General features: G+C 39.1%; 8 protein-coding genes and 1 long non-coding RNA gene across 14 annotated transcripts; 3 read left to right on the top strand and 6 right to left on the bottom strand.

Annotated features, from left to right (window-relative positions):
* Window positions 1-893: 893 nt before the first annotated feature.
* Window positions 894-8,273, bottom strand: LOC121895909 (vesicle-associated membrane protein-associated protein B-like). Of its 2 annotated transcripts, none has more exons than XM_042409450.1 (6): window positions 7,949-8,273; window positions 6,532-6,684; window positions 5,218-5,321; window positions 4,837-4,917; window positions 4,249-4,380; window positions 894-2,949 (listed from the first exon to the last, which is right to left on the bottom strand). In XM_042409450.1, exons 1-6 carry the CDS (start codon window positions 8,004-8,006, stop codon window positions 2,773-2,775), a joined length of 705 nt encoding a protein of 234 aa, XP_042265384.1. In that variant the 5' UTR covers window positions 8,007-8,273; the 3' UTR covers window positions 894-2,772. The 2 variants fall into 2 exon arrangements, with proteins under 2 accessions (XP_042265384.1, XP_042265383.1); XM_042409449.1 differs by having other exon boundaries at window positions 4,249-4,431; window positions 7,949-8,270.
* Window positions 8,274-10,921: 2,648 nt separating this feature from the next.
* Window positions 10,922-52,011, bottom strand: gnas (GNAS complex locus). 4 transcript variants are annotated; one of them, XR_006095866.1, is made up of 13 exons: window positions 37,290-37,512; window positions 32,012-32,084; window positions 26,015-26,069; window positions 25,738-25,857; window positions 20,282-20,379; window positions 15,482-15,536; window positions 15,165-15,238; window positions 14,913-14,971; window positions 14,694-14,814; window positions 14,055-14,185; window positions 13,390-13,457; window positions 12,988-13,240; window positions 10,922-12,309 (listed from the first exon to the last, which is right to left on the bottom strand). XR_006095866.1 is itself a non-coding variant. In XM_042409447.1 (12 exons), exons 2-12 carry the CDS (start codon window positions 32,044-32,046, stop codon window positions 13,094-13,096), a joined length of 963 nt encoding a protein of 320 aa, XP_042265381.1. In that variant the 5' UTR covers window positions 32,047-32,084; window positions 51,938-52,011; the 3' UTR covers window positions 10,922-13,093. The 4 variants fall into 4 exon arrangements, 3 of the variants coding, with proteins under 3 accessions (XP_042265381.1, XP_042265382.1, XP_042265379.1); XM_042409447.1 differs by lacking the exon at window positions 37,290-37,512 and adding an exon at window positions 51,938-52,011 and having other exon boundaries at window positions 10,922-13,240; XM_042409448.1 differs by lacking the exon at window positions 37,290-37,512 and adding an exon at window positions 40,629-40,678 and having other exon boundaries at window positions 10,922-13,240.
* Window positions 49,927-52,109, top strand: LOC121895328 (piezo-type mechanosensitive ion channel component 2-like; the record flags this gene model as incomplete). The annotated part of the gene is made up of 5 exons (XM_042408370.1): window positions 49,927-50,625; window positions 50,820-50,865; window positions 51,273-51,432; window positions 51,526-51,739; window positions 51,916-52,109. Coding segments are annotated over exons 1-5 (789 nt in total), but the record flags the coding sequence as incomplete, so codon positions are not given.
* A 2-nt stretch (window positions 52,110-52,111) lies between these two features.
* On the bottom strand, window positions 52,112-55,941 carry LOC121895912. Of its 2 annotated transcripts, XR_006095867.1 has the most exons (4): window positions 55,853-55,941; window positions 54,377-54,461; window positions 53,808-53,945; window positions 52,112-52,845 (listed from the first exon to the last, which is right to left on the bottom strand). It is a non-coding gene; the product is annotated as an uncharacterized LOC121895912 (long non-coding RNA). The 2 variants fall into 2 exon arrangements; XR_006095868.1 differs by lacking the exon at window positions 54,377-54,461 and having other exon boundaries at window positions 55,853-55,939.
* On the top strand, window positions 53,977-77,234 carry si:dkey-11f4.7 (piezo-type mechanosensitive ion channel component 2). The gene is made up of 47 exons (XM_042409444.1): window positions 53,977-54,240; window positions 54,402-54,534; window positions 54,834-54,988; window positions 55,835-56,101; window positions 57,103-57,211; window positions 57,518-57,639; window positions 58,314-58,373; window positions 59,376-59,524; window positions 59,651-59,815; window positions 60,107-60,148; window positions 60,340-60,372; window positions 60,660-60,772; window positions 61,355-61,530; window positions 61,747-61,923; window positions 62,083-62,247; window positions 62,696-62,896; window positions 62,978-63,182; window positions 63,724-63,825; window positions 63,917-64,082; window positions 64,780-65,023; window positions 65,149-65,245; window positions 65,507-65,666; window positions 66,234-66,323; window positions 66,430-66,518; window positions 66,921-66,986; window positions 67,115-67,227; window positions 67,400-67,520; window positions 67,986-68,060; window positions 68,221-68,387; window positions 68,677-68,876; window positions 68,980-69,141; window positions 69,636-69,962; window positions 70,053-70,311; window positions 70,605-70,793; window positions 70,955-71,162; window positions 71,291-71,423; window positions 71,709-71,856; window positions 71,953-72,167; window positions 72,801-72,959; window positions 73,038-73,185; window positions 73,606-73,794; window positions 74,173-74,265; window positions 74,434-74,603; window positions 74,916-75,032; window positions 75,303-75,382; window positions 75,599-75,824; window positions 75,941-77,234. Exons 2-47 carry the CDS (start codon window positions 54,405-54,407, stop codon window positions 76,194-76,196), a joined length of 7,038 nt encoding a protein of 2,345 aa, XP_042265378.1. The 5' UTR covers window positions 53,977-54,240; window positions 54,402-54,404; the 3' UTR covers window positions 76,197-77,234.
* Window positions 77,183-79,191, bottom strand: atp5f1e (ATP synthase F1 subunit epsilon). Its single transcript, XM_042409452.1, has 3 exons — window positions 79,082-79,191; window positions 78,612-78,739; window positions 77,183-77,265 (listed from the first exon to the last, which is right to left on the bottom strand). Coding segments are annotated over exons 1-3 (162 nt in total). The 5' UTR covers window positions 79,114-79,191; the 3' UTR covers window positions 77,183-77,263.
* A 2,521-nt stretch (window positions 79,192-81,712) lies between these two features.
* LOC121896316 (PRELI domain containing protein 3B-like) lies at window positions 81,713-88,026 on the top strand. The gene is made up of 6 exons (XM_042410121.1): window positions 81,713-81,839; window positions 83,357-83,525; window positions 83,634-83,723; window positions 84,657-84,727; window positions 85,436-85,538; window positions 85,663-88,026. Exons 1-6 carry the CDS (start codon window positions 81,808-81,810, stop codon window positions 85,777-85,779), a joined length of 582 nt encoding a protein of 193 aa, XP_042266055.1. The 5' UTR covers window positions 81,713-81,807; the 3' UTR covers window positions 85,780-88,026.
* Window positions 88,027-88,702: 676 nt separating this feature from the next.
* bpifcl (BPI fold containing family C, like) lies at window positions 88,703-102,179 on the bottom strand. Its single transcript, XM_042409490.1, has 16 exons — window positions 102,088-102,179; window positions 101,840-101,943; window positions 101,563-101,677; window positions 101,150-101,281; window positions 99,936-100,091; window positions 99,755-99,818; window positions 99,544-99,604; window positions 99,274-99,365; window positions 98,913-99,089; window positions 98,681-98,740; window positions 90,413-90,580; window positions 89,836-89,903; window positions 89,704-89,746; window positions 89,544-89,607; window positions 89,160-89,236; window positions 88,703-89,062 (listed from the first exon to the last, which is right to left on the bottom strand). The coding sequence occupies exons 1-16, from the start codon at window positions 102,102-102,104 to the stop codon at window positions 89,006-89,008; spliced, it is 1,455 nt and encodes a 484-aa protein (XP_042265424.1). The 5' UTR covers window positions 102,105-102,179; the 3' UTR covers window positions 88,703-89,005.
* A 1,059-nt stretch (window positions 102,180-103,238) lies between these two features.
* On the bottom strand, window positions 103,239-106,067 carry LOC121896146 (vesicular inhibitory amino acid transporter-like). The gene is made up of 2 exons (XM_042409845.1): window positions 105,687-106,067; window positions 103,239-104,925 (listed from the first exon to the last, which is right to left on the bottom strand). The coding sequence occupies exons 1-2, from the start codon at window positions 106,065-106,067 to the stop codon at window positions 103,738-103,740; spliced, it is 1,569 nt and encodes a 522-aa protein (XP_042265779.1). The 3' UTR covers window positions 103,239-103,737.
* Between the last annotated feature and the right edge of the window lie 3,933 nt (window positions 106,068-110,000).

Raw genomic sequence — 110,000 nt, forward strand, 5'->3', positions numbered from 1 at the left:
GAGTCTTGTGAACATTAGTTTTATATGCATGGAATCAGAGATTAAATTCAACATATATGAAGCTTTTTAACAGTGAATTATTTTGATGAAATTTGCTGGCAAGCTGCTTTAATATCACTGACAGGGATGAGACCTGAGGTGCAAATGCCTGCAGGCTTTAAATGGATTCTCCAGATGCTCCAGATCAATATAGAACTGCACTTACAAAAAGCTGCTTGACTTGCAAGAAAATGTAAAAAAGGATGGAATAAATCGATGCTGCGGAGGTTGAAATGATCAGACTTTTACTCCCTAGTATGTGAGTCATGCCCCCAAAACACTGGATCCTACATTTCCCATAATGCAACTCAACCCTCTCTGTGTAATGTATGAGCAGCTCTTGAAGTCTCCACTTTTCAATGAGGTTGAAGTTTAACTTAATTATTTTAAATGTTGTTTTTAAATAAGTTTTAATTTGTAGCCTCACAGCCCCTGATCATGATGACATCATCACCGTTATCTGGTTAGACTTAAGCTCCTTTCAGAGACGACATTAGTTAACCGTTTTCACAGACTGACTCGTATTTCTTGTGAGGAGCTTTTAGCGGGATGCCCCTTTAATCCAGCAACAACACTTTTACAGCTGTTGTAATTTCTTCACTGATGTTTGGTACTTGTGCTCCCCAGATGTTTTCTTTTGTTGTTGTTTTTCTACCTTCAAATGTGTTTTTTCAGCCTCACACACACACACAACCTCTTTTCAATGACTCAGATCTGAACTAAATGAGAAACAGAAGTAAAGTTCTCACAGAAACAGACATTTGGGGGTTTATGTATTTTAATTCATTATGATGCTACATGATCCATGGTGGTTGTTTAATTATTTTCTTCCTTTACTACAGTATGTTAATAACTTTGCCGGTTATCTTTTAAGTAATTTTATTTTTATGTACATACAAAAGAGTATCCAATTACTGTGTGATTACATTGTTGTGTGACTGTATCTCTGCATGTGTGGTCTGAAGCACTGATGCCTTTTTTTTTTTTTTTTTTAACTTTTATCAATGTAGTGTGTATTCACAGGTCAGTCCTCCTCCCAGCCGCCCACATCCCCACATCTCTGCTCCCCGAAGCTCCTTCAGGCAACGAAAAAATACAGATATTTATTCTTCCTCTTAACGGCCGAGTTTGCCGAGATGGTCATGTGATAGCCGAGATAATACAGCTGTGTTGTCTCGGTTTTCTCACACGACCACCAGAGCCCAACAGGAAACTGAAGAAAAAGATGACCGAAAGGAAACAAAAAAACACACACACACACACACACACACACACACACACACACACAAAAAAAACTGATGAACCAGACTCAAGATGGTCCCTTTTGAAAAGATGGTACTTTTTTTTTTTTCTGTTTTGCTCATATAATTTCCAACACTCAAAAAAATAATAATAATAATAAATCCAGGTCATTTCATGCAGACTGCAGAGTGGACATTTGAATATAGTGCATTTGAATATTAAACATGAGAAGCATCGTGGCTACATGATAATATAAGAAAGAAAGCAAACAACTGTTGTAATACAAGGACGCAAAATACAATACTCCAAATTAAACAAGGTGGCCAAAACTACTGTTACATACTGTGTGTTATATACTGAAAATGTCAGAGTTGGTTTTGCATGACAAGTTTGTTTTAAGGTGTTTTTATTGGCTGATGCCACTTTCTCCCTCGCAACCTGAGGAAGTAATGATCAAGAAAGTGTTAACTGGGAAACTCTGATGCTTTGTCTTTGAACTAGATCACTGCGTAGCATTAATTTCATGTCGTAATCTTGATTTTATTAAGTCATAATTTTTACCAATTGCCCCAAAAATGGATTTATTGAATTCCTATTGATTCCTTGGTCTGGTCAGATACATTTTAATCAGATTTTTTAACAAATAAACCCCCATTTTTTCTGTTGTGTACAGGAAATCTGTTAAACCACCCCTCTTCCTTCGCTCTAAAACTCAACAGCCTGTGATTTCACCGTTTGTGGTCTCCTCACATAAAAACATACACATGCAGTCACATCAGCCCTCCTGCAGGAGGAAGAAAAAAAAAAGAAAAAGAAAAAAAAAAAAAAAATCAACAAGACACAGACACACGCACACAAATGCACGGCTTTAACTGGCTCGCGTTTTTAAACCACAAACTGTTTAGAAGACGATACAGTTTGAGTCTTTCACTCGTCGCTTGTGTTCAACTCTCCTTGTAGATTATCAGTAATAAGTGGAAGAGAGATCATCAGAGGAGGAGTGTCGGATCTTTCTTACAGACAATGTGGAAGTTAAAGACTTGATAATCAATATAGAATCAATGAAAGACTTTAGACATTCAGCCAGAGTGAAGCCACATCCACACACCACTAACTGTTACCTGTGCAAGTTGGGGGAAGATCATTTAAGAACGAGGGATGGACGGAAAGAACGGATCAGAGGTGGAGATTATTTCACAAAAAAAAAAAAAAAGAAAAGAAGGCAAGACCTGTGACAAAAACGCTCGTACTGGTGATTTAACTGGAATCGCCTTCCTTTGTTTTCTTTTTTTTTTTCTTACACATTAAATTATTTTCCATCCAGACAACCCATCATGATATTGCCTTAAATGTTTAAAAAAAAGAAAAAAAAAAAAAAAGAAAGAGAAATCAACATAAACCCAGAAGACATCCCCGTTGCCGTCATTGACGCGTGTCCTCCCGAGCACGCCGTCCTCGCCGTCTGTCACTGTGCTCTGTCCGTCTGTGTCTCTACAGGGCGAGCTTGCCAATGATGACTCCAATGACAAAGAAGAGCACGCAGAGCGCCAGGACGCGGATGCTTAGGCCTTCGTCCCTCATGGCCGAGGTTGCCATGACGGAGGAAGAAGAGGAGTGGGGAGCAGCGGCCAGCGACGTCACCTTTCTCTTCCGCAGTCCGTCGTCCTCCTGCGACGGAGACGGAGGAGTTACAGATAACAGCCGGAGCCGATCGGCACACACAAACACACAGATAACGAGAAAATGCAGAGCAGGAATATGACTGACACTGTGTCGTCGTGACATTGTTTGTCCACCAGAGAGCACTGACAAGTTTGTTTTTTCTCCAACAGTACATAATGTATATATATATACACACATATCGATGCTGGTGGCCTTTAGAATCAAGAGGCCGGTTCTGTTTTTCACATCATTAATCTATATGTGTCATCACAGTTTCTTCTTCACTAAGCGGTTGTTTGCAGGTATGTTGCTGCTTTGAAGTGGCGTCCCAGAACAAAATGAAATAAATCACAAGGCGAACGCACACAAATGCCGCAAAAGTACATCTGGAGTTTCATATCATGCCCTTGATGCCGAGGTGTGACATTTAGGGGGGGGCAAGTCTCTAGAGGAAACTGTAGATGAGCAACTACTGAATCATTTACATACCTAATGGACATTTTCTCCTCTTCAGTCTGTCACTATACTACTTATCTGTGTGCATATCTTGCACCAAAATCTACATCTGAACTAAAAATAAGGGAAAGTATGACAAGTTTCATGTCTGATAAGGTTCAGAAATAGAAGCTTAGACCCGCTTCCTTCATATAAAAAAACCACAGAGGTGTGGCTGCAAATTGGCTCAAAGGCTGTAAGATACCGACAAGCAAGTTTTGCACATGGTGTCGTTTGGTGACTTGTAGCTGCAGCACATTTTAAACAGCCAATAGCGACTCTCCTTGCAAAGAGCTGACAACACTTGTAGGTAGAGGAGAAAGGAGCCTTTGGAGTAAAGCTCTAACAAATGTGAAAAAAAAGGTTATTAATTTTTAATGTGATCATTTAGAGGCAGCTGGACTTACTCCTGACAGAGAGCATGAGTCCGGTCACTGCTGCTAAATGTGTCGTAAGATAATAAAAACATTCTGTAAAATATTTTTAAAGTTACTTGATGTCGCTTGATGTGTAGAGATTTGAACTTTTACAGCCTTATTTGTTAAGATGCTCAAGCAATGAAGCAAGATGTTCTGGTTGACTCATACAGTGCAGCACTAGTCAAAGCATACAAATCAAATGTTTGCCTCTAGATTACTCATAGCCACTCATTTAAATAAATTTTTTTTTTTTTTCTGAACTTGGACACCACATTCAGAAGTGAAAGTATCTTAGCTTCTCTGTGTATGATAGAGGAAGTGCTGGAGTAGGAAATACAAGCTTGAAAGAAAACGCAGGTTGCCTCATTTTTCTTGTTTTTGCGTGTCTCACCCTGATCTGTTTGTTTTCTTCCCGTAGCCTCTGCACTTCCATCTGCAGCCGCTTGCACTCCTCCATGATCTTCTTCACCTCTCCGTCATCCAGCGAGGCGCTGGCAGACTTCGGCAGCGCAGAGTGCTCGGTCTTAACAGAGGAGGTAGAGGAAGACACAGTTTTGTTGCTTTCACTCTCATGCTGTGGAGAGAGAATGAGGGCGGTGGGGTGAGAGTGGGGGGGGGTGGCGGGGGGATGAAGAGACATGCAGAGACACGGCAGGGAGTGAGATGAACGTACAAACAAATAAATCATAAACGAATAAACAAAGCATGTAATGGGTGATACGGTGATGTGTTGCTGATGGGAAGGAGACTGGACAAAATTAAATTCAAAAGGAAATGTGCGATGTGGATGTTTCAATCTGATTTGTTAAAATCATATCCAGTCAGTCTGAAATGGTTATTATGAAGCTGATGAATCTGCATCTATTTAAATATCATCTTTGATCTGATGAGGATGTGAGAGAAGGTGACTTTTGTGATTCTACACCTGTCATTTAATGACTGAGTGCAGCACAGTCGAGACTCGTGGACTTGTACTTACAGTTTTGTCATTTTCTAGAGGCATCTCAAATGCACATCTCAACTTTGAATCCATCAGCTCTTCTGGCTTCGCCTCCTTCCACTGTGAACGTCATGAAGAGGTAAAGAGACAGAAAGAGAGAAGAAACACTGACAGTTCATACAAGGATTCTTTAGTATCACTTTATTGTATCTGTCATGTGAATACAAGTCATTACTTCAACAGGAAATGCTTTAAAGTCCTACAGAAATTATCTGAAAAAAATGACGTTTCATGGCTCATAAAGAGTAACTCAGGGGTCTGTAGGTCAACTCTCATGTGATTTAAAGAATAAAAGCCTCATTAGTTACGGGCAATGAAAAGATTATAATCCCAAATTATGTTTTATGCTCAGGTACTCACAACTCCTTCCATGTCAGTCATGTCGTACGGAGCCAGCATGGACTGCACCATGAATTTGTGTTTACTCTTTTCATTGGGGTCGTAGTCAAAAGGCTGTAGCATAACTGTGGAGAGAAACAACAAGAGAGTGGAGACAAAGATCATTAGAGAAAGGCTGACTTCCTGTATTGACCCATAACAAATGTTGCATAAAAAAGACAAGATGCCAGTCAGGTTTATGGTTTTGGTTATACTGTGACTTTGTTTTCCTCCTGCACCGACGACTCGTCCTGAAAGCTTCATTTTTCAGTGTAAAAGATCATTTACTCGACCAATGAGTGCAGTGATTCGGTACTTAATGAATGTCAGAAATTAAATGTATTTGTTTGATATCCATTAAAGTAACAGAAATGTTGAGTTTGTTTGTCCCACATTTATGACTTATGAAGGCTTCCACCAGAAAGGTGGCAATGTGGGAAATAAATATTAAAATATCAATAAGATATCATTTGTCTTAATAGAAAATATCTGACAACACATGAAAAATCACGTTACAGGATAATAACATTGATATTAGTTACTGTAGAACAACAAAACTAAAACTCTTTAACCTTTAGATCTTCTTCGTAATTATTATGGGATATTTCATGTATTTTTTCCAATTACTTTGCTATTACTTTACCAATTTATGCCACTTCTTTAATTTAATGATTTTGAAGAAAAAGGACCCAACAATATTTGTATCAGCTTACTGCTCTCATTCCCAGCTCTTCTTTTATTCTTCAATGGGAACAACAGCAGTGTGCCAGTATTTTTTTCATCATTTTGTGCAGATTATTGTTACTCAGCACCTGCAAAGACTTTACAGATGTGCCTCCTCTTGATCATTGCCTGACAATGTTTCTATCCTGGTAGAACTGAGGCTAGAAGATTTACTTTGGTGCTGAAACATATCGCACGCTGGCTAGAACTACACCAACTCATATATATCATCATATGAGACTAGATAACACTGAGGATCTTGTTATAAGGACAGCTTGATATGGCTTTAACACCAGCCTCTCCCAGTGTTATAACCTGCATTACAATAAAATGAATTTTCTGAACTTATTTCAGTGTTGCTGCCTGGTGTAACAATCAATATGTCTCCTTCTGCTCCGCTATTGGATTCACATTTGCAGTGATTTGTTTTTCCTCAGACACCACACTTCTAACCCAAAATCAGATTACATATTGCATGATAGCATCGACAGATCATCACATTATCAATAATAAAAGGGCACTATGTCAAAAATAGAGATATCTGATTGTTGAAGGAATAAAATAGTTACGGACCAGAGACGTTGATGGAGGTTCCGGAGTCGATGATGCCACTGTTGGGGCGCACACAGTATCTGCGAGGTGCGGTTGTCTTGACTTTGAAACACACATTTCTATCTGTGGGGTTGGTGAGCTTCAGAGTGGCAGTGACGACATCTGTAAACGGTCCTGAGGACACAAACACAAACAGCACAGTGACTCAAGGGTGTGTGTGTGTGTGTCAATTTTAAACACTTGTCTAGTACTTTGGGTACAAGTATTTGTTTCTCACACTTGAAAGTTTTCACCAGGACTTTGACTACATACATGCTGCATTTTATGCGTCTGCGAGGATGAATGAGAGTAGTGTTTGTGAGCCTGCCGTAAACATTGCTCTTCTTTCCACTGTTTTAATGTTTAATGTGCAATGTGTACAAAGCATTGACTTTATTATTCATGCCCCGCCCTCAGTCCAAAAACATACTAGAAAAACTAGACAGAAAACTTACTAGACAGACAAGAACTAGTGCTTTCTTCTGCCTCATGCTGACCCTCATGAGACCGTTTGAGCGTGTTTAATGACTCCAGACTGGAGTATTCAACCTGTTTTGACAGCCAAACCTTGGTTTTGGAGACAAACAGCCTCCCTGTGCTTTCTGCTCTGCATCAGTGACTCTGAGGGCGTATGCATCTTTTTTTTCCCCCCTGGCTTATCTTGCATTCAAAGCTCTGCAATAATCAATCAGTGAACCTAAGGCCATCCCTTGACCCATTTCTGCAGCAGTACACACCTTAACAGCAGAAAATAGCCATTAACCAACAGCTCAAGCTGTATTTTCACAATCAGTGTCTGAATATAGAAAAGCTGAGGAGGAATTCAGGCTTGCACAGTAAAGTGAAACGGTAAAGCTCTCAATCCCAGCGTGCTAGCTTTACAATATTGTGAAATAAGCATGATAATTAGGCTGAGCAACGCCACCCTGGTGTAGAAAGCGCTGGAACAGTTGGTTTCTTTCTTGGCAGCAGGGTGTTAGCAACAGAAAGGAGGACGTATGTCAAGCAGAAAACATCACGGTGTTTCACATGCTGTCAGAGGATAAAAAGGCAGCGCACAGGAAGCAAATGGGTGAATTAGGAGAAACGGGACGGCGGGCCTGGCCTGCCCTGACGCTGCAATAACAGCTAGCAGAGCTAACTGCTATCTAGCTAGCTGGTTAGTTAGCAACGTCGCACACAGTGTCGTTTCACCTGTCATCATCATCATCATCACTACCACTATCATCATCATCACCGCAGCTCGCAATATGTGTCTGATTTAATAACAGCGGCAACAAATGGCGCCGCATGAGCGACCATTAACTGGTGGATGCAGGAGTCAGTACAGCGGCTATCATTAACGGCCCCGGTGTTAGCTGACTGGCCCCCCGGCCCTGCCCTCCGCTTCAGCCTTTACCTCTGAACTTCAGCTCGTGTTGTGGCTCCAGCACCAGCACTTGTTCTGTTCTGGCCATGGCCCAGAGAGCTGCTGCTGCCGCTGCTGCTGCTGCTGCTTCCTGTCGCGACGGCGGGGACAACGATTCTACCGCAGCTGGCTCCCGAAGAAACAACCCGGCCGTCCACGGTTTGTCTGTCCACGGGAGGGAAGGAGGAGGACGACGGTTACAGTCGCACCAGCTCACTGACTGACTGACTGACTGACTGCCACCGACAGCTGCTGGAGGCTAACTGTGCTACTGCTAACTGGGCTAGCAGCGGAGGGAGGGGCGGGAAGGAAGGAGCAAAGTGACGTCACAGAGGGGAGGTGCAGAGCAACGTCACGGGGGGGCGGGGCTAGGTGTCAGCTGGTGTCTTGACAGAAAGCGACGTTCACATCTTCAATGCTAAATGTTATATCTTTAAATGTAAATAATAACCATAATCATGTTATTAATAATAAACAGAAAGTCATCAGGTCTGTGGACCAGGGCTGTAGTCAGGATTTCAGAGATATTCAGGTCATGTTAGTCCCCTCAAGGCACCCCAACCAACCAAAAAGACCACTTAGCTTTTTAAATTACTTATGTTAAATTATTAATTCAGTTAATTATTTATTCAGATAACTAGTTCACTTACACTGTACTTGTACCAGTTTTCTAAATGCTGTTTCAAAGCCTTCATCACATCAGGGCTAAAACTCAAGAGGGAAAAAAGCTGAAGCCTTTCTTTAATTAAAGTTTAAACATCCTTAAGCCAAAAAATCTGGTGTCAGCCTACAGAATACCCACCGTGTATATGTTTTTTATTGTAGTGGTAATCGTGGAGGTAATTGAGGGGTTTGAGCAACATGACGGATGTTGCTCAAACCCCTCAATTACCTCCAGATGTAGAGGACATGACCCCAGTGTCCACAGTAGCTGCTACAGTCCTACTATAGACATTTACAATGCCTCAGTTCTTATATTTATGTACCTGTTCCCTTGTATTTTTGTTTTATCCTTCATGTTTTTTTCAACTTTGTATGAACTGAAGTTTAGTTCTATATATAATTAATACAAAATACTATGAAATATAATTAATTCTATATATAATTATCACTATACATTATATTACTATCAAGGGAGCAAATAAACATAGTGAGGGAACAATCAGATTTAGCCAATTTGGGTTCAACTACAGACAAACTGTGTCTAGATATTATGATTCATGCACCAGTGCTTTCAGCACATCCATGAATTTCTTTCACAGCAGGCTCACTTCTGCTAGAGTGCTCCAGATCACATTTGTGACCTCAATAATTTTTTTTTTTTTTTCAGTAGTACAAATTGATCCTCCTATATCAAACAACTATAAAGCCACAAATGAAATAGCTGGCCACAAATGTTTAGTTTGGAATCAGTTTCCAATGTTTTCCAATGTTTGAGTTGAGTCATGATTCATCATTAAATGTCATAATTCCCAGAATAGTACTACTTTTTTCCTTTTTCCGAGCAACAAGGCTGTTAAGTCTTATTTCCAGTCACCACATTACTCATTGTAATACAGACAAATTCTCTGGTATTACTTTTCCCTTTAGACAACCGTCACAGCATCTCCACACTAATAAATAAATGCACAGTTGGTGAATCTTTGCCCTAAAGCTTGTGATTGCACACTCACAGCAACAGTTCTCCACAAGAGCAAATTAAACTCAGCCATTATCCACTCACCTCCACATCAGCTGAAACATAACTGAAGCTGGTAAAACCACCGAGCACAGAGTGAATTAGCTCCGATAGATCTGTGTCAGCAGCCTCCGGCCATCATGCTACATGATAGCACGGTCGTCATTTCACAGCTCAAAAAGCATTTGAACAAGTTCAACACTGGATTTTTGGATGCACAGTGCAAACATGTGGCCACCAAACTCTTGTCTGGAGAAAATGTTGGAATAGACACCTGAATATATTTTTGCATATCGAGAATGTTGGGCGCAAAAGTTTGCTCGTGATTGTGTTGAGGTCTAAAAAAGACAAAAAGTTAAGTCCAACACTTTGTAAGATGGTTCAGAGTTAAAACTTATACAGATGTTGAGTAAATAATTGCAGATTTTTCAAAGTATTCCTGTAAACACGTTCATTTCTGACTGTGGTCATGGCAACGCAACCAAAACACCAAATGCACTTGTATATCAGGAGTTGTATTTTGCAGAATAGGGCTGGATATTCACAACATGTCCACTCAGTACATTTTTACCCTCAAGGGCTCACTGAGGAGCCTTCTGCAGGATAAAGACACATCAGTTGCACTTTTATGAAGAGTGGGCCGAGTTCCTTATTTAACTTTCGACCTGAGTTTCCACATCGCTGAGCTTCAAACCAGAGGCCCTCCTGTCAGAATCTGACTTTACAACCTCCACGGTCGTCCCAATAAATAGAGACTGCATATCTGAAGAGGAAATGTCTGCTAAACGAACAGGAAACGCCACTTCCTCTGGTGAGGATTTACAGCAATTTAGGGATAAGATTGCAAAAATGCAGCTTACGTGAGAGAGCAGTGTCGCCTGTGTGTGTGAGTGTGTGTGTTTATATGTGTAATGACAGACTTGTTGCTGTCTGCACCAAAAAAAAACCTTTATTTCTTAGAGCTCCTGTTCAGAAAGTAGAGACCCATATTTGATGTACACATTAAATGAAGACTAGGGCACTGAAATGAGAGAGATGCTAATACTGTACAGGCCGCCTCTGCTGTGCAAGGCTAGGAAGGAGGACCCCCTCCCCCCTCATCAGAAAATAAACTGAAAATAATTTATTTTTTTGTCACTTTTTTTTTTTTTTTGGTCTTTTGGTAGCAAAAGAATACGATTTGTGTAGAAACAAGCAACATTTTGCATCTGTCATCTCCTCTTTAACCCTTCAAAATGTCCTTTGCAGATGTCAACGGAGGAAAACAAAAGAAACCTGAACACAACTTCAGTTGAAAGGATTTAAGTTATAGCAATACGCACACTATCAAGTGTACAATTTGTCAAGGTTCATTTGATTTCTAATAAAATACTTTTTTTTAAAACCCATATACATTTCATATATTTATCTTTTTGGGGTATATGGATCCAAAAATAGACATTTAAATCATAAAGAGAGAATGGGAGGATAGGGGAGAGAAATAAAACTACAAAAGCTACGAATGGTTGTCCTCCAGCCTAGAGAGAGAGACAGAGAGAGAGAGAGGACAGAGGAGAGAGAGCGAGAGACAGACAGATAAAGAGAGATAGAGAGAGAGAGAAAGAGGGGGATAAAGAAAGAGAAGGAAGTGGCGAGGGAGGCAGAGAGTTAGGAGGGGATTGGCCAAGCTATACAGCGCAGTATGACACCCACTTTAGCTCATTACACACGTACAGTCGTGATCAAGGCACAGGGATCTTCTAAAAGTTATTTTTTTCAATAAAGTTGTACAAAATAATACATTTTACAGTCTGTACAAGAATAATAGTTCAGCAGTAAAGTAAAGACAGACATACAGAGGAGCGAGAGGTCGGGGAGGAGGGAGGAGAGAAGAGGGAAGATGGAGGGAGGTGCTAGCAGGTTGTTTGACCACATGAGTGAAAAAAAACAAAAACAAATAAGCGTCCCGTTTGTTGTTGTCATCTTCTTCCTTTTTTTCTTTTTAAAGTCCAGGATTATTATATTTTATTTTATTTTTAAAAAAAAAACAACAAAAAGAGCACTGCCAGTAAAGTAAAAGTGCGGATGGGAAGGTGGTGGAGGAGTGAAGGAGGAAGAGAGAGAAAGAGACGGAGAGTGAGTAGAATCGGCAGAGGAGAGAGAAGAGGGAGAGAATGACAGAGACAGAAAGAGTAAAGATAAAGAAAGCGCACAGGGCACAATGGCACAAAAGTCTACACAGACAAAAACAGCTGTGGAGACAGTAAAACAGGGTCAATCATGACAAGATGAGAGTTCTCTTTAACTTATATGGTACTGTACTGTAGAAGGATGCTTTTTGCCCTCCGTTTGTTAAGCTCCATAAAAGTTGGCATTATTTTTTTTTTCTTTTTTTCTTGTTTTAAACTCAATATTTCCTCCTAACGTTTTGCTCCACTACCAACAAGGCAAAGTCAGGTGGCAAAACAGTTCTGCGGAGGAGTCGAGGGACCGTCGTCGTCCCTCTCATGTCCAAACTCCAGCAGAGAAATTCACATCGGAGTCGGCTCTGTCCTGTTTGTTGTGAACCTGCCCCACCTCCCCTGCAGCCTGGCTGATCACAACACACCCCTGGTCCGTTTTAGTCCGTCGACGTGGTAACACTGCTCCTCGGGGCTCAGCTGCGCAGTCGCTCAGTCTGTTTAATCTCAAAGCACTGTGACGGACAAAAAAACAAAACAAAAAAAATCAACCGACAGCTCAGTGAACAGGTCGCTTGTCGGCTGCTGCTACAGTAGGCGGATCAGTACATTTCCGGATCCGCCCCGGTTGTTGCAGTCCAGTAAAAAGCAGGTGTGATACGTTTCTGTGTGCAAGCAGATTCCTGTGGTTGTTGTATTTCTGGATGTGTGTTAAGTGATAGGAAGGATTGGCGTCGAGTCCTGAGCACAGTGCTTGTGTTTTCGTTAGATACAGTGTTCAGCTGATCTGTTGTGACATGTTTATTCTCTATTTGCAGTGATTCAACAGTCATCTCTTTCCAAATCGCACTTCAATCTCAACCTCAATCTCAACCGCAGCTCGAACCCTCCTCACTGCAGGAGATACAGTCCAGACTTTGGGAAGGTGAAGGTTACGTGTACAGGGGGGAGGGGGGAGACGATACATGATGTCCGAGAGGCGAGGAGGCTGGGAGTATGGCTGAAAGTGGTGGAGATCAGAGTCCGTTCATGTGTTACCCCCCTTAAACCCTTCATCCGTCAAAAGATCTCCGTCTACTACAGGTAGGGAGTTTGCATCGGGGGAAGTTCTGGCTTCAGGCTGTTTACTGTAAGTGTGTGTATGTGTGTGTTTATGTGTGTGAGTGTTTTGGCCTTCACAAGAGCTCACACACCTCTGTGGAAGAGGGGGAGTTCAGAGACTCAGGGTTCAGGGTGTTTCATAGTCCGATCTGTTTTTGCGTTTTTTTTTTTTTGGGCCGAACACCTTTTCCTCTCCCATCACAACAGCTCGTACTGCCTCAGGTGCATCCTCTGGATGATGTCTCGACAGTCGTTGAAGACGCGGCGGATGTTTTCCGTGTCGACGGCGCAGGTGAAGTGGGGGTAACAGTAGTGCCTCCCGTCCCCGCTCGCTGTGCTGATCCTCTGTAGATGGAGAAAGGAAAAGGTGAAAAATAAATCACAAACTAACACAGATAATTGATACTTCAAAAAATATACAGTAAACAAACACATTCTTGGTCATGTTATATATAGCTCTCACAGTATAAAACACACAAGCAGACCAAACTCACCAGGAATTCATCTCTTATGAAATACTTTGCCCTTGTAACACGTGGATCTTCTCCAGGCTCTGGTGTCGCTGGAAGATGAGAGAGAAGCTAATGAGACCAACTGCTACATGATACATAATCCTTAAAGTGACAACTATTCAAACATGAGGTGATCTTAAAGCAATAAGGATGGAAACTGGCTTTTTTTCATTTATTAGTCAGCAAGTAGACATTTGTGTGTGTGACCAGATTGATCTCCCAAGTGTATATCAAAGATGACCTCTTGTGGTCACCGGCACTAAATGCACCGTCCCTCACATGTAGTTTTTTTTTTTTTTTTAGAGGAATCACCAGTCACGAGTTTGTGCATATTAACTCACACAGTCACAAAGAAAAAATACTTTACTTTACACTAAAAGCTGAAATATCACTGTAGTAGTTGGTGTATCCCCATGAAAGCACAGGGATGTTTCTGCAAGCTCAGGAAACAGATTTTTTTTTTTAAAAACTGGGATATATTTGGCACAGGTGGTGGAAAACTGGGACATCTTGGTATTTTTCAGACCTGTTTTCAGCTGGGACTGTTTGAGAACAGTTTGGGATGTCTGGTCACCCTACTTTACAAACAATTATTACAAGAGGTCAAAGTATCGGTATGTGGATAAAGCTGCAGCATGACTGCTCACCATCGTCAGGTGTGGTGTAGCGAGCAAATTCAGGAAAGTATTCCTCGATTTTAGACTTTCCTGCCAGCACCTTCTCCGCTAGCAGGTCCTGTTTATTTAGGAACAAGATGACAGAAATGGTCCGCAGCCACCTGAAGGAGAATAAAACACTCTGAATTAAGATCAGATACACTGAGCCGTCAAACTGTGTCTGAGTGGTTCCTGCAGAAAACATTTCCACGACTGAAAACAGTACTTTAAAGGAGAAAATAAACTTACTGGATTCAGTATTAGAACAAAAATAATGTCAGCAAATACATTTTGACTGAGGCATGAAACTCAGTGACGTCCATGTTTGTCATGATATGAGACACGCTGTAAAAGATCTTGGTAGTTTTCCACCTTTCTGCAACAATAGTTTGCTTACACGCTGCTGGAACTTGTAAATAACACGGTTATGCAATCTTTCAAGAGAAAAAGCAGTTCATGAAGTTTCCCAGCAATGTTACCTGGGTGTGTCAATAACTATGATCTGTCTGCAATAACAAAATTGGGGGGGGGGGGGACCCTGAAATTAAGTTCCTGGTTCCTGGTCCATCTTGTTTACTTCTAATAAGTGACAGAAAACAAAGAGGCCAACAGACATCTGCTTCTCCTCACCTGTTGTTCCAGATGTTCTTGAAGAGGTTGAGGGCCTCCTGTAAACGGTTGGTCTGATTGTCCTCTCTGATCACCATGTTGTAACTGCTACTGGCCACCACGAAGATGATGGCCGTTACGTCTGAGGGTGAGAGAGGGTCAGCAAAAAATCAGACACAGCGAGAGAAAGAAAAAAAAAAGAGCCGAGTGAAGTGAGAGGAAGCAGAAAGAGTCAGTTACCATTAAAGCACTGGATCCATTTCCGGCGTTCGTCTCTTTGACCGCCGACATCGAACATACTGTATAAATCAGACAAGAGACATTAAGGTTCATGGGTGAAATACTGCCATCATGTGGACAAACGGTACATCTATGCTTCAGTACGCCTTCATAGTACGTTTTAATACAAACTTTGAGTCAGTTTTATAAGAAATCTGCACAGTTCCTGAGCAGATGAGTTTTATTCCTCCTTCTCTTTACATTTTTACTTACTGGAAATTAACTTTGTCCACTTGGAATCTTGTCTCGAAGATCCCTGAAGTCAGTACTCTGCACCGCAGCAAATCCTGGTGAAAATAAAAGAAATTGTGACAAAAAAGGTTGTTAAGATCATGAAGATATTCTATATGATTTTAAATACTTTCAGCACTAAATCTGGAGCAAGTATAGCGTCCTGAACTTATTTTCTAGATCAGGGTGAAAAACTTTAAGGAACTGGGACATGGGATGTTTTTTATTTTAGGCCCACATGTCTGAGCTTCACAGCTTGGGTAAAAACGATCACTTTACGGTAGCAGAGATTCACCCACCTGATCTGTGGGAGTGTAGTCACTCTGCTTCACAATTTCAATCTTGTCTAGAAAGCTGAAGAGACAAAAGGTGAGAAGGGGTAATGTTAGTGGTGGAGAACAATGACAAAAAACTAAAACACGACTCTTTGATTTCTCTTCTCTTTAACAACCTGTAACAACATTTTAAAAAAGCATCATGTGTGTTTAATAGAACGTTAAATAAAATGTTCCCTCATACAGCATTTAGAAACAGGAATGAAAACATTTTAACTTAGCCGAGACATATTATTTGAAAAGCTTTAACACAACGTTTTGACAATGTGACTGAAACTCTCCACTGGACCAACATAAATCATATCGCCGAGTGTTTGACCTTCAAGGCATCAGTGGACGAGCCGTAGAGAAATAAACACACTTGGAAGTGATCAGCAACACAAAAAGCAGGAGACACACAGCATGAGAAGCATGGAAGATGTGTCCAAAATGCCAAAGTGGTAGAACTTTTATCAATAGCTAATAGATCATTTTATCAGTAAAGTAGTGCTCTTTCAGGTTCTGTTATGCACATGAAAAAAACCCTGCTCTAATGCTGTAATTTATACTATAAACACTTTGCATTATTTTATTATTAACACTTCATTAGTCCTGCAGTAATTAAACGGGAGGTGGGCCACGATTTAAAATCTCCTGACACACGTAGGAAAACATTTTCTGTGGGAAAAAACCTTCAAACTTTTTCTGAACTGCAGATGACTGATCAATATGACATGAAGCCAATGTAACAAACAAGATACTTACTCACACACTAGTTTCTTACTTCTGATTCACATTATCAAGTGAAATTATTTTAGTAGTGCTATTATTTCTTTTCTCTAAGGACCCCAGGAGGAGCAGCTGTCGTGCTGGTAACAGGGAACCCAAATAAATAGACTTCATGGTGGTCGGCAGAAACAAAGTTTCAGAGGATTATCGACATAATTGAAACATTTAGGTGTTATTGTCTCATAAATGGTTATAATTCAGAGTGAAATTGACCCTTAACAAGTCATCACGCAAGAAAAAACATTTAGCAACCCTTTGTTCAAACCCTGCAACAGATCAAATAAAAAGTGTCTTTTAGTCCACAGAAAGTTTGGACTCTCAACATTAGATCTTTTCACCTTTTAATGTCTTTAAAACGTCACAGATTAAGTCAAAAATAATCCTGATGTGTGCAGTCTGCTGCCATCTCTTCATATAAATATATAATTTAGAAAATTCTTGGTATTGAAGTTTAAACAGTTTCAAAAAGTTTTCAGCCGTTTGGAGGCACAAACTTTCTGAAATGCTGGTTTGATTATTTACTCTCACGTTAGTTTGCATCATCTCTAAACACATAACAGGAAAAGAAGACGAGCGGTAAACTTCTCGTCTCACAACAACAAGTGTCTCTAATCTGTGTATTCCTGTGAATCAAAGAGAAACGGACGGAAACAGAGATGATAGAGAGAGAAAAGACAGATGGAGAGACTTGATGTGAGGACGACGTGCTGGAAGCAGAAACAGCAGAGAGATGAGAGTGAACGTGAGAGAGAGAGAAGAAACAGAAAGAGAGACAGAGAATGAAAGGTAGTGGCGTCTGTCTGACATTACAGAGCAGATTTCAAAAATAGCTCCCCAGCGCCCTGGCCTCCAGCACGGTTACCATGGAGACCCAACCACAGGCGCTATTAATAGTCTATCAGCTCCCAATCTAGTGCGGCTGGAGTAGCTCCAGAAAAAAAAAAAAAAGAAAAGAGACAGACAGAGATGGAGAGAAGGAAGACAGAGGAGGAGGAGGAGGAGGAGGAGGAGGAGGAGGAGGAGGAGAAGAAGAAGAGCAGGATGAGCTTGTGTTTTTGTTCTGGATGTGTGAGCAAGAAGAGGGAGGGAACAAAAAGACAGGACCGTACCATCTCAAACACCTGAGGGAGAAACACAAGGGGAGGGTAAAACTTTTAGAGGAGCAAATCGACTTCAAGTGTTAAATTAAACGCACATAATATTCACTAAGACTGATGTATTTAGTAAAAAACAGCTGAGGCTTCGGGCTCGTAGTCCAGAGCCGAGCAGCGAAGGTATCCTCCACAAACATCACCCCTCCTCCTCCTTTAAACATCCTCTGGTCTGTAGATGACTCAGCCTCGGCCATGTTTGCTCCCAAACACTGCAAACTGCTGCTGTTACATAAAAAAATATTTAACTACAATTTTCTCTCTTCAGTCTCTGTAACTGCTTTTGCTTTGGAGAAGATAACTGGATGTTGCAATAAACTGTCAGCTGATGAAAACTGGGCTACATCGCATTTATTAAATCTATAAGAAAATACATGTTTATCATTTTGATATGACAATGAGAAGATGGTGTTTTGGTGATATAAAGTGTAAAAGACGCTGTGGGAAAGGGAGGCAGAGAGGATCACTGAGCAAAAGTCTAAAGGACAGGTGGTAGTTCTGGGTTTAGATAATGAGAGCGCAGCGACGTACTGTATCTGCAACTGTTTCTGACATCGTTTGTGAGTGAGATGTTGTACATGAACGTCAATAAAGAAACAGTTTAGCGGCTCTTTGCATATAAAAGTCAGCTGGAATCTACGAAACATCAATACTGATGCAAACACGTGTGTATGGCCTTCTGATTCGGAGTAAAATACTGGTGAGACGAGCAAAGACGACACTGATGTCAGAGTTTTCTATGCGTCTGTCAGTTTATACACTGAGTAGAAAACGTTATCACATCTCTGAAGTCAGTTACCTAACGGGCACAAAGTCTGACGCAGTATCCTACAGCTGCCACTAGATGTTACCGAAGAGCAAAATCTTAATGACTGTACATGAATTGTACACTATTATGAGCATTTTGTTGGTTACAGGACGCATTACAGTAGAGCCATGTCGAGTTCACATCAGGCATGTTTGCAGTATTTCACTCAAACAGTAGAATGATTTGGTTAAGTTGTTTAGACGAGAGAAACACCAAAATATGCTCGTCCTTTTTCCCCTACAGTGTTCAATCCAAATCTCTTCCAAGAAATGACCTTAAAATATTACAGATGTTGACATGCGACAGCCAGACGATTCTCATGAATGGAAAATCCAGCCTGTTTGTGCTTAATGACATGAAGTCTGTCACGTTTAGATGAAGTTACAGGGATCAGAATCAGGGATGATCCCCCTCCACATGAAAGCTACAACTGATGATTGTTTCAAATCATTTAAAAAATAGCTGCCATCAACAAATATATAAAAATAGTAAGCATAGTCTGTGTATGTTTGTCAATACTGCAACCTTTCACCCAGTCAGTATGAGTCCTGCTGTGGTGAAGTCTCCACACTGACCAGAGGGAGCTGCACTTCCTGGTATGAAGCTACTTTAAAAATCACAGAGCCACCATGATGTCCTGAGCCCATGTGACGCTGTTTGTCATGGTTCATTTGTAATCTGGCAGTGTGAACCAAAACAAACCAAATAAAAAATGCAACAAAGTACATTTTGCCACTATGGTTTGGAGCAAGAAAAACTAACTGCAGGTGTAACCGAACGTTAAGTTACTGTTCTGTGAATGTTCAACATTAATAATAGTAAGAAGAAGAAACTTTATTTATAAACAGTTCTTCACATTAAAATATATAAAGGACAAAAAAAAAAAATCACATGATAAAGAAACGTTAAATTTTAAACTAAAAAAACAGTGTACGGTCATAAAAACCACAACTTATTAGTTTAGATGAACATTAATATTTCTGAACTCATATAACACCAATTATTTAAATAGTTTAATAGTCTGTCTTACGAGCAGAGCTGCAACGATTAGTCGATTAATTGCCAACAATTAAATTAAATCGCCAACTATTTTGAGAATCAATTAATTGTTTAGAGTCCAAATTCTCTGATGACAGTTTTTAAAATGTGAATATTTTCTGGTTTCTGAATATCTTGCAGACGTCACATTGGGTTTTGGGAAACAGTGATCAACATTTTTCACCATTTTCTGACATTTTAAATAATGAAAATAACGGTTAGTTGCTACGTACTTTAGGGAGGTATTTTCCATATTATAGAATAGGACTTACGTCTCCTGAAAACTCTTGTTACCAAAACTGATTCAATAGTTTTTGTGCCAACTTGTGAAAACTGTGATTCTGAGGCCTTTAATCTGCACCACGAGAAATACTGTTTACACTGAATTATCAGTTTTTTAATATAGAGCTGAAATTATGATTATTTTATTAGATGACTGGTTGTTTTTCAGATTGACATGCTATTATGGTGGTTTGTTAAGTGTCTTAACCAGTAGGCTACTGGGACAACTGGAAGCCCTGGTCGGGTGATTTTGATAGAAATCACTCAGCAGCTATTTAATAATGGATTCATTGTGAGGCCTTTTCTTTGTCTTATGTGAAAGTTACCTGAGTATATTTTGGATTTGGACAAAACAAGCTAACTGATGACATCACCGAGGCTTTAGCAAACCTTGATTTGCATAATTTGCATTTTTTTTTATCCTTTTTCTGACATTTTATAGACAAAACTATTTATTTATTGAGAAAAGAATTGCCAGATAAATAAAAAATGAAAATAATAATTAGCAGCAACTCTAAATCTAATATTACACCACTACTATCAACATCAAAAACTACCAGAGTTGAAGATCAGAAACATCAAAACGTCAAGAGATTTTTTTGTAAGGCTGTTATATTGTATTTAATGGTACAGCAGGTGCGTCCATTTATTGTGTGCCACCCAATAAATGTCAGTGTAAAATTCACCATGAAGCTGGACTGGCAGGTGGTTACTTACTATTGTGCACAGTCGATTAGCTGGTACTCGTTGGATCTCTCGTAGCACGCTTTGACCCCCTCGTCCAGCCACAGTGTCTTCGCATGATCGTAAAACTCCTGAGGAGGGACAGACAAATACATGAAATTAAAAAAAAAAAAAAAACTGGATTGGGAAAAAAGTCAGAAAAGTACACGATTTGACGTTGCTGCTCAGTGGGATAACTGGGGAAATGTACGTGTTTGTGTATGTTTACCAAGCTGAAACCTGTTTAAAATGGGATTACAAAACACACGCTCAGTTTGACCTAACGGCAGTGGAAAAGTTCAGTTACACGAAGTATTTTTAGTACAGTAAAAATCGGCGACCTTTGCTTGATTAAATTGGGTCAACCAACAGTTGATCTGCTGAATCAAAGAAAGGAGACATTCTGTATTATTTACTGTGCATATTACACCTAGTATGACGGCTGTGACAGAAGACAGAAACTAGGACGGGGTTGTCTGTCGTCCATGGCGAGTGTGTGAGGGCAGCGGGCGCTTGGCGTTTCTGTTGACACCACATGCAGTGTACGTTGTGCCTGGGCGATGCCTGTGTACATGTCTGTAAATGTAAATAGGGGCGGAGGGAGAGAGAGGCTCCTCACTGTACACAGGCACCATGGATGGACTAACCACTTCACTGACTGAACAACAGACGTCCTCTGATTTCATTTCAAGGATGTTAGAAAGTAGCTGAAAACACACTAGTAACTTATAAAAGTTATCATAACATCTCCCCTGAATACATAATGGCAATAAAGGACACAGTTATAACCCCAAACTATTCAATCTTTATATACAGTTTATATATAGATCATGTTTTGAAATGCATGTCCAGTCTACAGCCTTTCACAGGTGTGAGGAGGATTACAGGGCAACACATGGCCTGTGTATCCTTTGATAGTGGTGCCAATATGATACCTGAACCAAACATCTGTGAGCATTAGTCTTAACATGAGCAGCAGTGCAAGAACTTTGTCTTAACAAATACATGACAAAATAAGCAAAGATTTCTAATTCAGCTCAAGGAATATCTGATCAAAGAATAAGTAAATAACCTCCAATATTTGACAGTCTATAACACGTTTTCATTGGTTCCCAAAAGGTTTTGATGTTGATATCCAGGCAACAGTCATTTTTTGGGTCATATGTTTGGGGAATTTACTGTATAGAGGAGCCAGCTCAACAACTTCATAACTCCAAGTCAAAACACTTCCTTCACAGCAACGTGTCAACATGTCAAAAATACTACATGAACTATTTGTAATTGGCATAAAGCCTGGACGTCCTTCTGGACAGAGGACATGTCAGTTCACTCAAAAACTGGATTATTTGTCTTGCGAATATCACGTCCACAAAAATACACAACATGATTCCACACAGGATTAAAAATATCACTGAATGACGCCTATTACATTATTTGACCTTCTCTATCCGATCCAAACCTGTCCAGACACGGTTCAACTTGTGCTCAGGAGGTGTTCAACGTTCCCCATTAGAACGTCATCTATACAGTGCAGATGTTTCTCTTTCTCTAACTTTTTAAAGTCTGATGTTGGGAAAAAACAGATATTGATTTAACATTTAAGTAATTTATCAAACAAAAATGCAAACCATTTTCCAGTTTCTCGAATATGAAGGTTTGCTTATCTTTGTTTCTTACGACTGTAAATCGACTGATTAATCGAACACGTGGACAATAAAGTTCCGAAATATTTGACATAATAAAAAGTTGCAGCATTAAATCCAGGTCCTACTTGTCAAAACTGGGGTTGACGTACCAGGTGTGTTGATGTGAAGGTGCAGATAGAAATGAGGAACAGACTAATGTGGGACTCAGCGGTGTGTTTTGTATGTATGGGGGCGGTTTAAGTGACTTAAAGGACCAGTGTGCAGGATTTAGTGGCATCTAGCGGTGAGGTTGCAGATTGCAACCAACCGAATACCCTTCAGCCTCCCCTTCCAAGCTTGTAGGAGAACCTACGATGGCCATGAAAGTCAAGAAACACACAAAAGTCCCTCTCTAGAGCCAGTGTTTGGTTTGTCCATTCAGGGCTACTGTAGAAACATGGCGGTGCAACATGGCGGCCTCCGTGGAAGAGGACCCGCTCCCTATGTAGACATAAAGGGCTCATTCTAAGGTGACGAAAACACAACGATTCTTATTTTCAGGTGATTATACACTAATTAAAACATACTTATGAATATTATTTTAAATTTCTCTCAAATCTGTTCTGCTAGATGCCTCTAAATTCTACACACTGCACCTTTGACAGGAGCTTTTTGGTTGCCGTGTCAATGAACTGTCTTAATGCAGGCCGAGCACAGGCTGCTTTCTAAATCAGAGCGGTAATACACAGACGCCTGTCTGTCTCACTCTTACAAAACACACACACACGCACGTGACGCACACACACACATTCTTTCAATTACATCGGTTTATAACGGAATAGATCAATTTGCTATGTGTAATCATATGTAGGAAGTTATCCACTGCTTAGTAAAGCATAAAAACAACCAGATAAATTAGCAATGTCACAGTCCTGACACACACCTCTCCCTTTACACACACACACACACACGACTGGCATCGCTGCTGTCTCTCTCTGTCAGGCAGATCCCGATGAAAGCAAGAATACACTTTCGCCATCCTGTTTTATAACTTGGAAACTATGCCGTGCTCGCCATAAACAAGTCAACCAACCAAACAAGAAAAGCCAACAGCAAGCGTAAACAAATAATTGCTTCCCAACAGCTCAGCATGAGTGGAATTCCTTGGACGGCAGGGTGACTTAGCGCTTAAAGAGAGCATCATCCTGTAGAGAAAAATCACAGATTTGATTCCCATAACAGCTGACGTGTCTTAATAAAGTGTCGCTGAGTGGTCGTCTGCTGTCTGCTGCTAACATAAATCACTCAGAATGAGAGTGTAAATAAATTAATTAATAAATCAATGTATCTGGTAAAGACGATCACTTGACTCAAACACACGTGTGCTGCTCTCTATCTTCTATTTTTCCTGACTTTGGAATAAAACAGGATCATTATCTTCCATAAGTAGCTTTTTATTCACATTTCTTAAAGGATTTTTCTTCCCAACCTGGACTTTTTTTTTCCGTATCATTTGTCATCATGTCTTACAAACTTCCAGTGTAACCCAGTTATCTAAAACACTTACTTGGAAGCGGGAATAACAGTCAGTATATCCAGAAGGTCAATTATTCACTGCACTGTAAAAATGTGTGCGTGTGACTCAGTACATATGTTGTTGCCAAAGAGGAACGTAGCCAAAAAAATCTAAAATATCTTTACAGTATACAATTTGATTTGCCTTCATTTTCACTTTCAAATAGTTTAGTTGTTTAAAAGACCACATGCAAGTCTCTCCTGTATCTCTACAATTACACTGATGTAGAAAAAGTTATATCTATGAAAAGTTATAAAAAAAAAAAAAATCTATAATCTTTCTCCCTTTTACCTCTTTTGTTAAGATGTTCTTGAGACGTACATTCAGTCTAAGATTCAGTTCTAATTTCAAGGGGATCACGAATAAAACTTCACATCCTTCGAATTGCCACTGAACCTGGTAAATGTGTCTTTATTTGCGACGTTAGTGAGAGAAATCTTGTCATCTGCATCGTCCCTTACATGTAAAAAAAAAAAAAAAAAAAAAAAAAAAAAAAAAATCCTTTCATCATGTAGCTCTCCATGACAGCAAACTCATCATGTGTTTACAAACAGAGCACTCTTTTATAAATCAGTCATGCGCTTTAAGAAAGAAAAAAAATAAAAACCTCAGTCTTCCTTTCATGATGTAATGCTTCCTCAACCCTCCCTTTTCCCTCCTTGCTTCCTCCGTCTATTACAGCATCTCTTTCTGTCACATTATAGCCATTAAACTTTCAAACTGGGCAACCAGAAAATCCTGAATTCTAGCTAAACTTTCTGGAAGCTACAAGTGTGTTTTCGGCTAAGAAACAGAGGCAGCGGGGCTCGTCTTTGGCGAGGTTGATGTGTAGGTGCTAGTTTGGTCCTGCGGGACAGCTGACCCTGTTTACTGAAGGTCGTCATGACTGTATGGAAAGAAACAAGAGGCTCTTCAGCCGCCTAATGTCTCTACATAATCACCATCATACGTTAAACACAAGCTGTGGCGCTAATTAGGTTGTTGCACCAATTAATACATTCATTAGCAGGAAAGTCAGAAATACTCATCTTCCCATAACACACAGGCGCTATTAATATGAACCCTGTGCCTCGAAGCATTAAAGGACCATGTTAGTGTTTACCTTTCTAAACAGTATTTCTATCAAAACAATTAACATGAAAATCAATTCTATATCAGTGTGAACAATTATCATCGTGTAGTTTTCAAATGCATCCATAGTTTGAAATCTGATCATTTAAATTTAAAAAAACGTGATATTCTGTGTCATGGATGATCACCAAAACATTATTTCAAACATGTTTCAAGACTCTGAAGGTTGATTTTCATGCTTCACTCAAATAAACTGAAATTAAAGGTTGTCTGGAGTTTATTAAAAACATCCAAACATTAAAAGAGGGCATGTTTTTGAAAATAGTCAGCAGAGGGATACGATGTGTGATACCTGACTGGTATGGTGGTATGAAGACATATTTTTCCCTAATTAATGAAATCCAATGAGTACTTAAACATGTACACTACAAGGAGGACCTGTGGCGTTACTATAAAAGTTTTATGTTTTATAAATTGTTTAGACAGACAGAAAACATATTAAAAAGTACCATAAAGTACCAAAACAGCAGGACTTTAAACAAAATTAATTCCCAAATACTAGAAAATGAACTAGAGCTTCTATTTAATTCACTTAAAAGTGAATAAAGTCTGGCCCCACAGGTGGTTGTGGATAAACAGCGAGACTCTGAGGTTTGGTCTCTTGGCATGGACAATTAGTTAATGGGAATGTCCCACTGAGACACTAAACCCAACACAGACATTACCCATGAGGTCATTAGCAAAGCTCAGTGTTTGCTGCTCGTGTCAAGAGATTAACACCTGGGATTTTGGGACTATTATCTACTATCATTTACTGACAAACCTACCTGCACCTGTTGCAAATATATCGGCCACAGCTTTACACCAACAGCCAAACAGGGTAAACAACATGAGGTGATCAGAGAGGTTACTAAACCAATCCTAAATTTAATTTAGCTACAGTTACACTTTTTGGAGGTGAAGATAAAAAGAGCTGCACCTGAAATGTTCGTTAAAATTGTCCAATTCATTGCAAAACCACATGCACAAAAAGCTACAGCTGCAAAAAAAAAAACGTTTCCTTTAAAACTGGTGTGAAGATAATCATATTTCTGTGTGTGTGTGTGTGTGTGTGTGTGTGTGTGTGTGTGTGTGTGTGTGTGTGTGTGTGTGTGTGTGTGTGTGTGGTGTCTACTTACAGATGGAAAGTCAAAGTCCTTCTGGCTGACGAGGTTGAGGACGTATTCGATCCGGTGCTGGTTCTCTGGACACGCCAACTGCACCGGCGGTGTCAGGGTGCTCATAGCTGTTACTATGGTCTGTCACACACACACAAACACCAAAGAAAACACATTTAAATAAGGATGACGGACACACAGATGATCCGTCTCAACAGTTGAATTTATCAACGTATCAGAATCATTTAGAGCATTTTTAGTGTTTTCATCTGCTGATGAAATGGACACAGTCACTCACCTCGATAGCTTCTTTAATATTATTCTTGATGTCGTGAATTTTCTGCTTCTTCTCTCTGAAACAGACACACAGGTTCAGTGAAATCATCATCATCATCATCATCAACGTGAACTTTAAGGTAGGACAGGACACACAAATAGTACAATGAAATAAAACTGCATCCAGTTACTGATAATTCAGGAGCCAAAATAGCAGTTTAATGCAGTAAAAAATTATTAATGAATGAATAATGTTGACAGAATGGTCAAATATGCAAAATTATAATCAATAAAGAACATGAAATTTGGTCACTTTCACTGTCATCGAGGCAGACTCACAGCTTACATTATCACTACAGCTCCACTGCTTTTCTTCTCTTAAACACAAGAGAGGACGACTGTTTATTTTGCAAATATTGTTATTGTGAAGTTAAAAGGAAAAAAAGGTACCGGGAGGGAGTTCCATGTTACCATGACATGGTACACAACAGTGTGCTGCATCGAGTTTGTTTTTGATCTGGGAAGGGTAAACAGACCTTCATTGGCACGCGTGGTAGAGAAATTATGTCTGTCTGCTGTGAAGGATAGCTGTTCGTACAAGACATTTGGACTCTCTGTGACAGAAATGTTTCTAATAAAGGCAACCAGAGAGCCAGTTATCTGTCACCTTGAGCCTCCCAGGACCGCAGCGCATTGTGTGTACAATAGTTGTATGTCAGTGACAAAAGGGCGAGATGGGCCTCTTTGTTCTGTGCCATTTTTTTCTCTTTTTTTTTTACTTTTTCACAAGTGACACCGCAGCACTAAACCACATGCAATGCAAAGTTTCAGTGTCTTAACACCAGTGCAATTTGCACCTTGAAGGTCATCCATTTGGTTACTGAAAACTAAGGCTGCACAATTCTTCTATAACTTCACCTGACAGATAAAATCTATGAGGTGTTTACTGCTCTTACTGTCCAGGTTTAAGCTGCATGATGCATTAAAGGTTTAGATGTAAAGAACTATAATAGAAGTATTTTCTAACTCACTTAAATTTAGCAGGCTGCAGATTGCCCACAAGGGGGAGGTGTTTCGACATGGTCGGACTAGTTTTACACACGCTAACCTGTGACACAGACAGACTCGGTCATTAATTGCAACAGCAGTTTTCAACTGCAGATGCAGATGTGATTGTCAACACCTACTAGCCAATAAAGTAATAACTGCAGCATGTTAGACACTTTCTCGATAGCTCAGGCTTTACGTTACATTAATATGACAAAGAAGAATTTCTAACTTGTTGGCTAAAGTCTTGATCAGGACTGAACATGAACAGATTAATACTGAGAACGTCTTCTCTCACACACACGTTTCTACTCAAACACAAAATTCATACACGTATGCAGACGAACATTCACACTTGACCAAGCTGCCATGTTGCCGCAATGCTATTTATAAGCGTATTTTGGCTCAACATCAATATCGATCACAACATTTGCTCTGTTGTCGATGCAGCTAGGGCTGCGAAATTCATTGAAAAGTTACTGAAACTGACTCTCTAATCGACCTAATTTCAGTCATGTCAGTATGTTCAATAAATAAATTCTGTCATTGGCTGCTGCCTATCCCACTGAAGTACAACAACAAAAGTACACAATCAGTCAGTGTTTGCTTTGTGGGTTCATTTCATAAGTCAGTATTGTTCAAATAGAGAGTTTTAAGCTACATGAATAACAACGCATGTCCAGTCAAACTCAGGTAAACATACGACTCAAATGTTGGAAAAAAGCAGCTGGGTCTGGGTGGAAATGAGAAAGAAGATACTATGTCCATCGTGTGGGCACATTTGGCTTCAGTAAACATGATACAGCACAAAACAAAGTTAAATGTAAATAGTGTTAGAAAACAGCGGAGTAGCAGTAGCAGTCAGGTTGGCAGTAAGCCATGACTGCAACAGTTAATGTTTAGTATGAGCTAAAGTTTGTCAGAAAATTAATGTTACAGCTTCTAAAGCAGAGTTGCAAAGCAAAGTTTTGTTTACCAGCAGCCAAATAAGCGACGCTGTCAACGCTGACATTAGCTACATTGCTGTGAAACGGTAAAAGTGTCTCACCTGCAGCAATCTGTTAAGACAAACCTTTGCTAGAATAATGTCACATCATTCCCTAAAACTTCCAGCTGATTGAGATAACAGAAGCCAGAAAAGTAATATGCAAATCTATTCATCTATATGTTTATAATATTAAGCTATTTACCTTAGTATAATATAGTATAAGCTTTAGTTTTGTGAGATATGAAACAGCTTATTTCTCTTAGATATTCCTGTTGCTGTATACCTGAAAATGCCTAAAAATGTTCTTAATTACTGAATATGTTAAATAATTATTCTGTTTATTAGTCAATGCAAAGATTTAATAAGAAGATCCACTGTGAGGACCGAAAATCTTGTGCACAGGTGTATCTAATAAGATATCATTTCATTAATTGTTACCGAAGTAAATGTGACAATCTAATCGTGGTATTGATTTCAGGTGGTATCGCCCAGCCCTGGTTGATGCATCAATCACATGACCTTCAAAACAGGGACTGAAAAATACACACACACACACTTGAAAACCATTTGTGTAATACTCTTTGGCAAATGGTAACAGAGCCTGAGAAGCCTGTGAGGTCAGTGTGCTCTAAGAAACACAAGAGAAAGAGAGACAGCGAGAGAGAGAGAGAGAGAGAGAGAGAGAAAAGGGGAGTTAAGACTGAGTTTATTGGGTTAGGAGGCAGATTGAGAAGGCCTTTTTACATTTTCAACCTGATAGTCATTAAAAATCACATGGCCGTGTGTCTGCACTCTCCAGTCTTAAGAGTGCGACTGCATGCCTGTGTGTGGTTAGTGAGAGAGGGGAAGAAAAAAAGAAGACATGACACAACATACTTGTTACAGCGATGACGTCTAGTAATATGTTAAGATGAATATATGCAGAGAAAATGTAAAGCAGATGACAGGAACTCATAATATACACTCATAATTCAGGATGTGAAGATATATATTTCTTCTGCAAAATCTTAAGGTGAATAATCAAATATATGTGTATTGTGCAAAACGTCAGTACAGTTGCTTAAAAAACACGAACAGCTGGAATTAATTCCAAGTTATTCACAGTTAATGGCACTTCAGGCATTGCTGGTTAATTCTTGATTGAGGACTAGCGATTCATCTACAGATTATTTTTCAATTAACTTATTAATAACACAACTAAATTTCCGACTGAACTGTCAACAGCTGAGTTGCATTGTGGGTAATGTAGGCGCCAGGTTTTGACAGTGAAGAAGAATGCATGGAATATAAAAAGACGAGGAGTACTTTTCTTTTTTAGTCTGGAAAATGTATAAAAGCAAATATTAAAATTTACTTTATGCATGAAGTGTATATTAATCAATATTTTTACATTAATAATGGATCACATGATTACATGTATGTGAAAGTGGTCACTCGTAGAGACTCGTAGAGAATTATCATCCGACACTGCAGCTCCTCTCAGCTCTACGGAGCATTTTAGCATCTTTCGACTCTGCAATCTTTACTGTTTTGACTCAGTCTCATCGCTCTCATTAGCATCAAGAGCTTCTAGATCAGAGGTTTAGGGTAGGGCAGCTCAGTCATAGTTTTTCAAAGAATAGAGAGCGCTGAGTCAGTCATTCATTGCTTTTCCCAAATCAGGCCAGCAAATGGAACCAGCAGTCTTCCGGTCACAAGCCAATTACTCTGACCTTTAGGTTACCACAACACTCAATCCATTCACCCAAAATCTTTCATCACAGGCGTTACTGAACCCTTTCAGTCCCAAATCAGTAAATTTATGTCCTGCCTCGGGATCCGAGCTTATTAAAACATATTACTATGCTTGTCATGTGGAGACCCACAAGCAACTGGCCTGCAAGACTGTTGTTTTGGTTTGAACAGATCTTCAAAAAAAAAACAAAAAAACAACAAAGGTGATTCATTGTTACCATCTTAGAAGGTGACATCTGACCGCACACTAAGAGTCAAACACATATGGAGCCACATATATATGAGTACTCCAGTTTACTACACATAAAGGGAACAAAAGGGTCTTACACAGCTTAGTAAAAAAAAAAAATAAAAAAAAAAATCAACCAGATAATCCAAAAACAATGTCACAGATCTGACTGGAAGTTGTGAGGCTGTATGTGTTTGTGTGTCTTGTTAATGAAGACACCGATCCACTCGCACACGCATACAGACATACAGCATATCCACACACACACACTGCTCAGTGTTGTGGAGTCACGCGCTTGGTCATACGCTCTTGTCTGCCTTAGGTGCTGATTTTCTAGTCTAACCTTGCAAAGATGCTTCCATCCTCATTACAACCACCAGACCAAAGCAAGTCGCTGACACACAGATGAAACTTTCCATTTTGCTTATTGAAACGAGCACAAGTCAAGGATGTGATCCACCAACGAAAAAGCAAAAAACATAAAGAGCAAGAGTTGTAATCTTCCATAGAAAACAGTTCAGAGTTACGTCTCCAGAGAATAAATTAAAGAATTCAAAATTAAGGATGCTAAAAAAACAGACAAATCAATTAAATTTACATCCACAGAGGCAGAGGAATGTCTTCTTCAGATTATAAGAGGCAGAAGCTGAGTTCCTGCTAATGACGGGGTAAAATAGTATCTGGAAATAATTCCTGATGCTTGTTTTACTGTGTTTGGGTCACCAGATTGGTGTTGGAACAATAAGGTCCAGAAAGAAGCATTAAAGAAAGCAACCACACTTCCAGGCTGGCCTCTGCGACACAGGCGGCTTCTTTCATTGATCTCTCTGAAACACACAGACGTGATATTCTTCTCTATTCTAAGCATAATGAGCATCTACTCCTATACTTGCTTATAACACCTTGTTATTTTAAGAAAGATATAACAACAATCATTGTTAGCTTTCAACAACTACAGTTCCCATAAGGCTTTGCATGCCCACAGTGAAGGTTATTGGGAGATGTAGTTCCTGTAGTTCCATGGAGCCAAGCTAAGTCACACCACTTAATTAGCATTCAATATTCTCCAACATTGAGTAAGTTAGCAAACTGGTATTTCCATTCACTTTACATGAAGCTAGTCAGCTAACAGCAGAGGGATTACCTCACTAGTCACTTTCAGCCAAAACAATCAAATGTCCATCAACTCTACCGTGTTAAATAGATAACTTCAATAGTCCAGGCTTGACTTTGCCTCTTTTGCAGAGGGTCAAACATTACCTACAAAGTCCACATGTCACAGACATCATTATGGATCGACAGGGTTGTCTAACTTTAAAAGCTTTTCCAAAAGCAGCCTCCCTCTGCTGGAAGACACAACTGGTGTATCATCTGTGGCCATCAGTATCCCACAGCCCTCTACATACTGGCCAATTGTTTAATACAGCATGAAGCCAATCCTCGTCTACTCATAAGGTCGGAAATAACACATGACCACAACCTGTTAACCACGTATTTGTGTTCAGGTGGTCATCAGTCACTAGTGAATACATGTCACAAACACCACAACAGGGTGCGAATAATGGAAGCCAGACATAAACCTCACTGTTTATTCTTGTTTGCGGCTTTAATATGTTGTTAATCACAAAGGTCTTACAGCTAAAAAGAGGTTATATTGTACAATTAACCTACTGCAATATTTTAAAGTGTCTTATCAAATGATAAAATGAAATGTCACAGCTTTTACTGTGAGCACAGGTATTATGGAACTTGCCCCAGTTTACCACTTGTATTAACCATTTGTCAGACTTTTGGGGGCAGCTTCATTGAGGTAAAACTTTGCCACTGATGTCAAACACACTATTAGTCCTCTGTGAGGTCAGAATAAGTACAGATTCAACCTCTTCCATGGACACGTCATCGCGTACCACGTTCTTGAAAGGATGCAGCCCCAGAATTGGGACGCAGCTATCGTCTGGTGCACTGAGCAGATACTACCTAAACCGACTTTGGATATACGGCCATGTTCAGCTACTACTTACTCTGCATTGAAGCCGTTGACATGTAGGATCCTCATCTGTTTCACTATGGTGCTCTTTCCTGACTCGCCAGCTCCTGAGAGAGAAAGAGAGAGAGAGAGAGAGACGAGGAAATATTAGTGATCTGTTTACATGTGAAACAAGATCACACACACAGTGTTGGGACATAGACCGTACACATTTGTCTGAAATGCCACTGTGCAGTGTCCCTTATTTGAATTGAACTGAAAAGGTTTTCAATTTGGATATACATAAGCTGTTTTGGCTGTGACTTTCTATGTTCAACGGAAACTTTCAATGAACAAACTGAAAATTTCATACACGACTGACTTTTTTTTTATTTGGGAAAACTGGGAGTAGAGGCAAGGACAGTGCTGCATGGTCATGGCTGAAATAATAAACTGGATTATTCCACTAGATACCGTGATCACAATCGCAAGATTACATTTTGAGATGTGACAATGACTGCGTTTAGACTTAAACCTTTTCCGTAAAAACATGGTTTCATTTCCCTTTACAAGTAGAAACTATAGTGTTAAATACAAAAAGGTTTAGCAGGCAGTATGCTAAAAACGGAGTCTGAATTTGGCATGTGGGACAGTCCAGAGGAAGAAATGTTGGATTTACCACCAAGGTGCCTCATATGTGGCGTTGATTGTTACAGCAGGTTATTCAAACCTCATTAACCACCATCGATATACGGCTGCCTGCAACTGACCACCAGTGTGATTGATTGTGAGATGTGTATTTTTGCTTTACTGTACTTCCACAGAGTTATACTGGTTTGAGCTTAAGATCTTGTACAGTGATTCCTTCATGTAGCAACATTACACAAACAACTCTAAAACCAAACTGGTGAGCATTTAAAGGTGTCAGCTGGATTTTCACAGCAGACTGAGACCACATCAAATTCAATTTAATTTAGGCTTCACTGCCCATCATCCATTTTGAGGATCTGCCTTTTAACGTCAAACTTTCCCAAATGCTTCCCTCTTCAAAAGTTTTGAGTCCCATCCCTCAACTCACACGTTTTCTTCTGATAAACAACTAGTTCAGAAGTTCATCATATGTCTTTATGTGCTGTCTGCAATCATAGTCTACAACCCATCATAATAATACATTGCAGTAGTAATAAAACTGATACAGCTAAAAGGAATTAAGAGAAACTGGTAGCATATAGCATTGCTAGCCATGCTGCAGGTCCCTAAAAGGCCTTTGTGCATCGTAAGATCGAAACTCATAGCTGTTTCTCTGTATTGTCAAACCTGTAGTATGTACAATTGCTCGGAGAGAACATCTTAAGCAGCTCTTTCACAGTTTGATGTCTTTCCTGTCAAAGGCCTTCAACACTTCTTCATTATGCCGTCTATTCATCTTAATTTCATGTTTACAACTGAAAGAAAGATCAAGAATTAACAATGACTACTAACTTTACACTTAATCAAATAAATTCTATGCCTTGAGCAAAAGATATTTTATTCATTTTTAGTTATGGAACACCTGTCTGAATTATTTTACTTAATCCTTGTACGACAACGTGCCTCATTCTAACACAGTGTTGCTTGTTTCTGGCTAACATCTATGAAAACACATAATTTGGTGTTTTAAGTCTCAATGAGTGACTGAAGGACATGTTTGGATGGACATGATGTGGTTTGTGTTCCTCTCAGCTGAGCTGGAGTCCTGATGAGTTTCTGGTAACTTTGTGAGTCATAAAGGAGGTATTATCAAATATCAGACTCCCAATATTAAGACTTGATGTGAAGACACAGGCATGACATGACATCTCAGAAAGGAGACTTATTCTCAGCCATGTTGAATCTCTCCAGTGGAGGAAAATGGGTAATTTTCACTATCTGTCCAGTGACCTCAAACTAACAGTCCTACATGTCTGTACATCTGTTGAGAAAAAGTAAAGGACCTGAAGATTTGAATTCAATTCCTTAAAAAAAAACTCTTGACAATCCCAATATTAAGCATTAGGACATTTGTAGTAGAAGAGTCTGTGACTTGGGCATTTTGGTGGCTCAGCAAGCTACAGCGCATACCATGAACTCATAACATCATGCTCTCAAATCTGACTGATGACCTCATGGCACAATGTCAGCTCTCCTGTTTCTCTCCCATCTTCGCGTCTCTTCCCTCGCTGCACCGTCACACAGTGCACAAATGCCAAAAACATCCTGCAAAGTAACTGCATTAAATTAAAGTACAGAGGTGTCGTGGTGAATTTGGGGCCATTTTGGTTGCATGTTTGAAAACACACACACACACACACACACACACTCGTTCAGGTTTGGTATTAAACCTGAATTGTTTTGAATATCAGCAGAACTGCGTCCATAGTACAAAGACTTCAAAACTATTAAGATTTGCCTCTCATGACTTGGTCAGATTCTTAGTTTTGTTTATTCATTCTTCTATTTTCTGATTTAAGTCAAACATTTTTACTTTTAAATACTGTATTTTATTTATGCAAAGATCTAGTACAGATGTTTGTCGAGTCAGCATTAAACACTGACGGATTTGAGAGGTTTGGTTGGATTATAAACTGCAACTGACAGAAGTAAAAGTAGTGAATTACTACAAGAGGATTCTTGTCAACAGCAGTGCGTCCAACAGGCAATATTCCCACAGTCTGTATGATACTGAAACTTTAAAACTACACTAATAGTTTTAAAAACTGAATATATTTAAAAAATAACTACAATTCAAAAATGTGTTTCTATTGTGAAAAATCCTTAATGGACTCAAACTGGGTGACTATTAAAAACATTACCAAAAATATCAAACCTGTATGTAACTCTCATCAGACCAGATACGGAAGTCAGATGTAGATATAATCTATTTTCAGTCTATAATCTACTAGTATTGTCAGGTGAAGCGTTTAATTGTTATATACTGTTGTTTCTACCCCGGAGGAAGTTATGTGGAAGATGTGTTAGTGTGTTAGCAGCTAGCATGGCTGCTGATATATCCGGTCAGCTCTGAACGATCAATAACCTTAATAAATGGTAAATACATAAGTGGTAAATGTATCTAATCTGAACCCAGGACATGTAAATACATGGACAAACGTATCACTGTAATGCAGACACAGATGTAACCTGTGTAGAACATCACTGAACAGTTAGAGAAAAGTGATGAACCAAAATGTGGGTGATCTGTGGGGCAGGATGTAACACTATTAGTCAACGTATCATTTACTGCAGTTAAATAAGAGATAACTGTGGCTGTACATTACCATATAAAACACATTTGTTCCTTTGATTAGCAAAGATTGTGCAGTTCACTTCAACTGTGGGCTGTCAGGCAACTTTGTAGTTAATAAAAAGTTTAAATGAATCATGGGTATGATTAGGTTAAAAGTATAAAAGATAAATAAAACTAAAAGATGTGCTTAATGTTTTCCTGCCAGACATAAAAAGACTAAAATGTGAATACATCACAAGCAATCTGGTAATTAAATGTTCCTCAGATTATTATCCTGATGGTTTTCTTTGCTATGTCTGAAAATGTATCCAGGATCTAATATTACAGATACAATTTTAGGAAACATGATGAATTAAATTATAATGTCACTGATTGGATAAATGTTGTGGGAAGTCTGAGGAGTTTATGGGATCCAAAACTTGTCCTCATCCATGGAAAACATCCATAAATTTTAGGTAGTTTATTTGTTTTAGTTAATTTCAAAAACATCATAATTATAAATGGAGACCAATAAATCCATTGTGGTTCCCCGGAGGCCATTATATCTCGAGTAAAGAGGCTCAAGTCTGAAAAAGTGTTATTTTGTCAGCTGGGGACTGAGAAACAACCCCCGCCAACATAAGCCACAAACCCATTGACACTTTAATTAGGTGATCTAGTTAATCCAGTGACCAGAGTAGTTTTAGTTGCAGGTTACAATTAAACTGAGCAACATAATGCGACGATCAACAACTTCAGCCAGGTGAACAGACACTAAACATTTTGTCCTACAAACAGACTGCCGACATATGTGTGTCACCTCCACCCAACACAAAGACTGACACCACAAATGCTGAACTTCTGGTTGCCACTAACCACTAGATTCTTTACAGTACTATCATATATTGTACTACTTCTCATAGTATCTTTCCCAAAAACATAATATAAACAAAGCACAGGGCCTTGGTTACATATTGCAGCTGCACCAGGCTTGAACTGAGTGACCAATGTTTCAACAGATCCCCCAAAATGTGCAGCATCACAAACAACAGCCTGCAGGTCCACAGGTCTGCAATAAAGGAAAACTAGTAGATTATATAATGGAAAGGCAGCTAACTTTACGGCAGACATCTTTGTTTTGGTTTTCATGTGGGTCCTGTCCTTCTGCTTTCCTAAAGTCACCACAACTTCCTCCCCAACATAAATACCGGCTTGTCGTACAATGCGCACCCTGGCTGGCATTTCTGCAATCAAATATTATGATTTCTACCAAGTACACCTCGACTTCTTACAAGTGATAAGCCTGCGAATGGACATTCAAGGAGTGTACAAGAGAGCACGGCGGGGGAAAGTTAGACACTCTTATTTGTCTCTTATGTAATGTGGAGACCCAGCCCACCTCCAGTTCACTGTCTGACACACACAACCACATGTTGAGTCTGACACATGTTCATTTCTTCATTAAGTAGGTCTCAGTGGGTGTTTTTGGTAACAATCACATTATTTTAAGACGCTGTTTGGGTTACACACCCACAAACTGGCATGTCATGTAAAACCAGTGTTGGTTAAGCTAACTATTCAAGCCTACATGCATGATTAGGATTAAAATGAACAATGTTCAACATGCTATTTAGTCCCAAACTGATACAGCTTATGATGGACATGTTCTGTGAAGAAAAACATGCATAGATTAGCTATAAATGACTATAAAACCTGTTTTTCTTGACGTCCATGTTTGTTTATCCTACGATGAGCACTGACAGTAGTTTACTCACCTCATATATTCACCTCTGCATCACTGTATGCTCTCAAATCAACCTATGGACTCTGCTACAGCATGTTTTGAGGTTAGCAGGGGTAGACTGCCAATTTGACAGCAACATGCTGAAAACCCAGCACAGTGTTGCATTTTTAGCCTTATGCAATGGCAAAGTCACACTGTTGACAATGTTTCCCAAAACAACATCCCAGAAGGTTATGCAGGGAGGAAGCAGAGCCTCAACTGTGCAGACTGAGGCCTTGCCTGTAAAGCAGCAAGCAGAGAAAACAAAAATAAAAAAAATAAAAAAAATAAAAACATCAAACTCACCTAAAAGTAGTAGTCTGTGTGTTGCTCTGTATATCTGTTTGTCTTTTTGGAGCTGCTTCTCTATCTTTTTGTTTGCTTCTCTTTGTGCCTTCTCCTCATTTCTCTGGTCTTCGGTCTTACTGTTGCCCAAACAACCCATCTTCCCGCAAGAAAAAAGAAAAAAGGGGGTCCAGGGGAGGAGGAGGAAGGAGAAGAAGAAGAAGAAGAAGAAGAAGAAGAAGAAGAAGAAGAAGAAGAAGAAGTGGAGGTGGAGGGAGGGGGGGGATATGTAGAAAGAAAAATAAATAAACTAGTCTAGATCCCTCGTTTGACCCGCGGATTTGGCAGCAGTGTCACCCACATTTACACCGTTTCACGTCCCTGGTCTGCTCCAAAAACTGTCCGTGGTGCAGCACGGTAGAAATTATATGTCCATAACGCGTATTTTTGCTGTCAGAGAAAGGGCAGGATACTGTTGCTGACGACACCGAGGCCGCCTTCTCAGTTTGCTGAATCCTGCTTTGGGCTTTTTCCTCCTTCACATGTAGTGTTATAGTTTTCTGTTTTGTTTCTTTTCCCCCACTCTGTCCCCCCGGTCAGCTGTGTAACGTTAACAATTGTAATCCACAATGTCTGTTAAGACGCCAAAAAAGCGGGGTTTCATCTCAAACGGAGGCAGAATAAACAGCCTAATTTGCATCTCCAAAAGCCCGGGTCTTGCGTCTCACTGCTGCCCGTGACAAGGAGCCGAACTCGGCGTGTCCGAAAGGCTCGCCCGTACGGTGGCGCGGCTCGTTTCCACGTCTCCTGTCATAATAAACATTTCCAAAGGTGTACACTTATACTCTCTATCTATATCTCTGTCTCCCCGACGGCTGTCTTCGTCGGGGAGGAGGGAGAGAGGAGGGGGGCCCAGCAGGACAGGAGGAAGGAGAATAATATTTACACCCAAACGAGCTACATGTGTGATATTTTCATTGCTTCCGTCGTCATCCGGCTCCTTTTCATTCTCCGCATCAAATCAGCCCCGAAACAGCTCCAAACTCACTGCGGCTGTCTTCTCGGCTGGATCCCCCACCACCTCCAACTCCGAAACGATCCACTATCCCCCCGATTTGTCCTCCTTATTTGTGATGGCTGTTCCTTGCTGTGTTTTCTCCTCCAAAGGGCCTTCTCTCTCTCTCTCTCTCTCTCTCTCTATCTCTCTCCCTCCCTCTCTCTCTCTCTCTCTCTCTCTCTCTCTCTCTCTCTCTGCCCCTCGCTTTTGTTGCTGAAATGTGTTATCAGCCCCTCACATCACCACCGAGCCTCCAAAACTGCGCACCGATACACTTTTTTTTCTTCTTTAAATTCCCAGCTCGGCTCCGATGAATCTCTTCAAGAAGAATATCTTTAAAAAAAAATAGGAAAAAGAAAAGGAAAAGAAAACGTGACCAAGATGTGAAAATCCCTCGAAATGTATCCACGTTTCTTGCAGGTGAAAAAGAAAAAAAACCCCAAAAACCTCGCTGTCAGGCTCAGTTTGTACAGCCTACATAAGGCCTATATGTGTACACACATACACACTCTCATATACATTTATATATATATATATAAATATATATATATATATATATATTCCTCTTCAGTCCGAGGTGGGTAAATAGGCTACAGGCTTGACACTACATGTGCATTTACATTCACAAAAAAATAGGACACGGGGTTGTTGTAGCAGCACATTCCCACCGCGAAGGCCGCTCCCCCCCTGGCCGCTGGTCGTGGAAGGTGAAAGACAGGAATAACCAATTCTTGGAGGTAATTATTTTCTCCCTTTCTCTCTCTCTCTCTCTCTCTCTCTCTCTCTCTCTCTCTCTCTCCGAGAATAGTAGCCTACATTGAGGAGATAGACAGCGCTGAAGAGAGACGGGGTGGGGCCACACAGCGCTCATTGAACCCTGGGAAGGAAGGACCGAGGGAGGAGGAGAGGAGAGGCCGCTTCGCCTCGTCACGTGGCCCGTGCGCGGAGCAGCGTCAGCCGCGCGGCTATGCGGAGAAAACGGCGCCCTCTTCAAAGAAAACGACCGCACACGGTTTGGAGGGTGGGAGTCTTGAACAGCGGCCAGGCCAGGGGCTCCCAGAGCCAGGGGCGGATTTAAACCACTAGGCAAGGTAGGCAGCTGCCCGAGGCCCCCTACTAAAAGGGCCCCAGACAGCTATAGATTTATAATAATAATAATAATAATAATAATAATAATAATAATAATAATAACTTTTACATGCACCAAGTACTTCACATGAAAAATACATAACATGAAAATAAAAACATGTTAAAAAAAAACCAAACAAACATTAATGTAACATAAGATGGAAAACAAAAAAATATTGAATTGTTGTTAAGATATTGAATATTTTTACTCATTATACCTTGAAATAACTTTAAAAAAACTCCCCAAAGCACTTAAAAATATGCAACTGTATACTTCTACTTCAAAGGAAAACATTGTACAACTACATTTACATGACAGATAAATGTTACTGGTTACATTGCAGATTCAGATTTCACTCACAAAATATAACAATTAAAATACGATGTAATATTGTTATTGATTAAACCATCCAGCATTATATAAAATAGTTAGAACTAAAAGCTCCACCTCAAACAGACGTTAAGTAAATTTAAGTACATTGTGTCACATTAAGTAAAAACTTAAATGCAGGACTTTTATATACAACTATATACTATATATAAACTTTATAATAGTTTTACTATTGATCATTAATAGTCAATAGTTTTACTTTAGAAAAAACATTTGAGTACTTCTTCTACCACTGTCAATACCAACATTCCCAGTGTGAGAAAGAGTGAAAATAAAGCAAGACGGCGTTTTCCTTGGACCACAAATCACTAAATCTACCGCTGCCCAGAGCTTTCAACACTATCAAAGAGAACATCCCAAACACTAATACAAACAAACTCACATTAATATATAACCTAACATAATTCAACATATGACTATTTGTCTCTCAACTGATCATGATTGAAAATATAGACTTGTTCTGTGTGTGATGTCAGAGTTTAGTGATATAAATAAACATTTAACAACTGATCATTTCAATACCAGTAAATAAATTGTAGTATTATTAGTCAGTGTGTTAAGCATCTGTTATACTTGTAATTTTTTACAAAAAGTTAGGCATGAGCCGGTATCTTTTATATCTAAATTGCTCACAGGACAAATGGATAAATATTCTGGGACCCCGCACAACATTTCAGTGCCCGTCCATCCTTCCATCTTTCCCTCCCTCCATCCATCCAAGCATGTTTATGGTGAGGAGAAAAGCACATGACAGGGCAACACAATCATACAAACACATGCACACCTGTTCATCTGCTCCAGAAGCTTCCAGTTCATCTAACCTGCGGGACGTCTGAGGACAGCGAGAAGAAACAGCAGCACCCGAAGACACATTAAGACCTCAACAGCTTCATACTGTGTGACGACACAGAGCCACCGCACATCATCCATTTCACTGTCGGATATTATGAACATACTTGTGGTGTTATTAGGGTTTTGAGTACTTTGTAGTATTCATACATTATTGTAATTATTAATATATGATAGGGTGAACACTGCTGGAGGATACCTGAAGGGGTCAGTAGAGTCATTATGTGTCCACAGAATGTTTTTTTCAGTTGCAGGTTTGTTCAATTACAACAGCGTGTAACCAGTTTATTAGGTAAATAGGTAAAATCTTTTCTAAATCAACACAACAGTTCTGCATCTGTGTGAGGTTTACAATATTCACTTTTCATTGACACACTTTAACTTAATCTCACAACTGTAAAAATCAAAGATTAAAGAGAGAATTCACTTAAAACATTCAGAATTCTGCAGTAAAACTTCCTTTTTTATGTCTTTAATCATTCTCTGTGGTTGACCTACTGTTGTTACTATTACTGCTCAGAAATATCACCAAGTCTCCACAAGAGGTGAACGTAGCTCTTAATACATAAAGTCATCATACTTATCAGTCTTAAAGTGTCTACAGCATCATTGATGTTAAAAAAAGTTTTAATAATAAATATTTATACTTAGTTCCTGTAAGAAGCTGTTTTTGTAGTTTAAACGTAAAATACAAACAATTAATGGTGCTGCACTAGATTTTCTGGGCTAAATATTGAAAATTGTGTAAATTTGAGAAGAAAACCTAAAACAGTTTCCAATAGATGATGTTATTAAATAAAAGGTCCATACTAGTTACAGATCTGCCTCTGTTGCTCTCAGGTCTGGTAAACACTAGGTGGCAGCAGTCTTTAACTCTGAGCAGCAGAGTTCAGGTTCATTTGTTTTCTGCCAGTTCAACTCAAATAATTGAGTAATTATTATATTTCAGGATAAGTTGAAGCATTGATTGATTAAAAAGTATTTTTCTGAAGTAACTTTGCAAAGTTAAACTGACTGCCTGCTGTCTTTCAATGTTTTGAGCAGGTTTTGAGGTGAAATCTTCAAACATCTTAACATGAAAAGGGACCTAATATGATATCAGTTTGATAAATTATCAATTTATTAACAATTTATACCGATTTATCTTTCATTCCTGTTCTGTTGTTATGATACAGGTTGAGTGTAGGAGCGCACAATAATATTCAGCTGTCCTCTGGTGCAAAAACAAATTAGCATTATTCTGCAGCACAATCTTCATGTTGTTATTGTGTAGTGTAAAATTAAAAATGGATATAAATTAAAAATATCATTCTGTTGTGACTTTATTAAAAGCATCAAGATGGCTTGAAAGAAAAATAAACATTTTCCTTAACTTTTTTATGACATATGATAACTTCCTGCATCCTGTACTCGACCCTTTAAACTCCACCCAGAACACACAGCAGGACGGATGAGAGGCCCAGCGCCGTTTGTGTCGCTGACGTTAAAAGTGAAATGAATCAGTGAGCGGACTAAAAGCTGAGCCGTGCTCTGTGTTCACCCTGACTGTCCTCGGGTTTTATAGTGGGCTTTGACCCACTGTGGGCGCTGACCCCGGTGCTCTCTGGAGCCTGAGGCCGACACATTAGTCCAACATGAAACACACGACTGCCGCGCTTCTTTTCTGCAGTTTAGTCAAATAGTCAAATTCCCCTGTTTATCTCTAACTTAAAAAAATCTAAACCTTTTTAAGTGTAATGTTATACCTTTAGCCAAGTCGTAACTTTCTGCTGTTAATTAAATTGTCTTCCCATCAACAGTCCTTCACCCCACTTCTCACTTCTGTGTTTGTTTTGTAAACAGTAGCCATGTCTGTGTGTTTATATACACAGTCTCTGCTCTGTGTTGTCAGTAGATTCAACATACAGTGTAAAGATGCAAATTGCAGCACCTGTTTGTAACAACAGGAGAACTTTTTGCTTTCTATTTAGCTTCTTGTTATGCAAAACACACATTTATCACAAAATTGTGATAACAAAACATGCATTTGAATTTAAATTTTAAACACTGACTGCTACTCTTCCCACTTTTCTTCTGTGTCCTTTTCACTTTCTACATTTGCATAATAATAGTGCAAATACTTCAACTTGTTACGTGTGTGGTATCAGTGGTTACGACACAGTTTTATGTTGTAGAAGGCGGTGATGAGAAGTGCAACAGTGATGTAAACTAAAAAATGAGCATGTATGTAAAAGTTAGAGGAAGTGATGTGAGACTGTCAGACTACTTGTTCCTGGCAACAGATCAATAGTGGCTCAACACTCATCTAAAACATGGCAATAAAACTTTTAAACAATTTTCCAATAATGTGTCGCTGTGTCAGACATTTTTTGATGAAACAAAACTGGTTTCATTTAACACTTTTGCACTTCCTCTTGCACACAAGCACAAGTTGAGCACAAATTATCACTTTGACTCACTCTGACTTGCATCAAAACCTGATTCTGATCTTAACACTTATCAAAAGCTTTGACCCTAATCCAGCCCATAAACTATCATTATCTTTCTACCCGTGTCCTCACACATAGCCAAACACACACACACACACACACACTTTCTCCCCCCACAGCATCACCCCAGACCCTCTTACAGCACGTGCACTCGCAGCTCTTTTTAACTGCACTGTCATGAGATGTTAGCTGCTTACTCAGCAGTCATTCTCATCATACAGTAATCAATTTAGATCTAGCGCTGAGGCATAATTGGGTGTGTTTTCTTCTCATTGAGTCAGGTTTATCTGCCCTCAGAGGAGCATCACCTGTAATAATCTACAGTCAAGTACACACTAAGAGTTTATTAGTTTAGCACTGAATTAGTTAACAGTGTTAGGAGCATCTGGGTTATTTGGGGTGTTGTGATGATTAAACAGAGAAGTTTGATGTTCAGGTATTCTGAGCGTCTTTTTCTTATCTCGTTCCACTTGTTGTTTTGAATTGTGTAAACCTAAAGTTGCTTCTTTACAACAACACAAAAACATGATGTTTTTATTTCTACATAGTCTATGTATTCATTTATGTAGCAACCATATGCAGTAGAGGCTAATATTCATTACACAGTGATGCTTGATTTTGCCACTTTAGTTGCGAAACTCATAGCTCAGTTTCTACACATTAGAAAGGAGAAAACGTTCAACACTACTGACTGTACAATTCAAGACAGAACATGTCTGTTTATCTCATTTTAATGATGTATGTGGTTTTTTTGTATTTGTAAGTGGTGGATGTTAGATGTTTTTTTCTCTACTTTTCCACACAGACCCACCTGTTTCAAGACCAACAAGCTCAAAATCCTGATAATTACAGTAACACTGAACACTTCAACACTGAATTATTGTCATTTAACACTGAACAGAATTTACAGCCAGTTTACAAACCCTCTACTTGAACTGGCTGTCGATCAAAGTAACAGACTTGTTTAAATGTCTGTTACTGGTAATAAAACAGTAATAAACTGATTCACCAGATAACTCCACTAACACTCCTGCCTCATACAGATAATTACAGCTGCTCAGCTTTATGTTGTCATTTAAAACATCATATTGGATCTTCCTGGGAGGTTTGTGCAATTGTTTTCTCTAATATTTTAGAATAAAGTTAATGTTTTTTCCAGCTGGAGTCCTTGCATTGATCACTCCTCTGTAGTCACACCAGCTCTTAATGGCCTCGCAGCCATGAATATTAGATACACTTCCCTTCGCTTCGCAGCGCAAATATGATGAGGCAGCCTGACGCGGCTGTAAGGAAACAAACACAGTGCTGTGTGAGTATCAGCCTGGCTTTCAGAAATAAAGAAATCAGACTGTGGTTTCCACATATTATGCAAAGAAAAGTAAAGATAGATACAGAAACATACACTACTCTGAAAAATGACTTTTTAAGCAGAATTTTGTCCATCATGTTGTTGTGTATAAAAAGTCATTGTTGCTCTTTGCTGTTTGTGTGCTTTTATGTATTAGTGGAAGCATGTTTTTCAATCATGTAATGATAGCGGATGTTCTCCTGAGTGAGATTATCCTCAATATCAGCATAATAACAGAGATGCTGGGTTACAACCCATTATGTCTGAGAGAGAGAGAGACACAGAGAGAGAGGTGAGGGAGGGAAAGGAGGGTGTGACAGAGACACACAAAGAAAGAGTGGAGTGAGACATCATCTTCACACAATTTTGAACCAAGAACATCTCCTCTAATTTTCCTCATAGTGCTGCGTGTCACCAGACTGACATAATCTCTGTTTTGTTACAGTTTGAGTGTGTCGGACTCTATTTTCTTTCTACATGCTGGACGACGTTTTGACCGAGACTGCGTACATTTTCTTTTGAGAGATGTGTGAGCAGGTTAGAGTTCCCTCCACATTGCTTAGACATTTACCCATTTGTGCGGACATCTAGAGGGTGATAGTATCTGAGGGAGCTGTGTGAGTGTCTCTGACACCCAGAAGGAGACATGGCAGGAGACCTCCTGGTTGGGATGCTCTATAACTTATTACTACCACTGCTCCTGCTGGCTGGTGAGTTGATATCTGGTTAATTATTTTATTCATACACATTTCTGCTGCTGAGGTCATATTATGTTTAGATGAAATATACAAATGTTATTTCTGCAGCAGCTTCACATGTTATTATGTCAGAGTTGAGATCAGAGGAAGTGATGGGATGTGGTTGTTTTCTTATAGTTGTTTCAGTGAAGATGCTGTGCATGAAAAAAATACTTACTTAAGGGTTTTATAAACAGCTAAAAACTGTTGAAGGTCATGAAGAAAGAAAACAATGACAGAAAAAACACAAGATCACACAAATAACAGGTGTTTGTATGCTATCTCTTTGTCTAAGGACAGACTTGTCGGTCTGCTTCTCTCTTAAAATATTTAACAAAATGTCTGATGTTAAAATCTTTTAGTTTTGAATAGACGGACGCTGTGCTCTGAAGGCTGTACTGAAAACCTTTTATACATTTAACTACATCTATTTCTTCTGCTGATCAACCAGTCTTTCATTATTTTCCCACAAATTGCTTTCTGTGGTGTCTTATATTGGTGTATGGTATCAGCATTGGGTTTATACTGGCTTTAATTCTCCCCTGAAGTGGAAGCTGGTCACGTTGAAAGTGGTGTATTGTTAATATGATGAGTTGGACTTATTGTAATTATGCTCGACATGTGTGCTTACTGTTTCAGACAACTGGCCTTTAACTGAATAGTAGTGAGGAAATAAACAACACTGATTCAGTCTCAGGGATTAATATGGCGTTCTGTTAGGAGCATTCATATCTTATGATACATGAGTTGTTGTCTTAAAGGATAGGTTGGCATTTTACTTTTACAAGTTTGTTTTAAAATAATATTCACATCATGTCCACATTTACACTCCGACATGTTTTGCTTGCTGTAATTATTCCTCCTGTTCATACGATCCCGTCCCGACAGGCTTCCACAGGAAGAGATGTGGGACAAAATCCATAGTCCTCCTTCTCTGTAAAAACGTTAGTCTGAAGTTAATGTGTTAATGTGAGTTAAGTCTTTTTAGAGCAGAATTCCCTTTTTTTGTTTCCCTGAATCTGAGCTGCTGTGGATGGATAGTAACACAGACGAAATTTTATACTAAAAAGACTTTGAACTTTGGTGGACGCTCACTTGATTTGCTGAAATCAGACCACTGAAGCCTCATATTAGCTTTTGTTTAACTTTAATACATTTTTGCACAGAATGAGGACTGTGGATTCATAACAGCAAGCAAAAACTGTTTCAAGATCCATTTGGGCACCTGATTGTAACTTGTCCTTTAACCAAGCGTTTTGCAAGAAGCAGTGTGTGCTGCCAGTTGAAGACTGAGATAGACCATGTCGACTGCAGGAGTACAGATAAGATTTACCTGAGCAGTATTTCTGTATCAACTGTGATTTGATTAGTGAAATGTACTGTGTAACTTGAACTTTTGGCTTAGACACTATGTAACATCTTGTGTTTGCCACTAAATGCTGTAAAATTCTCATTAGGTGCACATTTATTTTAGTGGCTGACAATGATTTGAAATTTTGGAAAAGTGTTAAAAGATATTTGATTTACCTGTTGGGTTATTGTTTCAAGACCCTCAGACATGTTTTAAATTGCTGCTGTGATGATGTTATGATGATTTTTTTACCCCATACACTCCTCAGTGGTTTCTTCATCAAAAAACATATGTTGTGCCGCCAAGAATCTCACACATTATTTCAAATTCTAGTCAACATCTTAAAGTTTTTACAAGTAACTAAATACAGACTGAATTACAGGGAAACAGTGAGTGATGTATAAGACATCTACTGTTTGATGTCATAGTGCCGTTACAGAAAAAATGGTGTCACTGATTTGAACAAGTTTGAAACATAAAGGCCAAACATATACAGAATTTATATGTGATACAGTCTGAAAAAATACATCCTTATCCAGCTACTTATTGCTGGTAAAATAGGGATGATGTGGCTTATAAAGTTACACATTTCACTTGTCACTAATTATATTATTATGCCAACTTGTTTAACTTGTTACATTAGAATACAATACAAAAAACCACCGTGGAGGACTTCAAAGATTTCAATAACATTATGTCAAATAACAATCTGAAATCTTCTGTTTCAGACACATCACTTGCTGGTTTGGATGAGCTGTGATAAAATCATTTTAGATTTTTTTGTATTAGTTTCAGTCCATAAACAGGTTACACTCTACACAGGTCATATGACTAGTAATATGTTACCTTATTTATTTTCTTTTAGTTTATTTTTTGTTCCTGTGACTTTTTTCATAATATACAGAATAGATAACAAAAATAAAAGGTAATAGAGTAAATCATAGTCTGATTTTTGTGGACAGCTGAGTTAATTAGGACAAATCAATCAAACAAATTTGTGTCTGTTCTCTCCTCTACACATCAGCTTCCTCGTTCCGCTACAATGGTCTGTCAGTGGTGTATTTCCTGTTTCTGCTCACCTTGCCGCTGCTGCCGAACCCCAGTCTGGTCACCATGAAAGGTGAGAGGGGCTCCAGAAACAAATCAGACTTTTGATTTGAAAGATTTTCCACATTTGACCACATTTTCCACAAACTTGATTAGACTCAGATTGTAAAAGTGTAAAACTCTTAATGCTGGGCTTGAAATTCATCTGTGTTCTTCCCTCAGTTTCAGTCATTTGTGTCTGTAATTTAAAACGAGATAATTCCACCAAGTAACAAATAATTCTCATTAAAACAGATGCCAATGATTAAAAGCTTTTCTTGTGATATTCTATATTAAAATCAAGGTCTGTAGGTTATCCTGCTCCACAAAGTTAAAGTATCAAAGCGGAGAAAAACAAAGATGGAGCTGAGCAGTGAAGTACAAGAAATTATTATAATGTGTATGTTTGAGCATGTATGTCCCTACTGCATGTGTGTGAGTGCCTTCACTGTATTGATCACTGCATTCTGATGAATTAAAGCATCAGCACCCCTCCCTCAAAAGTACTTTGTAAAGGGGATGCGGTTTGGGACGGTCAAATCAATTATACATAGCCTGGTAATTACAGTGAGGAATTAAAAGATGTGATGTCAGCATTCTGACAGCATTTGCTCTTTCTTTCACTTTCCATCCTGCTATCTAAAAACTGTTTGCCTTTTAGCCTGTCTTTGAAAGCTTCATAGATCCCATAGATCCCTCAGTTATCTTCGTTTCCCTAATATGATCTCGCTCTCCTTGGGCTAAGTGGTCAAGTGTGTGTACATCCTGTGTGTGTGTGTGTGTGTGTGTTTGGTTCATGGGTTTTTGCGCCTCCATCTATACTAGTGAGAGTGTGTATATCTTATTATTGGCTTTTTATTGGGAAGCAGAGAGGTTTAAGTGAAATGAAGCTTTTAGTAAAAATCCTGAACATCAACAACACATTTGCTGGCTCAGCTGATGTTGAGCCACATTAGCTATTAATGCTTTGTATCTACAACCGTTTCATTATAAGACTAAAATAACGAACTGGTGCATTTATTTGAAAGTGATCAATTTTCAGCATATGATTCTTATCTTTAATGTAATTTAATAAATGTGTGACTTAGAGAAAATGTGATTTTTCTGAGTTGTGCTTCTGCTCAGACACACACTGATACGTCCAGTGAGTTATTTTGTCTGGAGAGGTGCAGTCTATCAAATAAACTTCAATGTAGTTGTTTGGCAGTTTGAACTAAACATCTCTGTATTTGGCTGCACCAGCTATTCGTGAATCCTTCTAAGTTTGTGTATTAAGTCCTTCCTAAGTTATTAGTAACTAGTGGCCTGTCTCAAACTAGTGATTGACTAATCATGTGTCACCATTAAAACTAAATATAATGTCTTAGCTAGTTAAGACTTCAGTAATACTAATTTAACAACATGTAAATTAGTTGGTAGCGTCATTCAATCAAAGTTAACAACGTAAACAGGAAATCAATCACTAACTGTACCATAACTTCCAACAATAAGAATTGTAGGGCGACAAGCAATATATTAAACCTAACTGACAGTCCTCTGTAAATGTTGGTATTAGAGCTGAGCGATATGGACAAACTGCAGCAGCAATTTCTGATCTAAACAACCGATCTGCGGTATAATACAGTGCGCGGCATGGGAATACCGGTTCTACAGTTGAGAAAACATGGTGCCAAAGGAAAGGGCTGTCCGATGACAAGGTAAAGCGGTGAAAATATTCTAAATATATCGTGCACTTAAATTGATATTGATTTTTTTAGGTGGCCAAAATGCATTTAGCTGCTGGCCCTGTTCACAGCAGTACATTACTTAACTTCTGGTACTGCCAGTAGTTCTGCCTGCTTCTCCAAACTGGGGGGCTGCGGACCGCCCTCTACTGCTGGTAATACACTGACTATGGATAATTACCTCATTCAACCCCACTTCAAAAAATGCAAACTATCCCTTTAAGTTACTAAGCATCATCTGGACGCTCTAGTGGACAGTAGAAGAACAACAACTAAAGGTGCTTTTGCATCTGGATTCAACATTGAGTTAATATCAGCGGCTGCTGTTTGATTGAATCAAAGTGTGTTTGTAGGAACCTGTGATGACTGATTTTTGTCTTTGATCCTTTTAAAGAAATGCTAGACTTATATATAATAAACTTAATGTTTAAAAACTTAAAACTTAAAAAAACTTAAAAACTTCAGCAACTAGAACACTTAAATATCCAGATTCACATATCTCACTTTAGTGGGTTTATTGATCTGTAAAAGTGCTCACATAGTCAGAACCAGCTCAATTAAAAAGTGTCTAGACAACAATATTCTACCTAAAAATGTCTTGAAGAGAAGTACGGGTCCATCAATTACTGTGTGTGTGTGTGTGTATCATATCAGATCTAAGCCAAATACAGACAAATACAGAGTGGTATGTTTGTTTTTATCAAAGATCATAATCTCCTACAGTTGTTCAGGTGGTGAAAAGGTATAATTGAGTAAAACGGGAAAATATCAGAGTGCACAAACAAACAGTGTTGCAACTAACAAACATAATTTGTTTAAATTACTTCAAACACTTGTTCAATCCAATCCTTTAATATATTTTTTATAACATAATCTTTTCTGCTTTTGTCACATAATTTACCAAGGATGACAGTTACTGTAAAGCCCAACAATGCTCAGTATATTTCACTAAATAAACCATAAACTGACTCTTGCTTAGAACATTGTCAAAATACATAATTTGTGTGAATTTATTTTAAGACATGACTTTGAAACTGGTTTGTTATCTTCCCCTTTTGTTTCCTACTGGTTCATCTCACTTTTTGTTCTCTTCAGGTAAAACAGGTCAGTTCCTTCGGCTGATCCTCTACACTAGTCTGATCTTCTTGACCCTGCAGTGCTTCATGCAGATTCCCTTCGCCTACATCCCTCCACACGGTAAAAACAAACACGTTACACTTCACGCAATAAGGACATTTTTTGTAAAAGAAGACATCACCAGTGTGCGTTGTGTGCAAAATGAAAATATTATCATTTGTGTAACATACAAATCTGAAACACAAACATTTCAGGAAGCAATAAAAACAACTTTGTTCCTGTCGCACCTTTTTTTTTAATTTTTTTTTTTACAGTTAGCAGCCCCTGGGAAGACTTCCTCTACCATGTGGGTATTATAAGGTAAGTTTACATTTGACTTACACATTTTCAAGGAACTTATCAGTGGTTACATATTTTTATATCCCATAACTTTGAGTCACATCAACTGAACATTACTGCAGACCATTTTCCAAGACATACCATGACTTTATAAATTGATTTCCTATGTTCCAAACAGCTTTATAGTCCAGTTCATTTGAGTGTAGTATGAAAATCAACCTATTGAGGATTAAAACTTGACATTGAGATTTATCACCAATAACATTTAACCTGTTTTATTTTTGTTACATTCTAAAGCAGGACAGATAATGTAATGCTTCCAAAAAATAAAGGCAACTAAATATAGATTACGTATCTCAAGCATGTGATATTGATATGAATGGAAATCAGTAGAGATCACACCTATGGTAATGCTTGTGTGTTTCCAGATTCAGCTTGGTAGATCCCGGCAACATTGTGCGCCTCTTGGCCCCAGACGTGAGCCTCTTCTTCTCTGTCCTTTTTGTACTGAGGCTGTGCAAAAAACTACTGCGCCCCGCGCCCCAAGTTAGTCTCCATGAAAACGGAATCCCGCCCTCTGACCCTGAGGTAACGCTGAGCATATTCACCGACTGCTCTAACAGCGCATAACATGAAGAACGCCACAGTGATATCAATCTGATTGTTTCATGGGTCTGACAGGAAGTGGAAACCTCTGACACAGAGTCTGAGGGAGGAAGTGAGACCGAGGGCTCGTCCTTTGACAGCTCAGACGAAAGCACCATGCCGGTTCAGTCGGGTCCGCCCCAGTTTGTTCAGAAGCTGATAGTGTTTGCAGCCGGACTGAGGCTGCTGTTGTCGGCAATCATGAACACAGCAGGGAAAGTGGTGGTGACTATACTGCTGGGGCTGGCAGGTACAATACAGCAGCTGGTGTGTGTGTGTGTGTGCAGGTTTATTATAGTTTTAAAATGTCTATAAGTTTAGTGTAATTCACTTTATTTTCCTCTTCTCTTGTCATAGTGTGTGTGTGTGTGTGTGTGTGTGTGTGTGTGTGTGTGTGTGTGTGTGTGTGTGTGTGTGTGTGTGCAGGAATCACGCTGCCCTCCCTCACCTCAGCTGTTTATTTCGGTGTGTTTCTCGGGCTGGTATGGTGGTGGGTGTTCAGCCGCTCCATCAGCCTGCTCTTCTTCAGCTCCCTGTGTGTGATGATGGCCATCTTCAGCGGAGGACACCTGCTGGCACTCTACCTCTACCAGCTGCCGCTGTCCCAGCAGCTTGTGCCACCAGAGGATGTTTACGCCAGGTACGGAAGTGGTTGAAAAGTAGAATTAGACTGAAATATTGGATTGATCTGGTGCATTTATTAAATATATCAACAATGTCATGTTGGTTACAAATATGATGAATCCAAAACTATGAATACAAGCAGAAAATTTTAAAAAGGGAATATTTCAATGCATATTCATCCAAATCAGGTCATCAAGTTCATCAGTTTTGACTCTGCATCTTGCATTGATATTTATGTGTCAGTGAAAGTACTGCACCAGACTGAAGAGTCATATAAAATGTTGTGTAATCAATACACTTTTAACAGAAATACTGGCTGTTAACCTTCATTAATTTTAACTGTGGCTCAAATGTTTGCATTTACATCATACAGTACAGGATGTGGAGCTGAGAAAAGGCACATATTTTTGCCAGAAAAAAAAGATTTATCTGTTTTCACCTTTTTCTTATGGCTTTATTAAAATTGTCCTTTTGGCTGATTTATCTTCTTTGCAAGTTCCAAGTTAATATTTAATGTTGTTCTTCTCTGCACTCATTCTCCGTTCACACTCGCTCTCCTTTTTCATCCGATGTTCCTTCCTCTCTTCCTGTCCCAGGTTGTTTGGTATGACAGGAGTGATCAGAACCAACAGTTCAGACCCGTACACTCTTGGTCTACAACCACATGTCATCTGGCCTGACTTCATCAACCCACTGGTCCTGCTGCTGCTGTATTACACACTGGTGGCTCTGCTGCACAAATGGGTCCACATCACAGAGGAGGTTTGTAAGTGTGTGTGAGTGTTTGATCGATTGTTATCTTTATAATAACAATCTATCAAAGGACAATGTGTAATGTGAAAGCAGGCAGTTGTTTAAAGCGATAAAGCTCTGAAAAACCCACTGCACAGTACCTACCCAGCACCAAACGGCAAACAGACACTCTTAGTGACTACCTGGTGAACACAGTTTGGCATTTAGCATTTTTTTTAGCATTTAGCAGCTAGAGAGCCTGATATCTCCCTCAGGAGTTGGTAGAGACCAAAGAGCTAAAGGAAAGTGAATATTAGACTTACATTCACCAGGCAGCCAGAGACAGGACTCCAAATGAATGATAATGTCGCTCCGTAAGTGCTGGATGTGTAAGTAAGCAACTGTTTGGTAACAAATTCAACATATCAACTTAAAAAGTGATGACATGTTATGTAGTCACAACTTGTATCTGCTGCCCCCAAGTGGGCCAAAAAATCAGTTACTGCATGAAAATCTCAAGCACCAGTCAGCACAACCCACATATTTTGACATTTTTGTTAAATTTGGGGGGGGGGGGGGCAAAAAGCTCCAGAAATGTATTTTTTTCTTACCAGATGACGGAGGTTAATTTCCATATTCTCCTAGCAAACCCTAGAGGGTTGGGAACACTAAATATCACTACTGCTACTACTACTATGGGTACAGCTGAAGGTTTTACTTGTACTAAAGCCAGTGCTTCTCTGCCACTGCGACTTCTCCTACTACTTCTGATGTTTCTACTATTGCTACCACTTCAACCACTATCAATACTTCAACATAAAAACAATTACTGCTATTGATACTGTCACCACTACCCCCTTCATTTACAAACATCTTTGTGCGAATGTATGTGTGTGTTATTTTTATGCACAAACATGCAGGTATATTAACCTTCGCACAGTATTCAGATGATATTAACTTACATGACAAGCTTTTAATAGCTGCTGTGTTTCTCAGGATACTGTTGATGGTGAAGAGTCTGACAGTCCAATAGAAAGCCCAGATGATCCTTCAAGCTTCTTCAGAGTCATGTACATCTCAGGAGATAAGGAGGAGGTAACCTACAAACAGTGATATTTTTCCTCTGAATTATATTGTCGGGTCACAGGAATATTGTAAATGTATTTTAGCTCTGACCGCACTACTGGTTGCTTGTTATGTCAGTGGTCCTGCATTTATGGTCATAGTTAGTTGCTTTGGATAAAAGCATTGACTTAAAATCTGTTAAATAGACATCATAGTCTAACTGCAGTTTCACTGCTAGCCTTTTTCAAATTGACATAATCAACAGAAGATTTTCTCTTTTTTCAGCTTTTGACTAGCACAGATGATGACGAAGCCTATCTACCTGATGAAGTAAGCCATCTTATTTGACTGATAATTAAGGTGGGAGGTAATATAAATTTTGGGAGTAGTGTGCACTCTTTTAAAAAATCCTAGTGGCTTTTTTGGTTACCACATACTTGAATGAACATATCTGATCTAAACTTACAGCATGATGTGCTCTCTTTCCTCAGCCTATGATCTTAATGACGAGCAGTTCCTGGGAAGATGGCCACAGAAACGATCTGAGATCTCTGTTAGGAGGGGCAGGGTACACAAACTGTTACCCTCCACCACAGTATGAAGGCAAAGAGTCACCATCACATGGTAATCACACTCAGATATCTAAGTACACAGCCTGAGCAATTATAGCAACTACAGCTTTACTGCTTCCATTATTTCTTATGTGTGCATTGTTGTGTAGTTGTCCTGAAACTTCAGCAACACATGCATAGTGTCATTGTTGAAAATGTGACAAATTACTGTCTCATGCAAATATTGTATTTTATTGTAGGGCTGTATTTGGTTTGTCCATTGTAGTTTTTCAGTGTCAGGGATTTAATATGTTTGATCTGTTAACTAAATAGTTTCTTTTAATCTCATATTTTGCCTCTCCTTTCTGCTAGAGACAGAGGGTGAGAGTGAAATGGAGGAGAGGAGTGAGGAGGTCCTGGAGAGTCCGACAGAAACCTCGCCTCCCCCTTCAGGCCCAAGTGGTCTGGTCATCTTTGGACGACTGGTGCAAAAACACAGCTATGTCAGCGCCCTTATCATCATGATGGTAAACTACATACTAATACTGATTTTATAAAAGTGTTGTATTTGTGAACAAAATTTGAGAACAAAATTATATCTGAAAAGAGTTTTTGTGTTATGGGTGTTGTGTAGGTAGTCAGAGAAGATAACCTTAAACATTAAACAATTTGTCTGTTAATTGATTAGTTGACCCACAATAAAATTTATCAGCAACTCTTTTGATAATTGATCAAGTCGTTTTTCAAGCAGAAATGACATATATGGTGTGATTTCAGCTCCTCAAATGTGAGGTTCTTTGTCGTATATAATAGTTGAATATCTTTGGATTTGTAATGTAAACAATTTAAAGATATCATCTTGAAACCTGGGAAATTATAACTCTACTTGTCATTTTTCAGTTTCCTGACATTTGTAGACAATGATTATTCAAGAAATAAGTGGCAGAGGAAAGAATAACTTTACCCTTGACCCCGAACCGGAAACTAACTTCAGCATCTTCAGAAAGAACAGTTAACTAACTAACAGGCAAATTTAGCATAGTCTAGCGTTAGCCATGGTAGCTAATTAGTATGAATTATGCTGGGAAGCTAAGGTGCTAGCATTAGCTACGGCTACAATGGAATTAGTAACCAGCAAATAACATTAGCATTGTTGTCTGGTAGTTTAGCCAACCAGCTGAAATGACCAAAAACACGAAATAATTTTATGGTTGGTAGAAAACAGCACAAAAATAACTTTAAACTTTAAAAATTTGTACATTTCCATCATGTCGACGGAGGAACCGTTAGTGTTAGTTAACGGACTGTCAAACGCGCCACAATAACTCAACGGTCACTGACGGCAGTGACGTCACATCAACAAACGTTTTCAGGTGTGGAGTATCACCTACAACAACTGGCTGACGTTTGCCCTGCTGGTGTGGTCGTGTATCATCTGGATGATGCGGGACCGGCGCCGATACGCCATGATGTCGGCCCCGTTCCTGGCCATCTACGGCACGGTGCTGCTGGTGCTGGGCTTCCTGAGCGGGCTGCGCCTGAGCCGGGCCGAGCTGTACCCTGGCCTGCCTCCGGCTTTGATAGCGGACTTCGACCTGAACAGTTACCACCCTGCGCCCTGCATCCACCTGGGAGCAAAGGTGAGGAGGAGGGAGGTTAATATTTTTTCTTTCCAAAACAATTTTATCAAATTTTATTTTAATACAATTACAATAGTAGAATCCCCATCACTCTTACCCCCCATTCCCTCCCTCCCTTTCCCTCAAACATGTACAACATTATCCCCTCCCACTCCAAACAATTCTTGGGTGTACAATTAAAAAAGTAACATAAATGATAATAATAAGCCAAATTAAATACAAGTAGCTTAGAGGGCATAAGATACAGATAGATACATAAGATACATAAGATCAAATATCCATTGATAAAATGTAATAGGGGAGGTTATTATTAATGGACAAGAACTTTTTCTTTTCCTTTATTACAAACTTGATGAGGACATTGAAATAGCTGAAAGAGAAAACAGAAGTAGAAAAAAAGTCACCCGTATGATAAAAGGCCAAGTACACTTATGCTTCATGAGTATCTCATATTAAAGTCTCTAAATCTTAACTACAACTGCTTTATAAAATGAAATATTTGTGACAAAATAAGCAACTATAAAAGTTAATCACTCCTAAAAAAAAAACAGATCAGATTTGAATGATATTGGCTCTACTTGGCAACATGAGTATACAACCCAATTATAACCTATTTCAGATTCAGATTTTTATCATTTTGCATCCTAATAGGTGCATGAACATACCAGATATTACCTTTAGTAAGAGGCTTATTAAGAAAATAGATTTTCAGGGTAATTATTGCAGATGAGGCAACAAGAACTTCCAGCAAATAATTCCTGTCCTCAGCATTTAAAGAAATTGACCAGCTCTTTACACGGTTGCCAACTGGACACTTTCAAGTCAATTGATTCATGTCAAACTGTACTCTGCTCCCAAACACCTGTAGTCTGTGCACAAGTTATTTTAGCTACTTATTCTTTTGGTAGCCAAGTCCAGAGAAACAGGTTATAACTTATTTTTGCTCACCAGATTGTATTAAATTAATTGATTGTTTTGTACTTATGCTGTGTGTGCTGCAGGTTTTCTACAGCTTCAGCTTTTGGTTGGTGTTTCGTCAGCAGCTGAAGGAGAGGCAGGAGGAGCAGAGCTTGAAGGAGGAATCTCTAGATGAAGTCAAAGTTATGCAACGTAATTCATTTTTGTATTGCTTTTTATAATGATTATGATTATAAGAGTGTTAGATAATAACATAAATTAGTTTGTAGTAATGTAAGGCTTGTGTACTTCAAATCATCTTGAAATGTACCGAGGCTATTTGACTGATTTACTATGTTTGAGGTAAGTATGCTAAACAAAGATGTATCCCTGCTCTCCCTCTGCTCCCTGCTCTTCTCCCTCCTGTTCTCCTTCTGTCTCTCAATTCTTTTGGGTTTTTCCTGTCTTTCCTCACCCTTCTTCTCCTCATCCTTCTCCTCTTTGTTTCCTCCATCTCAGCTGAAGAAAGTCAGCCATCACCTCTGGTAGCGATGCTGATCTCAGGAGTGAAAGGTACGCTGGTGAAATACTGGATCCTCTTCTGCTGCTCCATGTTCTTCATCGTCAGCTTCTCTGGAAAGGTATCGACAGACAGTACACCTTAAAAACTTTGTATGAGAAAAGTTCCATTCATTACATATCTTCTAATCAGACTTTTTCAACACTGCCGCTTTGTGTCTAGGATGCATTTTGAGAAAATCATGCAGCAGTAATGAGGTTCTAACATGAAGTCAGCAAACTACAGTGATTTTCAATCTAATTGAAATAGTAATTTAAAATACATGCCTGAATTACTCTGCTGAGGGCTTCAGGGTACATGTGTAGTTATTTGTTTTGATCACCCTTCACCTTATTCTCACCCTTTTATCAGCCACTGTGGTGATAAATTAAATTTCCTGTGATGCCATCAGTCACTATTCCACTTTGTACATTGTGCAGCAGTGACACAAAATCAGGAGTGAATGATGAAGACAATAAATAATTTATTATTTTATTGTTTCTAATTCATTACGGCAAGTAGATTTTGTATTTTGGATAATGGATGTATGGCATGTGTAGTATATTTATGTTTTGGAAGCCACTAAAAAAAGTTAATTATAAAAATAAGAACATTTACAATTCAGGACTTTTATGGTCTAGTATTCCTCATCTGGACCTGGTTTTTAGCTGATTTTCCTCATGTCAAGCTTTTTTTTTAAATTAATAATATGATTACATTCAAATTAATAATCTTGACCATGTTTCACTTGCTCAGGTGGTCGTCTACAAGATCCTCTACATTGTCCTCTTCCTCTTCTGTGTCGTCCTCTACCAGGTGAGTGATTTTTCTACCAAGTTAGTGATTTTAGTGATCTGGCTGGTTGTAATAAACAGCCAAGATTTAGTCTGTGTGTATTTTGAAATGACGTATACTGGTGTAGATGTAGTACTTAAATTATTCATCTTCCTCTATAGGACAACCTGTGTCTTGACATCTTGTGTAGAAACTGTGTTCTTGATGTTGAATGGCTTCTTGATGTGAATATTGTCTATTATGCTCACAGGTTTCTCTGACTATGCAAAGTAGAGAATTGATAAAGGATGGAAATTTGATATTGAGATTGCAGGGGTCAATAAGTGGAGAGAAAATCTGCTTTTATGGTTGAGACGTTGCATAACACACAATTATAATTTCAGGTTCATCTTACACTGTAATGTGTCGACTCCTGAATTATCATCAATAAGTTATTCTGCTGTTGTCTGCACATAAAAAGGTTCAGAACATGTCCAGCTTTTATATACACCTGACAACACACACACAGACACACTGAAACAGTCTACCCACCCCTGATAGATACTATTTTACTGTTAAAAGTATTGATTATGAGCCATAAGCACATACATAACAATTTTTGCTACTGTTTTCCTGGTTTTCCTCTCCCTTCTTATGTTTCTGCTGACCTTTTACAAACACGGTAGGCACTTACAGGCAGGCTTAATGGCTTCGGATGTGACGTAAGACAAGACAACATTATTTGTCTGTTCTGACAGCATCAGCAACATCGTGTGTTTTACACCCTGGAGAGTGTGATAGAAGAAGTAAAGGCAACACTGTTATTAATCATAAAAAATATCTCATTTAGCTGCTTGTTTTGGGGGATACATCAGAATAATCAGAGCAAACTGTGTCAAATTAGTATTGAGTATTGAGCATATTAATACGGATTAATGCCAGTACAAATTTAGCTTGTATGACTGCCAGTCCAACACTAATGTCAAGATCTGTAGCTTGATGGAAAAGGTACTGTATCTTTCTGTCTGTTTTCTCTCCCCTCAGGTCCGTTATGACGTGTGGCGTCGGATCCTAAAGACGTTCTGGGCGGTGGTGGTCGGTTATTCCATGGTGGTGTTGATAGCCATCTACCTGTATCAGTTCAGAAGTGTGTCTGGGCTGTTCAGACAGATCATGGGCATGTCAGAGGAAGGGTGAGTAGGACTGTGTGTCTTTTTTTTATGTAATTAATCATTTCTGCTAGTTTTAGGACTCTTTTTGGGGATGAAGCAGCCTGTTTTTTTTGGTAAAGTGATCATATTGTTTCTCCTGTCCTGCAGTCTTCGGGATCTGGGTTTGGAGCGGTATGACACGGTGGAGTTGTTTGCTCGTATCCTCCTTCCTGCTGCGTTCCTACTGGCTTGTATTCTCCAGCTGCATTACTTCAACTCAGACTTTCTGACTCTCACTGACCTGGACAACATACCTGTCAGGCAGAACTCCAGGTGAGACAGCAGGAACGAATATCTAATAAAGCGTTTCACTTATAGTATGTTGAAACAGTTGCGCTACTTGATCAAAACATGAAAAAATGATTACGTCTTCTCTACTTTTATACCTGTGTCATATAAATCATATAAATCAGCACAGTGCACATCATTTAGATCCAAGTGCCCTTTTTTCATGTTAAAACAAGCACTGTTTCTGTATGTGCTTTATACTTTATGGTTGACTGATAAACAAACTGTATAATTGTACAAATAATATTTGTCTAATCCGACCTTCTCTCCATCCAGAGAGGAAGAACTCAGAAGCTCAATCAATGTGATATCTGAGACGTAAGAGCCGTGTTTATCCCTCCTTATCATTGTGTATAGACTCTTCATGATTAACTGTATCTCACACTGTTGATTTATTCCCAATAGATATAATCTGTGCTTAAACCAGAAAGGGCTGCCTTCACACAGTGCAAATGTATAATACCCACTGTAATGTTCACACATCTCTTTCTCTGTCATTTATTTCCCAGCATTAAAGAAAACATTGAAAAGTTACAGAAAAGGTGAGACTCTTGTTTGACTCATATCTTTGTTCTTTAATGAATCAGCGTTTGTGTTGACATACTTATTTGGAATATAATCATGTATTTAGAAATAAAGATAAGCAATCGTTTTTGAGTGTTCAAAGGCAGCATTTCAATTGAAAACTTAATTCTCTGTAACAACCAACGTGTACATACATGTAAAACATGATCCTGAACCCACTCAGTCCTTGTAAGTGCCTCTGAGCAAGGTTTTCTGATAATTGTGTACAAAATATCTCAAAAAAATACTTGCTGTGGTCCTGCAGGCTTCTGAAGGAGCAGATTGGAAATGGGAAAAGCCAGGAGACTCTGGACAGCATCGAACTGCAGACCTCCTCAGAGAAAGGAGCTGAGGAGCAGGAGGAGACAACAGGAGACGGTAACTACAGCTCAGAACCCAAAATACCAGCAGGACAAATAATTGATATGGCATTTTATGATAATGTGCTCTCTTACAACAAGAACATGTCATTTATACAAATATTTTATTCATACACTGGCTCCAAGTATTGCTTATTTTGTGAGCACTGATGATGAATTTTACGAAGTAATTTGCTATTTTGACAGTTAAACCTGCTTTCCACACATGAAAATGTGAGACTTGGTATGAGGCAGAGATCTTTCCTTCTTTTACAGACATTTTAACTCTGCAGCTGTTTGTCTTATGGTTACGGATTATGGCTGTTCTACTTTTTAATGACAGCAATCAGTGCATGAGGTGTATTTGGTAAAAAGATTTGGACTCTCATGAAATCATATGAAACGGACAGCACAATGAATAAATATAGTTTCTTATTCCCACTTTTTAAAATTTTTTTTTTCCAGTTCTGCGTTATGTTTTCCTGTTATACAGGTGGATTAATCATCTGTATCAGCCATATGAGAACTAAAGCAGAGATATGATGTTCATATGGTATTTAATGCTGCTTTTCACTGACCTTCACTTCTTTCTTCCTCCCAGAAACTGCCCCCAGCAGTCATGAGGACAAATGGGTTGTGATTGTGGACCGGGCCAGCCTGCTGCTCTTTCAGGCTCTATCAGGACTCCACAGGCTCCAGGAGCTGAGCTGGAGACTGCTGGAGCTCCACAGCCTCAAAATAGTGTCTTCCGGCATCATCTGGGTGTCACTGCAAGAGGTGGGATGTTATCGATTTTCTCAGTGCTGATTTGATGGTTGAGGAAGGAAGTAAAATCAACCTATAAGAAACAGAATTTACAGCTTTTAATAACTTGGTTGATGTAATCAGTGGAAAGAATCAATCTAACCTATTGGTATTTTGCTCAGATCAAATGTGGTATTCAGTATTTATTTTAGAAAAAAAAAAAAAGCAACATGATTTCCATCTTCACAGGTTTCTCTGATGAACTTGCTCTTCCTGGTTCTGTGGGCATTTGCACTCCCCTTTCCGCGGTTACGACCTATGGCATCCAGCATCTCTGCCGTGTGGGCCTGCGTCATGGTGGTGTGCAAGATGTTTTACCAGCTCAAAGTCATCAAACCCCTCGATTACTCCTCCAACTGCACTGCTGTGAGTATCCGTACCTGCGTGTGTTTGTAACTGTTATCTATTGCAGTATAAACAGTATAAACTGTCTTTTGTCATGTGCTCCACATATCATCATTCAGATTTAGACACAAGCATGACACATATTTTCACACTTACACATGTTTGTCTTTTGTATCTCAGGGTTTGGTAGCTTCCAACAGCTCGGACTTGAATGATGGAGTGGAGATAAGGGGGAACATGATGGAGCTGCTCAGAAGGTCTGTTCTCTATATCGAGCCTGTGGACCCCGTCTACTGGTGTGGAGCGTTGCTGAAGTGTGAGGGCAGGATCCTCCCCTGTCTCAGGGTAAGATAAAACATGTGCTAAATTTACAGTACAGTTCTTTAAACTGAATCATCACACTTTTGTGTTCAGTTATACAATCTTACCAAGTACACTCCACCAGGTTCAGGCTCTAATATACTCGTACTGTTGGTGAAACTATAGTTACAGATAGTTTTGTATGAACAGAGAAAGTGGACTCTCTGTTATGAAGCTTGATTAGATGCTGATGGTCTCAGGCAGAGGACCAGGACCACAAAATTCAGACTGCAGTAACAGGAAGACTTACGACACAGTTGCTAACTTGAGTTTTAATGAAAGTGGCAAACATGGTATTTATCTAAGAGTTTGAATCAGTTTTTGAACACATCCAAAATTCTCAAATCAAATATTTCCAAAAGTTTCCTAGTCACACTTTTGGATTATGTCCAGTGTAGTTTTTTTTCCCCAGAAACTGTTCTCTGTGTTGTAGAACCATCTGATGGTACTGGGGCTGCTGGTGTTTGAGGCGACTGTCCATCGCCACCAGCTCTACTTCCGTCTCCATAACAACCTGAAGGCCCCGCACTTCAGCATCATCTTCCAGGGCATCACTCGGCAGCACCTGGATCAGGGCATCCTGCCCTGCATCAAGTACTTCATCAACTTCTGCTTCTACAAATTTGGGCTCGAGGTACTTTTTAACTGCATGTGTGCGTCTGTTCACTGTTCAATGTATCTGACATCTTAACATAAATGCACGTCTTCTTCGTAGGTGAGTTTAATAGTGGCGGTCAACGTGATTGGTCAGAGGATGGATTTCTATGCCCTGCTCCATTCCTGTGCCTTATTGGCTGTCCTGTCGCGGCGACGCAGGAAAGCTATCGGGGAGGTGTGGCCTAAATACTGCTGCTTCACAGCAGGGCTCATGGTGCTGCAGTACCTGCTCTGCATCGGCATCCCTCCTGCTCTCTGTGTTGGTATGAAACTCTGAAACTATCATTTAAATCCAGTCCCAGAAAAGCTTTTCTTTTATTTTTTTTCTGTTCTAACCTCCCGGTGTGAGTATGGCCACAGAGGAACAGAAGAGGAACCGGGTAGCATGAACAGCGAAAATGTGTGACACCCACAGAAAATCTAGCTCCAGAAACAGAAAGTCTAAAGAAGAAGAGGCTACAGTACCGTATAAACCAATTAACAAGAACAAAACAGTGCAAGAACATTATAGAAATGAACATTACATAGCATGAAAGATATCAAAATCAACAAAGCTAAAAAAAAACAAAGGCAGGATTGGAGATAACCACTCTCACACCAGGGCTGCAATGGTTAATCTGTCATATTTCTTTTCAATTAATCAATTAATTAAAGGTTTAATTTATAAAATGCCAGAAAAGTATTTTAAAAATACCAAGATGAAGTTATCAAATAGCTGAATGTTTCTCAAATGTGAGAAGTGAATGGAAGTGTGTTGTTTTTGCTTGATAAATGACTTTAATGATTATTCTATTCCCTTGTCAGATTACCCCTGGAGGACCGCTGTTCAACCTTTGACCTCTAATGTCATTAAGTGGTTTTACCTTCCTGACTTCGCCATGAGACCCAATCCATTATTCATATTCTGTGAGTTTATCTCTCCTCTCCTCTCCTGTCCTCCTCTCTTCTCTTCTCATGTCAGATTTTGACTTCTCTCTCTTTCTCCTGCTCTCTGCAGACGACCACCTCCTGTTGCTCTGTTCGTCTCTGCAGTGGCAGGTGTTTGAGGAGGAGAACCGAGCGGCAGTGCGACTGCTGGCCGGAGACAACGTTGAGATCAGCCGTAATCTTGATCCTTGCTCCTTCAACCAGTTCATACCTGTCAACAACTTTCTTCACTGCAGGTCAGCAACACCAACCTGCTCTTCAGGTCTTTTATTTAGTTTTTTATCTTGGGCCAGATGTCTATTTGAATTTTTCATGGTTATCTATACTATCAAAAACAAAATGCTTGATTTATTTTCTCCTCACCCTGAAGATGACTCACTCAAGTCTAAATTTATATTCTCTGTATACGAACAGGAAATAGCCTGAGCTCCATAATCCAGCACTTAGTTAATCTCTTCAAACAGTTTTCTGCTTTGTAGGTTAAACTGGTGGAGAACTGGGACTCCATCATGTTGGTTTGTGGTCGTTTTAGGAGCATTAAGGGGTTGAATTAGATCATTAATTTATACGTGTTGTCAAACTCATGAAAGCTGTTCTGGTAAACTGAAATTGCTGGATAAGCACTCACAGACGTCTCCCATTTCCATCACAGATCAGTGCCTTCATTTATGGGCTTTATTTCACTGTCTTCCTGTGAGCCTTCATCACATCTGATATCTCGCTGCTGACAGAAACAAAACTCAAATCAAAACCAGAAATTTCCACATGGAACATTTTGGCATCAGTCACAACAAATTAATTTTGCCGATGAAGTTGGTGGATGTTGTATGTTCGATTGACAAGTTAAACTTGTTTTTAAATTTGAAACGGACTAACAATATCAACAATTTTCACAGTAGTGCAAGAAATGATTCTTAAACTTTTTTTTTTCAGGTGCTACCTCGACATGGTGAAGGTGTTTGTGTTCAGCTATTTCTTCTGGCTGGTACTCTGCCTCATCTTCATCACCGGCACAACAAGGATCAACATCTTCTGTCTGGGCTACCTGGTGGCCTGTTTCTATTTCATGTTGTTTGGAGGCAGCGTGCTGATGCAGCCTGTCAGATACATACTGCGTCTGTGGGACTGGCTCATCGGCTACACCTGCTTTGTGATCGCCATGAAGAACCTGCTGTCTGTGAGTTACTGCAGTCATTTTAGACACACAGCAGTTTAAGCAGCTATACTATTGATTATTGCTTTGTTTTTGACACAATGCTTCCTCTGGTTTCTGTCTGTCATTTTTGTATTATTCTGTATTAGCTCGGTTCTTGTGCCTACCTGGACAGTCTGTTGAAGAACGGCTGCTGGTTAATTCAGGCCTTCAGCATGTTCTGCACCATCAAAGGCTACGACGTCCGTAAGTGTCTGTAACAAGAAGATGGTAACTGACACCTTAAATCTTAGTGTGCACACGTGTGTTAGAGAAGGAAATTAAAAGAAATACATAAGAATCATTGATGTTATGACATTTACAGTTTATGAACTTCATGTATGATCAGAGTAAGTTTGTATATTTTACGGTACTTTTACGACACTTTATTGAGCATCTATTTATGGCTTCTAAGAGTTCTGTCAAAGTTACAGTTGAGTTATTCCTCGATCTCTCTGTGTGTTTCAGCTGATCCTGACGATGAGTGTGAGCTTCCGGAGGGTGAGGCCGGCATTGTCTGGGATGCGATCTGTTTCACTGTCCTCTTGGCACAAAGAAGGGTCTTCCTCAGTTATTACTTCCTCTATGTGGTGTCTGACCTCAAGTCCTCTAAGATATTGGCCTCCAGGTCTGTACTCCAACTGCTTCCTGGTTACGTCCCTAACATACCTTAAAGTAACACAAACAACGGCGAAGGGTAACATTTTTATAAAACTGAAACTTAAATTTGGTTGGATAAATGAAACCCAAAATATCTCTTACGTATTCAATTAATAAAAGAAACGAAAGGGACATACAGTAAGGCAAAAGAGTCCAACTTTCCTCAGCTGAAGGAGCGCTCACTCACAGCTGTTTAGGAGTTATTTTACAAGTAATTAATAATTATTATTGATCATTTAAATTTCCTGGAAAGAACTGTGTAATTTGATACTAATTATAAGAAAAATAGGAATCTCAATATATGTTTAATATGTTTTTTTTAGCACTTTAATTTTGCATCTCTGCAGAGTGACTGTAGCTGACATCAGAATATGGTGCACACACTCGTTTTGTTATAGCAGATATAATGATTGTAATTAGAGGCCCTAAATAAAGTCTTACGGTGCTTCACAGACCAACTAACAAGGAGAATATAAAAACACAAGCAGCAGTAAAGTAATCATGTTCTTTTCCTCTCCCTCTCTCTTCCTTGAAGGGGCGCTGAGCTGTTTGAGGCGAAGGTGAAGAAGCAGGTTGCAGCCAGACTGGAAATGGAGAAGAAATCTGTGGAGACACTGAAGAAACAGTAAGACACACACACCCTTCACCCTTTTCAACCCCCCATTTATTCTCTCTTTAAAGCAGTAGTGAACAGTTAGTAGTGAACTTACCTTTGCACCATCTACCTGTAGGATGGAGAAGATCAAATCTAAACAGAAGGGTCGGCCGGCACCAGCAGACAAACCAGGACTTCCTGCTGATCAGGAGCGGGTGACACCAGGTAACACATGAGGGTCTATTTCCTGTTTCTACTGTTAATAGACCAGTAGAGCATGAGCAGGCATTCACACTTTTATAGGCACGCTCCATGAAAAATGTTCCTCTTTTGTGACGGGACAGATCTTCCTTATTTAGTCAAAAATCTCTTTCTAAAGCCCCAGTTGTTATTATTTAGTCATGTATGATTTGTGCTAAATTCAAATACATAATTGAAGAGTTTGTTTTTATGTTGTAAGATCATTTTATGTCAACATGGGGTGTTTGATCCAGTTTTATAATTTTCACCTTGATCTATACTCTTACTTATGTACTATATAAGTGTTTTCTCCATGAAACTTATCAATCTTTAACATGTGAAGGGAGAAAATCAGCAAATATTAGTGTTAATATTTGTGTTTTCCAGGTGATGAGGAGAAGGCAAAGAGGGATGCAGGAAAATGGTGGAAGCCTTGGGTTTCACGACCTGGAGGTGAGCAGCAACATCGCAGAATGCAAACAGCACTGAAGAATGACGATTGCTCCTTTATTTCCCTTTAAGGGTTTTTTTCAACAAGCTGCTCTTGTTTTTTGCTCTGTGCTCTGCTCTGTTTCATGCAGTGGAAAACAACTGTGGCTACCACCTGTTTGAGAGTGACAGTGAGGAGGAGGAAGAGGAGGTTACAGAGAAGAAAGAGGAGGATGAACCACCAAAGAAGAAATCTGCTTTCCAGGTGAGAGCTAGAAAACCAACAGACAAAAACCAATGACAAATAAAATGGATACATTTATATGTTTTCCACATACTCGAGGATTATAGCTGCTCCATGAAGAGTTTAATGTTTTTTACATCTGGTGTTTCTATATTGTGACATCATCAGTCAAATCGTGTCTTTGATATCCCAGTTGGCCTACAACGCCTGGAGCACCAGTTCTAAGACGGCTCTGAAGGACCTGAAAAAGGAGAAGAAGACAATACAGAAAGAGGAGAAGAAGAGAGCAAAGAGAGAGCTGCAGAAACAACAGGGTGAGAGAGCGATATGGTGTTTAACTAACAGCGCATCGTCTCTCTCTGTAGTCAGTCTGAATTGAATGTCAGAGTGGTAAACTATAAAACTACTTCTGAAGCTGGACTTGGTAAATTTACATTCAATTTGGCAATTATATTTTTGTTTTTGTTGTGTAAAAGTGGACAAGAAGGCTCCAGAGGAAAGATCACCAAAAACATGAGAATATATCTCCAGGGACGTGTTTGGTAAGCAGTAGGATATCAAATATGTTCCTAGAGATGAACATACTGGAAATTTTATGGAGATTTGACCATTTTTGAGGTACTGGCATTTTACAAACTGTTGGGGGAAATATCCTGCTATGGACCAAACTGTTGGATGGACACACTGACCAGGTCAACATGAAGGTCAACATCTGCCTCCTCAGACCTCATCACTATTGGAGCAAGACTGAATTGACAGTAAAATCTTCTTTTTCCCAGGTATTGATCGAACAGACTCTAGTGAGGATGAACTGGATGAAACCACCGTGGAGGAGGAGGGAGAGGAGGAAAAAGGTAATTAGACATTACAGTTACAATAAACCACTGAGAGATGTGACTATATAGCTGTAATACAAAGAAGCAGTGTTAAACTGTAAATGAAGAGCAGATACAACCTGGACAGCACTGATATATTCATACTGGACTCACTTATATACTGTTCCTTTCCTTACAGAAAACATTCTGCAGCGACTCGTTAGCACTTTGAAATTCAGCTGGGTCTTCCTTCAGTCCCTCCTTGACGACCTGACACAGGGCCTGAACTCATTTTGTAAAGATAACGTGGCCATTTCCAAGGTGCTGTGCTTCGAGCGAACATTACTCAGCCAGCAGCAGAAGAAGGTGAGATGATGGGATATAAAACTGCAAATTTATTTGAAATTTTTGAAAACGTCTTGTTGAAAAACCCTTTATTTCTCCAATGTCAGATATTATTATATATTATATTGTATTTTACATTTCCTTCTTCTTCTTCGCATTTACGTTTTGTCATTGGGCAGACGTGTTTATCCAAAGCGACTCACAAGTCTATACGGTGGTATAGTCTGAACACACATAGTGCCGTTCAACCACTCTGCTCAATCCTGTTCGGCTGTTAGCAGACTCTGCCTCTCACTCCTTCGCTCTGCAGGGCAAAGAGGTGAGCCAGGAGAGCGTGAAGCAGTTTTATGAAAACTGGATGTCCCGTCAGAACACACTGTCATCTCAGGACGGCCTAGATGACACCCTGCCTCCTCCCTCCTCGCCGCCCGCCGCCCCCTCCTCACACCACGCCTACGCCAAGCTGAAGAACCAAGCCTCCAAAGTGTCCTGGGCCAGCAGCGTTTCCAGGTAGGTTACTGGACGCCGACTCATGCCAATGCATACAACATATTCACCTCTTCTTTTAAGATCTCGTATACTCATCTTCTCTCTCCCTCCTGCTGACCTTCAGCTGTATGACAGATGAGACGATGCTGGGCTCCCGGCAGCCGACCCAGGAGGAGCTGGATGAACCTCCCACTGTGACGCCCACTGCTGACCAGTACAGACGGAGGCTCCTGAAAACTGCCAACATCGACTTCACCTCCTTTGAGACTGATGAAGTCTTAGCAAGGTGAAGGAGAAATCTACGTTTATGGACAGTAAAACAAAGGTTCACACACAGATTTGGGCTACGGGGTTGTGAGAGAATCCTGGACATGATTGTATCATCAAGTACAAGTAATTTAAGTATGTTAATAAGTAAATTAGATGTAAATTAAATTCATATGGTAAATCTAGACTCACACAAACTTTGCAACCCATCTCCACTATATTTATTGCAAATAATTAGTACTGTACATGATATCCTTTAAATCTGCCAGTCGTTATGGCTTGTTTCATAATTTATTCATCAAAGGGTTTTTTTGGAATCAAAAATAATTTGGTTCTTTTATTCAAGTTTTTATAGATAATTTGTGTTGTACTGTGTGATGTATTTTAGATACATCACAATTCTTTTTATTTTTGGAATATCACAATTTATACCCTTTATTCTGTAGAGTGGTTATTTTTTGTACTTTCAATGTTTCAATGTTTCGAATCATTTCTGACTGTCTTTCTCAAAAGCTGTGAGGAAGACACCCCTCAAGAGGAAGACCCAGAAAAAGAGAAAGATGAGGACGAGGACAACGACAGGGAAAAGAGACGTGAGCAAGAACAAGAGGAGGCAGAAGAGAAGGAGGAACAAGAAGAGGACGATTGTGAGGAGGAGAGGGAAGAGTGGGACAAGGAAACACAGCAGAGAGAAGAATATGAAGGCCCTGATTACCCAGAATGCACCTCTTTGGGTTTCAGGGAGGGTGATGGAGAGAAAAGTGTCGATCTCACAGAATCCCCCAGACCTCTGAGTCAGGAGACGAGGAACCTCACTGCCAGCGAACTGCTGCTCAACAAGTCAGTAGACGCAAGAAATGTGTTACTTGAAAACAAGAGCAGAGCACTTTAAAAACATTTAAACTAACTGTCTTTTCCTCCCTCCTGCAGTATGTTTGAAAACGACGAGATCGCAGAGTCTGATAAGTTTTTCCTGTCGTTGCCGAGGCCACTGAAGCTGCTGCTCGCCCTCTACAACACCATGGTGTCCAAGTCAGAGATGCTGTGCTACTTCGTCATCATCCTCAACCACATCGTGTCGGCGTCGTTCCTCTCGCTCATCCTGCCGATTCTCATTTTCCTCTGGGCCATGCTGTCTGTGCCCCGGCCGACCAAACGCTTCTGGATGACCGCCATTATCTACACAGAGGTGTGGTGTGTTTAATGTCATCTTCAAGCATGAGGAGTTTTTCTTCTACAAATGTATATTTTTTGGTTCGCTAGTTCCATATATGAACTCCAAGTACAGAAAAATATGTGAAAAGGACAGAAATTAGTTTTTTGAGAAAGCATTACCTGGTGTTTATCAATTTTTAACTCTGAATTAGCAAAACTAGTCTGTAAAATAAGTTACCCACCATCCCTGATTTGGTACTAATTATATAGTTTTACAGCTGATACATGATCCAGAACTTTCTACTCTCTCTCCTGTGTTTCTATCAGCTGACTGTTGTGGTGAAGTACTTTTTCCAGTTCGGTTTCTTCCCCTGGACGTCCTCTGCCTACCGAGGCATCAATGCCGAGCGGCCCTTCGCTCTGCCCAACATCATCGGAGTGGAGAAGAAAGACGGCTACGTTCTCTTTGACCTCATTCAGCTGCTCGCTCTGTTCTTCCACCGGTCTATTCTCAAGGTAACCATAAAAATGTATCACTGAAATGTATCTGCTCTTTCGGATATACCTTCCTGCTGCTGTACGTCTTGTACTACCAGCACTGTTGCCATGCAGCGAGTTATTCATGTTAAAATTTGATTCTGTTTGGCAGAAACTGAATATATAATGTGTCCATACAGTGTCACGGGCTGTGGGACAACAAAGAAGTTGAGATGCCTGATTTCTTCAAGAAGATGAAGAAGAAGGTGGACAAGAGGAAGATGACAGGAGGAGATAAAATTGGCAGTAAGGGAAGAGCTCCGAGCCGGCTGAGGTTCCTCCCTCTGCAGGCCTCCACCACCTCCATGTTCTGTAGAAGAAAGAGAGGAGACTCTGCAGAGTCTGATGGTGAATACATCCAAATCTGGTCTTGCGGTTTGTTGTCTTTTTTTCTCATGAGAGAGGGAAGTCACTGCTAGAGAATTTTTCTTCTTGACATTAATTACATAATATAATTTCTCTTTTTTTTACTGGAGAGGTGAAGCCCAAGAAGCAGAGCAGCAAGAGGAAGAGACGGCACCAACACAAAGCTCCACTGACCAGGAAGCAGAGGATCAGACAGCAGATCAGAGAGAGGATGCTACAGGCCAAAGCTGCCATTATAGAAGTGTGAGTTGTTTTCTTGTCTCATGGCTTTTTTTGTTAATGGGTCAGATATGGTGTCTAGAAGGAGCTAGTGCTGTTAATGCATTCGCTTAGATGAGTTTCTTTTTGTCCACAACTTTGTATCCAATCAGTTTTCTTTAGGAAGGACAAATATTATGACACTCAAACACTATAAAGCTGATTTTAGATTTTTTTCTGACCAATGTTCAGTGTGAACCTGCAGAGGAGTTTTCCTGCCTTTTTTGGATTCTGATGCTGTATTTTTTGTTATTTTATGTTTTTCTACAGCGCCCTTCATATCTACTTACCCATAAGACAGTTTTTCTATGACATCATCCACCCAGAGTACAGTCCTGTGTGTGACGTCTACGCTCTCATGTTTCTCATTGACGTAGTCAACTTCATTGTCACCATATATGGATACTGGGCCTTTGGGGTGAGAGTCTGCCATGTTTCTTATTAAACCAAGAATATACACACATATATTAATGTTACTTATTATACAGTTTATGATGCTGATCTTTGTCTGTAGAAATACTCCGCAGCAGCCGACATCACAGAGTCCCTGTCGGAGGACCAGGTCCCTGAAGCCTTCCTGGTCATGCTGCTCATCCAGTTCGGTACCATGATAGTGGACCGGGCCCTCTACCTGAAGAAGTCCTTGCTGGGAAAGTGTGTTTTCCAAGTGGTCCTGGTGTTCGGCATACACTTTTGGATGTTCTTCATCCTCCCCGGGGTCACTGAGAGGTCATCAACTGAATTTAATGTTTTCCTCATATGTTCAACCAAGCGGTTGAATTCATTCATCCAAACCAATAGAAATCAGAATTCACTCATTCATTCATTTATTTGTTCAACCTCGACACTGAGCCGTTGTTTACCGGTTTACAGTGTCACCGCATAAACAAACAAACAAAAATATTTCAAATAGTGTTGTATAAAATACGATGGCATTCAGAGTTAACTGGTATCTGCTGAATCTCCACATCAGCAGAAATATCCTCATGTTTGGTCACAGTTGGGATAAAAAAGACATGAAAGGATGAAAAAGAAATATCCAATAAGAATTTAAATAAAGAAGAAAGAACATGCAAAGCAAAAACGTGAAATGTTTTTATGAAACTTTTATTGATTGTGAAACATTATGTTAGCATACACCCAGTATGTTTAGCTTCATCCTCATAACTTCTCCATTATCTTCCATTCAATTTCAGGATCATTAATCGACTGAGTGATCTGAAACATATTAACTTGTAAAACCTAATTCCCACCGAAAATTTCTGTTATTCAAGACTCTGTCAGACTTTGTCAGATCTTTAAGACACCAACAAGATATTTTCATTGACATCTTCTTTGTTCATGTCAATATTTGCTCCACAGGAGGTTCAACCGGAACCCGATTGCTCAGCTCTGGTACTTCGTTAAGTGTATCTACTTCGGCCTGTCTGCCTACCAGATCAAATGTGGCTACCCAAACCGCATTCTGGGAAACTTCCTCACCAAGAATTACAACTACCTAAACCTCTTCCTCTTCCAAGGGTACGAAAACAGTGTCTTGCTTTAATAATTTTTCCCAGAATATACTATATGAAATTAAAGAAACTATACCTCCTCCAGGTTTCGATTGGTTCCCTTCCTGACGGAGTTGAGGGCGGTGATGGACTGGGTTTGGACAGACACCACTCTGTCTCTGTCCAGTTGGATTTGTGTTGAAGACATCTATGCTAACATATTTATCCTCAAGTGCTGGAGGGAGTCTGAGAAAGTAAGTGAGCGTGTGTGATGGACCACTATTACTTCAATACCACACACTCAAACTGATATATGTATAATATTAAAGTAAGTAAATCTCTGCCTCTCTGCTTTAAAATGACCATAAGATTTGTATCTGCAGGGCTGTTGCTGAAATTTCTGTACTCCTATACTTTGTTTTCATGTGGAAAACTCCCATCCATGTTCTCTCACCCTCCCTTATTTACAAATAATTATATAATAAAATATGAGGAGTTATAGATCAGACATATTGATTTATGACTGTTGCTCTGATAAGTTATGATGTCGATTTTTTTAGATTTTATAGGCTAAAGACAAAATAAATTGATATTGAAAGTAACAGTTTTACCCAGTAAACTGAATAACAATGAGTGTGAAGTGAACTACAGTCATTTAATTGCAATCCCTCCAGAAATACCCCCACCATCCAGGGCAGAAGAAGAAGAAGGTGGTGAAATATGGGATGGGAGGATTAATCATCTTTGCTCTCATCAGCATCATCTGGTTCCCGCTCCTCTTCATGTCGCTCGTCCAATCAGCAGCCGGAGTCACTAACCAGCCAGTGGACGTCTCCATCCAGCTGAGCATCGCAGGATATGAGGTCAGGATGGATATAAATACGTGTTTTAGTGTTTATGTGCTTGTTTTGTAAAACACTGACGCTAGCTCACTGCTAATATCCATACAAGGATTCTTGTTTGTACAAGGTGCTTTTTGCTTGAAGTGAAACAGTAAAGACATGCAGGTGTGTTGTCTTATATATTAAAATCACCTGAACTCGTCTTCATCATTTCACACGCAAACCTCTTTTTCTTTTGGTTTGGTGGTCTGGTTCTTCCCTGCAGTACCATCAAGGTTTATACCAGTGATGAGGTTTTTATGTTTTCCATCTAACTGTGCAGTTCAAGCCTTTGTCAATGTCCCTCTCTAGTGTAGATGTGCGTTTCACTCTCCAGTGTGTCTGTGTGTGTTTTCACAGCCTCTGTTCTCCATGAGCGCCCAGGAGCAGAACTTGGTTTCGTTCTCAGAAGCTGGATTTAACCGACTCACCAAGGTCTATGCAACCCATCCAGTAAGATGAACTTCATTACTGTAAACACAAAACTCAGACCAAATACTAAACCAAGTTAATGTTAAATACTTCATGTTAATTGTTTTGTAGTGCGTTTGACACATACAGAAGTGATTGATTTGACATGTGGCACTCTGAGTGATTCAATGGTTTTATTGTCTCTCCCAGTCTGCTATGCAGTTCATAATGAACTACATGGCCGAAGACATTGTTGTTGCTAAGATAAAGAGTGATGCCAGCCTGCTGTGGAGCATCAGCCCGGCCAGTCGAGAGGCCATGATACAGGAGCTCAGCAACTCCACTCACATATACATAACCTTACGCTGGACACTGCTCAGGTCAGTCTGAGTCTGACTGTATATGTGCATCTGTACTTGTGGTCAACTATGCATTTTAATTAATAGTGATATAATTAAATATTCAGTTCCTGTGGATTGGGCTTGTTAGAATACATCTGGTGCATTTTCATTCAGGTTTAAGATTTAGAGTAACGCTGCCACTGAAATGTGCACCATTTCTTTTTAATCATTTTTCAATGAAACTGAAAAAGCCCACTAACTGCATTTTTACATCAGTTATCTGAATTTGGCACAAATCTTCAAAGTCTCAAGCAAACTTTTGGTACATGTGCTACTTCATGTCCTCCTCAGGAATGCGTCCATATCAATGCATGCAGAGACGGCTGGAGAACACACTGTGAAGTTTGAGGACAAGGCCTTGATGGAAGGGATAGTCCACATGCTCAAAGGCAACAGCAGTAAACCTGCGTGAGTCGCAGTCAACACACACAAACAGCTGTTTGTTTTACTTATTATGTCTTCTTCAGGTGTTGAAATGCAGTTTCCTTTCTAATGACTATAATTAAGATAAACTTTTACCTAAAATACTTGAATAAGCATGACACTACATATATGAGTGGGTATACTGTTTGTTATCAGCTATTTCTAAACGCTTTTACAACCCAGACGTTCATGTGCAACATCACTGAATGTCTGAATTCAGCTCAAATTGTATTAAACTGTTATTCTGTCTTGTAGGATCATTAATTCTCTGCTGCCAAAGTACATCAGGGGTAACAGAGGACCAGAGTCCAAAATGGCAACCAGGATGGAAGTAGGTCAGTTAGTGTTTATTGTACATTGACTGCACAACAGATGATTCTCTTATAGATAATAACTGCATTATACTGTCCAGAGGAATCCATACTGGCAGTGATAAATCTTCAACTCCTTATGCTCTCTCACTGTTTTTGAATTCTCTATCTGGGTACGTCAGGATTCATGTGAGTCCTGTTTAAATCCTGTTTAACTTAACCCGCGGCGTCTTCCCTCAGAGCACTCGGACCGCCCAGACCTCCTGGCGCTGTCTTTCTTCAGGCCCATGTCGATCAAACTCGAGCAGGCCGACGGGACTTCGGAGAGAGAGGCAGAACAGTGGTGGGTGGTGGAGGAGTGCTCCCCAGTCCTCGTCTCGTCCGACCACAAGTGTCACAGCATAGAGATAGTGGTGTTCAGTGATAAAGTCAGCCCCTCCAGTGTGGGCTTCCTGGCTGGACACGGGTAGGTAACGAGGTGTCTTTGACCTGCATTCTTCTGACTGTGGACTTCGGACCTGCTTTTGAAGTTTTAAAAGGGCATTGACACGCTTTTTTGTGCCTGTCTACTCTCTCTCTCAGCATCGTAGGCCTGTACATGTCAGTGGTGCTGGTCATCGGAAAGTTCGTCAGGGAATTCTTCAACGGGATCTCCAGGTCCATCATGTTCGAGGAGCTGCCCTGTGTAGACCGGGTCCTGAAGCTCTGCACAGACATTTTCGTGGTGCGGGAGACAGGAGAGATGGAACTGGAGGAGACGCTGTTTGAGAAACTCATCTTCCTGTACAGATCGCCGGAGACCATGATCAAGATGACCAGAGAGAAGAAAGACAGCTGAGGGTTTTCCCAGGTGCATCGTCTGAATGGTCAACTGTTAGAGGGACGTGGAGGGTGAAACGGCACCTGTGGACGTGGCCACGCTGGACTCCCATCAATCAAAAGATGTTTTTGAGCAAATAAAACTTGGTGCAGTAGAATTAATCATTTCATTTACATTTTGAGTGCAGTTAAAGCACAATTTGTGTCAAAACTTGTGATTAAAGAATGATCCAGTTGTAGTCAAGATTTTCAACCCCTTTCTGACCCTGCTACTGACCTTGACCTCTGACCTCCATGCACAGGACAAGGGAATTTTTCTAAATCATTGCTTACTTAAAAGTGCATATACTAATGGTTTTCATACAAGTACTTACTTAACATTAATTTAAAGCTCATTAATGTGGGACTCACATGTCTGAAATTTATGTTTGTTTATTTACTGACACTTGTGTTCAATTCTCTAACAAACAGAATGTCAAACAAAAATTTAAAAAGGTATTTCACACAGATTAACCTGGACTGGAGTTAAGAGAATTAAGTGCCTGCCAGATGTGATTCACTTCAGCTACACACTGGACAATGCATGAGTTTCTAATCATGACTTCGGACTCTGATTTTCACTGGTGTGAAGCAAAAACAAAATCCTATTTTCCTGACTTATGTTCGTGCAGGATCACTTAAATTTTGACAAACTCTTGATATGCTCATGGATCAGCACACAAATACCTCTGTAAATACCATGTTTCTGAATACGCCTATGTAGACTAGTGCACTGATTAATTTATATCAAAATAAAAATTGTTACACACAACAACATGTTTGAGTGTCTGATTCAGCAGCGCTGTAAAAAACTATATTCAGCAACGAGGCAAGAAAACAAACTGTATTTCCAACATCCACTTTTAATATCACTTTAATTACAAATAATAGGGAAAAAACAGCAATTTCATTCAGGTCCCCGGTCTCAAACAGATAATCCTGATGTCATCCATCTTTTCTTTTTTAAAAATTATCCACGGTGCGCAGGACAGAACAGTCACAGGACCTCACAACACCAGGAGAAACGCTCTACATCACGGTGTCACATCCTGGAGAGAACAAAGAGCAGAGAGGTAGAAACATTACTGAAATTATTCTCATGAAACAAAAAGGACAATTTCTATCAATTATTTCAGGCTCAGGATTTGTCCAGTTCAACTGTTAAAATTCATTATTTCACTCCAGTTATCTGCATTGAGAGTATAAGGATAACAAATCTTCTATTGGGCTCATATTATACATTGTTAGTCAGTTACTGTGATAGTATCAGTTAATAAGGTATGAAAGGTATCGGGGCCCATGCTCTAAAGTTTATCCAAGTACATGTAACAGTGTACCAAAGACTGCAGCAAGCATCCAAGTTTTCATTCCAACCAAAACATCCTGCTTCAGTCTGACCATGATGGAAAGTAAGCTAATATATTCAAATTATTTAAACTACCATTTTGAGGTAAATGTAGTTAAGTATTTCAATTTTATGCCACTTCAAACTTCAACTTCACAAAATTTCAGAGGATTAAATTAAATATTATACTTTATAGTCTACAACATTTGGCATCTGTAGTTAGTCTTTAATTTGCAGCTTAAGATTTAATACCAAACAATTTTTTTTTTAATTTTTTTTTTTTATTAAATACGTCCAGAAGAATCAGAAAGAGTAAACAATGGATCGCTTAAATGTCAGAGCATCAGATGACACTGACGTTAGCTTCTGATTCAGGGTTAAGGGGAAAGTAAAGGGAAACATAAGTAAAAGATATTTAGTGGCTGATTCTATTTTTTTGCACCACTTACACTTGTGAAAAAGTATTACACATTGTAGCACAAGCCTTAACGTTGTTTAAACCTTCTTTCAAGTTTGTGAAACCTTTATTTTGCATATGTAAACAGAAAAAAAGAGCATAACTGATATTTATTCATTCAGATCACATTAGACCAGATCCAGATCAAAAAACACTATACTTAAACTTGTCAAATCTTTATTATCATTATTATTATCATTATTAGATTCTGGTCCAGACCTGGTCTAATGTGGTCTGAATGAAGAGATATCAGTGAAATCGCCCTTTTTCCTGTCGTGTGCATCAGTAATAATAATAATAATAATAATAATAATAATAATAATAATAATAATAATCTAACATTTAACATAAAAAGGGGCAATTCCGCCAAATAAGTCCGTTCACCTTTGCTACTGTATATAAATGTAAATGATGATACTAATGTAGTTTTGCTGTAATAAACAGTGAATACTTCATCACCGTCTGTCACTGTCAATGTCACTGCAGTCTCTCCTTGAAACAAACAGCCTGTGCAGGTGATTATATGTGCACGTGTGAGTGTCTTCTATGTGCTGCCTACATGGTAACTTGTTATAAACATGTAATGAACTTACATGACGCTGCTGTTTTGGGTTTGAGGACTTTGACGTTGGCTTCTGCGGCCTTCATCGCCTCTACTTTCAGCTGCGGCTTCAGCGCAGCCCGCACCGCGCTGGCGCAGATGGCGGAGAAGCGGATGTAGCTGCAGAGAGGACACACTTGTTAGCTGCATGCTGAAGGGCAAGCTACACTGACAGTGATTACACTGAAAAACATAATCACAGCTTCTACTATAAGAACAAACAATGCATCAGGAGCATTAACGGAGTATTACTTTATTAACTGACATTAGCGACACAAGGTAAAGCGCATGAGTGGAGAAGCTAACTGCAGCTTAGCTTAGCTTAGCTTAACTCCGTGATTAATTTCATCAAATGAGTAACAACAAGGGTTTTGACTGGATATCAGGTTACAATAACAAATTCTACCTATAAAATGCTCGCTGAACATGACATACATGTATGTATATATATATTTGTTTTACCTGAGGCCTGCTTGTCTCCAGTATGCAACCATCTTGGCTGTGTTGTGGCTTCAAGGACAGGTCGGATATGTGCGTGATGACGTTATTTAAGCCACGCTGTCTTTTTTCTGACCAATAAGAGCAGCGATGAATCATGATTGACAGCTCACACGGTCACTTGTCCCGCCCCTAGGGCAAACCACTTTCTCACACAAAATATTAAAAAGTATATCAATAGCATACCCATTGCACGTATTTTTTTTATAATTAGCTTTTTTGATGTTTACCTTGGAGTAATTTTACTGATTCTGACGATGATAGTGATGACCTGAAGGTATTTATCTGGTCAGCCTGTTGGTAATCTGATGTCAGTTTGTCACCTTAAGTCCTGCATCTTGTCTATCTTTACATGAAGGACATCCTTTGGTAGATTTGGAATGACCTTGAATTAGGTTAAGAAATAACTATGCTGATTTAGTAAGTGTAGCTATCGGAATATATTTATAAAGATCAGTGGTGGATGAAGTATTCAGATCCTTTAACTTCAGTAAAAATACCAGAATCAGAATCTGATGTATTTGCCAAGTAGAAAGTACAAGGAATTTATTATGAGGAAGTATTATGAGCTTGATGTAGTTAAAGTATTGCAATAAAAGTAGTGGTTTGGTCCCTCTGACTGATATATTATTATATATGACATCATTAGATTATTAATACTGAAGCATCAGTGTTAGAGCAACATGTTACTGTTGTAGTTGCTGGAGGTGGAGCTAGTTTCAACTACTTTATATACAGTTAGCTAGTTTAGTCCAGTGGTTCCCAATCTAGGGGTCGGGCCCTTCCAAAGGGTCAACAGATAAATCTGAGGGGTCGTTAGATGATTAATGAAAGAGGAAAGAAGAAAAAACAAAGTTCTGATACACAAATCTGTTTTCGGTTTTTGGACTTTTTCGTTAATCTTTGGTTTTTGGTGAAATATTGGATCATTTGTACATTTATTGAAATGAAACCATGTGAGAAGTTTAGAGGGAAAAATCACTATTTGATGGAGCTGTTAACAACTCATAGACATCTGAAATGTGACCCCGACTACACACTGCTTTTTATAAGACGTCAAAAACCAAAAAGGTTGGAAACCACTGGTTTCATCTTTAACAATGTGTTGTATTTTAAAAGCTTGTTATATTATCCATTGTGTCAAATCTTCATCTGAAAAGTAACTAAAGCTGTCAAATAAATGTAGTGGAGTAGAAAGTACAATATTTCCCTCTGAAATGCGGTGGAGTGGAAGTATAAAGTATCACATGGAAATACTTGGAAGTAAATGGAAATGAAGTACAAGTACATCAAAAACTGTACTTAAGTACAGTATGTGAATAAATGTACTTAGTTACTTTCTACCACTAATAAAGAGTACTGTTTGTTACTGATAGATTACTAATCCTAATGTTGAAATACACAGAGATCTATCAAGTTATTAAAATGTTTATTCTGTAGGTAAATTCAGCTCCATTTGTAGGATTTTTGGGAGAATAAAATAAATTATTAGACAACTACAATATGATTTATTGATATAATTATTCCAAGAGAGTCTGTACAGTTGCAAAGGGGAAACAGCCTTAGTAGTGGCAACCTATGATGAATTCACCCTACTATCATTATTACATGATGACAATAATCATAATAAACATTATTTAATTATTGTAATAAAGGAATATCATGATGATATTTAGAAAAGGATAGCATAGATCTAAAAGTGCAAACACAGAACAAAACCACCTTAATTTACACATTTATTTAAAGCTGATAATAAGTAAATCAAGAAGTATAGAAACTGTCAAATGAATTTAGGTTAGTAAAAGGTATATTTGCCTATGACATGTAGTGGAGTAGAAGTATGAAGTAGCATAAAAAGCATGTGTTTAAGTGAATACCAGTACAACCCCTCAGGTCCTCTGGCATAAGTCTTTTAGTTGTTCCAAAGTGCAGGACAAAAACCTTTGGTGGGGCAGCTTTTAGCTTTCATGCTCCGAGCAGCTGAAGATCTGAGAGCAGCTGGACGTGTTGATATCTGTAATGTAAACCTATAACCTACCTCTTTATTCTGGCTTTTGATTAAGAAGAATTTATAGACATTTACTTTATTTTATTCACTTATTTTACTGTATCCATGTTGCCATGTTACCCCCTCTTATCAATTTTGTGTTTGTTAATAAAAATAAAAATTTAAATAAAAAAAAAGCTAATAATAATAATAATAATAATAATAATAATACATTAAAATAGTTTAAAACTGAGAGGAAGAGTCAGTAAATGTTTATTGCATTTTAATCATTTTATTTCTCGTGTGCATTTGTTCTACTGTTTACTCTACATTTGTTCTCTCTTATCATTAATGACTTGTCAGTCATCTGTGAAGCACTTTGAACCTGTATGAAAGCTACTTTATAAATAAAGTTTGATTGATTGATTGATTGATTGGTTGATTGATTGATTGAAATGCAGGTTCCTCTAAACTGTAAAAACTTGAGTACTTGACATTACCACTGTACGTTTTTTAATAAGATAATTTCCTGAGATAAATAAATAAATAAAACCTGGAGTGCAGCACCTGTCTCAGCCAGCAGGAGGCGTCTCGTCGTTAAAGCCCCACTAAAGGCTTCCTCCTCCGGCCCGCTCTTCCTTCCTCACCTCGGTCACTGCCACCGGTCACCGGCTCCCGACGCCCGACAGCAAAGCCTGCAAAAATGAAGATCTGGGCGTCAGAGCACATTTTCAAGTGAGTGTTTTTCTGTCGGCGGTGACGTCTTATACAGTTTTGTCTATTGAATGTCATACTTTGTTTCTAATAACTAGTTTTTGTGGGTTTCTCCCCGTTCTGCCTGGCGCTGCTAACAGTTAACAGTTAGCCTCCTTAGCTGCTAAGGTTGCAGATAAGTTAGGTAACAGTTAACACAAGGAGCCTTCGGTCAAGTTATCTAACACTGTCCCTTTGTTGTTAATGTTAGCACCGTTACCACATTTAACTAATGGTACACCCAGCCGCTATTAGGTTTGTTTCAACACATTATTATATTTGCAGGTCCCTCTGAAGTAGATGTAAACTGTTTTAGCTCGCTAGCTAGCCAGCTAGCGTTAAGTTAAGTAGCGGTTTCTGCTGCTAGCATATGGAAGCTAACTTTGGCTGTCTGGTGCCGTAGTTAATGTACACAGATACATTTTAAACATTATTGTAACATGTCAGGCAAAAGCCAGCATAAGGTGAAGGGTTTTATGTGGTTTTCGTGTGTGTTGTCGGGAACTGCCAGTGAAGTTGACATGATGTAATCCGCCATGATGAATGTTACATAACGGAGGAGAGACCCTCCGATCTGAATACAACTATCTACTGTCGGTGTGCTCGTCATTCAGTCGCCTTTGTGTAACAGTTATCGGGGCATTTAGTAGGATAAAGAGCATCTCCTACAGTTTCTAGTAAAATCCATGATGTTAGTCCGCGGTGTGCGGAGGTGGCCCCTCTGTGCTTGGGTTTAATCAGTGACCGTGTCAGCTGATGACCTTCGGCCGGACCATAGACTATATATACAGTATATACACAGTATAACAAAACCGACTACACCCCTGTGTAATATCACTAAACTGTTAAATCATTCAAAATTGTCTCATCTTACAATAATTATATTATAATTATAATATTTTAGAGTGAAGTGTAAGGTATTTGATCTTATTTGTAATTAAAAATAAACAGGTTAGAGAGACTAAATTGAAAATAAAGCCCTCAAAGTACAACCTCAATGCAAGTGAGTACACCTGTGACCACCAAGTTAGAACATTTTTTTTCTACAATAAATAGGGTGTTTCTTATGTTCACAGCTGATTTCACTGGTACTGCTGTTTCTTTGTATGATGAGTGAAACATCGTTGTGATCATTTAAAGTGGTTCATGAGACAAAATGATGAAGCTTGAGAATGATGTTCAAAGTTATCTGCTTATTTGCTTTCGTCCAGCATACTAACCTACCTCAGTGGTGAAAATGACCTGAATGACGTAAGCAATCAATCTGATTTCCAACATATTGTCAGGCATCATAGCAATACATTATGTTTTATTGGTGGGTTCAGAAAAGTAGACACAAAAGTACAATGAAGACATTGACATCACCTCACTTACTGAAGTTATTACCATTTTATACATTTATCTGTAAGGGACACATTTATTGATGTAAGCTAACATTGACCCTCACCAGAATGTTACCAACTTGCTGTTTTTAATGTTTTAATATTGGTTTCTAACAGCCACCCATGGGAGACGGTGACTAAGGCAGCGATGCAGAAGTATCCTAACCCCATGAACCCCAGCGTGTTTGGAGTAGATGTTCTGGACAGAAGTGTGGACAAGGAGGGACGGTTACACAGCACCAGACTGCTCAGCACAGAATGGGGTCTGCCTGCCATGGCCAAATCTGTAAGTTAGATGATGAGAGAAATGTTTCAATTATAGAGGTGCTTTCTGTTGATTGATAATGTGATGACTTTTTTGAAAAATGTTTGTGTTTCCCTCCTTTTGTTGCAGATCATTGGGGTAACAAGAACATGCACTTATGTCCAAGAACATTCAGTAGTGGATCCCAGAGAGAAATCCTTTGAGCTCAAATCTACAAACGTGAGTAGTGCTGACATAGATAATGTTATTAAGCACACAGTCAGCAAGACCTGTTGTTGCATGACGCTGACATAAAGGGACACTCGCTCGTCAATCAGGACGGCAGATCAAGTCATTCATACTTCAGCTCAAACCAAGAGGTCTGGAAAAATAAAAAGTTATTATACAGGACAAAAACTGCAGAACTTCTATTTTGTACTGTTCCTTAATGTTTTCATATGTTGACATATGCTGAGTCATCTAGTGTTGCATCTGTGAAGTTGTTTCGCCTTTGTTGTTGCTACACACTGAAAGTCTTTGTCAAGCTTATTTGAATCTTAATTATTAAAACTAATACATATAATTTTCTCTGATGTGATGGATTAAATGACTGTGCTATTATTTCTAGGGTAACATTTATACTTCTGGTAAAAGAGAATTTATTTGGCTTTATAAGAATGTCACAGCAGGTCCATTGACTAAATCACCTGATTTTCATTAAGTAGTCACAGTCGTTCATTTACCAGCCTTTTGGAAGAAGGCAATGTTTTACAATCTGGTTGTGTAAATTTGTTTTACAACATGTTTGGAGTGATGATGTTTAACTGCTTGTTTAGATATTTAGTGTATCTATTGTTAGAGATTTGACTGGTGTGTTAATTTGTGTCCTAAACACACACACTAACTGGCCCCTGAGGACTCTTAGCATATAGAGCCAAATATGGTGTTAAATTGTTTGAATTTCTTTATGTGCTCTTCTTCCTGTTTGTGTAACAGAGTGTCTAACAGTGGACATTTCACTGGTCAAACATAGGTGTAACTTATAAAACAGATAATTGCTGCTTACTAGTTAGACTGGTGCAGTCGTTAATGATAATCATTTACAGCTGTGTTCATCCTGCTATCACAAGTCAACATGTTAAAAAGACTTAATTCTTCATCTTGTCCATCCAGATTTCCTTCACTAACCTGGTATCTGTAGATGAGAAGTTGACATACAAGCCACATCCGCAGGATCCTGAAAAGTAAGTGACTCATCTTGTCTTTGTATGAATGTCAAAGGTCACTTGCTTTATTAACTATTATTCCTGTGATGTCAGGTTTTCTTACACTTTTCTATTTTAGTCCTACATGTTTCTCTGCTTGATCCTCAGTTATAATCAGGTGAAAGTAAACAGGGATATTTCACAGCGGATATTTTGACTTATTATAGTAGGTGAGGTGTTACTAATGATAGCATTAAAGATGGTTCACTTCTTTTTAAGTGTTGTGACAGTGAGCCAGCATGCAGAATACCAAATGCTGCAAAGTTTTTCCTATAATTAATGTTGTCATCTAGGACTTATCAGTTGAAACCTTCTTAAACAAGGTTTTACTCAGATATTAGATGAAGAACTGTTTCATGAACAGCTAAAATTAAGTCTGCTGGTCCAGTACTTGTTCAGCAGAGCTTCTCCAGCAGCATCAGTTGGAAGGAACCAGAGCTGCTGTTAATTTTGTCATTGAATAATCTGTCAAAATCCATCTGAACATACGGCTCAAAATTACTTTTTCACATGGTTTACTTCAACCAAAACAGAGGAAAAGGAGTGACATTATAATAAATTTAAAAGCCAACAGAATCTAACTGGAAGGTTATGAAATAAACACAAACACAGCAGCATGTTTAACATTGTGTTGATTGTTTTCAGCACTGTTGATGACCTTTTAAATTTATGTGATTGTGTGTTCAGGACGGTGCTCACCCAAGAGGCTCTGATCAGTGTGAAAGGTGTCAGTCTGAGCAGCTACCTCGAGGGTCTCATGGCCAAGACCATCTCTGTCAACGCCAGCAAGGTGAAGCCGCTCTTAAAATCTCCAGATATACCATCATACCAGCGTGGCCCAGCGTCTCTTTTAATATCAAGATGGCTGTTAATACACGTTATGTTTTGTGACACTTGTCTTCTGTTTGTTTCAGGGTCGGGAGGCGATGGAGTGGGTCATCAGACGTTTAAACACAGAAATCGAGGAGTTGGCAGCGACCGCTCGCGGCACCATGCGTGTTCCCATGGCAGCAGCCGTCGCAGACAAATGATCTCAGCCTTCGTGCTGCTTCCTCCACCATCATGAACCGATGGACCTCTCAGACTTTTTCCCCTCAAAGGGGACCTCTCACCTCATTTGCCAGCACAGCCTAATAACCACAGCCCCATCCTTCAGCCCTGCGTATGTTTGTGTGTGTGTGTGTGTGCGCGTCTCACAAGAAGTCAGTGTTCGCCCCCTCCTCAGCAGTCTGTGCCGACGAGTTTGATACTCGCCGCTGCGGGCAGTGACGGGGAGTTATGAGCTGATGACAGTTTAAAAAACCAAATAAACAGGGTTGAATAGGACCGCACTCGAAGCTCATGGGACATAGTCTTGTGATGTGAAAGCTCTTTTTTAAAATTCACACTGTGCCTCCACATCATCTCATCAGTTTTCTCTCGTCTTTGCTTCTTCTTTTCAACCTCTCATGTCTCTCTAATGTTTTTATTGTTTGTACATCCTCGTAAACAACGTGAGCACTGTTAACCGCTGAAATTAAGTCACTTTTCAATAACTTCCTCTGCATCGACTGACCTCGCTTAGTACAGCAGAACTGACCGAAACATCTCAAAACCAAAAACCCCACTAATGCAGACGGACTGTAACAGAGTTTTAAGAGTAACTCATGTTGAAGTTACAGATCGTATCAGCTGACTTGTGATATTGAGGCAGCAGACGACTTCTCTCCACTGTCCTGTGAGGTCAGATACTGAGAGACCTGTATCTTTGTGAAACGCCAGTATTTTTTTTAGTATTTCTGTAGTGGTGAAAACATCAGAACAAAGCTGCTTCTCCAGAAAAACCAGTTATATCCCGCGATATTCCAGATGAGTCTTTTTTTTTTTTTTTATTCCTACCCAGACTTTTGCTTTTCCTCACAGATGAATCTTCTGTGAGCTGTGCGGGTTAAGTAGACAGAAAAAGAGTGCGCTTGTCTTGCATGACGCTTGAATACAAATGTCACTTATCCAGGTCTTGTGTAGTCGATGTAAAATGTTAAAGTCATGAGCCATCAAGTGGAAGTCTACCAGTTTTCTTAGTGCAGGGGTCCAAAGCAGTCCACGGCTCAGGAGCAGAAAGTGACGCTAATAAGGTTGTTTATTTCAAAGCAGTTAAACAAATTGGATTAGAGCGTTTATGTTGTTGTGATGCAGATCCAAGCTTCTGCTCTCTTACAGTCCGTCTGGTTTATTTTGGGTAAAAACAGGTAAAAAAAATGACTTGATTTTTTTTTTTTTAAATCTCTCTTGTGTTTGTCAGTTTTTTCTCTCATACTGATGATGTGCTGTTCAGTTAAGTGTTATGTGCATACTTGAATGTTTAACTTATTTTCAGCATTTGTTACTTAAAGTGGCAGGAAGTCTTTTTTGAAAGGTGCAGTGTTACGTTCGGGATCACTGAGTGCCAACATTTAATACATATTTTAAAACGGGCAGAAAGATGGAGATAAATGTATTGATTTAATACCCCAAAACACTTTGAAACTTGATTTGTGATGATGGATGAACCCCCTCTGTAGGCTCTGTCCATTTTTTTTCCATACTGGTGTTATTTTTGGTATATTGGTGAATATTGGCAAAGGTTGTTGAATGAATTGTTTTTAAAAGCTGTTAGCTTGTGGTGTTTTTTGCAAGTATCAGTACAGTTTTTATACTACATTTAGCTTCTTTACCCCATAGAGAACTCTCAGGTGCTACATAGTTGACCTTAGTTCAGTTTCTCCGTTGGCTTCTGAGATTTAGGCGACATAATTTTCTTCTTTTGTCTCGCCTGACAAATTAAATAAGGACACTTATACACATAAAGTTTACATTAAAGGGTTTGTGATGACAGCTAAAGCAGTTTTTAATTGTTAGATTGTCCCTGAATGGAGCTCAGCATCATCTGTCTTCCAAGACGCTCCACAGTCGATCTCAAATAGTTCAGTTGATCCTGTTAATCTACAGTCCTTCGTTTTCACTCCTGCCTCCCTAAAATAACAATGTGTTGTTGTTGTTGTTGTTCCAGTTCATCATGTCCAGTTCAGGGCTGAAAGTTCACTCCGCTGCCCAACTAACAGCTCAGTATCCACACAGTCTCTCGTCTCATGAATGAAGTGTGATGTATTTCTATGGGGAACATTTTAAGAACAGTGGTTGTAAATAGGATTATATTTATATTTTGGTGGTGTTACATTCCAAGAATGTGAAAATGTAACAGAATCTAAAGAGTGCACACTGAAATGTTTGAAAATAAAGAGATGTCATTGTTTCATGAATATGGTGGTGCAGAGTCTCCTTTAACTGTGGAGGTCTATTCTCCTCTGAGACCCTCTTATCCAACCTGTCTGTGTCCAAACAGACAGACTATCGACATGTTTCCTGTACTTAATGTAGTGGATCCTTTTAGATGTTTAAATCAAATGTTTATTCCAGATTTTGGGTTTCAGTTTTTAAAAAAGCAGTTAATTGGCTCCTGACAGGAAATGAATACCAGCTCTCATCACTGTTTACAACAAGGTGAAGTAAAATTAAGGTGTGTTTGATTTACCTCCTTATACAACTGAATAAATTCCATGTTAGAAAGCTGGAACTTAATCAATACATTCATTTCTTATTGGGAGCTTGTGACAAATGGAAGTTTAAATGTCTTTGTTTTTAAATTAGGTCCCTGTGCAGTATTGCGTGTGATTTACTTTGCCTCCGTCTGGTGGTTGCATACAGAACGACACCGTCTCAGACACTGATACACGCTGCTACAAACAGACCTGATGTCATCAGAACAATTTGAAAGATGCTATAATCATATAAAAACATAAACACAGTAATTAAAATCAACTCAACCCCCTTTTTTCTATTTGTGGAAACCTGTAATGAAACGATTGAAAAGATTTTCAACTTCTTTGCTCAGTTAAGTCTTGTAATTTTATATTAATGAGACCAAATGAATTTAAAAAATACGTATATTTGTTTTTATTTGGAAAAAAACACATGCTGTACATCTCCACTTTATAAGCATTTTTAAAGTCGAACTGCAGGTTTAATCACTGCTGATTTGACATAAAGGCTGTAGAGATGTTGATTATGAACTGTGCAGAGAAGTCTCATTAATGACTCAGTCTATGGATTCAGACCATAAACGTAACATTATCTTTTAACTACATTCAAGCTTTTGTCATGAGGTGTGAGACAGCAAATCCAGTTTGTTTACGGGCTTGTTTACTGGAATGAAGAGCAGTGTTGGATGAGGTTTCTCTGTCAGTTGAAACCTTCGTCTATTCGCACCTCCGTGTCTGAAGAGAAGGCAATAAATCCCTGTAAGGAAAAAAAGACAACAGTCAGCTCAAAGATGATTTCTACTCTGAATCAAAGCTAAACATTAACCTTACATTGTTCTGTAACTCATACTGACCTCTTCCACTGTCAGAACTGAGTTGGTCAGCTTTGCATGTCTCATTCTGGGTAAATAGATACCTTCGCTCATTTGAACTGAAACAGAAAGTTACAGGTCAGGACAAGGACCATGAACTCAACACTCAGATGCAGCATGTTGAACCAGCACAGTATTTTATGGTCATATTCTAAAGGAAACAACGCTTTGTCCCCTTTGTTCTGGTAACAGGTGGGTTAATACCTGGAAACTTAATATTATAAACATTTAGTTGGTATTTTTTTTCTAAATGCCTTTTTGTGATTATGTCATGGTCATGTGAGAATAAAGCAGACAGACAGACAGATGGTAATGATACCATACAGTGAAGTGAAAACACTGATTAAAGATGCGACTAAAACTTACGGTTCACTTTTGACAAGACCACCGTCTTCATTCCAATCTTTGCAAGGTTTTCCAAAGCATCAGTCTGCAAAGAGAAACATGATTCTTTCCTCATGAAACCTGCTGTACACTGAAGATTTAATATAATATGTGATGCAATTATTTTTTTTGTGTCACTTACCTTAAAGGTTCCCACCTCAGTCGATGCCAGACTCAGTGTAAGGCTGTTTGAGAGAAACCAGTATCATTACTGTGAGCTTGACTTTTTGAACTCAGACTCTATTATGTGTTTTAAAAACATGGTGATGCTCACTTGTCCATCGTTAAGGAGCCCTTCACTTTTCCTTCATCGATCCAAAATTTACCACTGAACTCTAAGTCCTGAAGGGAAAGAGGTTTACGGTTAATTCAGGATTACATTTACTTTCATTATGGATTAATCTGTCAGTTATTTTTCCCAGTTAATTAATTATTAATTAACTATTCAGACTATGAAATATCATGAAATGCAGATTGTAATTTCTGGTGGCCTATGATGATGATTTCAAATTGGTTGTTATGTTCAACCAACCAAACTCCAAAGATTTAATTTACAATTTACAATTATATAAAACAGAGAAAACCAGCAAATCCTCACATTAGAGAAGCTGGAATCAGCAAGTAATTGGCATTTTTACTTGATAAATAACTTAAACTATTAATCAGTGATCAAAATATTTGGCCATTAATTTGCTGTCGATCAACTTGAGGTTTTTCTTCTGTGGATTGAATGATTACACAGACTGGGCATTACATTACACTGGGCAGCTACAAGCTGTAAATGTACTTAAATACTTTATGTAACTACTTTGAAGTGTTGTGAACATAAAGAGTAAAATAAAAGTACTCACAACAAGGAGTTTGAACAGGGGGGTCTGGGTAGCGTTGGGCTGGATGGCGACAGCCTTGACAGCAGCCTGGAAGCCAATTTTAACAGCACCAGGCTGGAAGGAAACCGCTGGAACCTCTTGGGCATAAAGCTGCAGGCTCATCAGCAGGCCTGGAAACATCTTGGGCAGCTGCAGAAGAAAGAAAAGTTGATGGTAAACTTTAATATTTTCACCGACTCCATGAATGGTACAGTAAGAAATGAACCTGCATTTATATTCAAATAATCATTTGAGTTATTTATATATCTACATATCAGGCAGAAAACAATCATCAACTGGTTTGAGCTCCTCAGATGTGAAGATTTGCAGGTTTTCAGATAACTGCTGCTCTCAACAATTTTGTGCTTGTTTGTAAGCATGTAAAGTGAGATTTGTCTGTTTGTAATTTATTGTATGTGTAAGTCTGTATGTTTGAGATGTTTTTTTTGCCTCAGAACTGCGGTTTTTAATAGAGTGAATGTTTTTGTGCTAATTTGTGTGGTCATTTTCATACCATAGTTCAGTGTCTGCACATGTTCTTAATTAATGTGTTTTTTTATTGTGATGTTTCCTTTATCCCGGACAAATTTCACCCGAGGGAGACAATAAGTGACCTTGACCTTTTATTTCATCGTAAACTAAATATTTTTGTGATTTGGACTGTTGGTCAGACAAAACAAGCAATTTGACGCTGGCAGTTTTCTCACATTTATAGACTAAATGATTGAATGATTGAAAAAAATCTGTAGATTTATAGATAATGACAATAACTGTTGCTTGTCTCTATGAAAACGTGACAGAGGGCCAGATGTACGCATGTAAAACATATTTATACTACACCTTTCATTCTATTTGTTATCAAATATGCAACAAGAACACAAACTGTAGTTAATTTTTGTCCTGCTAGGAATCTATTGAGGTTAATCAGGCCGTGTGTGTGAATGTAAATTTAAAGTTCAGATAGTCAGATAGACACGTGACTCAGGACCAGTTGGGTCTCACAGCACCAGTGAGTCTCTGCTGCTTCTCTGGTATGACTCTTTTATTACATCCTGTTTGTTTTGGTGTTTCCTGTTGACTCCTTTAGGTTGATCATCTGATTGGCAGGCTGACTAGTGGGCTGTCCAGCTCTCTCATGCCGCACCCTGCTTAAGCAACCTTTGTGGTGCTTGGTATCTATTTTCAGTCTAATTTATTCCAATAAACTTACATGCAGTAACTTCTCTCCTGGTATTGTGTCAATTGTTATGTTTGGTGTTTGAGGCAGCGAAAACACTTTTAAAACCTACTCATTAATTTCGAATATAATACTGCACGTTTTCTTACAGATTAGAAAGTGTACTACTAAAAAGCTGAGTTTGTGTTGGGCAGCGCGGTGACAAAGACGCGGCAAGAGTGTCGATAAAAACCTTGAACACCTCAAAACCTCCAACACGAGAACAACATCTACATCAGAAAACACAAACAGGTCAGTTTCTACGTCATTGCAGTAGAATTGTTTAAGAAAAACAAATTGAGTGGTGACAGTTTTGTATTGAAATCAACAGAGGGCAGCTTAGATAAGATGAGATGATTATTGTCACAAAGTAACACAAATTTTCCTTTGACAAGGCTCAACAGTGCATATTAAAAACAGACATGCAGTTAAAACTACAAGTGACAAGAACAAGTTAAACAGGTCAGAGTACAGTGCCTATTTTAATTTGTTCAGGGTGATGATCAGAGAGGGAATAAAACTATACTATACTATACTATACTGTACTATACTATACTATACTATACTATACTATACTATACTATACTTTTATGGCACAGGAAAAGTACCAAAATTAAGATTAGTGGGAGGACGGAGGAGACCATATGTCTACCGTCTAAACAGGTCGTGTGTCTAAGTCTGTTTCCCCCTTCAATACCATTTCCCTTCAGGATTGTGCTTCCCTCAGCGCCATCTCTGTGGTTGGGCTTAGGGTTTAGATGCTAAAAATAATCTGAATCAAACTGATGAGTGAAGGTGAATTGAATCAGCAGCTTCAGCCAGGAAACCAACCAGAAGCAGAACAAACATGAAACACACAGCAGGAGGTTTTTAAGGTTTGTTGATTCACAAACAGTCTCAACTGTCTGTATTCATCTTTAACCTGAAGTGTTCTTTAAGGAGCAGCTCTGAATGTTGGAATGAAAAACCTGGAACAAAAGTCAAATATTAACTATAACCTACATTAGCTGTAATATTAACTATATAACAGACAGTATAAATCTTTATCAGTTGGATCATAAAGTCTGATGTGTGCCTTTTGTTCTAACAAGGAAATAGAAAGTGCTGCTGAGATGGCATAAATGCAGTCTGTTGTATCTCTGTGATATGTGCAAAATGGACAAATAAATTGGTGGTGAATAAGATAAAGATAAAATTCCATAGCCGTCCCTAGAGCTGGTTAGTAGCTACAGTCTGACTATGGGAGGATGAGAAAATTGCAGTTCAAGTTCATTCACTACAAGCCTGTTTTACCAATGTTTTGTTATTATTATTTTTTTATGGCACACAGTGCATTTATTTAAATAAATATTGTAATGATAATGTCCAAAATTGTGTGAAAATGTATGGGTTTCAGTCAAATAACATCAAATTTTCTTGAGGGTGGACTGTTGACACAGTTAAAAATAATAATAATGATAATAATTATTATTATTAATTATAAGAATGCTTCTTGTTTGCCATCTGATCCACCGCAACCCAAATCCAAATGCAACTATCTGTGTTAAGAAAAGGTGTTTTATAGCCTAAAATGTGAAGTTGCTCATTTAATTTTATATTTCTAAGAATATGTGGCTGAGGATATTTAATATGAAATCATCTTTCCCCTCATTTCATATTGAGCCGCGTCATCCAATAAAACACAATGATTCTACATGGCTGCGGCTTTGAAATACTGACCTTTGAATCTTGACCTTGGTGCATGTATGAAGGCTCATAATTCAGCACCAAAAGGGGCTACAGACATGGGACCAACTGTTATAAAGAGCTCTTGACCTCAGCTATCACGTGATTGTAGGCAACAACTGGGGGTGCTGTCTGGTTGGATAAAATGTGGTTAAAATTAATTTTTGTAGTTTTTGTATTTTTTAAATCTACAATTTTTCAGATATTTTAGCCAAAACAGGAGTTGAATGCACCAAGTCTGCCCATAACACATTGTGTGAGCCATGTCATCCAACGCTGTGTGTGTGTGTGTGTGTGTGTGTGTGTGTGAATGGGTTGGGGTGGGGCAACTCAGTGAACCAACTGCACACAAAAATCTTAATCAGTTTGGCATAAATTCAGCAATTAAAAGTAAATAGCATATATAATAGTAAATAAAAGTTTTGTAGCATAACACAAAGTGTCTTTGTCTCCATAGTAAGAGTCGATGAGGTCATGGGTAATGAAGCTGCTTCCGCAATCGAAAAAACTGACAAAAAAAACCTTTATTTCTCAAAATTGAAGGAGAAATAATCAAAACGGATGGCCTTAATATTAACCAATCATATTGTTGAATTATCAAGGACACTTTCATATTTTTTGTGTTGAGAAATGTTACAGAATTTGGAGAGAGATTTGTTTCATAATGATTTGTGTGAACAGATCAACAATCTGTGTGTAAATGTGTGATCTGTAAATGTAAAACACCTTCCACAAATACAAAAAAAGATTTGTAAACTCACAAAAATATTTTGGAAATATAAAACATATCTGAAAATACAAAAATAAATCCACAAATAAAAAAAATCTGTGAATACATTAAATTAATTTAAGTAAATGAAAAGCATTTGTGAATATCTCCCTAACATTTACAACTTTCAAACAGGCATTTGTGAACTCAATTTTTATTTGTGAATCGAAAAATTATTTGTGGATCTCAGTTCTACGCTTGTGGATTTTCTTTTTACACACAGTTTTGAGACAATCATTCCACTTAATAGAGCAAATCAAATCAAGACTTGATAATGGAGGAGTAGTTGGTGCTGTATTTTTAGATCTGTGTAAAGCATTCGACACAGTCAATCATGATGTTTTAATATCGAAACTCTTTAAATTTAACTTCTCATCTAGAGCACTGGCATGGATGTCTTCATATTTATCTAATAGGATACAATGTGTTAAAGTTGGTGACACAATGTCCAGTAACATGAAGTGCACAATGGGTGTTCCACAAGGGTCAGTGTTAGGTCCCCTATTATTTAACCTATATATTAATGATCTCCCTCAACAGTGTCATGATGCAGAACTACAAATGTATGCAGATGACACCGTTGTGTACACACATGCAAAAACAGCTGAGTTAGCTGCTGCTAAGCTTACAATTGCATTGGAAAGGATCACACATTGGCTTGATCAATCATGTCTGAGTCTAAATGTAAACAAGACAAAGGGTATGTTTTTCTCTAAAACCATGGTACAACCTCCTAACGCTGATATTCTCATCAAAGGTGAAAAGACTGACAAAGTCACTGATTTTAAATATCTTGGTGTGACACTGGATTCAAATTTGAATGGTTAAAACCATACAGTACAACTTAGCAAATTTTAGACATATTAGAAACTGTCTCTCTTTGGACGCAGCCAAGATATTTTTGCAAGCTATGATTCTTTCTCATATGTCTTATTGCATCACATGTTGTGGGCAGGCTGGAGAAACAGCCATAAAACCTCTTGAGTCCTTATACAAACAAACTCTAAAAACTCTGGACAAAAAGCCAATGCATTTCCACCACTGTAGGGTACTTGAGAAATACAATTTACTGAGCTTTGACAATTTTAGATTATTCTCAAATTTGTGTTTAGTTTATAAAATTTTAAATGGTTTGGCCCCTCCTCCACTATGTGACTTTGTGTACACTCGCTCAGTAACTTCTATTAGATCCTCCAGAATATCCTCTATACAAGATTGTATCATACCATTTAAGAGCTGCAGTTCCATCAATACATTCAAAACCAAATTAGAAAATCTGCTAAAAACTACTCAGCTCTGTAATCACTGAATCTAAATTTCATCTAATGGTCTTCTCATGAATGCAAACAATCTTGCTTTTAATTTGAAAAGCTTACATTATTAATTTCTAGTTGACATTGTGGGTGTATGTGATGTGCTATTGTGTGTAGCTTTGTATTTTGTATTATGTGTCCTTTGTGTTTTTTTGCCTAGTACTGTTTGTTATTGTTTTGTTATATGTTTTAATTATGACCTGCTGGAGGGACTGCAGATGGTAACATTTATAGTTAACACCAGTAAATAAATGAGATTTTAAAAAATCCAAGAAGCAGGATGAACTTGCATCCAAGACCAGACTGTTAAAATGTTCTAAATATTCTTAATAATATCATCATATGTTGTTTCTGGATTACATACAGCCATATGCAGTTGCTATATGAAGTGATATGCAAACTATATACTCTACAGGGTGGTGAACAGACCTGCATAACCTCCTGGTGCCACTGAGACGTATACCGGCTACTTCAGCAATAACAGTAGCTCTGACGCTGGTCAAAGGTATGTTTAACAGACCAGACCTCCCAACCTCAAGCTGCACATCTCAGACAGCAGTTGTTGGGTTTTAGTATGTATGTCTCTTTTTAAAGTGGCAATTTTCTTCATTTTTAATCTCTTAAATGATTTTCAAATCATTATCATTAAGTCATTTATTTCTTGCTTTTTTAATGAAGTATCATCTAATATAGTGTATTTAAATGTTTGTACTTGTCGTTTTTGTGACATATGATGTGATATCTAGTGATTGGAGATGAATTTCTAGTTTTGTGCAACAAAGATGGACAATGAAGTTGTGTTTGATTTGGATTTGAGTTGATATCTAAACAAACCAGCACATCTTTAAAGTTATATCAATGTGTTGTATATCATGCAAAGCAATATATAGTGGGGTCAATAATAATAAGTAATAATAAGTCTCAGAAAAACAGTAATGTAATTTAGTAAGTAAATTGAAAATGCTGCCTAAACTGATATTAGTAATATTGGTTTGTAGCCAGAGTGCTGTAGTTACAGAACATTACCACCATAAAGAGGACATATCATACATATCATAGTCATCATGTCAGCTGTTGCAGACATTTATGCTTTTATATTAAAGGTAAAATCTGACTGTGTTGAGAGCATGTAAGAGAATGATTAGTCAAATGAATCATTACCATATTTTAAAGAGAAATCCTTAATATAAGATGTCATCTAAGGATGTTCAATGTTTTTCTCTTTAAAGTGAGCATATCGATTGCGCCTCTGAGAACATGTCAGTAAGTGACTGGTCCAGAGAATCACCTCTGTATTTTCAACAATCTAGCTGGTACGATGTTAACAAGAAAGCTTAATTATTTGTCTATTATCATATGTGTAATTATTATATTGATATTAGTATTAACTGTAGTTCAAATGAGAAAGTGTCAAAATTCAGATTATTAAGGCTATAATTTGCTTTATAAATGTCCTAATCTGAGTAGTATTGACTATAAATAGTTTAAACTATTTAAGTTTAAATTATGCAAAGAATCTTAAAAAATCAGTTCTGTATTCAATGGGAAGCATGTGGCCAGAGGGTGAGTCATGTGACCTCTTGTTCTTGCTTTAGTCAGCAGTCTCACTGCCGCTTTCAAATAAATACAAAGAAATACAAAGAAATACAAAGAGATGAGAATAGAGAAGTGCCACTCCCAGAGTTTGAGCAACACCCTTTTCTGGGAGCATAAATAGTGACTCTTAAAAAATGCTGTAATTTGATTTCAACTTTGTCTGTATCTCATATTTAGGGGGGACAACACAACCATGGAAGGGGAGCCCTCTCCAGGCAAATATATGGTGATATCCTTAGTAGTGTCAACAATATACCTTTTTGCCTGCAGTGTCTCTATCAAAGGTATTGTATTTTTCTAAGCATTTTAGACTTCAAGATATCACTAAAAACATATTTATGTTTGCTGACCAGAGGTTTTTCTTTCTTTTTCAGCGCCATCACTGAATGAAGATGTGGAAATTGTGCTGCCGGACAGTTCAGAAGAAGCGAGGAGTGCAATAGAAACAGATAAACTCCTGAGAGAAATCATTATACAACTAAAACAGGAAGTGGAAGCTAGAGTTCGCGCAGAAATTCGAGCAGAGGGAGGAAAATCACAAGCGTCTGGACTCGTCTGTTTAATCAAATTAGTTTTTTTAGTACTTAGTGCTCTTTTCGTAATGGTGGTTTCTCCAGACTTTGCAAAAACTGCAAAAGATACAACTAATATCACAAATGAGTTCATGAATTTCCTACAACATCTGGGGGTTGTAGTTTTTACCAAATATTACTATTATAAGCAAAAATTGATTTTTTGCCTCAGATGATCACAATCTAGTAAGATGCTGTATATCAGGCTTTGGCTACACAGGAAATACTTATTTAGTCGGATCAATTCATTGCTGATTTTGTCTTTTTCATGGGCTATGTTGACAATTTGAGAGTTATCCTTAAATAAGAACAACTAATCAGAATCAGCAGCAGTCAGGATGAAGAAGAATATGGCTCATACAACTGTGATGTTGATTGTAATGTCAAAGAAGCTGCACTATTGTTGACAATCTCTTAAAATATAGTGTCCACAGGTGTTGTCTTCTCATGGTTTATGAAAATAAAAGTAAATAATCTGCCGGACATCAGTTAAAAACAAGTTCCACATCTGTACAAAATGTTTTTATCCTCATGTCATAACATAATCTTGTGATCATTGAGTCACGTATTGTGATTATTTCAGAGTCACATGCTGTCAGTCCTATTATAAATGGCAAATCATGTGTTAAGAGTTTTGATGATTGAGTGTATTAAATATCGTAGTTAATCTGTGCTTGACATGAACTGTATGTAAATATGTTATGTCTTAATGCAAACGTGATAAAAGTCTTGGAAAAATAGCTTCACGCAGCAGCAGTACTGCATGTCTAAGAAAACAGTCAATCAAATGTAACATAAAACTTCTCAGATACAGTATGTGTCCTGCATTTTTCACTTTGGTTTTGTTACTTATTCCTTTCTCTTTCCCTCTAAATGTATACATTCTCACAATGGGAGCCACATTTTTTTTAAATTAAAGAATTAAGCTGATTACTCCACTGGTTTTGTCCTGTTTTATTAACTATTTTCTTGAGCCCAATCAAGTCTGTGGACGTCCCTGCTAGAGCTGTGACACGGTAGCTGCACACTGCCAAATGTAACTCTAATAAATAAACTCACCTGAGGAATGAAAGGCCCCATTTGGCTGGTGTTCAGGTGCACAGGAGAGGTGGGAGGTATCTGAGATGATGAAACATCAATCATTAACCACATACATCATTATGACAGAAAAGTGATCAATGCTTAATATACATGGATGGATTTTTCTGATTGAAAAAGCTGTTTGAAACCTTAAAACAAACTGGAATTGTCTTTCTTGCGTGCGTCTTTCTGTCCTTTCAGGTGAACTTACCATGCTGTCATTGATGACGGTCTGAAGAAGTCCAGCTGAGAAGTATCCAAAGGCGGCAGAGTTCACTGTGAACTCAGACAGGCCGACTGACAACATGTAGCCAGCATGCTCAGACATGGTGAAAGGCTGGGCCTCAAAGGGAGGTTCCTGATGAGTTTTGATACTGTAGAATTCTCCCTTTAAATCAAATACAGTTATTGATCAATTTTGTGTGTGTTGTTATGTGTTGTTGTTCAATATATAATCATTGCCAATATGGTTGTGAGTACTTCCTTTTTTCAAAGAAATGAAAGAACAGCCTGAAGGGATTACCATGATATGAAAATATGAAACTACCTCTACTGTATGTGTGTATTCTTACCTTAAGACCCAGATTTAGACTTGAAGCTTCAATGACAGGTACGTCGGTGAGAGGAACGTCAAGACTGAGGTCTTGATTCACGTCAAAGGAGACTGAATAGAGAAGAAATCATATGTTGACTGAATTATTTAGACATTTCAATTCCTGACTGTTGTTTCATCTTTGGCTTCAAGTAAAGTCACTTCCAGCATTTAGTAACTGTTGCTATCAACATCAGTGTACATTGTTTTATAAATATGGTCTTTATTAACATTTATCCTGCTGCAATACCGTTTGTGGCCTGTAGGCTGTACTCCAAGTTTACAATGAATTTCTCCACAGCGGGGCAGATCTAGGAAGAAAATAAGGCAGAAGTCCCGCAGAATTCACCATTAAAAGTCTTTACAGATTTACTGGTTTCACCTGAACAGCATCTGATGATCGTTCAGCATGGACCGAATCACTACTGATATAAATGTTAAAGATGTGGAAAAACACTCACTTCACTCTCTATTTCACCTCTAATACGCCCCTTGAAATGTTTCACAAAAGGCTGGAATATCCAACTGTAGACAAATAAGATTGCAGGGCTTTAATCTCGACATCAGTATAACCCTCTCTCTCTCTCTCTCTCTCTCTCTCTCTCTCTCTCTCTCTCTCTCTCTCTCTCTTTTGTACTGTACCTGGCTCCACCAGAGAATTGTACATCCACATTTCCAATACTAGCACTGCAGCTGACACTGGTGACAGACATATGTCCATCAGCATCTTTCCCCAGCTCCACTACAGAGGCCACATCCACATTAAATAAAGCCATGTTGAAAGTTCCCCCATCATGTCTGAAAATACACAAAACATACAAAATCAGTGCAGATTTGGACAGAATATATTCAGTTTTTTTTTCTTCCTTATTTCCTTGTTTACAGTACATTCAGATGGTAATCTGGCATAGCAATTTGGTGATTCTCTGTATTTTAATATAAACTTGCATGTGCAGACTGTAGACCTCTGTCTGGGCCTAAATATCTCCCCAGCTAGTTGTCACTTTGACATCCGTCATTTACTGGGTAGATGAGAGTGTAGTTATATAAATATACTGAAAATGGCCTGACGACACCAGCAGGAAGTCATCAAAATGACTTTTTTTTTTAACTTATTTTTTTCTGTCTGTGATTTTTATCTGTTTGTGAAAATACTTGACAAATTTTTCAAGACTGGATATTGATCACATATTGCTCTTGTTGGAGGTAATAAAACGTGGATCATTGTCTACTTATTAGCTAACTAATCTGACAACACCAGATCAGGATGCTATATCAAGTTCTGGTTTTCAATACAGTTCATTTTACAGTAAAAGGTGAAGATGATGAAGATGAACAGGTGAATTCGCACCTGTGTAAGAACTTACATATATAAACACACAGACTTCCATTTTAGATGTTATTGTTTTTTCTTTTTTTCCTTTTTTGGTGAGATGTCTTTATAAGCCTAATCACATGAGCATAATGCTTTTTTACTCCTGGGTTGCTATGTATTGTTATTTATGCAAATAAATAAACTAAAAAAAAAATATCTAATGTTCCAAGAAAAGCAAAACAGCAATGGACACAACAGCATCATAGAGAATCACTTCCTTTTTCTGATCAGCATGAAGGTCATTTTGAAATTGAACCTTAATATCAGTTCCTCATTAAGTTTTTATACACTTTTTTTTCAACATTTCACACCAAAGTGTATCACTATGAACTATAGACTGTGTATATGCAATCACTGTTCTCTAACACTTTCATGTTGTGGTAAAGACAACAAGTCCTCCAAATTAAACAACCAAATAAAGAGGAAGACGAACAGCTGTCAGGGTTACTTTACTTTATACTCTTTTAATTTTTCAACTCACATTGCTATATAGTGTGTCCTCCAATCTCCTGATATTGCAACACTGAGGCCTGAGATGGAGGTCTTGAATCCTACAGGGTCGGGATTGAACTCAACAGATGGTTCAGGAAAGTCACACTTGGTTATCCTGATGCTAAAACACACGAGGAGAAGAAAGGTGTGAGGTGTAAAGAGGTGTGAGGACACAGACATGTAACATAAACGGGCCTAAAGAGTAAACTCAAGTATACACAAACTATACTAAAAACACCATTATTCACCCTGGAGTTCAAATTCATAAAGTTAAATCATGGAGAACTTACACCTTTTGAAGAATAAGCTCTCTATGATTATAAATAGTAAATGTTAAACTTGGATTTGTGAACTAATTTGGAACTGAAAAGATATATTAAAGGATCTCAAATGTAATCCTACCCTGTCAGTGTGTAGTCGATGCTGCCAAGGATGCCCATGCCAACTTTACCGCTGATGTCAGGAAGAGTGACGAGCTCCAACTTGTCCTGAATCCATCCTGCACCTACATGCTTCCCTGGGACGAACAGCACATGTATTAAGTTATAATTGATGCGAGTGAAACATGTTTTATGTACTGATCATGCAGTGAGATTTTACTGGGTATTTTATGTAAAGACACAGGTAGCTCTAAAGCAACCAAACACCCTACAAAGCCATTGTGTTTAAATAAACTTACCGTACTGAAGTCCTTTGTTGGTCAGAACGACTTGTATGGCAGGATTTTCTCCACAGGTGAGAGAGACGAGCATGAGCGCTACTATCACAGATGGAAGCATTTTGCTGCAGAGAGAATGAGTGTAACCACAAAACTCTGTACAATCAAAGAACTACTGAGACATTAACAGTTTACTATCAAAAATAGTCTCTGAAATCTAGTAGCTTTTATTCACAAATAAACCTGTTGAGTGAGATTATGAAGCGTACCTGAAACTCTGCAGCATGAAGTGCCAACAAGTTCAAAGTCTGCTCCTGACTTTGTGAACAAGCGTCTCCTCTGCTTCTTCTGCTGCTGTTAGAGAAGTGAAACTGACTGACATCTGACTGTGGACTTGTATAAACTGCTGTGCGCGCGTGTGTGTGGGGGGGGGTGTGAAGAACCGGAAACTATGTTGTGATACAGGTCTGTCTGGTTGAGTGTGTCTGTGTAAAATAAAAACCAATACATTATTAAAAAAAGTGTTATGGGAACTAAACATGCATGCATGATCAGTGTTTTTAACATATTTTAAGGTCCATCTTCACTTTAAGGTTTCATCCATCACTTATTTGAATATCCTCATTGTTAGATACATGTCATGTCATGGCTGACTAATAAAAGGAAGTGAAAATGAAATGATTGAAAATCTTCTGTCTTGCTGACTTTTATATTCTGCATTACACTCACACTTTGTGTGAAATCAAAATTTCTACTTTAATCCACGTCCTGTTTTTTTCTGAGTTCACAGGTGTACTAACAGGCTGCTGCACCCTATCAATAATTAATTTACTCAGCAAAGGTTTCAGCCTGTCATTTGATACACAACGTTGCATCTGCAAGATCTCATCTAATCTTTGAACCCTCAAAACATTGTTTTTTTAGAAAGGGGAAGCTTAATTCACCTTTTAAGAGGAAGTTTAAACAAAGCCCAGAACATTCAAAATGAAAGAGAAAGTCACACTGACAAACTTTCTCACTCATATCTGGCTGCATTTCATTGTACAAGGAAACATTAGAATGACCAGCCATAAAATATTTGATTTATTTATCTCTTAATTCAACAAATACTCTGTCTCACACACCATGATTAGTTCCATTAAATCACAATTAACAAGTTCAATAGGAAGAGAATATTATCAGACAAACATTTTTCATATTAACACAATTAAGGACCCACTTGCTTTGCACTTTGAATTCACTTCATCCAGAATGACACTTGATACACCAAGAAAACAAACAAGGTCCACTATAGGCATAAGATGGAAAATAAAAACACAAAAACAGAAAGAAACTGAAAAAAAATCTGTAACAACTACACATAAGTTATTCATGGTTGTTATAATCCACAGAGCACCATCTGATCTGATGGGAGCCTCTGTCTTATATTTTCTCTGAAGTGGGATTAATGATATATCTAGCAGCTCAAATACCAGTAATAACATATTCACTCCAATGTTTTTCACATATTTCATTCCCCAGATATAAACACGTACACACTCACAGTTAGACCCATTTTTTTTTACTGGATCTTAGACAACTTTTGCATGAAGACTTGATACCTGGACAGACCTGTTAATGCCCGCATATATAATCACCCCCCTCTTCATGCGGAGGTTGTGTCCCTCTGTCCAGTTAATAAAACATGTTTTCTGGAATGAGAAGACTACTTTACACTATGATTGTAGAGTTTATTATTGCACATTATCACGAAGGCAAAATAAAAAGATGTTACATTTCACACAAATAATCCTCCTCATGAGCTCCTATGTCAAGTGGTCAACATGATGTTTTGATAAGGTCTGCGTCATGACAACCCTGCCGGAGATTTTCGGCATTTTTAGGACATCACCATTCAATAAAGGCCATCTCTGGAGCTCTCAGTCGTGGATATTGTACCTGTACGCCTCTATGAGCCCTTCGACTGAGTGGATGAAGCCAGATATGGCGCAAATGCCCCCAATAACAAAAATGGCAACGTCGAAGAACACGTGGTGCCACAGGAGATTCCTCCACTGGAGCTTCAGGTGGAAGAGGCTTGGCAACAGGAAACACAGGCCGGCGCCGGTGAGGCTCCCAGTTAAACCCATAAGGAGGGCGAAATGGGGGACAAACACTGCCATGAGCAAGGTGAAGACCACCAGGAGAACTCGGAGGCCCAGACCCCATGATTTTAACTGCCCACCGGGGCCGTAGCAGTCTGGGAACATGGCTCTCCCGCCATCCTGGAACAAGGATTTCTCCAGAACCTCAACTGCAGCAAAGAACGGCAGCGGGTAAGATAATAGCGCCTTAGCGACGAGGAAGATGTTCACCACAGCCCGGATGGTTGACGGCAGGTTATCCGTGATGACCTCTTTGGTGGCGTCTGCCCACGTCAAGTAGGCCACCAGGGCGAAGAGGCCCTTGAGGACGCACGCAGAGATGTGACTCCAGTCCATCATGCAGTGGAACTCGCTGGGCTTCTGCATGTTTCCCTCCAGGGACGGGAGGAAGATCTGGGAGGTGTAGCTGAACACGATGATGCCGATGGAGATGGGGAATTTCTTCACATCGATATAAAACTTGACCTTCTCCCAGGCCCACTCGCGCGCCCTGGAGAGGCAGTAGGCGATCACGAGGATGTTGATGACAAAGTGAGCCAGGGTGCAGAGGAAGCTGAACTTGGACACGGCCTTGAGGTTCTTCAGGAAGGCGCACGGCAGGAGCGCGGCCGTGGCCACCACGGACCAGGCTTTCTGGGAGACTGGGAACCCCGGGAAACTGTTGTACATCAGGTTTCCGCTGACCACGACGTAAAGAATACAGGTCATGACCAGCTCGATGATCTGAGCCACGTTCACAACGTGACCGCCCAGTGCGGGGAAGCGGGGCGCGCAGCAGGCGTTGGCGATGTCCACATAGGACTCCCTCACGCGCACTTTTATGCCGTCCTCGTTCTCCTCGTACAGACACGCGATGAGGATTTTTCCGGTGTAGCAGCACACCACAGCCGCGAAGATAATGAGGAAGAGACCGAGGTAGCCGCCGTGGAGGATGGCGTACGGCAGACCGAGGACGAACATGCCCTGCGGACAGAGAAGCGCAGCTGAGTGGTAATGGACGAGGCCCACATCGCAGTGACAGGCCGAGCCAGCCCAGGCGTGCAATGACTGGCTCACACGGCCCACAGCTTACATAATAACAATGACAAAAAAATGATATTTTTGCACATTAAAATGACATGCAACGCAGAAATATGAGATTTACCACAGTTGAGTAATTTCAAATGTCTACATCACACAATTATTTTCTCATTCGTCTCGCCCTTGAAAATCAGGCCTTTGCTTATAGACGGAATGGAATTAGGTCATTAAAAATACGATTAAAAATAAAAAAAATTAAAATTCGTTTGTTCAAAACTTCAATTTGATGGAGACGGTGATAAGCACGTGGGTCCGTTCAGCCTTGGGGCTATCACAGACCAACAGGCCCTGCCTGCAGCTCCACTGATAAACAGATTTGAATAAATAAATTCCCAAACCCACTGCACCAGTGAGTTCACCCACAAACCATCAATAAAACCTTTTAATTAAGCCTGCATTTATTTATAATGAAAAGTAGAATTTTAAATATATTTAACAGCCAAAATTAATTTTGGTAGACTTTGTTGAGCGTATTGATTTATTACAATCCTGGATTGTGTGAAATTCTACGCTCTTTCTTCTCGCTCAGGCCTAAATCTTAAAATATGACAGATCTTCAAGGTGACTCTTGGCTCAGGCCTGATGCATGCAGCACATGGTATTTTTGCATCCACACATGCACGATGTCAGTAACCACAGTGTACCTGAATGGCGTTGGTGACGTTCCAGCCCGCTTCCCATGACGTGATTTTGGGTTTGTCCTCATCCAGGGAGCCTCCTGTCTTCAGGGACGAGGGCCTCGGACCGGTGCCGTCCCTCTGGTAGTGGCTGTCTCCATCAAGCTCCCCTTCTCCCTCCACGTCTCCCCCTTCCTCGTCTCCCTGAAGGACATCCATCTGCATCCCTTGCCTGTAGTCATAATCCAAGTCGTCGCACTCAGCGAAACCCAAACCCTCCTCGTCCGTGGCGGCCTGGAAGCCCAGCCGGGCGAACACCCCGCTGACCTTGGCCTGAGATTTGTTGGACACCGTGTGGGCCGCATTGGTCAGCTTGTTGCTGAGCTTGTGTCGAATTAGGTGAGCCATCTTCTTTACCCGAATTAAAAGACGCTATTCAACTGAAAAATGTTATTGCCGAGTAAAAAGCAGAGAGGAAGATGCATGCAGGGCGATTTATTTGTTGTTGTTTTTTTTTTAGATTGCTACTGTAAAGTCATGCCTGTTGCCTCTTCGATGTCTGGTGAAGAAAGCCAACCGTGTCTCCCACACCGTTAAAATCCTCAGCCGCTTTTCTTGGCTCGCTCATCCATATTACTCCCTCATAAACACTCCTTCATCAACGAAAAAACTCCCCAAAACACAGACCAAGACGAAAATATGTCCTCATTTGTCGTTTAGAAAGAACAGTCAATTTAGCATCATTTTTTCCCAAGCAGTTTTGTTGGTCGGTGATGAGAGCGCGAGCGCTGGAATCTGTGACCGCATCACACGAGGAGAGGGAGAGACGAGCGTGCACGAGATAGAGAGAGAGAGAGAGAGAGAGAGAGAGAGAGAGAGAAAGAGATAGATAGAGAGAAAGAGAGAGAGAGAGAGAGAGAGAGAGAGGGGAGCGTGCACGAGTACATGCAGAGGATATGCTGTGTATAGGCTTATATAAATAATATGTATCAATCTTTACGTCGTGTTAACGATCATATTACTGTTATTGGTTACTGTCCAAATATTTGGAGAAATTGTACGTTGATGCTTTGGCAACATTGTTCTTGAAACCTTCGTGCCAATAAAACCCTTTGAATTGAATTTAGGGAGAGAGAGAACAGCGTGCACGAGAGAGAGAGGGAGAGAAAGGAGCGTGCACGTGTCCGCATAGAGTGCCAGTGTAACGGCACGCGCACTGCACAACTGAATGTGTGTGAGAGAGAATGTGTGGGTGTGTGTGTGTGTGTGTGTGTGTGTGTGTGTGTGTGTGTGTGTGTGTGTGTGAGAGAGAGAGAGAGAGAGAGAGAGAGAGAGAGAGGTTGACCCTCTCCACGGGACTTTATTTAACGGCAGAGTGATCACGAGGATAAAACGGTCCTTTAAAGGCAGCAGTGTTACAGACATTATGAATGAATGAATGAAGAGAATAAACATTCACCTGCTCTCTGTCAACAGGTCGACAGGCACTGCCGTCAACAAACAACAACAAACAACAGGCGTCAGGCATGTATGATAAACAAATACTAAATATCAGGCCTTTTGCCTCAACTTATCCAAATGTATTGTATAAAAAAAATATTGTAAATTCTTACAGTGATGTACAGTTATTGTTTGCAGCATCTACAGTATGGAAAATGCCGTGGCTATATAAATGAACTATATGACGTAGGATTTTGGCTCAAAGAATCATTTTATTGTATTTATTTTTTTGTTAGAAAATATTTCACCTGCTCGTCTTTATTTCAAACGCGAAGTTAATCTTAAATGTGTGAAATGAAGCACAAACTGCAGCATGTAGACTGAGATACACAACTCACAGTCGTGCACACATGCACGCAGCCAACGGGTATTTTCTGTAATGTAAAGACAGAAGGCCTCATTTCCGTTGTCAACTTAATATATTTCTTTAGAAATGAAACAGTGTTCATACAAACAGTACATATTTTCCAATAGAAAATATTTCAACGCATTATCCAATCATTTTTGTCTTTACACATTTCCGTTCGATAATAAAAAACAGAATCGACAATACATCTTAAAACAAAATCCATGTATTTCTATACAACACTCCTCATATTAAATCATGTATATTAACGGCTGCACTATTTCCTCAGAGTCCGTTTGAATTTATCCTGCATGCAGTTGCAGATTTTAAGTTTCCTGCTCATTTAACAGCTGGATTCCAGATGAGCATGCTGAGCAGGCTGCAGGAGGAGGCAACTCGTTGCTGATATGATGAACATCCTGCAGATGGCCTGCAGCACCACGGACAGCTCCCCACACACAGAGAGAGAAAGAAAGAAAGAAAGAAAAAAAAGGCTCAGACTCCTCCTCAGCCTTTTTTAAAATTTCATTTAAAGAAAAAAATGGTCACACCATCTATTAGCTCAGTTAATTCTCGTCTTATAGTGGGTAAAATGTTCTGAATATCTTCACACAGGGAAAAAAAAAATCTCAGAGTGAGAGTTATTTCTTCTCCACTTCAGCTCTAATCCTCGGGAATACGAAGCACCTCGTCTTTGCCTCCATAATCTGCCGTGACACGGCTGAGCAAAAGTGTCATCAAATTTTTTGCATCCCGCTTGCAGAAATGTAGCTCAGTGTGGCAGGAGGGCTGAAGAGGCTTTTCTGTCACTGTCTCACATTTATGAGCTTTGAAAAAAAACATCGGACATTTCTGCTAATTAATGATTGGTAAAGTAAACGAATTGTATTTTTTCCCCTAAGGCTGGTTACATCAAAACTGTCGTGTATCAGGCAGAAGAGATGAAATGCAAGACAATATTTTACGAGCAGCATCGCAAGACAAAAAGCGAAACACGGACTAGAGGTCTAAATTTAGACACCAGCCAGAGGACAGAGAAAGTTGTGCATATTTTCATGCTTGGCTTGAGCTGCTTTGCCAGCTGCTATTTGTGTTCAGGCCAACACAGTGTTTGTTAGCGAGTGTGTGTCATCCATGTCTGGGGGTATGTGCATACGTGTGCGTGCCTGTGTGCGTGTGTGTGTGTGTGTTTGTGTATGTGTGTGTGTGTGTGTGTGTGTGTGTGTGTGTGGTGAGGAAATAGGGAGAGTCCTTGAGGCTTGTCTCCCTCCCCCATCACATGCACACAAACCGCGGGCGCTGGGACAGAGGATCGGCTGCAAATGTCACACGCACAAAAACGCAAGCACGCAAAATACATGCAGCCTCACCCAAAATCTGCAAACCAGCTCCCACATCCTAGTGAGAAATGTGGAAAAAAAGACATGTAGAAAAAGAAAATAACGCGGCAGAAATATAAAATAGTTTAGAAAAAGTGAAATATACCTATTAAAATATAGCAATATAGATTAAATTCAGTTCAAAATGATAGATGTATTTCTGAGCTACTTCCTCATGACAAAATGGATTTCCAGTGTGCCTTTTTTCTCTGAAAGGGCTTTAAGATTGGTTGCTGGGGCGACCAATTTAGCTTCTAAGGCTACAAAGAGAAGGATTAATTCAGACTAGATGTGTGTGTGTGTGTGTGTGTGTGTGTGTGTGTGTGTGTGTGGAGGCCTGAGATACGGAGGGGCTTATAGCCTCGTCTAACAGCCGTGCAGTGCTGACTGGGAGCAATAATCTCTGATAGTTGCCATGGTCACAGTAATTGGACAGGGTGTGTGTGTGTATGTTGAGATTTTTGGAGAAAAGAGATTTTCTCAGCACAGGTTGTCTTTTTCTTTTTTTTTTTTTTTGTCTCTGAAAGCCTTAAATGTGGCAGAATTAAAATTATTTAAGCCAGGCCTAGACCTTTTTTCTGATTGTAATGAGTGACAAAAGAAAAGGAAAAATACTGGATACAAAGCAGTGAGAGAGCACGTGCCTCTATAGCAAGGCTGCACAATCGTGTTTTATTTCTAATAAAGGAAATAATAATTTTAATAATAATCAGGTAATGTTGATTAGCTGATAGTGAATAGTTAATAGTAAAAATTACCAATAGTGAGTCAGACTTCTGAATAATGATTTATGGCTATTTAAATGTATCATGTTGCTGTAGCACCATCTAGGTTAATAAAACATTTCTAGGGTCGCTTCTGGTTATTATACGTGCAGCATGTCAGCTCAATTTGGTTTCAGTGGTTACAGTTGCACTTTTCCCTCCAATAATTGCTGAAATAAGCTAGTTTCACAGCAGACATTTTAACACGTCACAGTAGGAAAAGCAGAGGTGCAAGTAGGATAATTAATGATGGCTGAAGTCCATTTAGCTGCTTCAGTTTCAGGGTCCTGGTGTTGTGCAGGCTGACTCACTTGAATAGAGCAGAGCCATGTTAATGTTATAATAACACCTG

The sequence above is a fragment of the Thunnus maccoyii genome, chromosome 4 (assembly GCF_910596095.1).
Source record: "Thunnus maccoyii chromosome 4, fThuMac1.1, whole genome shotgun sequence".
NCBI lineage: Eukaryota > Metazoa > Chordata > Actinopteri > Scombriformes > Scombridae > Thunnus > Thunnus maccoyii.

Coding starts and splice junctions, on each gene's coding strand:
- atp5f1e (XM_042409452.1), bottom strand. CDS start 79,113: ATGGTTGCATACTGGAGACAAGCAGGCCTCAG. Junction 78,740..79,081: donor TGGAGACAAGCAGGCCTCAG/GTAAAACAAATA, acceptor TCCTCTCTGCAG/CTACATCCGCTTCTCCGCCA.
- LOC121896316 (XM_042410121.1), top strand. CDS start 81,808: ATGAAGATCTGGGCGTCAGAGCACATTTTCAA. Junction 83,526..83,633: donor TGCCTGCCATGGCCAAATCT/GTAAGTTAGATG, acceptor CTTTTGTTGCAG/ATCATTGGGGTAACAAGAAC. Junction 83,724..84,656: donor TTGAGCTCAAATCTACAAAC/GTGAGTAGTGCT, acceptor TTGTCCATCCAG/ATTTCCTTCACTAACCTGGT.
- LOC121895909 (XM_042409449.1), bottom strand. CDS start 8,006: ATGGCCAGAACAGAACAAGTGCTGGTGCTGGAGCCACAACACGAGCTG. Junction 5,322..6,531: donor AACCTCCATCAACGTCTCTG/GTCCGTAACTAT, acceptor TTCTCTCCACAG/TTATGCTACAGCCTTTTGAC. Junction 4,918..5,217: donor TGACTGACATGGAAGGAGTT/GTGAGTACCTGA, acceptor TGACGTTCACAG/TGGAAGGAGGCGAAGCCAGA.
- bpifcl (XM_042409490.1), bottom strand. Junction 100,092..101,149: donor AGGACACACTATATAGCAAT/GTGAGTTGAAAA, acceptor GTGTATTTTCAG/ACATGATGGGGGAACTTTCA. Junction 90,581..98,680: donor TGGGGCCTTTCATTCCTCAG/GTGAGTTTATTT, acceptor TTTCTTCTGCAG/CTGCCCAAGATGTTTCCAGG.
- LOC121896146 (XM_042409845.1), bottom strand. CDS start 106,067: ATGGCTCACCTAATTCGACACAAGCTCAGCAACAAGCTGACCAATGCG. Junction 104,926..105,686: donor ACGTCACCAACGCCATTCAG/GTACACTGTGGT, acceptor CTCTGTCCGCAG/GGCATGTTCGTCCTCGGTCT.
- si:dkey-11f4.7 (XM_042409444.1), top strand. CDS start 54,405: ATGATCTTAATGACGAGCAGTTCCTGGGAAGATGGCCACAGAAACGAT. Junction 62,897..62,977: donor TCTACAAATTTGGGCTCGAG/GTACTTTTTAAC, acceptor TCTTCTTCGTAG/GTGAGTTTAATAGTGGCGGT. Junction 70,794..70,954: donor TCCACCGGTCTATTCTCAAG/GTAACCATAAAA, acceptor GTGTCCATACAG/TGTCACGGGCTGTGGGACAA.
- gnas (XM_042409445.1), bottom strand. CDS start 37,428: ATGGGTTGTTTGGGCAACAGTAAGACCGAAGACCAGAGAAATGAGGAG. Junction 32,085..37,289: donor ACACAGACTACTACTTTTAG/GTGAGTTTGATG, acceptor TTTCTCTCTCAG/GAGCTGGCGAGTCAGGAAAG. Junction 25,858..26,014: donor ATATTAAAGAAGCTATCGAG/GTGAGTGACTGT, acceptor TGTGTGTGACAG/ACCATAGTAACAGCTATGAG.